Source organism: Microcebus murinus, chromosome X (genome assembly GCF_040939455.1).
Source record: "Microcebus murinus isolate Inina chromosome X, M.murinus_Inina_mat1.0, whole genome shotgun sequence".
Classification (NCBI taxonomy): Eukaryota; Metazoa; Chordata; class Mammalia; order Primates; family Cheirogaleidae; genus Microcebus; species Microcebus murinus.
Window position 1 is genome coordinate 84660530 of NC_134136.1, and position 144179 is coordinate 84804708.

Here is a 144179-nt window from a genome sequence, read left to right on the forward strand (position 1 = left end):
GGCACACTCTGCACTTCTGCTGGCCATGGGCTCAGCCTCATCTTCCTTTTCCTCTTTCCCTCCCAGTCATCATGACCACCATCACTTGCGATGTTCTAGGTGACAAGGAACAGTGCCACATGATGAAGACAGATCGTAGAACTATAGAGAGCGCTGTCGACAGCATGAGGGTAAACTGGTAAAAATGAGCACCATGAGGATGTTGACAAAGCTCATCTAAAAATGGGCTCTTGCCTTGGAAAAGTTGTCTTCGAATTTCCATAAAGGTATTGGGGGTGGACAGATAATGTTCTATGTTTTCATGAACGGTAATCATTTTTGAATGTCATCATTTTTCTCTCAAATATTTGTGGGGTGATTAATGTCCACATACAACCACATGTTGAGTCATAGAGCTTCCTGGGAGACTGACCATATCTGAAGAGGACAATCCGAGAAAGGGCAGTTGTTTTTCTTTAGGGTACTTTGAAATATTCCAAAGATAGGTGTCACCACTGATGTTACTTGTGGCTGGGGAAAGTGTCCATGCACCAAAGTGACTGAAACAACCCAATGGGGAATAACTGTCACTTACCTTGTTTATTGTGTCTTGTCACCAGGGAGCAGAGTCTATATTTCCCAAAGAATGAGCAGAGAGATGGGGCTTTCTGATGGGGCAATTCCTCATTCAACTAGGGATCTTGATGACTAGAGAAAGCAACGGGAAACTTGCCTTCAAATAAAATTTGTTAGGCATGAAGTGGTTGCTCACCACTAACATGGCACTAAAGTTCTAAACACTGGTATTCTCTAAAGTCAATGCCCCAATTTCCCTGATTGTAGTTACAGCTTTGAATTTATTCCTTTTTTTAATATGGTAAATTTTTGCTTACCCTGTAGAAGCAAACATAGCTATACCCTTATATGCAAAAATGTTCCCACCCTTCGGAGTACCATGCTAACATCTATGAAACTGTGATGCCACAGCTCAATTTCCGGTAATTTTGCTATTTGGTGGCATATGAAATACTTGTGCTTCTGACAACCAAGGGCATCTCAGTTTTGATGAAATATAGAAAAATCACACTTTGATCTCTTCCATAGAATAGAAGTATGGCAGGTAGAGTAATCCCAGCCTCCCACCAAAGATCACATGCTAACACCCAGAATCTGTGTCTATGTTACTTTACATGGAAAAATGGAACTCCGTCCATGTGATTAAGAATTTCACGAGTGGGATAATTAAAATGTGGTATATGCTCACAATGGAATATTACTCAATTCTAAGAAATGACAGTGAGCTAGCACCGTTTATGCTATCCTGGATTAAGCTTAAGCCCTTTATCCAAAGTGAGGCGACACAAGACATGGAAAATGGGCCCCACATCTACTCGCCATCAAATTGGTACTGACTGATTAAAACTATGATTCTCAAATGGTGGCAATGCTCACCAGGGATTGGGGGGGGGCCCAATCTTAGGGAGGTGGTGAGCATTTTGGAGGGGAAGGGCATAACTCTAACCCTTCTTAGGGACAGGCAAAGATATACAATGTAACCAACTGTCAAACAAACAAACAAAAAAGGAAAAAAACACTTTTCATCGGGTGGTGGGCAGGCGGGAGGCGGGAGGAGGGTGTGTACTTACATAATGGGTGCAGTGCGCACCACCGGGGGATTGGACACGCTTGAATCTCTGGCACATGGGGGGGAGGGAGGAGGGTAGGGGCAATATTTGTAACCCTAACAATATTTGTACCCCCAAAATATGATTAAATAAAAGGAAGAAAAACAAAAAGAATTCAAGATGGAGAGATTATCCTGGATTATTTATTAGGGCACAGTCTAATCATGTGATGCCTTAATATTGAGAACGTTTCCTGGCTGTGGTTGGGGGAGAGATATGACTACAGGAGAATGGGCAGACAGGTACAACATTAATGCCTTTGAAGACAGAGAAATGAGTCCACGAACCAAGGAATGCATGTGGGAGAAGCTGGGGACAGCAAGCTGGGGACAGCAAGGAAACAGACCGTCCCCTACAGCTTCCAGAAGGAATGTGGCCTTGCTGACACCTTGATCTTGGCTCAGGGATACCTGTGTTGGACTTCTGACATCCAGAACCGCAAGATTAAAAGTGTATGTTGTCTTTATGCCGATACGTATATGTTAATTAGTTATGGCAGTGATAGAATGCTAATAACAGTGGACATCTCATTCATTCATTCAGAAACCAGTTTTGAGTGTTGGATAAAAGAGACATGATACCTACTCATTTAATCATGTAGCATGGTAGTTGTTAAAATGAAAATGTGACAAAAATGCTGTGGTGTCCAGAGAATAGAGTACCCTTAATTTGGATAGTGGGAAAAGACTGGATAGAGGGAGGGGCTGCTTTTTTGTGGCATTGTTGGGAGGAGGAGGAAGGGAAGGAAGAGTCGAAGGAAGAGGAGGAAGAAAAAATTGAGTTGGTTGTTTTATTTTAGAGATAGGGTCTCGCTGTGTCACCTAGGCAGGAGTATAGTGGCAGGATCATAGCTCACCGTAACCTTGCATTTCTGGGCTTGAGCAGTCCTTCAGACTCAAGAGTAGCTGGGCCTACAGGCATTCACCACTGGCTAATTTTTTAATTTTTACAAACAGGGTCTCCGTATGTTGCCCAGGATGATCTCAAACTCCTGGCCTCAACTTATCCTCCCAACTCAGCTTCCCACAGTGCTGGGATTACAAGCATGAGCCACCTCGCCTGGCACTCAGTTAAAGAGGGAAGGGAGTCCCTAGTCCTCAGTGGAAGACAGTTCTGCAATGTGTTCCGTAGCCTTGCAGAGGCTCCTAGTGGGGTTGAGCCCCAGTGGCCCACAGCAGTTTCCTACTCACTAGCAAATAACACAACTCTTCCTGTCTCACCTCATTTCTTCATCGTGTTTCTCCTGACATCTCCTGAATGAACTATTTGCCCTCAAATCTTTATTTCAAGATATGCTTTGGTGAAAAACCCAAATAAAGCAATCATTATACATTTTTCTTTTCTTTTTTTTTTTTAATTCAGGATATTATAGGGGTATAAGCATTTTGGTTACATAAAATGTGTTTGCCTTGCTCAAGCCAGGGCTACAAGCACGTCGTTCCCCCATGCAGTGTGTCCGTTTCCATTAGCTGTGATTTACCCCCCACCTGACTGGCACCCAGTGAGTATTACTACCGTGTGAGCACATTAGTGTTGGTCAATTAGTATCAATCTGATGGCAAGTACGTGTGGTGCAAGTTTTTCCATCCTTATGAAACCTCACTTCGAAGGATGGGCTCAATCTCTAATCCATAGGGAATTAGCAAATAGCGTTAAAATTTAGTAGTAATAATGATATGGAATTACATGTGTTATTTAGATCTCCTGTCATGCCTCTGAAACCAGAGGAACTTATTTCTTTGTATCTTTTGGTACCTGTAACACTCCATCATACTGCTAAAATAATTTAAGAAAAATCTCAGGACTTAGCAAATAGTCCTATCTTAGACACTGATACGTCAAGATATTTGATGGTGAACTAATTTCACACCATTAAAAAATACAAACAATAAACAAAATAACTCTAGGTTGTGCACAGAAAGTGTATGCTAACAGATTGTGTTGTGCTGAGCTACTCTGCATGTTAACTAAACATGGAAACACATTTGTCACTAAAGGTAATTCAATCCACTCAGACATTCAAAGAGTAAAATATAAGGTAGGCCAAGCTATTTAAGGAAATATCAAACTAAATACCAAAACCTTATTGATTGGTTTAATGATCCAGAAACCTTAATTAAAGCATTACCCTTATAATCTATTTATTACAAATAGGAGAAACAATAGTTATATGTGCTTCTGAAATAATTTATCCACAATATTTATAGAATCCCAAAACTAAATTGGATACCTCTAAAAGTTATTGTCTATATTTCTACCCCGCAAGGCAAGTTTAACTTTTACAAGACAATTACATATCCCTTCAATTATTGAAGATTTATAGGCAAAGAGCTTTCAAGAGCAACATTTTAATTTTGCTTTTGAACTTCTCTGGAGAACAGATGCTCCAATTTTATGATAAATGCACATAAGTATACAAGGTAATTTTTATATCATCCTAGTTTTTTAGAGCACAGACAAAAATACTCTATTTTTTTTATTTTACCCATACTCTATTTTTTTAATTAATTTTATGACTGCTACACATTTTTCATGACCTCTTGACTAATTCATAGTACCTGGCATCCCATGGAGAGAAAAACCTTGAAAAGAACAGAAAAATGACTGATAGTAATTTTTTTCCGACAATTTTTTTTTAACTTTTGGAAAAATATTATTATTATCCCTATTTTAGGGGATATACAAAGTTATGTCAATCCTCCTGGTTTTTGGTGGAGTCTGGAATAAATAGTACATGGTTGTATTCCTTTTTGAATCTAGAATAGATTGATTATTTTTATGCTTCTTTCAATTCTATTAAAAATCACATAAAAATGTCAGAACATGGCATGGATTATCACTGATGAGATAAATACACGTATGATGCAGAACAATTATACTGCAGACATTTCCATAGATTTTAATGGTGAGGAAAATATTATTTTTCGTGTCATTTTTCTTAGTGCTGGTGGACACGACTTAGCAGTATTGGCGCAGCAAACCTTCCATGTGGTCTTTGCCCTCCCCAGGTTGAGAGAGGAATTGCTTCCTGTGCATGATCATTGTGAAGAAATGATCTTCAACATGCATGCTTCATGCCCAAACCATTATCAGCAGGAAAATCAAAACCCTTTCTGAAACCAAGAAAAGTGCATTCCCACATCCTCTGTGCCCGGCCTTTCCCTTGGGCATCCGTACAGCTGCTGGCCTTCCCTGGGGGCCCGGCTGCCGCCGTGTGAAGAGGTGCTTGCAAGTTTGATCCCCGACGGCGTCTCCCATCACGTGCACACTGCTCCTCTCTCACATTCTGTCCTGGACCTCGTGTCTGACCAGTGTCGGACTCAGGGGAGACCCCCGGTCATGCGTTGTAGTCCAGAAAGAAGCAAATTAACACTCCAGAGACAACTCCCAGTGCACAGGAGATGGGTACTGTTTAGATAAATACTTCCCTCTACAGGAAAATGCCAAAGTCTTTCTGTACACTCCTATGCAGATAGGGGAGCTATACTAATCAGAAAGCACATCTTTGGGACAAGTTGGGGTAAACAGGGTACTTTATACAATCCAGGTTTATTTGTATCTTTTGTTTAAAAGATAGGCATATATTATTATATTTATAATCCAATTTATATTTTAAAAAGGCTCTATCATTTACTTTCTATTTCTGATTTTACTCAAATTTTCCTATTATAACCACCATGTCATCTCTTCTCAAATACAGAGAAACTTGGTCTGTCATAACAATTAGTTCCAACTCTTCCATTCTTTACCCCTGATTGCTAAGTCACCAACCTAATAGACCACCTACACAGAGTTCCAGCGTGAGGCTTTGCTTTGGGGAGAAACCCACGTAAGATAACCCCCTTTTCTTCCTTCCTTCCTTCCTTCCTTCCTTCCTTCCTTCCTTCCTTCCTTCCTTCCTTCCTTCCTTCCTTCCTTCCTTCCTTCTTTCTTTCTTTCTTTCTTTCTTTCTTTCTTTCTTTCTTTCTTTCTTTCTTTCTTTCTTTCTCTTTCTTTCTCTCCTTCCTTCCTTTCCTCCTTTTTCCCCTCCCTCCTTCCTTCCTTCCTTTCCCCTTCTTTCCCTCCCTCCCTTCCTTCCTTCCTTCCTTCCTTCCTTCCTTCCTTCCTTCCTTCCTTCCTTCCTTCCTTCCTTCTTTCTTTCTTTCTTTCTTCTTTCTTTCTTTCTTCTTTCTTTCTTTCTTTCTTTCTTTCTTTCTTTCTTTCTTTCTTTCTTTCTTTCTCTCCTTCCTTCCTTCCTTTCCTCCTTTTTCCCCCTCCCTCCTTCCTTCCTTCCTTTCCCCCTTCTTTCCCTTCCTTCCTTCCTTCCTTCCTTCCTTCCTTCCTTCCTTCCTTCCTTCCTTCCTTCCTTCCTTTCTCCTTTCCTTCCTCCTTTCTTTCTCTCTCTTTCTCACTCTACCATCTCTCATTTATATTATCTATCATCTACATCAAACATGATCAAAATACAATGACTTGTAAGAGTCATTTTAAAGGAATGTTTGTGTACTAAGGGCAACTTCATCTAATTCAACAAAAGTAAATAATTTCTAATCAATAATTTTGCTTTTATTTATTAAACTAATTGTTATGACAGACCAAGTTTCTCTGTATTTGAGAAGAGATGACATGGTGGTTATAATAGGAAAATTTGAGTAAAATCAGAAATAGAAAGTAAATGATAGAGCCTTTTTAAAATATAAATTGGATTATAAATATAATAATATATGCCTATCTTTTAAACAAAAGATACAAATAAACCTGGATTGTATAAAGTACCCTGTTTACCCCAACTTGTCCCAAAGATGTGCTTTCTGATTAGTATAGTGAGCTATGTAAATACTTTTCTAGATTTCCTAGAAATATCATTAAGTGAAAAAACAGGAGTTTTTCACTCCTGATAAGGGAGTCTTATAGAACTCCCTTATTAAAGACACATCCTAGCCAGGTGTGGTGGCTCATGCCTGTAATCCTAGCACTCTGGGAGGCCGAGACGTGAGGATTGCTCAAGGTCAGGAGTTCCAAACCAGTCTGAGCAAGAGTGAGACCTGTCTCTACTAAAAATAGAAAGAAATTGGCTGAACAACTAAAAATATATAGAAAAAATTGGATGGGCATGGTGGCGCATGCCTGTAGTCCCAGCAATTCAGGAGGCTGAGGCAGGAGGATCTCTTGAGCCAGGAGTTTGAGGTTGCTGTGAGCTAGGCTGATGCCATGGCACTCTAGCCAGGGCAACAGAGTGAGACTCTGTCTCCAAAAAAAATAAATAAATAATAAAAGATACAGCCCTATATTATTTCCATGGTAATAATGCTATGACTTGCTGCTTGTTTTTTCACTTAATGATATACATGAGATATCTTTTTTATTTGATTTTTCTTCAAATAATGAGCTGCTTATTATATCTAGTATATACTTGGAACACCAGCCAAGTCCAACTCAAATTAGATCACCCTTGGCATTTTATTTATTTATTTATTTATTTGAAACAGAGTCTCACTTTGTTGCCCAGACTAGAGTGAGTGCCATGGTGTCAGCCTAGCTCACAGCAACCTCAATCTCCTGGGTTCAAACAATCCTACTGCCTCAGTCTCCCGAGTAGCTGGGACTACAGGCATGCAGCACCATGCCTGGCTAATTTTTTGTATATATATTTTTAGTTGGTCAATTAATTTTTTTCTATTTTTGGTAGAGCTGGGGTCTCGGCTCAGGCTGGTTTCGAACTCCTGACCTCGAGCAATCCCCCCGCCTCAGCCTCCCAGAGTGCTAGGATTACAGGCGTGAGCCACCGCGCCCGGCCTCTTCCTTGGCATTTTATTTCTCTATGCTAAATGTTATGTCTGTACATTCAGCAAAGAATCACACCCAGTTCAGTATGTCGAGCATTCATTCCTGGCTTCATCATCCACTAGACTTTGTCACTTCCACTTAGCAGTGATTGGCCGGGCAGCTCCAGTGCGTGAAATCATGTAGCATAAATCCGGGTCCAAACACTAGCCAGTCACCTCTCGGTAGGGTGTGGTGCGGAAAGGCCTTTCGATTTGGAACGCGTTCTGCTCGACAAGCTACTCCATCCAAACGTTGATGAAGCCTACACTGCGAGTCTTTGAAATGGATTCGTGAGTGGCCGTCAGAGGGTTGTGGCGGCTGTGGGCAGCACCGTGTGGTGCTCACTCTCAGTCAGTGTGCAGAGACTCACAGGGAGAAACGCTGGGGCTGTCAGAGCTCAAACACAAATGAGTTGGTGTGTTGAAGCTATTTACTTGATCCAGTGACGTGATGGCTGGAGCCCAAATCACGAGTTTTATCTCTTTCCGTATGCACGGGCAGTGGACACCCTCGGTGTTTCAACCAATCCAGCTGCGACTTTTCCCATAAAATACAAAGTCATTCTTTTAAGGAAGTCATCAGTCTGTCTGTATATAAACTTTGTTTTTATCCCTTGTATTTTACTTTCTCAAGGGAGAGCCACCCTCAAAAATTCATCTGATTTTAATAATCTCAAATCGTTTTGTTTCATGTTGGAAGAACTATAGCTTTCAGTTTGCTAGATATCTCGAAGAAATAAAAACCCTACTTCTGCAAAGAGAGCATAATTTCAAAGATGATTAAATCGATGGTATTTGTTAGTCCTCCCCACCCTTCCTTCCCAACCCCACCCTGCTGGCCCGGGTCATGCCTGAGATGAGATATTTTAATATGACGCTATTATGAAAATATAAAACAAATCTGTGGTTATGAGCAGTGGTCTCCCAAATGCTAAGAACTTTTCGACACAGAGTGCAATGCTCATGTTGGCGTTAGATTTACAAGAATGATGAGATACGTGTTGCGGAACAGTATATGTCACGGGCAGCATCTTCTGGTTCCTGAGGAGGGGGTGGCCGAGCTCATACACTGCACTTCATTTATTAAAATCAAATAAGGGAAGCTGGCGGGAGCTCTATCCAGAGCAAAACCTCGCTTTCTCCCTCTCTCACTCATCAAAACAGAATAAATTTACAGCTCGTTGGTTCATTGCATTCATGTGGATTCAATCTAGAACTTGACTCAACAGGGAATACGCTTGACAGCTGTCTGACCAGAGATGTGTAGCTTGCTTGGACTTTTAATTTTTTTTATTTCAATTCTAGCATTCTGTAATCTCTTTAGGATTGTTCCTGGGGCTATTCCTCTGTAGACATCATAATGCGATATTTTGCTGTTCTTGTTTGGGGTTAAAATGCTATTTAGGTTAATTCAGAGTTCAAAAATCTCTCACGCAAAGACATTTGTCAGTAAATAGAAATAGCCTAATGCCAGTTTCTTTCCAAACACAGGTAGAGATGTAGATCTCCTTCCCCCTTGCTCTCTCATCTACTTGTCCATCCCTACAGCTGTATGTATATACGTAAGCTCAAACAAATACTTAAAACCAAATGTTGGGTAGCTCGTACATGAACAATTTCAATGGCTGTGTTTTAAGGAGAATTTAATCGTATTATTTTCCTTGGAAATCTTGGCTAATGCAACTCAGGGCCACGAACTTCTGCATAATGTGGACCCCGGGCCATAAGAATATCCCAACCTAGCCGAAGTCCCATCCTATTGTGGACTTTTCTACTGTGGACATGCTCTAGGTTCTGTAGAGCTCTGGACTTGCCAAATGTAGTAAACAACAACATCTCTGGCCCCTGCTTCAAACTCTGAGGGACTTGCTGTCACGTGCTGCGCAGCTGTCAAACACGTCCTGGGCGCCGTGTGAGCAGGGGTGGAGGCGGGAGCCTGCAAGAGGTTCCCCACCTCCACCAGCCCCTCCACCCACCCGCTCTGCTTGTGTGCGCTGTACCGGCTTTGCCTGGAGAGTCCAAGCACTAAATGGAAATACCTCGCACTATGAGACTCCTGGGACATTTTAATCAAGTTATTTCCTGTATCTGGAATATTATTCTATCCCCTTCTTGCCAAGAATCTGCAAAACCCAGCTCAACAATTACCTGACCCTCTCATTGGAACCTCTAGGCTGTGTCACCCACTCCCTCACTTCCCTTAACATGTCACACGGTGACGAGGGCACAGGGGTCTCCCTGTGCAACTTGGATATACAATATACTACGTCTCTGTGTGTACAGTTCTACTGGTTTCACATCAAATAAACTCAATGGCATAACCTATCAGATCATGCTGCAAACTACACACACTCAAAGAGCAGTGAAAGTTAATCCAGTACTGACCTCTTGTATGAAATCTTCATCACTGTGAAAGGAGGCCCAGATATATCATAATCAGATCTTACAGAACTGTGGTATTTCCATTTCAATAACCCTTCTTTTATTGCATTGAATAAATTGTAATGAGATCCAGGGTATCTACAAACTATAGTAAAGGTTTAATTTTTTTTTCCTAAAAAATATAAAGCTACAGATGTGCATCACTGGTAGGACTATCCCATAGGTTAATGGAGTCTGTCTTATGGGCAAACTGTTAACAGGATTGATTTGAAGGGCACACGGCACAATCCCATAAAAAATACATTTTCCCTATCTGCTGGAATCCTGAAAATGCTTTAGGTCTACCGGAATACACAGTTGCCTTTCTGTTAAAATTCTCATATGCATTATGGCCTTATTAACCAAAAGTCAGAATGTAAAATATGGGGAGCATGCAGGGGCCTTGAGACAAAAATATTTCTCAGTTTTTTTCATCAAACTATTGTTATAAACTGTCACATTGCAGAGAACCCTCATACAGAGACGTACAAAAACAGAGCTGTTGCAGGTGCCTTGGCAGGGCTATTCCATGGCATCCGTGTAGGACGCATGCAGTGGGCGTGATGCTGCTTGTGGGAGGGGTAATGCAGCACCTGCCCTGGTCCCGCGCTCTCTTGCTCACCCTTTTTCCTCCGGACGTTCTTAGGGGCAACTCCACATAGACGGCCCCTCCACACACAATGGGGAAAACCCCTGACTCCTCCAGACTCACTTCTTTAGTTTACACCAAGGCAGATGGAGTAAGTGATTGTCAAAGGTGTGAATCCTTAAAAAAATGCTCTTGGTAGAGAGGGGGCAGGAAAAAACCTTACCCTGTTTCCATATAAAGTAAGGTATGGTGCAGTGCATAAACAGATAGAAGTATATCTGTGCTATTAAAATTTCATGGGGGCTTGATTAGAAAAAACAGTCTCAAAAGTCTCCTTGGAGGGTGATCACAAAAAGAAAAGAGGCTCTATCTTCCCCACCCTAGCGGATGGCGTAGGCTTGACTGCACAGAAGGGGACGTGAAATGAGAACCCCGGCTGCTTGGAAAGGTGGCCCAGTGGAAACACCATAGGGGAGAAGTGTGCCCCAGGGGCTGCAGGCATGAGAAGGGATCTGGTGAATGCACAGTTCTGATCTGAGCCACCGGCACAGAGCGGAGGCTTTGTCTCTCGTTAACATCGCCCTCAAACACGCTACATTTTAGGGAGCTGCTCCCAAGCCTTAAAGACATCTGGGGAATCATGTCCTGGAGCTTTCCAGACATTTCCCACTATGAGGAAAAGTCTCCTTTCTGTAATTAAGTCTCATATTCTGAGTTTAAATTTTGATTTCAAATTTGGACCCAACAGGCTTCTTCCCCAGCAGCCTGTGGCTCGGGGACCCTCGGACAGGAAGGGGACGTGGCTTCACTCTTCCCTCTACCTCCTTCTTTTCCCACTTTGCCTCTTCCAGATGTGAAGCAGGCAAAGGAAAGGCTATAAAAAGAAGGAGAAGCGGATTCGCTGAACTAGCCTTGCTATTTCAGGGTTCTCTTGGCCAGTGCTGGCTGCGGTCAGTGCTGACGCCGGGGCAGGTGTTTGAATGTGGAATGTGGGTCTGTCTGTCTGCGGGCTGCCAACGTGGAGCCTTGGGGCCATGCTCAGCGTTGCACAGCTGTCTGCTTCGGGAGAAGTGTCCTCTAGCTGGCCTCCCACCAGCCTCCCAAGCTCCTTCCCCAAGCGTCACAGCCATCTCCTAATGCCCGAGTTCTCGAAGGCTGCGCCACGTGAACGTACTAACCCTAAGACAGGCTGAAGCCTGGTGCCTTTTCTCATTGTTCGTGTAACTAAGGAAAAATATGTCCTCATCACATGAAGTAGAGGGATACTGGCAAACCCCTCTCCCTTTCCCCTGCCACGAACTCACTGCTTGGTTTTGAATATCCCAACCTTCTTTGGCCCTAGAATCCCAGTTCATCAGCAAATATCACTCACTGTGTTTGTGTAGACACACTTAAACTCTTAGACACATAAGCAAAGCCCCCAGGAACTTTCCCACACATATGGCCATGCTCGAATGGCAGGAGAATAAGTCAAGCTCTACAAGTCAGCAAGCGTTCAGCCAAAGAGTAAGACGCCTGCCTTTCATCCCTGCATCCCTGGCAATGGCTCTGGTTTGGAACCCGGTCACCTAGCACGAAATGCGGGAAACACTGGGCTTCACTCCCAATGCTACGGGACTTCCATTTGATGATAACCCATGACCAGCGCACATTTACCATTCCAATCAAATTTCCTTCAATTTCCAGTCTTCTTTACAAGCCTGTATTGGGTGGTTGGGAGGTTATCACAAAACAGGACATGGCAGCGTTATCGTAAGTAGTAAAAGGACGTGCTCAGAAATTCTTGCAAACGTGGGGATTCTTGGGAACTGCTGTCCTCAGCCCCCGTGCGACTTCCTGGGACAATAACAGACATGTTGCCAAGGACTGTTTTTTACTTCAAGGTTTGGAAAAAGGGATTTAATTCTGCGTTACATAAAATATTAGTTATGAGCAAAAAATACTTTGGTGTGTAAACTTTTTTATTTTCTTCCCTATAGTTATTGAGGCCAAATGACTTCACTATGAATTTTCAAATTCAGTTTTCAAACACCTTCATTATGCCACCTGGAAGCACTTAAGCCCATGGGGCCAATAAATTATAAATTAGTGTAATAAAATAGCTCAACTAAACCACAGCTAAGTAAACTTCTCTTTTAAATGGTTGAATCTAGGGATGGGTATATGCATACATAATGGGTGCTATGCGTGCCGTCTGGGGGAGGGACACGCTTGAAGCTCTGACTCAGGGGATGGGGGGAAGGGCAATATATGTAACCTTAACATTTGTACCCCCATAATATGCTGAAATTTAAAAAAAAGTAAAAAAAAAAAAACAGTTGAATCTAACGTTATTGGTGAGTCTTTTTGAGTGAAAATAAAAGTGTTCTGTTTATCACGCACAATAAGCTAGAGTTCCGACCTGAAGGAGCACTCCTGCCTCTCCAGGGCATAAATAAGGTCATGCATTTCGGTTCTGCTGATCTGAGAACTCTGGGTCCACACTGTTTTCCTCCTGGCTAGCAGCTCCTCAAGAGCCCAGCTCCTCGGCCGTGCGTGAGTCTACAACTGAGTCACCTCAATTGCGGCAGCACCCAGCCTTAACTCTCCCAATGCTTGGAACAAAACTTTCCTGAGTAGGACTCGAGCTCTCAGAACCACCGTTTACCTGTCATTTGCAAAACAACTTTAAAACTTCTGCTCAGAGGGTATTAGTGTGTACTGCGTCACTTCTTCCAGAAGGTACTATGTTCCGATGATGTTGGCAGACTGTTTCTGAGAGACTGCACTCCAGATGGAAGGACGCCCAAGCATGAAATGTCAGGCATCCCAGCAGGGAGGGCTTTCCTTAGGGATCCTCAGATTGCATCAAAGAATGGAGCTCTGGGTCTTTCTTTGTAGACATCTCTCCCCAGATGCCCCAATTCGGGGCCTTTTCCTTTCTCTGTATTCCTTAGGTGTTTTGCTGTGTTTAGTTTCTTGATCTGACTTTAATTATTGAGTTTATTGGTTATGCAGCAGGGTGCAATTTTCTTCTGTGCGTAGGATTACTTGTTTATTTTGAAATGAAGAAGCTTGTGTTTCTGGTAGCCTGAAAAACTCCAGAGAAAACAATGGGTTGAGTTGGGTTCACTGCTGATTTCTCAGCTGTAAAATAAAGCAGTGATGAGGTTAAGGATGTAGCTAAAAGAAAGACATCATAACTTTGGGCAGAGCTTTCATTGTAGCTCTGGTTCCCTACAATGAAACTGGTTCTCTTAGATATGAGTTCTTTTTGTCCTCTCTAAACGCAGCAGGTCATCAAGATCCAGGAAGCCAAACGTTCTTTTGCTTTGATTTATGATGTGGAGAATGAGCGTGTAGCTACTGCAGGGTCGTTAAACACTCTTCAAGTAGTTAACTGATTATCATGTGTCATGTAATTTATTCCACCAACAAGGTGGAGAAATCACTCCCTCTTATTTCTGTTTCTTGATCTCCTTGTTGCGACATGACATACACCATCTGATATGTTTCATGAGCCTATTCTACTTGTAATCTACTACAAAACTTTATTCTGGGGAATTCGCTTCCTAAATCAGCAGGGTGGTTTTTGGAATATAATAGAGTAGACCTGTCCTAATAGAGACTCAGATTCACAAAAGGAACCTAAGAGTCTTATTTGAGGAGTTCTGGTTGAATTCGATTAATCACAGGAAGAGGATTTGCATGTGTTTTTGCTTTTTTACAACTAGTTTTTTTTTTTATATTACACTCTCTGTGTTATTCTATTTTTGTAAGGGAAAAAAAGGCTATAAGGAAAGTCTGATTTTTAAGGAGCTATAAACTAATTGTTACAGATGGACCAAAAAGAAAACAGACATTTTCTTTAGAAGGAAAAGATCATTTACTTTCAAGTAAAAAGTGATTATTTTTTCTGATGAAAAAAAAAGAAAAGCAAGAAATGTGGACAGGAGAGCCAAGCTGCTGCCACCCACCTCCTCCTTGGAGGAAGCTTCCCAGGGCTGCGAGCGAGACGGCCACACACAGGAACAAGGTCTCCGTGATGCACAACAGAAGGAAGAACTTGGCGGACCCTGAATACGGTCTCTTCAGAGTTCTTGTAAATCAAACCAGATTTGTCTCAGATTGTGGCATGGGAGAGGCCAGGCTCAGACAGACCTAATTGCAAGTGTATTTTATAGGGTTGAATCACTGCAGCTTGAGCATATTCTTAAATTTAAAGTCAAACTAGACAGAAGCTGCCTTAAATTGTTCTAATTAGCAACCTGCCAAGGTTAATCATTGATAGGATAAATGGAGTATGTAAGTTTCATTGCAGTTTTTCTTTTTTTAATCAGTGGGGTGTGAGTGTGTGTGTGTGTATGTGTATTCTTATTGTGTTTTCCGTCTCTTAAATGTTTATGGCAAAGGGTTTTGCCTCCATCTTGCAAGTGGTTCCCATCAGCAGATTATCTGCCAATTTGAGAAGCCTTCTTCCAAGGAACTATACAAAGAGATAAATTTCCATTTGAGGGAAAAGGCTCTTCCACAAATCTTGGTCATCGATCTAAAAATAATAGATGTAAACTGCCACTAAGACTTTTTTGTGTTCCTATTATTTAGGTATTCCTGCATCAGTAAAATTCTTTTTTTTCCCCCTCCCTAACTTCAGAAAGTTAACATTCTGGGCACCCCCTCTCCTCACCCAACAATGATCTTTTGTGTCTTCATCTCAGTTGAAGAGCCTGGCACACAAACAGCCTCGCCTATTCATTCCTAGCACAATTTTACTTATGCAAGACTGAAGCCAAGATTCATGTCTTCCTCCAGACGTGCTCGCTCAAATACATTCTGGTTAAGTTCAAACACTGGGATTGTTAAGATGAGAACATGTTCCTGATCAATACATCTGCTCTGGCTCCCATAGCTACCCCTTTGTCGTAACTTAATCATCCAAATGGATTTTTAATAGAATGACATTTATTTGGCCCAACTAGTGGTCTTCCCGTGGGCCAGAGATGGCGTCACCTGTGCGGGTGGTCGTGCTGGCTCCCTACCGGGGCAGGGCTCCTGCCAAGCTTGAGAAAATCCCTCACGCGGCCTTCCAGACTGCCTAGCCAGCAGCTCAGGACTGGCGTCCCACTGGAAAGGAAACTCTAGAACTCGATGCCGTCACTGGCCAGATATTTACAATAAACTCTACGTCCTCGGCGCTCGCGGTTCTTCACAGCGTTCTTCATCTGAGATTTTGCATAGCGGTACTGTAGAAATGCCCCTTTCGTCGGCCACAGTGATGAAGGTTGCACAAGTGAGTATTACCAAAGGTGCACGGGTGGAACCAGAAACGTCAGCTGTGACCGATGAGGAGCGAAGGAGAGTGGGTTCGGAGTCCCTCCGTAGGGCTAGAGGTGACATTATGAAATGTGCTGGAGAAGTACCAAAGACAGGGTCATCTTCTGGATGTGGACGGGCAGACACAGGAGCCCGAGAGAAATCACAAAGGGCAAAGGTGGGTGGGAATAGCACATGCTTTGGGAAGACTTTATGCAAGACTGCTTTTAAAAGAACAGTGGCTCTTCCCGGTTTCTGTTGCCCAGAGTAGTGAAAAAAAATATAAGTGAAATCCAGCACCTGACACTATTTAGTGATTTGTTTTTTCCTTTCCAATTTATTTTCTGGTGATTTAGTCATGTTTACTTTGCAATTTTCCTTTGTTCCAAGAAACAATATCCCCATTGCTCGCATCACCGCCTAAACTCCGCCTCTGTCAGATCAGCGGCAGCATTAGGTTCTCAGAGGAGCACAAACCCTACTGTAAATTGCCGTGCGAGGGATCTAGGTTGTGCTCCTTATGGGAATCTAATGCCTGGTGATCTGAGGTGGAGCTGAGGCGGTGATGCCAGCACCAGGGAGCGGCGGCAAATACAGATTATCATTAGCAGACAGGTTCGACTGCACAATAAATGCAATGCGCTTGAATCATCCTGAAACCACCCCTACCCCAGTCTGTGGAAAAATTGTCTTCTATGAAACTGGTCCCTGATGCCAAAAAGGTTGGGGACCACTAACGTGTACCTCTCCTGATGGTTTAAAATATTAAACAAAATCCTAGCTGGGACATGTTCAGTTGAGCCTTTACTTAGTGAATATTATATAAAAAATTCTGGTTAAGCCATGTAGAAACACACTAATAACAGCTTTAGCTGCTTGCTTTTCTCTGAGACAACATGCATTATAAATGATAGATATAGAAACAAAGTATTTCACTTTTTCTGAATTATCTACATTAAAAGATAAGAAAATAATTGCCATTTTTTGCACACACTAGTGCTATGGGCTAGATCTCATTCTACCAATTTGAATCCAACCAGCAATACCAAAAATATAGGATGCAATTACTAGCTGGAATGTGGATCTTTCACTGGTTCCAAAATCAGTGTGCTCCACCTGCCAGGTAGGGATTAGTGTGTGTTTCTACTTTGAGAGTTGTAAGGTCTCAATTTCAACTACTCAACTTTGCTGTTGTAGGAAGAAAGCAGCCAGAGATATGCAATATCTAAACACCTAGGTGTGCCTGTGTTTCAATAAAACTTTATTTACAAAACTTGGTGGCCAACAGCCACAATTATCAGTCCCCTGACTTATACCATCATTTCTCTTTAAAACAATAAACTTCTCCCCTCTGATATATCCACATTTTTCATCTATGCCGTATTCCTTGCTATGGCTCTTCCCTTTCATGCTGTTCCTCATAAATGCTAAAATATAAAACCACCTTTATAAGTTTCTGCTGTCATCACACTTCATTGCAGGGTTAGTCTGGTTATGTCAGAAAGTTATAATCCTGTTCAAAATTGCCTATTAAACAGACTACATTGTGTGTTTATTTGGGGAAGGAGGCCTCCAGGCACGATTCCTGGAGAGATTAGAGAACCGGAGAACTCATGAAAACGTGTGTTTATTGCAAATACACGGTGAGATCATTGTACCCAAAAGTCAGAGCAATGAAAAGTGGCTACTATTTGAGCAAAGTTTCTGAAAGATAAAGATGAAAAAGGTTTCGTGACTCCAGGGATTTAGAAAGAGGAAAGATGGCCATTCTTTCCCCAGTTACTATAGTAAAATGTGTTACATATGTGGCTACTTTTTATTTGAATAAACACAATTTTGCACATTCACATAATTCAGGGAGGAATTCCAGTTGGCCATGTTCCAATGCTTACAAGTTTTGCATTGTGAAGCAGATTTAAGTTTTTGCAACATGATAAGCCTTCTCCACCAGAGTAACATGACGTGACTAAAAAGCTTGAACTTGAGAATGGCAATAGGTTCTGAGAAGTGCATTATTAGGTGATTTCATCTTTGTGCAAACATCACAGGTGTACTTATACAAACCCAGATGGTGCAGCCCACTACACACCTAGGCTATACGGTATAGCCTATTGCCCCTAGGCTACACACCATACAGCATGTTACTGAGCTGGATACTTTAGGCAATTGTAACACAATGGGAAGACTTTGTGTATCTAAACATATGCAAGCATAGAAAGAGCGTCATAAAAATGGTATAAAAGGCAACAAACAGTCTATCTGTATAGGGCACTTACCATGAATGGAGCTTGCAGAACTGGAAATTGCTCTGGGTGAATCCTTGGATGAATGTGAAGGCCGAGGACATTAGTATATACTTGTGTAGACTTTATAAACAGTGTGCACTTAGGTTACACTAAATGCATACAAAAATAAAGCAATTGTGCTACAATGTTATGATGACTACAATGAAATTTCTATATGATAGAAATTTCTCAGCCCCACTATAATCTTTTGAGATCATCCTTGTAGATGCAATCTGTTGTTGATCAAAACATTGTTATGCAGTTCATCAGTGTATATCACTGTTCCATTCTCCAGTGGTACATGAATATTCTGGTTGATGCCACAGGGATATGATATTAAACATGAGGAGATTTACTGTCCAAATAGATCTGAAATCAAGAAATCAGGAAGAAACCAAATACAATTATTCATTGTGTCCAAACATGAAATAGCTTGATAGGTTCATTTGGTTTCCTTCAATCCATCTCTTTTCATTGGTATCAAATACTGTCACGACATCTTTTAACTTATTCCTGATAGTTTTTGCATTCTTCTGCTAGGAACCTAGCAGATTTGTTTTCTGTAGAACACAAATTCCTTTTATAAAATGTAGGTAAGCAGCAATAATTCTAATAGTTAATATTCTATGACCACTTAAGTGCTGGGGGACGCTCTGAGTATGTGCATAAATTATCACACTCTTCTCTTTATGAATATGAGATGGGTAACATAACAGTCCTCATTGTACACAGAAAGAAGCAATGGCAGTGAGTTGGTCAAGGCCGCTGATTTGAATCCAGGATTTGAATCAAAACAGTTTGACTTCTTGTCCCCAGAGCTGTAAACTCGAGGGGATTCTGAGTCTACGTTACTGAAGTCAGGTATCAGAGAGCAGGTAAGGACAAGGGGAGCAAAGAGCTTCTTTGCTTCTCGTCCATCAGGTTGTCTTGGCAACAAAGGGTTAACTTTGTACAGTGGAGAAAGCCATTATTAGGGATGGTATTACTTATCTATTGCTGTGTAACAAATTAATACAAGTTAATCACCTTAAAATACATTTATTATCTCAACATTTTCATGGGTCAGGCGTCTGGGCACAGCTTGTCTGGATCCTCTGCCCAGGCTCACCTACCACACAGTCAGGACTGTGCTCTCATCTGGAGGCTCAACCAGGGAGGGATCCACTTCTAAGCTCCCTTGGGTTGTTAGCAGGATCCAGTTTCTTGTGGTTATCAACTGACTTTATGGCAGAATTTTAAAAAGCAAAACAAAAGCACTGAAGTACCATAAAGGTTGTAATTTCAGAAAGAAGCCACCCTCCCTTGGCTGGGCACATAAAGGGAGGAGGTGGGGATTACTGTTTTGAGCCACTAAATTTATGGTAATTTGTTACTCAGCAATAGATAATTAATATGCATGTGCTTTAGCCACATGGATAGGACTTAAAAGGCGCAGTTTGGGGTGAAAATATAAACACTTAATGGGATATATGTCAATATTATTTATGTAAACATGAAACACATAAAATGATACATAATTCATGAGGACAAATGAGCAAATACATTATAATTAGCATATTACACAGCTATCAGTGAGACAGGAAGGGGAGTTTGGAGAATAAGGATAAACGTGAACACGTGAAAATAAGAGAAGCTCTTTACAAGGACCAGTGGTGATGATGCACATAAACTAAGCAGTGTGGGGTGTAATTAACTCAGTGTTACCTACCAGAGATCAAAAAGGGGGGCAGGCTGCATTTTAAAGTATTAATTAATACATTTTCCCAGAAAGCTGATTAAAGTAAAAGTAAACAGACAAAAGATAATTCTCCCTTCCATTAGATTACTCTATTAGAAGAGAATTATTTTGGTGTGCAAAATCATTGTTATTTAAAATTTTGCAGATCCTAGAAATTTTCATTTAAAATTTACTAACTAGTTCACCTTGAATTTACTCTTCCACACAGACAGACAGCTCACCACTTCTCACAGCTGGACAATTAGTTTCTACATTATTAGCTATACTCTTTTTATTTTTCTGTGCTGCTGTGATCATGATTTTTCTGTGACTTGCCTGGACAAAAAGGGCAAAAAGAAGCAAATTTCCTTAAAAATTGAAAGTTAAGAAAAGTGAGTATGTGCTCAGCTAGTGATGAGAGGAACTTCTTATCAGAAATTCTAAACTTGGAAACTAAGTTCTTTATCTGGGCTTAGTTATCCTCATGTTATTAAAGTCAAGGCAACCAAATGTGTTTATGCATTTGTTACATTTACTGAGGACCTCTGCTCATTGCACTCTATTGGAGGAGACCAGAGGAAGCCCAAGGCAAGCTCTGTCAGCAATACCAATTTGGTAATAAATACATTGTCCAGGTAGACACCCAGGCTTTTCATCTTCTACTTTCAGTAAGTTCCTGGGCTCCACAACCCTTGGATCCCTCATGATAAGCAGAGTATCATCCTTCACCCATGACCTTGTGACAGGAAGATGTTTGAGAAAATGAATGAAATACACATGTTGGTATTTTCCTTTTCATACAGAAGCTCAGAAATAATAGATACATTTGAATCATTCTAAGCCTTTTTAATGTGTAACTCTCAGAAAATATTTGGGCCATTTCTCATCACTAATGATGTCTTGGAAACCCAGCTGTGTTTGAACTCCTGGGTGCCCAGGATTGGTGACTTTTTCACAGTGGATTCATTTACTAAGTTTAGATGCAATTTAAGCTGAGGCTGCCCTGTTTAATGTTTGGAAAGTGAGGACCTTCAGACCCTACATTAAGTCTTCCACCCAAGTACTAACCAGGCCAGATTCTACTTAGCTTCCAAGATCAGACAAGACTGGGCACATTCAGGGTGGTATAGCTATAGACAATCGTGTACACAGATGGAAGTAAAACTCAACAGGAATCGTGCAGGTGGGGGTGGGGATGGGAGAAATCATACCTCACGGATACATTTACACTATCTGGGTGATGGGCACACTTGTAACTTGGACTCAGGCAGTACAAAAGCAATCCATGTAACAAAAATATTTCCCCCCCCCCATAATATCCTGAAATTTTAAAAAGTCTTGAAATAAATGACTAAATAAATCTTCCTAACCAGTTGTTTATTTGGCTTAGTGTTTGGATCTGAAGTACAGGAGGAAGTGGGGCTAGAAAGCACTGGCTGTAATCAAAACAAACAATTATACTGATTGAGGAAACGTTCATTACCAGTGAGACAACTTTCCTGTTGGTTTTTTAGGTCTGCCTTTAGTTTAGGCTGAGAGGAAAGCCCTAGATGATGTGTCGACTCAACATCCCCCCTCTCCCCTGAGGAAATAGCATTGTGCTTGGCACACACAAAGCAAAAAAGCAACACGAAAAGCAAAAGGCCTTTCCTCAAATAATGTAGTCTTTCATGGGATGATACCTGTGAAAATAAAGTATAAAATGATAATTACTTAGTATGTTTCAGGTGAAAAGAAAAAATGTGGGGGCGCAGAGTGAGAGCGTGTCACATAAGTGGTGGCTTTTGAGCCAAGGCTTAAGTATCAAAAGTCAGCCTAGAGATAGGAACACAGACTTCTTGCCTGACCCTTTATCATCAATGACGTAGAGAACACAAAAGACTATTTTTTTTCCAACTATAATGTCCACTTCCACCGCCCCATTTTCTGTGACGACACATTGGCAGCATTTACTAGGATGGTTTCTAATTGTGACCTCAAATTGAATGCCAACAAGACTTCAAACTCACATATGCCCAACACCATTATCACGATAATCACCATCACCATAATAAAAATGATAAAATGGTATGAATATAAAATGGCTTTTTATACTTTAGATTGCGTGCGAAACAGTATCTCATTCCACTTGCTGCTATTGCCTGCTGCCCCAAGAGACCATGAAAGAGATGCTACAGTGGGGTCTACCTGCACCATGTCTGATGGTCAGGGAAAAATCATTGGTCTTCTGTTGTGTGGACTAAAATAAAATCTTAAGTTCCCCCCACCAGCTGACTGAATGGATATTGTCTTGGCCAAGACCACAGAAATACCTTAAAGCTAAGTTGTTGGCCATGAGAAGGGAGGTTAGATCTGCCTCTTCATGCCCCCTCCCTTCTTGGAGACATCCTTTGTAACTCATTAGCAGCCTAACTCTCATTAGTAGGCCTAAGGCTGTGCGAGGCAAGGCTTAAATTACACCTGCAAGTCCTCAGTTTACTTAACAGATCTCTTGAGTCTATATCCAGTGACTTGTCTCTGATTAACAGACTTCCTTATCTTATTAATAAAACATCCCAAGCCTTTAGACAAAGCTTCATTTCTTTAACCAATCACAAATCAAAGAATCTTTAAACCCACCTGTAACCTGTGATTGCCCCTACTTTGAGATGTCCCACCTTTTCAGGGAAAACCAATGTACACATACCATGTATCAGCTTATGACTTTACGTGTAATCCTTGTCTCCCTGAAATGTATAAAATCAAACTGTAACCCAACCATGGGAGACCACTTGCTCAAGGCTTCTTGGGCATGTCTCTCTGGGTCATGGTCACATGTATTTGGCTCAGAATAAACCTCTTTAAATTATTTTACAAAGTTTGGGTCCTTTTCCATTGATAGTTGATTGTGCACCACCAGCGGCTTATATCAATGCTCCTGTAGACAGTGAACCTCCTAAGGACCAAACAAGGCTGAGATTGGAGGCTCACAAAACCCCCACAAATGCATGTTATCAATCTGTTCCTTGCACTCCATGCTGGGTTGGGAAGAGGGGCTCTCATCAGTTGTTATTGATGACTCCATGCATGCTGGCATCTGAAATATGGTTCAGTGTGAGTTAGCATGTTAAGGTCTAGACAGTTGTCTCCATTTGGAGCTACTTATTTTTCTTCTTCACATATGAATGATGCTTCTTATTTGGAATTATGAGTAAATTTAAACAGGATCCATGGAGTCTCAAGGGAAAAACTCTTCTATCCCTCACTTATTTTTCTACCTATGATAGAGTATAATTACTAAAACAACATAAAATAAATACTGAAACAATCCCATATACTAATTCTAATCCATTTCATAATGTGTTACAAAAGTCAAAGCAAAATGAAATAATTGGGGTAGACTCTACCCCAACCTGAGCCAATCTGACCCGTTTAAATGTAAAGTGCTGAAGTTTTACAAAAGCCCTTTATTTAATTATAACACATCCACTAACCCCCATGGGGTGGAAAGGCAAATTGTCTGCATCTTGCAGACTTCCTGGCACCAGCGTGACATCTCCAGGGGCTGCCTTCACTCACTGTCTTCCAATCCTGAGTGTCTCTCCCCACTGTTGACAATAAAGGCTGGAGCCACCACCACCATTCCACAGAGCACGGCCATCCCCTGTGCCCTTGGACATTTTCCTGCTGAATCTACCCCAAACGTGAGAGCTCTGCAGATGCCCGTAGATCTTACCTAAACTTCCTCCAAGCACAGCCCCAACATCTGAACTCACTCTTACTTTAACCATAATTCACAGTGACTTACATTTTATAACCAATGGAGAGATGCTGGTGTTTTTCAGACATGGAGCTCATTTAACATTTACAACTTAGACCCCATCAGAGACTTCAGAAATCGTTGCTTGAAACTCCTACTTGTAAGTAAAGATGATGCTGGAGAGATCAAGTAGCATGCCCTTGCTATGCCATTAATGATTATCATTAGTAGGGCTGGACACTTCATGCATTGCTGTTTTCGTAACACACGCTACCTCTCTTGTAGTAGACATTTTCAAATACATATTCAACATCAAAGATCATATTAAATATTTTAAGCAATAAATCATTAAGAGATTCTGAAATAATGTTCCTTTAATTATTTAGATGAAATACATGGAAAGTTTTCCATAAGAATGTAAGACACCTTTTAAAAATATGAGAGCATTTAAGTTTGATTCTCTACAAAAAGTAGGATCATTAAAGCTCATTTCTTCTCTAGTTTTCTTTTACCTGGCTCAGAAAAATAAAATACAGTGGGTTCAACAAAGCATAGTGTTATGCTAAATGAATTTTATGTTTAGGGAATTTTAGGCTAAAAGAGGAATTTAAGCAGAACAATTTGATGGTAAAACATTTCAACTCTAATAAAGCAAAAGCAGTTGATGAGCCAGCGTGATAGAAGAAACGGTTTGAAGTTCTGTCAAAGACAATGAAGTTTCACACTGAATTTCTGACTTAGCACATTTCAAATTGTCTCGGGATAGAAAGTCAGAATCTTCCCTTGGAAAATCAATTATGTTCATCTTGGCATAGTGATAAACAATTTACAAAAAATCTTAAAAAAAAAAACAAAGCCCACCAACCACCCACCAGTCATGAAGTTGATCCTTATGAACTTGGAAATATTTCCTAGAAATGATTTCTTCCTGCAATCTCTGTGGATTATTACCAACGGCACAAGCTCATGTGGCTGCCTTTCTCTTCTTTGGATAAGAGATTCACCATCATAGAAGTCTGCGTTTTAAAAAAATCAAGAACAAAAGAGAGATATAAATGATCCCTCCTTTCAAATAGTTCATAAAGTTTTCTTAAAATTCCTTTTTTAGCCTTATTTTGCTTTTAATTGGTAAATAATTGTATGTACTTATGGTACGGAATGATATTTCAATACACATGTACATTTGGGAATGATCAAATCAGAGTAATTAGCATACCTACCACCTTAAATATCTATTTTTTTTGTGGTAAGAACATTTAAAATCCTCTCTTTTATCTATTTTGAAATATATATTATGAATAGCTATAGACAACTCGCTGTGCAATAGAACACCAGAACTTCTACTATCTGACACCATGTCATCCAGCAATCCCAGTACACCCAAAGGAAATGAAATCTGCATGCCAAAGGGATATTTGTGCTCCCTTGTTCATTGTAGTGCTATTCACAATAACCAAGACACGGAAACAACTTAAGTGTCCATCGATGGATGAATGGATTTTAAAAATGCGGTATATGTACACAATGGAATACTTTTTGGCTTAAAAAAAAATCATAACTTTTGCCTCCTGAAAAACTTAACTAGTAGCCCGCTGTTGACAAGAAGCCCTGCTGATAACATAAACAGCAGATTAACACCTATTTTTTATGTTATATGTATTATATACTGTATTCTCAAAGTGAACTAAGGAAAAGAAATTGTTATTTAAAAATCATAAGGAAGAGAAAATATATTTACTACTTATTCAGTAGAAGTGGATCATCATAAAGGTCTTCATCCTCTTCGTCTTCACGTTGAGGAGGTGGAGGAAGCGGAGGGGTTGGTCTTACTGTCTCAGGGGTGGCAGAGGAGGAAGAGAGTCCACCTGTAAGTGGACCTGTGCAGTTCAAACCCATGTTGTTCAAGGGTCAACTGTGTTACATAGCCTCGAGTGGGTGTTTGCCTCCTGTTAAAGATGAAGGTCATCGAGACCCTGACTGGTAGTATCCCAACATTTCCTATCATCATTGTAGAGGGAGTTGAAATGAATACAGAAATACCATAGTCAAAAATGCATATGTTAATTCTATAGTCAAGTCCGTCTGGAGAACGTTTTATTGTTTACATTCACTTAATTCACCTATTTCTTTTCCTCATAAAATCTTGCATTAAAGAACTCACAAGATACTGTTAGGGGAAAAAAGTAGCAAAATTCCCAAATTGATTATTACAGTCAAGGTTCTGCTGCATTTATTCCTGATCATGCAGAAGTTGAATGGAAATTAATCCTAATTTCATTGTACTTATTACATGCATGGCAGCCTGTTCGACATGTGCTCCATTATATAATTCCCCCAATAAACTCATTAGTTAGATGTGCTTATTCTTATTTTACAAATAATAAGGAAAAGATACACTAGGCAGTTAAGTAAAATACCTATAAAACAATAATTTTACTTGCTTAGCAGTCATCTCAAACAATTATGCAAAAGTAAAGTTTGGGATACAAGTATGTCACAAAGCACTGGCCATTTGTCCATAAGTCTGTGGCACTTTCAAAGCCTAGCTTAGGTCAGATTTCCCAGGAGGAGAGCCTAAGATGGGGTGACTGATGGTGAGGGGCCAGGGAAGCAGCCTGGGACAAGGATGTAGTTTCAACTGGAGTAAAGCTCAACCCGATTCAATGGGGTGCCTCAGAGCACCAATTTGGACCCTGTTTGAAGGTGACTGGCAATTTAACAGAGAGGGGTGCCATTAGGAGCCATTAGCCCACATTATAGCGGCTGAGGAATGAGCCATCGAAGTGGCTCACAGTGGGCATCCATAGTTTACCCTGCAAATAACTGCTATGCCATGGCCCACTGCCATGGCCAGCGCTGTTTAGACATTCAGCATCACCATGGGTTCCAATGAATTCATGGTACAAAGTAAATTTTGATCACTCTGACATTTCTACCAATTTAACCTACAAGTTCGTCTCAAGTAATGACTAAAACTGTCTGGGATGTGTTAATTATATTGATTGAAATCTTTCTACAATGTATATATAGATCAAAACATCACAGGGTAGTCCATAAATAGACACAATTATTGTCAATTAAAAACTAATGAATTTTTTCAAAGTTAAAAACAAAATTAAATTTTAAAAACTGTAAACCTGGTGACAAATTGAATGGAATGTTTATAGTAGTTCCTAGGTATTTTATTTTCTTTGTTGCTATTGTCAAGGGTATTGATCTTTGATTTGGTTCTCAGTTTGACTGTTGTCAGTGTATAGAAATGCTACTGATTTCTGTACATTGATTGTGTAACCTGAGACTTTGTTGAATTTGTTTATCAATTCCAGTAGTCTCATGGCAGAAGCTTTGGGCTTTTCTAGATGTAAGATCATATCATCAGCAAAGAGAGAATTTTAGTGCTTGTAGAATTGCATACATAGAAAATGGGTACATCTCTCATGTCTCTGCTGTGCTTCCTAAATGCAAAGTACATATGCAAAAGCATTTTTGCAGATTGATTATATGAAAGGACAATGATAATATCTGTTCTTGAAAAGTTTCTCCTATGTGTCTCAGTGCAGCCCATATTGCCCATATAAAGTGGACTAAAAGAGCAAATACAGGCAGTAAATGACAGTGTGTTTCTATTAGCCAGTGATGTGCATAGGCCGTCATCCACTCCATCAGGCCGTGGGCATTGGGAGCCCTTCTGAGTCAAGCACTGTCAGTACTAGAGATTCGGTAGCCAACTAGCAGAAACCAAAACCCCATGCCCCAGGGACTCCCAGCCTAGTGTGTGGGGAGAGATAGTAAATAAATAAACACACACACACACTTGCAATAAAGATAACTGCAAGGAAGAAAAATACAGGGCTCCAAGAACATTTTATAACATTACTTTTAATTGGGAAATTATATCTAGCCAAACATTGAGGGAGCTTTGCCTGAGAGGGCCATGAGACCCCCGAAGCAGTATCTGGGCGTAAGAGACATTACTGCGAAGCCCTGACAGGAAGGAAAACAAATTCATTTAAAATAAACAAGGTTTATGGAAGACCAGCTCCCACCCTCTGCTCTCTTCTGCATTCAGCCCAATCCTGCCCATTACCTGCCCACGTTTAATAGTTTCTGTATGCAAATATAAACAATTAAACACTACTCTCTCTATCTATGTATAAAGATTTAGCACATTTTTGTGGGGTATACATGTGTAGTGTTTTATTGTGTAGCTTACCATTGTTTATTTAGCAATCCCTGCGAAGGGATAAATTGTTTCCAATTATTTACACATTTAAAAAATTACACCTATCTAGCCATACTATAGACTATGATGAATCAAACATTGATGATAGCTGGTAAGAAAAGTGATGCCATCTCTTTTCCTGTGTCTCCAGTTAAGTATGAAATCCTTTTTCTCTACCTATGAATGAATTTGTGTTACATTTATTCAGTTCATGAGTCTCATTGCTGAACCCACTACAGTTTTTCAATATTCGTCAGTTCTCCCCTGACTGCAGAAATGGTCACAAAACGAAAACACAAAGCTATGCCCATCCCTCAAGTTGGATGCTGCGTTTGTTATTAATAAATGCCTTTGATGATTTTTAAATCCCTGCCAGCTGTTGAGAAATAATTGAAGATGTGAAGCATCTGCTGCTTCGGTTCCCAGGCAGACCGAATTTGTTGACGGTATGTGCATTTCTCTCACTGTTATTTTTAGAGATGAATCTACTGAAGCCAATTAGCACATGTAAATCCATCTTAGTCCAATTTGGAAACAGGAAGCATCTATATTCTTCACTTTCTATTGAAGTCATGGTTTACTAACTCGAAGTGCTCTGCCTCTGTGGATTTTGTGACATCTGGGATGGGATGAAGAAGCCCTAGGTCTGTTGAATCCCAGGAGTCAGGTGTGCTTGTTGTTGTCCCCGTGGGTGTCATTCTGAGCTAGGCAGTTTGATTCTCATCACTGCGTGCCCTTGCACTACTGGATATTGTGATTCCACAGTATTTGAAGGTAGCCCTGCCTATGAGGACGCATTTCTGTCTATTAACTAAACCTTCCGAATTAAGCCAGGTGTGCCTTCTGAGTCAGAGTAAATAAAGGTTTGGCATAAAAAGTACTTGAGACTAAAAAGTCTTGGAACCGGCTAATTCCTCTCAGAGGCCAACTGTTTACATCGTGATGTCCATTTTAACCACATCGAGAAAGTTTATCTTATGACAAGTTTGACTTGGTGGCTGCCATAACATTGATTGATGAGATTAAAATCTATTCATATCCACGGTGGAGTGCAGGCTGTGGCATAATCAGATTTAAGAACCCTTGGTTTTGAGAAAGAAGGCCATCCAGCATGAGTTTGTCTGAATCAAATGGCTCAGGTTGGTGGGAACCAGTGGCTTCTTAGGGATTACTTCTCCCTGTGCCACCCTGTGGAAGAGCCAGGTTTCCCAAAGCACATGCATACTGCAGTTGAAATTTACATTCACTCTGCTGTCATTAATTTGCTTTTCAAAATAAATAATGTCAGATTGAAATGATTTATATTCAAATTCTTTTGTGATTCCTTGTAATTGTTTGCATTGGGTAGTGTGCTACCTTAAAATTGCGAATGAGCTCTAGAAACATGTCAAGAGCAGATGAAATGCTGACCCTAGGCTTAGTCTTTCATTCTCTCCATCATCACTATGATTTTAGGAAAGGGTTCAATGTTAAAGGAAAGCAAAAATAACAGTATATAATGTGTTATTACATATACATATTGCATCACTCCTTTGTTAGGCATAATCTAACACTGGTCACTATGCTCTCAGTGTTCAAAGGTCATAGCTTGGGGAACGCGTGGATGGAGCCAGGCAGACCAGCCTGCAGGTCTGGCTCCCACATCCACCAGATGACTGACTTGACCTCCTGCAGGTTCTTTGGTTCCTTTGAGCCTTGGGTTCCCCATCTGCATGATGAAGATAATTGGGGTTTAATATAATATCTCACACCTTGAAAAAGTATAGACTCAATGCAAGTGTTTCCTCCTTTGACTCAATTTCCTTGGCTACTATAAAATATCATGGTGAATTATTCCTTTTCCTAGATTGGCCTTTTATTTATGATTTCTAATACAAATCTTTTTTCCCCTAAAATGTATTTGAGGCAATATCTAAGACACATGCAGGGATACAAAAAGTAAAAAATTTAGGAGAAAATCTCTATGTAGAGTATGGATCTGAGCAGTAATTAACAAAATAAATGCAAAGGAGAGGAAAGTTATTGAAGGGCAGCTAAGGACTTAACTTTGAGTTGCGAGGAGCCCTGGCAAGGACAGAAACACAATGAGTTGCAGGTCTTTGCTCTCTAATGAGATGATGACAACTATATCATCACAGGAGACTAATGTTTTCCTGAGTGTCTGGTATTTATGGCACATGCTTTTATATTAAACTATGCAAAGACAATATTGTAATGATGGTTTTTCAAAACAAAAAGGACAGTGTTGACTTCCAGTCTCTTATAACAGATCTCTTGATGCCGCATGAATTCAAATATACAGCTCAGCTTCTGGAATGTCTGTGTGTGGTTTGCCCAGGATTGGGTCACTCTTCTATTCTGCAGAAGCTACCTTCATTGGGGCTTGTCCAGTCTTCGTGATCTTGCCAGGAAATACAGAGGAATTAACTCCTTTGGGGTAACCCTCAGGGGTAAACAACCCTCCATGGATAAATGCCTCAGCCCCCTCATTCTTTGGTGGAACCATTCTGAAGTTTCTCAGAGAGTCTTTAGTGAGACAAAGCTCTATATACCATAGACAGAATCTGTTCTCAGTTTTCCCTGTTCTTTTTTCAGCCTTCTTATTTCCTCAGTGCTGCCTCCTTGGGTTCCTTTCCAAGTTAAACTCTCAAGTTTTCCTTTGGGGAAACCCAACTAAGATAGATCTCAATAAATGTCAAGGCGTACTAATAAATTATAGCTTTGCAGAAACATCTCTGTGGAGGAAAAGATGTGCCCAATGTAGTATGATCCACAGTATCTCGGCAGTGACCCACGCTACTGCAGGAATAAGTCAAGGAATGGCTAGGTAGCATGCACTGTGTCCTGGTGTAACCTACTTAAATCAACAAGGCTCATGTCCAGTGTTCTACAGGAATGAGTGAAAGAAACATGCATAGGATCCCATAGAGCTCTATCTCAAGTTGTCCATGATATAACTGAGACTTTACTTAATCCACATATAATTTTGAAACATAATCTGAGCTGAAAAACACTGATTTTAATATTTGAATTTTCAAGAGTGCAGTCAAAAATCATGTCTTTTAATTATACGTATACACACATAATAGCATATATAATATAATAATGCATGTATTATATATATATACATATATGTGTATGTATATATAATATATATTGTTCTGTGAACATTTTCCTCCAAAGAACAACAGAACACTTGAATAAATTGGCCTGATAACTAGATTGAGAAGGCAGACCTTTCTTTAATGTTCTCTAACTTTCTTCCAGATCACATCATGCCCAATGAACGAGAAATTTAGCCAAATGACAGCAAAGGGAAATACCTGACTGTGCACTGCATGTACTTGGTGCATTCTACCACACAAGATTTTTCGTGAACATGTTCTGTACATACCTCCACAATGCATTTAGGTTCTTGCAGAGGTACAAAAAGATACGGCACAGAGAGGGAGGCCGAGTGTACGTGCACATTGCAAATGGAGGGTCTGTGTTTATAACAACAGCCCACCTGATCAAGTGCCAGTGGGGTGGTAGAAATAAACCCTACTGAAGTCAGAAAGAATGCTGTGGGCTCGGGTTGAGAAGGCTCTGCCAAGGCAAAGCTGCTCTTCAAAGGGAGGTTATGTTTGAATTTGGACAAGTGGTCAAACATTGGGGGAATTCTTTAAAAAGGAGAAACACAGCTTGAGTAAAAATATGGAGCAGGTGAAAGAGGGCATTGTGAGGGCTTGTGGGAGGACTTGGAGATGGGGAGCAGAAGCTGGTTTGCTTGACTAGAAATTCTTAGCTCGATAGAAAAGCATGAGGATTTAAGGAGCTCAAGGGCTGTGTATTCCAGTTCGAGAGAAGCTGACAGTAATGAGGGTCCTGACAGCAGGGATCCTCATTCACTGACTGCAAATCCTCGGCTCCTAGACCTCAGCCTGTGGAAAAGGAGGCCTTCAACGTGAGTTGTTTGACCAAATGCACAGAGTCTAATTTAATGATTCATAGTATACCACTGCACTTAGATAGTAACAAGAAAAGATGCAAAGTAACAGCAACAACAGCAACAATTAAACTAACCATTTAAAGCCCATCAATAAAACAGACTGAAAGCAGACACGCTGTTAAGATATAAGGGCAAAAGATAAGGAAAAAATTGCTGGATGATAGATAAAGACTGGGCATTGGATAAGGAATACAAAGCAAATATGACAGAGAGAGAAAAAGACAGAGAGGCAGACAGAGAGAAGGAAGCAAGCAGTAGCTGTCTACAAATCACAGCAGTGTCTCTAAGAGATAAATTTTTCAGTTATTTTGAGTGATGCTTTTTCCCATGATTAGACTTTCTGGAAAAAATTAAGGGAAATGTTAGTGCCAGGGGACATGTTAGAGGCATCATGCTTGCTCTGTATTTTTCCCAATGAGGTATATGGTAGTACAGATGTGCCCCATTTATGTTGGTGTTTCCTGAATATCATAAATCAACTTAGGGAGAGAATGGGGTGGGAGCCTTGGTATCCCAGATTTGCCACTGGAGAAATTTTATTTCCTCCAATGCACGTGACTTAAACCTCTCCCCAAAGATCAGGAAAATTATTATATTATTTTATGATGAGGGAATGTTTGGGGAAATATATAAGCACATTTATTCTGAAGACTTTGTATTTGATAGTATCATTTATATAACAAAAATATGATATGAATATATAGAAATCTGTTTCATTTTTAAATTAAAGCAAAGCTTACAAATGAGCATTTTGGAAAGATTCTTAACATCCAGTATTCATTAAGCATTTATTATATACCAGACAAGTTGGTTTGCATGGGTGATTTTTTTTAATCCTATCAACACTATCAGGGAAATACCAAGTTGTATCTCCCCAACTTTACAGATAAGGAAACTGAGGCTTCCATGAGTTAACTCATGTATTCCAGAACACCCAGCCAAAAGTTGAAGTTTGGAATCAGGGACTTTCTCTAATACCCAAGCTCTTAACTATATACTATTTATAAATGCTAACGGGCCCTCCAGGATTCAGTCAGTGGGCTAAAAATGGCAGCATTTGCATGACAGTGCATAATTAATCATTGCTCTCTTGGGGTGTAATCTTTGCTGACCATGCATCTGTTTCTGCTTACAGGGCTTGGGGACTTTCCATTTAAAATGACAGGAAAACATTTTATTTGTGTACAGCCCAGCTACAATATTTTGTTATATTATCTCTCATACTATTTTCACTGCAAATCAAACAGAGACTGTTTATAGAGATGGTCTAATTCTCCTGACCCATAACACGGATGACCATTAAAAAGTTGGTGTTTAGTCCTCTTTTTCATTGGGGTCTGGTTCATTTATTTTTCCTATATCAACTTTTGATGAAAGTGAGATCTGGGTGAACCTTAGCTTGTTTTTCTGCCTCATTATTCTTTTTGGTCATTCGACAGGACAAACAAACTCTTCTCTTTTTTGGGAAACGTCTCTCTTTCCTGACTGTCCCTCAGATCCCCTCTTGCCACTTCCTTGCCAGTCTGGGTAGCCAGGGGTGTGTTTGGCTTGAGTCATCTTAGGAAGAAAGCTTTGGCCTTGGAGACGGCACAATTTTCTGTTTTCCTGAGAATAGGAGTGAGGACACAGATCCCTTGTCCTGAATCGCTATAATGTGGAGGCATCATTTCACAAAGGATAGTGTTTTTCAGTGCTTTTAGTTTTGTTTCTTTCTTTGTGTTTGTGTTTGCTTATCCTCTTGTGTTAACTGCTTGCTTTTTAAAACACACAAAAAATTAGTTGTCCAAATTTTGCTTTAAGCATTTAACCATTCACAGGACTCTCCTAGGTCATTCCGAAGATGGCATTTAAAATGTAGGAGAATATATAGGAGAAATGTAGGAGAATATATAGGTGAAATATAGGAGAATATATAGGTGAAATATAGGAGAATATATAGGAAAATGTAAGAGAAATATATATATATATATTTTTTCTTTTCTTTTCTTTCTTTTTTTTTTTTTTTTGAGACAGACTCTCACTCTGTTGCCCGGGCTAGAGTGCCGTGGTGTCAGCCTAGCTCACAGCAACCTCAGACTCCTGGGCTCAAGCGATCCTCCTGCCTCAGCCTCCTGAGTAGCTGGGACTACAGGCATGTGCCACTATGCCCGGCTAATTTTTTCTACATATTTTTAGTTGGACAATTAATTTCTTTCTATTTTTAGTAGAGACAGGGTCTCACTCTTGCTCAGGCTGGTCTCGAACTCCTGAGCTCAAAGGATCCACCTGCCTCACCCTCCCAGATGGCTAGGATTACAGGCATGAGCCCAGGAGTTTGAGTGAGCCACCATGCCCGGCCTTAGTACTAAGATTGTGGTCTGGTTCATCTTCAATCAAATCCAGGCGTTGTCATGTCAGAGCTGCGTGACTTTGGGCAAATTAATTGAGTGCTCTATGCCTAAGATTCTCCATCTGCAAAGGGAAACAATATTCATACTTGCCTCATAGTGTAATAATGATATAGGAGTTAAGTGCCTAGTAAGTACTCAATAAATACTAGCTGCTTCTATTATAATTCAGGAGACAATTCTTGAGAGAATTTCGGGTATTAAAGTAATGATATGGCTTCTTTCTATAGCATATACAAACTGCAGAATGTGTAGATTAGTTATAGCCTGCACATGCCAAACTCATAGAAAAGCTAACTCTGTTTAGGAGGAGTGTACTGAGAGGAAACGGTTCATTATGAAGGAAAAATTCAAGAGAATAGTCATGTACAGAGAGTGCAGGGAAAATCAGACAACCGGCTCTTTTCTGGATGGCCCAGAAAGTCTTCAGGGTGGAAATGAGTGAAAACCTGCTCTTACTGACAGCAGACAGGAAATGGGAAGGGCTGGCTGGGTGAAGTGATGTAACACATTCTGATATTTTTACTACCCTTAAAAACTGAAAAATCAACAGGAGAGTCAACAGGAGTAGCCAACCTCCTGCTAGAGACGCTGCTCAAAGCTGGCATCTTTGAGGGCCCTAAGTCAATGGAGGAGACTACAACAATCCCTGATTGCAAAGTCCAAAGAGACCTACAAGGTAATGAGCTTACTTTACGATGGCGCAGCATTCCCTCTCCTGTGATGTGGCTGTTCCAGCCCGCACTAGTCCATGGGGTCCTCCAAGAAATCTAACAAGAAGGCAGCCCCCTGCGTCCACATGTGCTTTATCAGAGCATCTGAAGTATCGGCCACATCCTGCCTTTCAGGCCCCATCCGAGTGATGTCAAAAACTGGGGCAGGCAGGGAGCAAAGAACCAAGGTCTCTATGGGCCAAAGAGTGGCCTGAAGACATAAATGGAGAAAATGGATTGCTGTGATAACCAAAGAGAAGGTTGAACCAGGTGATGCTGCACATCTCTTAGAATATGCCAGAGATGCAGTAGATGGTTTGCATTCACCATTTTGATAATGAGAGAGATTACCAGGGGATCGTTGGACTTTAGACATTAGGAAGCCCATGTGGGGATTGCACCCAAAGGTTAAAATATCTATGCCATGGCACCATATGCTCCTGTAGGCTCCTTTCTCTTGGTTGTCCCCAGAAAGCAGGAGATAAGCCACTCCATAAAGAGAGGGGCATCTTTGTATCATGTGCCCCTTATTCAAAGTCCCGAGAAGATATATTTGATGGGGGGGGGAGAGGGAGGGAGGAGAGAAGACAGATGAGAGAAGGAGAAGGAAAAAAGGTGGGAAATGAGGGAATAACCTCATGGAAAGAAATCTTGTGTGTGTTTCTCTGCTCCCTGCAAGAGCAGATTCTGTCTTTGCAAAGAGAATACCTGCTAGTTGTGGGCTAGGTTAGTGTAGGGAGGCTGGAATGAAGAAGCCTAGTTAATAGCACATCTGCACTCTGTTATCAGGTTTATTAGTAGTAGGAGCGATACTGTGTCATTTGTCTGATTCCTGTTCTTATTTCCCCCCTTACATCTGAAGTTGGGAAAGGGAAGCAGAGCTGCTCTGTGGCATCCTGTCTCTTATCAAGATAGATAAACTATCTTGCATTTTCCACGGCTCTGTAGTGGGATTGCAGGTTATACCAACCAATGTGATTCCCAAGGTGAAGAATATCTCTTACAGAGGAAAGAATATGCTCACAGTGAACAACAACACAAATGGGGACTTTAGAAAATGTGTTGGAGGCAAGTAAGAGGGAGGACTGGGTAAAGAGAGAAAGAGATGAGGAAGTGAAATCAGCTAAGACATAAGGGGTTCCCCGGGAAGTCATAACTTCACCTCGCACCGCCTGTCAGCACTCAGCACAGGTCAGTAGATGGTTTGTGATGTCTTCCTTTTCACAATCTTACCGGGAAGGCTCTTTATCTCATAACAATGGCATCACTGACCTTTCCGTGGCCATTATTTGAGTCTTCAAGAAAAATCTAAAAAGCAACTCTCTATATATGTTAGAAGCCAGAGAAGTGGGTAGAGTACTTGACAAGAGTCGTTTTACTGAGAATATGTCTCTAATATTTTGATTAAGGGTCATGAATGTGTTTGATTTGTGGTTTGTTTCCAACAGATAAATTGTGAGTCATCCTAGCAATTAGTCAGATGAATGCACGTGAAAATACACAAGTCAAACAAAATAAAAATAAGTGACTCATTTTCCTCTTTTGATTGGTCTAAAAACCTTTTTCTTTTTTTCACAGCATTTTGTTATTTTTAAAAAAGTGTTCCCTCCCAGAAGGTAACAGAGTACATTTATTCTCATCAAATGTATGTCACCCTTGACATATAAGATTGTCTTTCCCACAGCAGACATCAGACTGAACAGGGAAAAGTTGAAAGCTTTTCCTCTAAAATCTGGAACGAGACAAGGATGGAGATGAAAGATCTCTACAATGGAAACTATAAAACATTAATGAAAGAAATTGAAAAAGACACAAATAAAGGGAAAAAATTCCCATGTTCATACATTGGAAGATTTAATATTGCTAAAATAACCATACTATATAAAGCAATCTACAGATTCAATGTAATCTCTTTCAAAATACCAATGAAATGCTTCACAGAAATAGAAAAAGCAATCCTAAAATTTGTATGGAACCACAAAAGACCTTAAATAGTAAAAACAATCCTGAGCAAAAAGAACAAAGCTGAAGGCATCACACTACTTGACATGAAAATATACTACAAAGCCATAGTGATCAAAACAGCATGAAACTGGCATAAAAATAGACAGGTAAGATCAATGGAACAGAATAGAAAGCTCAGAAATAATTTATAGCCAACTGATTTTCTACAAAGGTGTCAAGAACACACAAGGGTGAGAGAACAGTTTCTTCAATAAATGGTACTGGGAAAACTAGATATTCACATATAGAAGACTGAAATTAGACCTCCCTATTTCTCAGCATATACAAAAATAAACTCAACATTGATTAATGAAATCAGTATTTTGAAGAGATATCTGCAACTCCCATGTTTATTACAGTATTATTCTCAATAGTGAAGATAGGAAATTAACCTAAGTGTCCATCAATGAATGAATGAATAAAGAAAATGTGGTGTATATACACAATGAAATACTATTCAGCCGTAAAAAGGAATTAAATCCTGCCATTTGCAACAACTTGGATGAAACTTGAGGACATTATGTTAAGTGAAATAAACCAGTCATGGAAGGACAAATACTCCATGATCTCACTCCATGTTCGATCTTAAAAAAGCTGATATCATAGAAAGAAGAATGGTGGTCTTCACAGGGCTGGGGTGATCAGTGGGGAAAGGAAAATGGGGACATCTTGGTCAGAGGATACATAATTACAGTTAGATAAGTGGACTAAATTTCGAGATCTGTTGTACAGCAAGGTGACTATAGTTACAGTTAACGGCAACATATTGTATTCTTGACAAATGCAAAGAGAGTGGATATAATGTTCTGTTACCACAAAAATGATAACTGTGGGAGTTAATGCATTTGTTAATGAGCCAGAATTAACCATTCCACAATATCATACATGACAAAAGCATACAGTGGTATCTGTCAATCAAAAAAAGAGTTACTTGTTGAGCACAGTGGGGTGGATGCACCTCTGGTCCCAGATACTCAGGAGTCTGAGGCAGGAGTATAGCCTGAGCCTGGGAGTTCAAGGCTGCAGTGCACGAAGACCAAGCCTGTGAAGAGCCACTGCACTCTAGCCTGAACAACACAGCAAGACTCCATCTCTAAAATAAAAATCATTTAAAAAAATATTCTCTTTGATGATGACAAAATCTCCAACCCAAGTTGCTTACTCAGATTGGCTCCTTAAAGCTTTCTAAATTCCCAATTTATGTTACTTTCACTATCCTTAGCTTCAGTCCAATTCCAAAGGAAAAAAGTGCAGAATAAAGAGCAGAAGCCACTTCTTTTCTCTGAAGCTCAGGACCCCTGGGTCCGAGCCTTTGCCCGTAGCATGTGTGCTTGCCCCTTAGAGTGGCATCTGGGTGTCCCTCCCCTTAACAGGCTCTCTGTAGTTTGTGTCTCCGCTTCTTTGATCTCTCAGTTCAGTTTTCCATTTTCCTATAAGTTATTCATTTGGGTCGTGTAGACAACATTAGCCTTATTGTTGGGACTGACGAAATGGGGAATTCATGGCGGGGGTTAGTCTCTCTATTCCATCAGTAATTTTTTTCTTGGTCCCACGAACTATATCCTCTTAGCATCACTGTACAGGAGAGCTGAAGTTTTAGCTTATGACTATTGTGATACAGTAAGAAATAAATATTTGGTCTTTATCCTCATTTTATGGCACACAGCTTCAAAAGCCCTTATAATTCCTCACTCAAGAGGAGTTCTAGGTGCATCTTTTGTTTGGACATTTGGTCTTTGACCCTGGTTTTTGACACAGATCTCCCATCCCTTGGAATCTCCTGGGGGTAGGAGCACCGTTTGTCTAATGAGGTGACTCTTGGTGGGTTCCTGAGGTGGGGCTGGTCACCAGGAAGACCAAGCCATGTGACTGGAGGCTTAGAACTTTCAGCCCCAACACCCCCCATCCTCAGGTAAAGGAACAGGCTGGAGATTGAGTTAATAATTGATTATGCCTACGTGAAATCTCCATAAAATTGCAAAAATTGTCGGGTTCAAGTTCGTTCAGGTTGATGAACACATCTATGTTCTGGGAGGGTGGCCCACCCTATCTCCACAGGGACAGAAGCTGGGAACCCTTCCAGACCTTACCCTTTGTACCTCTTCATCCACCTGTTTATCTGTACCCTTTATCAGATACTTTATTAACATAATGAGCTAGTAAACACAAGTAAGTGCCCCCTGAGTTCTGTGAGCCACTCTAGCAAATTTATTGAACCAGAATGGGGGATCGTGGGAGCCCCAGTTTATAACTGCTCAGTCAGAAGCACAGATGAGCCACCTGGGGCTGTGACTGGTACCGAAAGCGGAGAGCAGCCTTACCCTGTGGGGTCTGACACCATCTCCAAGTAGATAGTCCCAGAATTTACTTAAATTGTAGGACACCTAGCTGGTGTTGCGGAATTGCTTTACATTTTGGTAACCAGAAATGTGTTGTGTTGATAGTATAGTAAGAGAAAACAATTGTTTCATTGTTTCCTACCTTATAGCTATACATATAATAAAAATTATTAATACAGATATTTCCCTTTGCTCTAATGACTGCCATCCCCATGGCAAAAAAAAAGCCTTCTCCATTAGGAGAACATTTATTAAACTGATAAAATGTTCCGTCCTTCCTTGTAGTTGAGAGTACTGAAGAGATTACTTCACCACATGGGGCTTTTAATGAGAATGCTTTGCTTTATGTTAAGCACATCAAAAAATACTTCTGAAGCATTTATGGATTTGCTGAAATCTGATTATTTCAAAACATCAGATGAACATGAACCTTGTTCTCATTTTCCCACTCATAAGTTCACAGCTGATGCACCTGACAAAGGCAGAGATCAGCAGAGCAATTCACAGACAGAAGGAAGGAAGCACTTTGACCTTCTGTTTAAAAGGGAAAAAAAACCCTCCCATATATAGTAAGAAACCCCATTCATGCCCTCCACCTATCAGTGGTGGCCGTTGTGTTTGTTTGGTTGGTTGGAGAGAGTTTCAAATCTCACTGCTGTGCCAGCTACATCATTTAATGGTCAGACCATTAACCTTTTTTCCTCACAGGGGTACATCACTTTAAGAAGAGTTGCTACCCTGGAAATGCCACCATCAAGAAAATTTCTTACTTCAAACAATCACCTCTCTAGATAGAAGAAGAATAAACAAGGAGGAATGAAATTTCAAAAAGAAAAATAATTTTAGTGTAAATTCTCTAGTCTTATTTTATATAAATTTATAATTCATAACTGTACAATAGATACAGACATGTAATATAGAATCTCAAAGACAATGGAAAACCAGGTGAACAGGTGTAGCTTCCAAGAAAGTGGTCCAAACTCCAAACAGACTGGCCAGCTTGCAGAGGATAACTATAATGTGCTTGTCATGCTCTAGCAAAACAAACTATGGAGGGAAGAGGAGGACACTGGGCCAGGCCACCACCAGTTCATGCTTCTCTCCTCCATAGGAAGGACAGCAGGGGAAACAAAGTCAGAGGGCCCTGGGAAAAGCTCTATTTCTAACTACCCCCTGGAAGGTATTTCACGGTGCCCAAATCGTGAACACTTCTCGTCTGTGTTGTCAGGGTTCCAGAGAAACAGAAGCAAGCAGATATGTGGCTACAGATCTGTTAGAGGAGCTGCACTGTAAGAATTGGTCTCACAATTATTATGGAGACCAAGACATGCCATGATCTTCCCTCAGCAAGCTGGAGAACCGGAAGAGCAGGTGGCGTTTTGCAGTGCAAGGCTGAAGGCTGAGAACTCGGGTGGGGAGTGTTGGTATAAATCTCAGAGTCCAAAGGCCCAAGAACCCAGAGCTTTGATGTCTGAGGGCAGAAGAAGATAGATGTCCCAGCTCAAAGGGAGAGAAAGAGCAGAGAATGATTCAACCTTCCTCTGCCTTTTGGTTCTGTTCAAGCCCTCAGTAGACTGGAAGACGTCCATCCTCATGGGTGAGATCAGATTTCTTTACCCCACTGCACTGATTCAAATGCTCGTCTCCTCCAGAAATATGCTAACAGATACACAGAAATAATCTTTCACCAGCTATCTGGGCATCCCTCAGCCCAAGCTGACACATGAAATTAACCATCACACCATATTTAATGGTCGTATGCTGCAAGAATCATTGTGTAGATGGAGTCTACACATACGAAGTGATACTGCTCAAATGTTCCTTCTCTAACGCTGGCAGAGATTGCATTGTGAAGAATTGATGTCCATGTGAAAAATGACCAAAAGGCCACTCTTCAGCTCCATACCCTCCCTGTTGGCAAGACGGGCCTTGCTGTTTGGCATCAAAGACGTCGTCCTTGTCACGCCTCTGCCATGGGTGTGTTGAGGGCAGGATCTCGCTCTGTCCCTTAGGTCCCCAGTTCCTCCTTCACTGACTGGTCCATGCATGGATGGACAAGTATCACATCCTTCGAGAGACCATAGAGTTTCGACCACTGAGACATTAGCTGCTTGATGCTCTTCTCAAAGCGCATGTGAGAAGGTTTCAGCACAGCCAGAACCAGGACAGGCATCCAGCCATGCATGAGCTTATCTAATGGAGATCCAGAAAGTGGTGGCCCAGCCTTCAAGAATGTTTGCTTTTGACCTTGAAGAATGTCAAAGTTCCCACAAAGGAGATCTTTGAGTATTAGCTGTTTGTTGGGGGATCCATTTTCAAAGCTCAATAATGCTGCGTCTTCTTGTGTAATGGAAGTCTTAGCAACCCAAGCGTGCCCAGTGGCGGGGTTCAGATCTTTCTCTAGGGAGCTCTCACCACTGGCAGCCCATGATGACAGGATTCACTCCCACAGAGGGAAGAAGAAAACTCCTTCGGTGTATCAAACTCATGGTCCAAACTCATCCTGTGTGTCGCTGTCCCCAGTCTGAGTCTGTGATCACCAGATCACTTTATTTTCCATCTTGCTGCCAGATGTCCTCCGAATCCCAAGCTTGGTCAAAAGTATTCACCAGGACGTGCATGTATGATGGTGGTGGTTGAGACAGGCAGAAAATCATGACCCAAACCCAGGGTTTTTCAAAAGAAAGGGCAGAATTAGAGGCTGTGTTTGATCTAGCATGCTTTATCCCCTCTTGGTCGTATTTCAGTTGAGTACCAACATGCACATCAAAGAATACGAAACATCATGAAATACGTTTCCAAAATATCAGAAAGCCAAAAATCACAGCAGCAAAGCACAACTATGTTCAGAAAATAAAAGAGCTGTTCTTAACTTGTGTTGGCTGGCATGCAAGAAGACATCAGTAGGGGAAAATGATGGACTAAAGTTAGCTATGAAGCCAGAATTGTACAATCACGATGCTCTATCTGCACTGCTTTAGCATCTCCCTCTAAAACACGCATGAATCCATCCACATCTCTTCGTCTGCTTCTGTCCCAAGTGAAGTCAGCATCCTCAGTTGGATTGCCTATTCCAGTAGCTTCCTCAAAGGTGACTCTTCACTGCCCCTTTCTGTGCTGCAGATCATCCTCCACACACCTTCCGGCATGCTCTTTAATGTGGATACAACCTTCCATGCTCAGATCCCTTTATTGGCCTCCACTGTGTGCAGAATAAAGCCAACACCTCTCCCCACAGCCACCCTGGCCTCTGGCCTCATTGTGCACCACACTGTCCTTTGCCCGCCGACCACCGGCCACACAGCCTTCTCTCTGGTCCTCCAGCATGACTTGCCAGAACTCTCTCGTGCCGCAGGGCCTCTGCATCTGCTGATCTTTCTCCAAGGAAGCTCTTCCTCCAGACCTTCCTAGACCTGGCTTCTTTATCAGTAAGTTTCAACTCCCATGTCATCTCCTCAGAGAGGGCTTCCCTGAGCATCCAATCTAAAGAGCTTCACACCCACTTCTGTAGGATCCTGCCCTGTTTTCTCCACGGCGTGAGTCCCACTCTGAAGTCCTGGCGTTTCTTTATTGACACGCGTGGTGCGTCTGCCCCCTGCAGTGCAGCGTTGGTGAAAGGTTAGGAGTTGGCTCGCTGTGCACATCACCAGCACCTAGAATACTGTCCGGTACCTATTAAGTCTCAAACAAGTATGTGTTGGATTGAATTTCTCTGGGGCGACTTAATAGAGCCGTGCACTCTTGGAAATGCTGTGAGGTAGTTACCCTGTAGGGTGACTGTGAGGTGTAAACGTGCGATGTTTTGATGGCACTCGGTAGTGTCTGGCACACGGTAGCTCTGCAGTGAGTCACAAGTGTGCAAATAAATTGATGAGGATTTTAAGGCCACTCTGTGACCTCTCTGCCCCAGCATTTCCCCTGGGACAGCGATGACGTACGTCTTTCAGGCCAGCTCCAGTCTTCACTGGTTTGCATGGCTGATGAGACCTTCCCAGCTCCTGACCAAACAGAGAACTGGGTTTGAGCAGGAAAGTGAGTAGACGTGGAGCGTGCAGTCCCACCTAGGGCTGGAGAGAGCTTAGTGTCTGCTGAACGACCAGCCCAGCCTGCCCGGGACCGAGGGCATCCTGAAACCCCAGACGTCTGCTGCTGACACAGGGAGCAAAGCGAATTGAGCTGGTGCCCCTTGACAGAACCTAAGCAAGACTTTTGAAGGGAAGTGGGGGAATTTTCTTGTAATGCTGGCAGAACGTAGGAACCTAGCTAGAAGCCTAATATAATGCAGGTAAACCCGTATTTAGCATTTAAATTTTTAAAAAACCACACCCACACTGTACCATACTGGGTTGAATAATGTCACCCAAAATTCATGTCTACACACAAGCTGTGGATAGGACGTTATTTGGAAATAGGGTCTTTACTGATAGAATCAAGTTAAATTGAGGTCATGCTGGATTAGGGTGGGCCCTAAATCCAATGACAGGTGTCCTTGTAAGAAGAGAACAATGTCCTGCTGAGATACAGCACACAGAGGAAAATGTCACGTGACAACAGACACAGAGACAAACCTGATGCAGCTGGAAGCTACAGTGTCAAGGCTGACCGACGGCAGCCACAAGAATTTAGCAGAAGCGAGGGGAGGTCCTCCCCGAGAGCCTTTGCAGAGAGCATGGCCCATGACACCTCGGTTTTGGGCTTCTCGCCTCCAGGATAGTGAGAGAATAAATGTGTGTTGTGTTGCTTTATGCCACGCAGATGGTGGTATTAATAATTGATAGTAACCGCAGCCACAGGAAACTGATACAAATACGAAACAAGTTTCCGTTCTCGTGTCTGTAACAGAGACACTTAAATGTTAGAAGCAGGGGACTGGACTCTTCTGTCATCCTTCAGGGTTCCTTGTCTTCCTGGCGTAAATGGAACGTTATGTGCTGTTCCTTAATTAAATGCCATATCCAGGCTTTGTCAAGATGATGAGTGACTCCCATTAGAAGTCTTTGTTAACTTGATTCCATTCGATTAGCTGTGCTAGGGAGCCCGTAGCCTTCTAAAGCTAATGAGATAACATAGTAAACAAGGACTAATTCGAGTTGATGCTATATTCCTGAACAATGCCTATTTAAAAAATATATATATGACCTTAATCAAATACGGAACATTTAAGGCAATACACAGTATCCAACAACTGGGATACATTTTGGGGGTGAGAAGTATACACAGTTTGAAGTTTTGGAAAACTGGGTGTAGAACCGGTAACTGGGAAAGCATGTTAGCATTGGCTCTCTCATCTCACAATGGGGATAAAATGTATCTGTCCCTTCTGGCGTGACCTTTAGGAATTACTGGGGTTGACACATGTTGATCCCAGTAATTTGGGAATAAGACACACTTAAGTCATGTTCGTTTTCTTGTGCCAGCTGCTCCTCACTGCTTGTGTGAAAATATTTAAGGTAAATCTGCTTAAAGAATGCTTCAGTGTTAACAATCACCTGCCGACGGGTGTGAACGAGTGTGTGCCTGTCTCCTAGGGCTGCCATCATGAATCCCCACTAACTGGTGGATTGAAACAATGTGTTTCCAAATAAGGTCACATTCTGGGGCTGCAGGTGGCCCTGAACGTTTGGGGTACGCTGTTCAACCCAGGGCAATACACAAAGCCCTGGTAGAATCGGACAAGTGTAGATTTGGGAAATGCACACATCATCTGGCAGATCTCTGTGTCTTTTGTCAGAGATAGTACTGTTTCAGTTTGTCTGTAAAACCAAACCACCTGCCACAGAGGGCACCCACGCCTGCACAGGGACCCTGCCCACCACCTGGAGCCCCTTCTCTCGCTTCTCTGCCTGGCTCTTCCTTGTTTCAAAACTCACTGTGAGGGGGACCTCCGTCAGGAGCTTCCTGACAGCCCACACAAGTTCTCGTGTCTGTAACTTTCTCCCTATACCTAAAGCACGTCATGGTACTGTTCTGGGCCTGGGTCTCTGGAGGCTTCAGGAGGATAGGAATTATGTCTTGTTTTTCTTCCTTTTAGTTTTCTTTTAACTTCAAGTGCCTAATGGTATCAAGAATATAGAATGTAATATACATACCTATATATATATATTAATATATTTGTTGAGTAAATTGATTAATAAATGAATAAATGAACGCCACAATTTCCTGCATTACCCCTACAAGCCAAGGTTAGGAGAGCAGAGAACAGTTGCCCAGCCTTGCTTGTTCTTTCCGGATTTCCAAATTGGGCAAGGGTACGGGAAGCTCCACATGCAAATGTCGAAGCTAGAAATGTTGCTAATGACAGAGCGTGCCGAATCCATGTAGGCATGGGACTTCTCACCTTCATTTCAGGAAACCACCACACAGAATCCCCGGAGAAACGGTGTTGCTGTGTGTGTGCCAGACTTTAGCAGCTGCTTGCAAACAGACTGCTTGGAACCATTGCCTGCCCTCCTCCTCCTCTTCCTCATTTAATTTCTTGGGTTTCTTGCCACCAGCACTACCTCCACCCACCTGCTTTCTTCCATTCCCACAGTTCCTGGTTTTTCCCGTCGACTTTAGGGCTTCTAGTTAAGGTCCTGAGATGGCTTCTTTGCCACCCGGGCAGTCTGGGTTCCCCGTGTGCTTTCAGCAGTCTGTGCCAGGTCATTCTGACTCACTGGGCTTCCCTCATCCACCTACTTATATCTGTCGCCAGTACACCTTCCCTAAGGGGCAGATTATCCTGTATTTAGCTAATCCTCCCGCCCTCTCCAGAGCTTTCCCCGGGGCTGCACCCACCCAGGGCTGGATGGAATAGGCTGCCCTGAGTCACGAGAGCAGCTGTGGAGGGAGCTCTGTGACGCCCTCCCGGGCTTGCTGGTGGGAAGGCCAGTGTCCATCGTTGCTGGGCAGACATCACCAGCGCGCAGAGCACACACGGCCCGCGGACTTGGATTTTGTTACTTAGTAACCTGAGTTGTGTTGGTTCCAAGGCAGCTCTGGTGCTGCTGCAGCAAGAGTCTGGTGCGTGCCGTGGTGTGGCCGGGCTGTCCCCTAGCACTGGGGACCACACCCTAACCAGGGAACAAGATTTCTGAGACTATCTTAACACAAGCCCTGCCCTGAATGAACAGGATGATTCTATTCGATAGAACATACCAAGGCAAATAAAGGTCGGAAGCAATTCATTGCATTGATAGAGCTAATGCGTAGCGAGTGTCTACCGTCCGGGGGGCAGCAGGCTGTGCGCTGGATGTACCTGGTGACCCAGAGATCCAGTGCCTCTGCTTTCCTTCTGTCTATAGCTCTCTGGGAGTAAAAATGTCATTATTTAAACAAATGCATAAGTGCAAAGTGGGATTAAGCCAAAAGTTGAAGGATAAGAAAGGGAGCCACGCTAAGATAGAGAGGGAGAGCATTCCACGTAGGGGTTAACAGCAGATGCCTGGGCACATGCACAGGCCCTACGGCAAGAGAATCACTTTGTAGATTTTATTTCAAGTGAAGAAAAATTATTTGGTAGTAGGCTTGAGGGAGTGTGGGCTGAGGAAGGGAGATCAGCTTGAATTCCATCAAATATTTATTTGTTTAGATGCATTCAAATTTTAATTTTGCTTTATCTTTGATAACATACCCTTAAAGTATTTGATCACAGCAAACATGTCTGTTCAAAAGAGTTTTCTTGTGTGTGTCTCACTGTGTTTTTATTTTACTTTTTTAGTGAGAGAGTTGAATCACTAATTTTCAATTTTCTTTCCGTCCATCATATTGTGTAACACAAAGACTCCTGTCTCAATAGAGTCCAGGAAAAGGGAAGAGAACTAATACTTTTGCAAACCTTCTGTATGTCAGGGATAGAAATCAGTGGTTTATCAAACTAGCCACAGAAATTGTTCATTCAAAGTCAGAACAATCTCCCACATCCTTGTTTATCACAGACCTAATTTGCCTGGAGATAGATAGATAAATAGAGATAGAGAAATTTTTGTATATTTATATCTGAAATCTATGCATACAAAATTCTTGCAACGGCAGAAAGTTCATTCTTATCTCTTTTATTTCCCTATACATGAATAAGTCTACTTGATTTGGCATGCTCTGGGTTGCAGAAATAGTAAAATTGTATAATGTGTAAATTCACCATAAATTAAGGTCCCCAGGAAGTTAGAATATGTCACCCGTGGGATGAGATTTTGTTCCAATTTCTCCAAGCTATCCAGTTCATCCTCCAAGAAAGTGGAGGCTTAGCCATATCGTCAAATTGGGTATTATGCTCTTCTCTATGTGTGAGATTACATTCAGGAATTTAAAAGCTGTTTTAAAAAAAATCTTTGGCCTTCAAGCAAGTAAGAATCTTAAAAGCGATAATTCTCTACCCCTCCTCCTATAATCTGCCTGTCTGCCAAGTGCTTTAGACGAACTTGGTGATGTGCGGCGAGTAATACTGATTTTGTGTTGGTTGAATTATTCACGCATCCTGGCGATGCATTTCATTCCTCAGACTGGATCCGCGAAAGGGAAACTCCCAGCCTTCTGAAGGGAGCACTCGGGCCGCACAGACTCAGCACAAAGTATGTGGGTCTCTCATCCATAATTCATAATTCGTCACACGGCAGCCTCCTGCCTGGGCATGTTCGAGCGCTGCGGCTCGCTCGCACAAGATCAGACAAGGTTGTTAAATCACGGGCTTTATTTTTCTGTGAACGGAGATCATCCCTCGGGCTCCCCCGGCTGCAGTGTGTTTATTTGTCCCTTCCGCATCTAAGCCTCCAACCCTGAGGTCATATGAGAGTTGCCGGCGGACCCCGAGGTATGACGTCGCTTCAGTTTAGCAGAGAAGAGGAGCGTTGGAAACGCAGGAGCCTTTCATCGTAGGAGGTGTTTCTGTGATTGATACTGCGCAATGGGAATGCAGACCCCACGGTGAAGCTGAACTAGATGCTGAGGACTGGTGTGAAAAAACCCGCTGGGAAAGTTTAAATTCGGGGCCGGACTCCAGCGGGAGGCTCTGGGTGGTGCTTTCTATCCTTTCTCGCCTCCTAGAGCAGAGGAAAGGCGCACTGGCTTCTCCATCAGGGAACTGGGGCTCAGGTCCTGGCCTGCCCCCCACTGTGTGGCCCTACAGAGGTCACGTGACTTACGTGGAGCTCAGGTGCACCCTCAGTGAAGTGGCTCATCTGCTGCGACCCTTTCGTCTCCTCTGCACGACTTGGTATCTAGCTTGTCCAGGCCGGCTGAGCCATGCTCGTCACCCAAGCCCGGCACCCAAAGGCACAGGAAAGGTTCTGAATAAATGAATTCTACCCAAAGGTAGGCTCGCCTGTCTGTACGATGACGACTCGAGTCCTGACGCAGGACTGAGGGCGTCCCCCGCACCCCTCACGGCCTCTGCCCTGTGGGAACTGAGGGAGAGGTCTGAACCCCAGCGCCTGACAACTCGGGGAGCCACCTCTACGCCAGACCCGACCTTCCAGCATCTTAACTATGCATTTCTCTCGACAAAGGTTTAGCTTCTTCCCACGAGAATCCACCTTCCCACTCCCCACCTGTATCTACAGATCTTTCCTGGTGCAGAAGGACAGCATAGAAACATCTGGGCAGAATCCCCAGGTCAGGGCCTTGCCGCTGGAAGTGTGGGCCCCAGAGCACCCCAAAAGCTCCTTAGGAGCCCAGCCCCTCTGGTTTCACCCAGACCTGCGGGAGCCGCATTTACACTCTAATAACGCCATCCCCAGATGTGACCACGAATGTCATGAGTCAGCTTGACTTGGCCACCAGTCAAGCTGGGTATGTGGTTTAAGCATTATTTCTGGGTGTGTTTATGAAGGTGATTCCAGAGGAAATTAGCACTGGAATCAGTCGACTGAGTAAAGAAGATCCTCCCTCCTTAGTGTGGGCAAACACCACCCAGCCCACCCAGGGCCTGAGCAGGACCAAAAGGCAGAGGACAGTTGGCGTCTCCCTCCCTCCACCTGACTGCTGAGTGGAACACAGACCCTCTTCTGCCCTCGAGGCTGCTGCTGCTCAGGCCTTCACACCCAAACTGGAATCTACACCTTTGCTGTCCAGCTCTCGGGCCTGAGAACTGCACCACCAGCTTTCCTGGGCCTCCAGGATGCAGGAGGTGGATCTTGGGACTTCTCAGCCTGTCATCGCACCAGCCACCGTCTTACAAGAAATCTCGGTGTGTGCGACAGGTATCTAACACACATAGATACAGATATGTAGATGCTACTCGTTCTGTTTCCCTGAAAACCCCTGACGGATACACCAGGTGGTTTGTGTTTGCAAAGCATGGCTTTGGATTACCGGGGTGGCTCAGTAGAGGAGGGTCATTGTGTAGCTTCCCACCATTTTTGTGATTGTAACAATTTGTTGTTACAATCATTGTTGTTACATTGTGTAGCATTATTGTTACATTGTGTAGCTTCCCACCAATTTTGTGATTGTAACAATTTGTTGCAACCAATGTCTGTGATCACAATTACTTGGAGATCAATTTCCATGAACTTGTCAGTCCGGCACCCGGGTCTGTTTAGCTTGGGTGAGAGGAACTGCCTGGGGGAGGGAGTGGGTTTGTAAGTGTGTGTGTGTGTCTGTGTGCGAACGTGCTGGAGGAGGGGAGGCTGGGAATGGGCACTGTCTTCTGACAAGTAGCCCACCATAGTTCTTATTATTTGCAAAGGCACCATACATACGGCCCCCGACAGCAGACACCCCTGAAAGGTGGCAAGTTCTGCTGACCGTTACTACCTGTGCTTCTGTGACAAAGAACCTCTGCCACTGTTCATTGCTTTTTTGTAATTTTTTATTCTACTTGCCTACTCACTCTCTCTGCACAGTCCTCTGTGAACTGGTAGGTTTCCCAGGACTTTCGCCAGCGCACGTTTGCTGCCCTTGGGAGACAGGAAAGAACAACGTCGGGTGCCTTTTGACACTTCGGCTCCCTAGAAGCGTTTTCCTCTTTCCTTTATTGCCACTTCTCACCGCACCTTTAACCTAAATAATGCATGATTAAAATGACAAATGTTCCTTATTTTATTAATAACAAAATAAATAGTCTAATAAATAACATACAAAAGGCCATGCAGGGTCCAATAATGATAGTTCCTTTGGAACAAAGTGTATAATGATTCTGCCACATACTCCTAAGATCCAACAATACTTGAATTCTACTATAGTATACTGCTAACAAAATACTATGTCAAAGGTATATTCACATAATGCCTGGCTGGCCCGTCTCTCAAGTTTGATATAATTATCTGTCTTTCACTTTGATTGCAGTTGGAGTATACAAGATTCACACAAAACTGACATAAAATCAAAAGGAAGTCCTGTTTCATCAGAGACATGATTAGACATATGATAAGCACGTGCATTGTGACAATAGAGTATTATAATAACTAGCACACACACTTCCCGGGGTGCAGAGACTGCATTCTGAACTAGCATAGAGACCACTTAGCACTGCAATTTCTTCTACAGCCTACTTTGTTCTCTCTGAATTTTTCACTGGTCTTGAGGAAAATGACAAAAAACAATCAATCAAATTATTAAAATAATGATGTCATGCTTAACCAGAGGGAATTGTTTCTTAAACAGCTTTTAAATTCTTCTTGGTCTACCTTATGGTGCCAACAAAAAAGCACACACCTTCTGGTTGATTAAGATCCGGCTTCATAAGCCACCTACACCCCTCTCTAACTTGCTTAACTTTGGGGAAATTATTTGACATCTCTTAAATTCAGAGTCATCACCCGTAAACTGGTCATGGAATTAGCTGCACCAGCGGGGCTGTACCTTAAGCATTCCCCGGGCCCCATGCTCAGAGTGTCTGAGCTGTGGGCCCGGCTGGGCTCAGGGCTTGCGTGTCTATCGAGTGCCCAGGCAGCACTGCAGCCGCCAGTCCAGGGACCACACTTCCAATCCACGGCTGCACTGCAGGGTGGTTGGAAAATGAGAAGACACGTAAACTTTTAGTCATTGTTCTGAAGCCTGGATGAGGAGCTTTAAACTCTACCCTTACCCACGAGACTCTGCTTGAACTGCCTTGGAGTGAGAGGTGAGTTAATGTGGTAGAGGCAGGGAAACCATGAGTTTTGTGAAGCTGGTAGCTCAGTGTGTGGTAATCTGGGTGGCTCCGTGCATACTAGTTCTATTTCTCTGTACATGCATTTGTTTTTGTTCTATTTTGATAGCTGACTATTCTGCGTCCCTGAATGACCCAAATTGGTCAACGAGTGTTTGCTTGTTTGTTTAATGACTACATACATTTGAGCTGTGACTAACTGAATTTAAATTTAGGTCCCATCTCCCTGCAGAGCTCAGTCTAATTGTCTAAGTCAGTGGACTGTCTGGTTTTCTCCCCACACCTGTTGTCTCTGTGGGATCACCATTATCTGTCATTATAGTGCTACAGTTGGCTAAGGGCACTCTTTAGACAAAATTCACTTTGAAAAAGCCTTTTATTGTGATTTTGGTTGGGATTTTAGGATAATCACTTTCTACTTAACGTTTGTCTTTATAAATGTCCCACATTTATAATAAATCCAAGATTTGTGGGTTTGATAATCACTTGCGTAGGTATTAAAATGTACTCAAATGCTTACGCAAATAGACTACCAGAGGGCCTTTGAAAGGGGGAAAAAACAAACACAAAAGCTTACTGAGTCATTATTCACTTTTGAAATTGCAAACAATTCTCCTAGGTCTAACCCAGTCCTATTTTCTTAAAACATAAAAAATCTCCAGGTAAATGACCCATTAGGGAATAAAGAAAAACTTTATACATCTTTTAGCATTAAAAAAATAAGATGAATCCATTTCTTGTAATTAATAATTATGGGGGATGAATTCAAAATAGAAGAGTATAAAATTATTTTCAAAGATGCTCGTAATGACTCTTGAATATTAATTCAGCATATTTTTACCCAATAAACATTTAGTAGGCTGGACATGGTGGCTCACGCCTGTAATCCTAGCATTCTGGGAGGCCAAGGTTAGTGGATCCTTTGAGCTCAGGAGTTTGAGACCAGCCTGAGCAAGAGTGAGACCCTGTCTCTACTAAAAATAGAAAGAAAATAGCTGGACAACTAAGAATACATAGAAAAAATTAGCTGGGCATGGTGGCATCTGTCTGTAGCCCCAGCTACTCAGGAGACTGAGGCAGGAGGATTGCCTGAGCCCAGAAGTTTGAGGTTGCTGTGAGCTAGGCTGACGCCATGGCACTCACTCTAGCCTGGGCAGCAGAGTGAAACTATGTCTCAAAAAAAAAAAAAAAAAGAAAAGAAAAGAAAAACTAAACATTTAATAGATGCTGACACGTCCTAGGCACAGTGTTAGATGTGGGTTACAAAGATCAATAAAACACTGACTGTGGACTCAAAAATGTGAAAAATTTGCACTGAGCAAATTGATCAGCCATATTAAGCAGACTGTGGTGTCAGGTGGCTGTCAGAGCCAATGCACACCTTGATGGATACCTCAGAGCATTGACCTGGGGCTCCTTAAATCCCTCGGTCTGCTGTCCACATTAGTGCTAGCTGCCAGGACAGCTGGACCTGCTAGTCGATGTCAAGATTTCCAGTCGGAGTACAGAAGTAGAATATGTGAACCAGGCTGAACCACATGGATTTTTCTTGTTGTAAGAAATAAGAAAAGTCTCTGTAAAGACCGAAGTCTCTGTAAAGACCTCTGTAAAGAACTAGCACAGTCACTTTTGACAGCATTTAAGAGGTGATGATGCTTCCTCCTCTTGTAAATGAAATTAAGACTTAGCTGTAGAAGTGACAGACATCCATTGTGACTCAATATTAGCAGTCACTTTCTTATATATTGGTTCTTAAAATACCTAATAACCCCCATTGAGTATAAAAGCCATAATAATTTCCCATGTAAAAAAAAATCACAGGGGCACAAGCTCACAGCCTGAATATACCATCTCAGGAGCTCAGGGACACCTGTAATCCATCTGTGTATTTCAACAATGCAATGGTATCCAAGGACCCCAGGATAAGAAACTCTGAGCGAAAGTTTAGAGCAGTCCACAAATGCACAGAGCTACCGTAAGAGGTGGGTGTCCTCTAGCCCCACAGTGGCGCAGAGGCTGAGTGCCCCCTGGAGGAATGATGGAGAGAATGTCCAAGCATCTGGAGGGAGCACTGCGCTCTCTGACCTCCAAAAGACCTTTAACCCTGAAAGTATTAGTCTACGGTTCAAGCAATATGAAGCATTACAAAGAAGTATCTGGCTCTTCAGAACTAGCACAGTCACTTTCGACAGCCCAAACTCCTCTTGAGTTTGAAGAGACTAAAGGACGGCATCTCTCAAACACCGTAAATGGAACCGCTAAACAGGAGATCACAGATTATTTCAGTGGAGAAGCCAGCAGGAGGAAGGAAGAATGTGACTTCGCAGAGAGAAATGTGTTTGAGGGTAGTTTATCTTGGAAAATAAAAAGTAATTTGTAGAATGGTTCTTATTACATAAAATGTGACGGTAATAGTTATCTGTTAATATGTAACAAATGATTCTAACACTTGGCAGTTTAAAGCAATGAACATGTATTGTCTCATGGTTTTCGTGATTCTGGGAGTTGGGAGTGGCTTAGTTGGGTGGTTCAGGCTCAAGGTGCCCCATGAGACTGAAGTGAAGTTGCCTGTGAAGGCTTTAGTCTCTGCGGGCTCTATGGGGCTGCAAGATCACCTGGCCAGGTGGCTCACTCACACGGCTGCTGGCCTGAGGTCTCAGTGCCTCATCTCATGGGCTCTCCACAGGGCTGCTTGAGTACCCTCCCAACATGGCAGTCAGCTTTCCTGCAAGAAAACACAAGAGGGAAACTCAAGTGTTTCTTATGAACTAGGTTTGAAAGCCACATGTCACCACTGCCTCAGTGTCCTATTGCTTCTACAAGCCAGCCCTCCTCATGATGGGAGGGGCTCTACATGCACACAAACACCAAGAAGTTGGATTGTTAGGGGTCACCTTGGAGGCTGGCTACCATACTGGTCTTACAACCAGAGGAGAAAGCTTTTTCATTATCGCAGCAACTTTGAGAATAAGAAGTACATAAAGAGGTTATATACTTCTGAGAGACAATGAAGCCTCTGTCATGTTGGAGGCCTCACAAGTAAAGCATGTAGGCCAAAGAACTGTGAAGGATGTCACCAATAAACACATACGGCATTAACTTGACCTTGGACTTTGTTAGCTAGGACACTTACGTGCACATCACCTCTACCGTAGAAGTGACTTCAAAGTATGAATGTCAAACTTAGTGTTATCTAATTCAGGTGTGTTATAGTGTAAGTTTTAAAAATGTTCATGTTACATATCATAAAGAAAATTCAAAATGGGTTAAACCAGTGCTTTCTAATAGAAATATACTGAGAGCTGCAAATGCAAGCCACTTGTGTAATTTCACATTTTCTTAGAGAAATGGGTGAAACTAATTTTAATAGCACATCTTATTGTCCCAGTGCTATGGTTTGAATGTGTCCCTTTTAAAATGCAGGTGTTGAAACTTAATTGCCAATGTGATGGTATTGAAAAGTGGGGCCTTTAAGAGGTGATTAGGTCATGATGGCTCCTCCTCGTATAAATGAGATTAAGGTCCTTATGAAAAAGCATCACCCGACATTCAGCTAACTTGGTCTTCTACCTTTTTGCAATGTGTGGATACAGTGTCCTTCCTGGGGTTGCAGCTACAAGGCGTCATCTTGGAGCAGAGAGTAGCCTTCACCAAACCAGAGAACGTGCCCATACCTGGATCAGGGACTTCCCAGCCTCCAGAACTGCGAGACAATATATTTCTGTTCTTTATAAATTACTCAGTCTCAAGTATTTTGCTATAAGAACATAAATGGACTAAGATGCCCACGGTATCTAAAATATCATAATTTCAACAAGGAGTCAATATAAAAACGCTTATTGTACTAAGTCTGAAATCCAGTGTGCATTTTACACTCAAAGCACATCTCTCAATTGGACAATCCAGTTTTAGGAGTTCAACAGGCACAGGGCATTAGGGGCTACTGTACTGGATAATAAAGATGATTTACTAGATGAATGGAAAACAACATCCATCCATCCAAACCTGATCAAGAAGCTTGCTCAAACCAAGTCACCAAGGACACCCTGCGGTCTCACTCCGTGCCTTCTCCAGCGCCGCTCACACCACAGCTCTGACTGGAGGCTCCTCAGCAGACCAGGCTCTGAACTGAGAGGGCTGAGTAGTTCCATGCTGGGTACCAGCTTGGTGTCCTTGTACCAGCCACAGGAGGGATGGGCATCTCTGACAGCTCATGTGGCAGATGCATCCTGGTGTTCATATTCTCCCAGCACCCCGGATTCGGTAACCTGGCCATTCCAGGACGGGTTAGTGATTAGTATCACAGGATCTATTGATTACATAAGGCAATTAAAACCTCCTAGAATTCAGAAGTGGGCTCCAGACTCCCAAACCACATTGTTAAGCTCAAGGAAGTAATGAGATGCCCAAAGGAAATGCAGAGTACTGTTAGCAAGACGTGAGGTAGGTAGCAGATGGAAACAGAGGGAAAACCAAACATCGGCCCACAACCCACTGTATACAATAAGGTATATAGGCAGATGTCCTGAATTCCATCTTTTGTTTCCTAACCATGAAAGGAGAGGCAAACTGAAGGCCACCACAAGCTGTGCATCTGCAGCTAGGACCACCTACCTAACTCGTGGCTGGGGCTGATCCAATTATTCGTGGCTTAAATGATCCGCGACCCACCTGTACCTCACTAGTGCTGTGCCCAAGGCCAATTTCAATTCCTACAGACAGCGGTAGCATCCTGAATTAACAGAATGGTAGACAATTTACTTGAAAATGTACACGCTACTTTGTGACAAGAAAATAATTTTAAATGGAGTGAGTGATGTATGTTCACTTCTAAAATGCTCACTATAACCTTAAACTTGTTTCTGTTTTTAAGAGGCGGAATACAAAATTATATTCTTCCCTGCTGTTTGAGTTAAATAATCTTGCTAAGGAGTATTAATGGAGATTGTTGGAGTTGGTAGATCTAACAAAATTATTTGAATAAAATCTTCAGTTCTGAAAGAGGCCAAATCAAGTAAAACAATGCCTTACTGGATCTACATGTTATACTACAATTGAACCATTTTTTTAAAATTATGCACCCATGAGGGCAAGGATAAGATGGGGAAATTTTGAAAAATTACAGGAGGGATATGCTAAGGTTGAAAGATTTAGAGTAATACTTTTCTCTTCAGGAGGTTTATGTTGATGTTATAACAGAATTTGTGCAAGTTTTCAAAGAAAATGTGTTTCCAAAATGCATGACTTGCAACATATTTTAGCAGCTTCCACAGAGCGTGTGAGACTGACGAGGAAGGTGGTTACGCAGAAGTGGAAAGATTGTTTTCCTCCACTCTGTTACCATACAGCGTCTCGAGAACTTTCTCGGGAGACAGAGTGAACTTGTCCAAGGCTTATCTGCCATAAGGAATAGCACAGAAACATCAACAGGATGGGAAAATTGAGTTTCTTCTCATCTGAAGGAACTAGGAGCTCTTTCATATATAAATGGTTGTTGTTTGAGCTCCAAATTGATAGCTGGAATGTTCTTCATCCCTTAAATACATACTAAGTTCCCAACTTCCTCTTCTGAAAGCAACTTTTCTCTAAAAATGATCAAAAAAGAAAAATCATCCTTCTCTTTCAGCAACAGGACTCGATTCTCATCCTGCTTGTAACATAACCGGAACTTTCCCAAGCGAAACCAAAGCAGCTCCCATGGTATTTCCAAGGACAGGAATCAGGCCCAGATGGTCCAGACCAGAATGTTAAATAGGATACTCTTACTATGGCCAAGTAAGATGACGTGTTTGCATTTTTCTGATTCTATTTAAAATAAGAGGCCCATCTGCTTCAAAATATCTTTTCCACTGCCATGCTGGTACATGAAGTTTTCACCCAGAGTCATGCAACTGGCTGAAGAAATTGAATTTTTAGAAGGCCCTTATTAAAAAGATAAGTATATCTGTGGAGACATCACAATCACCTCAAAGGACTCAGCACCATGTCCACAGAAGGGTTTAAGGGATGGCCAACAGGCACTGAGATGAGGGTGTTTAATTCTGCTTGGATATGTCTGGGGGAAAAAAGCCTTTTCTGCTTTTCATGGGTACTGATTTTCTGCTGGTAAAATAACAGCTAAATTACATGCCTTCTTCCTTCTCAGTTTGCTCTTATGTATTTCCTTAATCTCTAAGGACCAGTCCTCTGTTCCTCTAAAGCCTACCAAGGTCAACGGGATCTTTGTCTCCTACTTGAGTCTTAAGCGATGCACCAGCATTGATGAGTTTCCAGGTATCCTCTCATGTCATCTTCTTTGCTGGCCTTGTGATAAATCTTTCTCAAGTCTCAGTTTTTCTTATTCTGCACGTAAATGTTGGATCTCTGCACAGGGATTCCATGTCTACATTCCAATGCTACTAATATGATTGCTTAGGATGTGGAGAAGACCCTTCCTTTCTTCCTCAAATGGGAAATGAATGAATGGATATGAATCCAAGTTTCTTCATTTTTTGTCTCCTGGTGGATTTCAATAAATAAGGATTTTTGTTGGCTTCAGATTCTTAACAGGCGAATGGAGTTCTGACTCATTGGGGTCTCAGCCCCTTTCATATGCCACTCTTTATTTACAAAATCAGCAGCCCAAGTTTCTGCATTGATTAAAAGACCAAAGATAATTACTTCCTATTGTTATAGGCAACGTGGCTAACCCTAATAACTTACTCCTGCAAAATGGAAATGAAGAAATGCATTATGGGAATTAATAACAGATCACAATCAATTCTGGGTGGCAGGAGAGAGGTTTGGTATTGATAAATCTAATAATGCAATAATATACAGCAGGTGTGATGAAAGACGACATCTTTCCCTGGGTATCAGGCCACACTGGTGCAGAATTTGGGCCCCACACACCAGGACATGTGCATGTGATTGGCTTTGGATGTGTTGCATATAGTATGGCGTCGGACTGAACAGTCACTTCTGTGGGTCAGTTTTTATCAGTTACAGCCAGCCACCCTTCTCCCAGCCTGACGTGGCCCTTTCTAGTGGTCAGTAAATGAAAAGCTTTGCTTCTGTCTGTTAAACAAATACGATGTTAAACAAATACTAACGTCACCCGTAACTGTTAGAGGCAAGAGATTGTCCCCATCTCTGCGGTTGCTCCATTTGCCAAGCCCTTTCACTTGATGAACACTCTCAAATCAAGTGAGAGATTTAGAACTCTCCTACTTTCATTCACTATGTAGTATTAAGAGCCAGAGGAAAAAATTCAGAAGAATGAAGATGACTTAATGGAAATTAATATGTTGAGTCCCAAGAGTTATACAATACAAATATCAACCCAATAAGAGGTAACCGCCAAAAAAATTGAAAAGAAGTAAAAATTGCAATTTAGTTACATGGAAAGCATATAAATAAATGTAGAGTCATCGAGATTTTTAAAACCATTCTAATTATCCAAGACTAGCTCTCATGACATTCCAAACACTAATTTAATAATTTTTCCTTGTTGCTATCAACCCCTCCCTTCTTTGGGTTAATAGCAAGTCAAGATGGTAAACTCAAACAAAGCTAGGTCTTATCAAAGATTTTTTCAATTATATAGTAGAATTTGCCTAACAGCCTTATCAAGATGTAATTTACATACCATAAAACTCACCCTTTTAAAGTGCATTTCAACATTTTTTAGTATATTTACATAGTTGTGCAAGCTTCACCACAATCTAATTTTAGAGTGTTTTCATCACCCCAGAAAGAAACCCTGGGCCCTGTAGCACTCACGCCCCATCCTCCCTCCCGCCCACCCCTGGAAAACACTCCTCTACTCTCTGACTCTATGTATTTACCTATGCCAGACATTTTATATGAATGGGATCATAGGATATGTGGTTGTATTTGACTGGCTTCTTTCACTCAGCCGGTTTCATCCATGCTGCAGAAAGTGCACTTCTTATCTTCTTTGTTGCTGGGTAGGATTTTTGTCAGTTATCAATCCCTCAGCTCCCAGTGCATCCTCAGTATATTCTCAGTGATAAACAAGGGAATCCCATAAAGCACTGCTCCTTGAACATGGGCACTGGGTCACGGTTCCTCAGGAGAGGATGCTGGACACACATTGCAAGAGGCAGAAGATCCTGCAACTTCCGGTGCAGGTGCGGGCAGACTGGAAGTGCAGACAGAAGGACTTGCAGTGGCTCCCGCTCCAGCTGTGGGCTCAGGTTGCAGCCCTGACATCTCAGCCTGGCCATAATCTTTCCTGGGCCCTGTCAGCTTGGAAAGCAGAGTCCCCATGGAGTCTTTTGCACTAAGCTGTTCTCCTTCTGCAAGCTCCCTGCACGGCCACTCCCTTTGAACACCTACTCCTAGCTGCAGTGCATAGACTTCTTTGCATGCTGGTTGCTCCTCCCTGCACTCAAGAATGTGGCCCACAATTTCCCCAGCAACTCCACACCGACTCTGGCCGGGCCAAACCTCCAGACATCTCCAGTCTCAGATGGCTGTGCCACACCTTTTCCAGTCGAGTCTGAACTCTTCCGCAGTTGGTCCTTCTGTGGACACTGCCTGAGCCCCAGGAAACCATATAGAGTTTACATATACCTTATAGTTACGCTTTCATCAGTGTTCATAATTCATTACACTAAACTTCCCCTGTTTAACCTACTCGAAGCTGTCTATCTCTTGGCTGGACCCAGACTTCTATAGTCTTTCATTGTACAGGTGTGTGGCATAGTGTTTATCCATTCATCAATTCATGGGCAATCGGGTTGTTTCCACTTGTTTGGCTGTTAGAAATAAGGCTGCTGTGAATGTTCTGTGCAAGTCTTTGTGTGGACACATTTTATTTCTCTAGGATAGCTCCTTAGGGGTTGAATTGCTGGGTCACATGGTACATTTATACCTAACTTTTTAAGAAACTGTCAAACTATTGCTCAAAGTAGCTGTACCATTTGTCCTCAGCAATGTACGAGGCTTCCAATTTGTCTACATCCATTTCAACATTTGTTATGGTCTATCTTTTTTGATTATAACCCTTCTAGTATATTTTATACTGGAAATTCAATGTATTGATGCCAAAACTGAAGGTTGAGTAAAAGGAAAGTCAGAATTGTGTCCTGTCCAGTATTCAAGAAGAAATAGGAAAGCTATGTCTATTATTTTGTTCTTGTCCTCATCAAAAGTTAAGGAAGTAGTTCCTTCTGGGCTGCAATCATGGTAAGATGCCCTTTCTTGGGTTCTGGTGACAGGAGCGTAAACGAAAGCAAAGTCACATTTGGGGGGAACAAAAGCAGTAGAAAATTTCATTTCAAGAAAACCTTAATAGAAACTTCAATAAAAATAATGTGAAGAAAATTTTGAGCCAGAAGAACAATTTGATTTTGTGTCTTTTTATGTGAAAGTAATTTTTCCTTTCCTTCTTTCTTTTTTTTTATGAAGGAACTTTAAAGCTAACTCAACAGTTGGTCCAAAAACAACATTTAACTATTATTTTCTAGGCTACACATTTGGACCTAGTACAAATCCAAGAAATGGAGAAGTACACTGTCTCCATTTGGAATTCAGAGAATCTCTCTCTCTCTCTCTCTCTCTCTCTCTCTCTCTGGCTGTGGTACAGATTTCCTGCTTTTGCTCCAGGATGGTTGAAATTTGGGCAGCTCAGACGAGTTTGAATTATGTTAGGAATAGCATTTGCATTCTAGTTACAAAGCAAGGCTTTGAATTCCCACCTACACTTTCTTGGCTTGAGACATCATCCTCACCAGTCTAAAGAAATTTAGATCTTTTCAATGAGACAGGATGAAAGAAAAGTTGGGCTGAAAGAGTAAAACTTGAAAACTTTCCTGATTAAGTTAGCTCTTCCTAACATGTTAGATCACAAGCCACCTCCTAAGCCCTGCTCTTTGAGATTCCACTGAGTAACGTACCTGCCTACACGGTGATCTTGATAGACTAGTCAATAACGTAAGTTAAAAGAAAAACACATTGGAAGCTGTTATTTTCAATCTTGCAGAATTTCTGGGTGGTTTAAATATCAGACACCAAATCCGGATATATAAAAACATATGAGGTTTTGTGGTGGTGGAAACTACTTCATGCACTAATATTTCCTGTTCCACAAAGAGCCGTGTTGCTCTGTGACTCTGAAATATCATGTCCGTTCATGGAGCTCTTTGGGTTTCGGTAGGTACCTATGCCAATAATATTTAAAATCTTTTACAATATTATAATTCTTAGCAATTTCTATATATGTAGTAAGTTACCATAACTCTACACTTAGTGGTAGAATGATCAGATATTTTATAAAGGGGGCTTTATACTTACCTATTTTATGCACATCCCAAAACAAAACATATCACAGGAATATGATCCTTTTATATATACTGTTTATTGGATATATTCATTAGAGCCTAAAAAATGTTAAATATAAAATGTAGATTTTAGTGGAAATACTGAGTCAAAGTACAAATTTGAAAATAGTACTCTTATTTGGAATAATTGCAAACATTTACATGATTTATTTAAAAAACTCATTGGTAGGCATATCCAATGTTTTTCAATGAAAACATTATCTGGAGTGTTTTGTGATCACATTTAACATTAAACAATACACGGGTTTGAGCGCAGGGCACACTACTTTGTGAATGTGTAGGACTTTGATTTTATGACACATTAAAAAAAAGACAATATATATATTTGGTTAGTCCAATATGTTTACATTTTAAATAATTACTAATCAAACAAGATGGCCTCATATGTTTGAATATATTGTTTAAGCAGAAATAGCCCTTGAAAAGGTGGCAGGTGAAAGAGGAAAGAAGACAGGGACCATATTTCAGAGTCAAATTCCACTCAGGAAAGAGTATCTGAAATCATCAGCCTTGCAACTGTTTCTCTGCTTTTTCTCAGACCTCTGTTGCTAAATGTGGTCATCAGCCAGACTTTATGATAACAGAAAACGAAAGAGACCTATATTTTCTATGTTTTGTCCTTTGATGGCCAACAGTTACCCATCTCTCCTACCATCTTTTATTCTCTACCAAAATTCTCAGTTCCCTTGCACAATTTCTTAGAAGACCCAAGGTTGGTCCTGCAGCTCCACTATTTCCCATGATCAGGCCCGGAGAAGAGGCTGTTCTCATGCCCAAGGTCAGAGCACAAGAGGAGGGTATGGCCTGGTGTGAGGGCAAGACACAGAAGGCAGGGTCTCAGCAGGAGAGCACAGCTACCATGTTTCCCCAAAAATAAGACAGGGTCTTATATTGATTTTTCCTCAAGAAGACACCCTAGGGCTTATTTTCAGGGGATGTGTTATTTTTTTTAAGTACGGTACAACAATCTACATTGATTCAAATAGAGTGAAGTCGTGTTCTTCTGGAACATCATCATCACTCTCCAAACCCCGAATGCCATGCTGAATGTCTTTCGACTCTATTTCCTTTAGAACCATTGGCCCCAATCTCTCATGTGGAGCACTAGAGCTCTCACGGGGCAGATGAGAAGGGCTGCTCGTCTTCTTTCCTTCTCAGGGACGACATGCACGGGTTGTGCAGATGCGCTGCGTAGCCACGCCCGTCACCAGGTCTTATTTTCGGGGTAGGGCTTCTATTGTGCAAATGCTTAGAAATCCTGCTAGGGCTTATTTTATGGGTAGGTCTTGTTTTCGGGGAAACACAGTAGCTCTGCACAGAGGTATGAGAGAGGCCAAGGAGGAAAGCAGGGTCCAAGTGGGGGAGCATGGCCCAGAGGCATGGTGTGTGGTCAGGTGGAAGGTGCGTGGTGGGAGGGTTCATGGTTTTAATGGACTACAGGTGTTGTGAGGGTTGGCCACAGAGGAGCACAAAGACCAGTTCCTTGTCTTTCTCACAATTCCACAGTTTTTTGGTCGTCCTCTCTCCTTGACTGTGTATTTAGTTATTCCTTCTGTTTTATGGCTGAAAATCATAGCATTTTGTGAATACATCTTAATGTATTTAACCATGGCATTTATGTTATTTTCAATGTTCCACTCTTACAACCAGCAGTGGAAATATCAGTGTGCTCAGATGGGATGTTCTGGGAAATAAACTTAAAGAAGTGAAAGAGTGTGTTCCAAATATTTAACACATTCAATTTCTGGTTGCTAAGTCTTTAATCCCCCATTGTAGAAATAGAGCATGCCCTCTAGAATACACAGTAAGTTCTAGATCTACTCACACAGGTGATCTTAGGACTGTGTATATATTATGGAAACTGGAAATCTTATTGTCTGTGGTTTTCTGCTAAAAAATTAAAAAGAAAAGGTGTATGCACAGGCTGTCTGCACCTGTCTGTGCAAGTCAATACCACTCTACACCTCAGGGGTGGTTAATTAGCATCTGATGGATTTTTTACCAGGAATTCCTGATTCAGGAGTGATTTGCAATAGAAATCCCCAATCAGGAATCCATAGCCCACACATGGTTACTTAGCACTTTCAATATTGTTATTTAAAATGATGTCAGTTAATTGGTTAAATGACATTGATGATATTAGGGAAAAAAGATTATGCAATGAATGGTGTTGGCTTATAAAACCGGTGTAGGTCCAACTGACCCCAAATGCATGGGTGGCTGCCAGGGCCAGGGTGTGTGGGGACTCAGGGGTGAGAGCCAGTGCTTTAAGCCAGTAGATTAATTGAATTCTTGATGCCCAGTTACGTCCAAAGGCCTCGCAGTGTGTGGGGTCATCTGAGCTAATAAAGACGAAGATCTTCAGTGTGTTGCTGAGATTCCAGAAGCCAAGAGTCTCTAACATTCCTCACAATGCCTTTCAGATGGTTTACGTAACGTTGAAGAAATGGAGGCAGAAAATAAACGTGCTGGTTACGGCTGCATCACCCGCCTTCTTAATGTGCTCAGGTTTTAAAGGAGCAAGTCATTTGTGGATTATGGAGGGAAGAACTGTCGTTGAGAATGGGCAGATTAGTCAAAACTTGGTACATTTCTCTGGAACATCCTTTAGGGGAATTCTTTTTTATTTCTGGCACAGACGAACTAATCTAATCTTTAAAGAATAGTGTACTGTATTCTTTGTAAAGAGGATTATTCCTTTGAACCGTATAATCAGCTACTAACTTGGCAGCTTGAGTTCAGATTTCTCTGTACTCTGTTTCCATAAGAAGCCGGCAATGTGATAAAGAAGGGATTGTTAGACGATTAGTCTTGGTCCTTGGAACACCAGGATTTTATTTTATTGCTTTCAGTGTCTATATAATCACACAAATCTTTACATTTCCTTTGCTTGTTTGAGGAATGTTGCTCATAATTTTTTATGTATTCCTGTGAACATCTTTTTATCTTATTTTAGAAAAAATATGAGGATATGAGGTAGTTTGGTTTATCTTGAGTTAATATTCAAAATTTTTCAAAGCAGGAAACAAAAGCAACACTGAAATGAGTTTGGTTTTTTTCCCCCCGTTGGAATGACTTGTTTTAGGTAAAATTGCCAGTATTTCCAATTTGCCTTTTTTTAGGGGAAGGGAACAAGTTTTTCACTGCTTGATGTGCATATTCATAAAATGATTACAACAATTCTGGGACAGTTTTATTCCCCACATCAGTAAATAGAAATCCCATGTCTGTTAAGGTGTCTTAAATATTTCATTGTGTTTTTATAATCTTTAAAATGAGGAGAATCTGAATACTAGAGATATGGTTTTTATTTTAATAGAAATTAGCATTAACTGCATAGTAAATTAATGTAATATCTGAATTGATTAAAACTACAATAAAGGGAGAGGTGGATGATTAGTGTTTCCTTTTGTTTAGGAATTATATCTGATTAGTTTTTCTCTCCCTGTGCCCACCAGCGGACGGTTGGAAATGCATGGGGATGTTTTTTGGTTGCGGATGGCGGTTCCACTGGCACCAGGCGGGTGGAGGCCAGGAGAGCTGCTCCACTCCCCGCAGTGCAGGGGGATCACAGAACCCACGATGTCAGTAGCACACAGGCTGTGAAAGGCGGACTAGAGGTGGGCTGGGCTGTGGCCTCGTGAAGCTGGGAATTTTTGTTGGCAAGCCCCTGGGCCAGCTGGGACTCGGTGCTTCAGTCTTCCAGGAAAGAGACTCGCGTGAGCCCGGCCCCACCTGTTTTTCAGCTTACCCACAGGGAGAAATGCCCCACCAGCGTGCTTCACCATCACTTGTGTCTGATGTCACGCCAACCCAGCCCCATAAATCTGCGCCCGGAAGCCCACCTGAGCGGAGCCAGTTTCTGCTCAGGAACGCCTGAGCAGACGCCGTGCCGTGCAGATGTGTTTTCACTCAGTTCTTCTGTTTTCAAGAGTCGGCCGTTTGTGAAGTCGTTCCAAAAGATGGGAAACTACTTAGGTGCATAGGAATGCAAGAGGATCTAGTATTACTGTGTAAGTTTTATGCACAGAGGCACTGGGGCTGGCAAAATGAGCTTTCCCCGGTAGACCAGACCTGAGGATTTTTTTTTTTAATGGGCGTGATTAACAGCCCCTTCCAATGGGTCATGGATGTTGTAATTCCAGGGCAAAAAAAAAAAAAAAAAAAGGAATTTCTTTCTGGCTTCTGCAGACACTACTCTATGGTGTTTTTGTACAAGCTCACAGAGCAAATTACCACAACATTCTACAAATGACGGAGACTTGCTCATGATTAAATAACTCACCTATGGATCTGGGATTCCAACCTAGCTCCTTTGGCAGGAAATCCCATCCCACGCCTTTCCGGATTACTGTTGTGGTGCTCAGAGTTCCTACTGCTGTGGCTCGTGCCCTGTAAGACTGTCTCCTCCATGTGGGCCAGGACCTGAGAATAGGACAGAAGGAAAATGCCTCCATTAGGCACCCTTACGGGACAAAGGTAATGGGATGGGGTGTCCACCCCACGGTTCCATTACATTCCACAAGCCTCTTTTGCAGTGGACTGAAGAGAGGTTCTCCCACAGGCTTTGAATAACTAAGTCACCACAGTGGGAGCCGACCCTGGGGCTGGAACAGACTGCAGGGTTGCCCTGGCTGCATCTGGACTAATGAATTTCGAGAGCAAATGTCTGCAAACAAAGAGATGTGCTAGGAAGTTTTTGTTGCACTCATCAGAGGAGACAGAGGATGGGGGAGAGAAGGCAGAGGCGGTGCAGAGAGAGAAGAGGCTGTGCGCTAAGGAAGGGGCATCTCGAGGACCAGGTGCGGGGTCAGACTGGGGTGAGGGAGGCACCAGGTCCTGGTCTGAGAAGTTGCAAAGATGGTGGTGCCATTGGCTGTGGTCAGGAGTCTCAGAGGAGACAGACAGATGAGTTAGGAGTAGAAGACAAGTGTCAGTGTGGGGAGTGGTGAAATTATATGTTCCCGTGCTTTGAGGATGGTCACATGGAATTATCAAATAGGGTCAAAGGATCTGGTACTCAGGAGAGAGGCCCAGGTTGAGGATATGAATGTGAAAGTGTTTAGTTATGGATTATAATACAGATACTAACCATAGGGATGGAGAGTGTATGAACAGTGGCATTCCCGGGGGGATTTCACTCCCCGGGGACACGTGGCAATGTCGGAGACCTTGTAGCCTCACATTCAGAGGTGGGGAGGCTGCCGGCAGGTAGTGGCTTGAGGCCGGGGTGCTGCTAAGCATCCTCTAGTGCAAGGAAAGGCCCCGCCACAGGGAGGTACCCGGCCCCAAAGGCCAACAGTGTGAGGATGAGGAGCCCCAGTGCAGAGCACCCGGAGGACCGGAGTGAGGTTGGGGTCAGCATCTTGGGACCCTCCCACTGGAAACGAAAAATGTTAGAAAAGGATCCCATGAATGTCACTGTAGAGAACCAGCCAGAGACACAGAAAATCAGGACACCGTGGTGTCACAGAGGCTAAGGGAAGGGGCAAACGGGAAATCAAGTGCATGAAACCATACAAGCACCCACAGGGCTGCACGGCGGGGAGTCAGGTAGGAGCAGGGATTGATGGAGTGACGATCTCACCACTGCAGTGGGGTTGGTACCGAGCAGGACGTGAGGAAGGGGAGACGGAGAATGGAGAAAGTTTTTGAGAAGTGTCGCCCTGAACAGGAAGAGAGACATTGGTTGGTTGATTTAAGAAAAGACGGGTTGAAGGGAGACTTTGCTTACGGGAAGTACCTCCCATGTAGATAGATATTTATGGAAGCGTCCGCAGAAGGGGGTGCTGAAGATACAGGGAAAGCAGTGTGGTCCCCAGGGGGCGTTACATCGGTTAGGATCACGAGCCCTGGTGGGAGAGTTAGGCTTCCATAGTGGTGGGGCGTCTGTTTAAATTACAGACATTTGGTACTAGGGCGAGAGGGAGGTCACACAGAGGTGAAGTACAGCATTAATTACTCAGAGTAGAAGGAGTAGAGAAACACCAACATTTCAAGTTCTGTCTCCAACATTCCCATCCTGAGATGTCTAGCCCCAAGCAGGCGACTTACCCTCTCTCTGCCTCCCTTGCTTTATCCATGAAATGGAGTGGTAAGAATAACAGACTCCTCCTCCTACAGGTACTGTGATGATCAAATATGGACATATGTGAAAAGCGTTTAGAATGACTCTTGGCAGCTAGTAAAAACCCAATAAACATTTGCTAATTCTCATTATCAGCTCAGACTGAGAAAGGTTAAACATGGTGATAGAAAGTTTAAGGAGAGTAGAAGTTTCAAATTAGCCTTGGGGGAGAACAGAGGCAATAAGTAAGCAGGGAAAGCAAATAATAGGGTGACTGTGGGTGGGGTGATGGCTGTGCCCAGCCAAGAACCAGCAGACAAACGCTCAACCCTTAGTACCACTGCCATTGGTTTGGGCGCTTGCTCTTGTTCCCTCTCTTAAATTCCTCCCAGCATTTCTGTTCATCTTCTTCCGGTTCTAAGGTCCAGCAGATGATCCTAGGTTCTAATCATTCACTTCTAAGAGAAAGATATGGCTGAAGTTGGAGGCTTAGGTTATGTAGACGGTCTACAGTCTGGGCCCGTTCCTCTTTCAACAAATGGGTTTGCAGTACTGATGACATGCCAGGCAGAAGGGAGCAGGGCAGTGATCAATGAGGACAACTTTCCTGATTCCAGGCATTTTGCCCTCCAGTGGCCATAGGAGAGGAGTGGACAGTGGACAGTAGACAGTCCTCAGGAGGAAAGAAGTGGTGAGGATGGGTGATCTGTAGCTCGTCTCAGGGAAGTGCTTTCTGCTCTACTGACGTTGAAGGGCTTTGAAGAGAATCCGGTCAGATGAAGTTTGCATGAGAGCAAAGCTGAAGCATAGAGGAAGGCTCGGGTTCAAGATTCCTCTTGCCAGGGACCACGCTCAGACTCCCTTTGGATGAAGTCCCTTTGGTGGTCACCCGAGGACATCCCAGGCATCATTGTCTGCAGGGCACATTCTGACCACCCTCAGTCCTCCAACCCTCTACACGCTTTCGACTTGGCCACCCTGAAGTACCCGACCTGCCACCTCCTAACCTCTAAGACTTGGGCAATCCCATTCATACCCACCCGACTCCAGACGTGCTTGGGTCTAAGTGGAACCTGACTGTGGAGGGTCTGGATTTAGGATTTAGGCTCTATCTGGAGGACCAGTGGCACAACATGTAAATTCATAGGGGCATTTAAGAAACAGGGCAACACCTTGGTTCAGGGAATCTGGTTGTTGGTCTCTGATTTTCTGCTACTTGAACAGATGAGGTCATTTATATTTATTACTTGCTGATAGGTTTAAATTACAGACATTTGGTACCCCATGGAAAGAAAAAATCCTCGTGATACGATGTCACGTTCAAAAAGAAAGAAAGGAAGGTCACAAAATTGACTATTGTTTTGTCTTCAACATAAGCAGATAGATAACTATTGAATTTTTGTATCCAGAGAGCTGACGGACAGTCAATAACTACTGTTTTCCTGACAGCTTACATATTTCTTACGATTGTAGTAACAATTTCAAATCTGCACCATGAACTCTACTTTCACCAGGAACGTATTTTCTCTTTTTGCAACACATGACGGTATTTTGTTGGCAAATTAGGATGATATATTGGCTCTGATGTCATGGTCTGGAAGTTGAATCCAGACTCAATATATAAAGTAACAGTATATACTCATGGGCAAAGGGAGAGCATTTTTAAAAATTATTTATTATTATTATGTTTATGGCCGTTATAATGATCCAAGTCTACAGATTTTGCTGGCAATAATCACACAAAAAAAATCAGGCTTCATACTGAGATGATCCTGGCTGTTTATTTAGTTTCCATATTAGCTCACAATTATATTCAAGGCCTTTTCCCTTCGCTGGTCGATCTCAACAGATGTTGGGCTCCGTGCGCCACAGAAAGCATTCTTTCAGCTTTCAGGGCTTTCTGTGGGAGGGGACAATTAAGTCGCCCCAGGGTCCGATTTAATAAAAGCTCATTCATAACAATTCGTCAGAGGTGGAATACACACACACAGAGCTCCCTTTACACAGGATGTGTCGAGCTGCAGCATTGCCATCATGTCATGTCCTGCAGACCTGACTCAGGAGCCCACGCCCGGTGTCCCCATTCCTTCAGGACAGGCAACACGTTCAGCTCAACGTGGCCGTTTGTCATTGCTGCTGGTTTCAACACACGTTAATGCTTTTCCTTTTTTTTTTTTTTTTAATATCCTTTTACCTCAACCATTGTTTATTTTTTTGGACTGAGGCTGAACTCTAGACATCGAGAAACACGATTAAGAATTTAACTGGGACCCCAAGAGTTAATCTCTTTGTTTATTCCTAAAATAGAGCTGTGCCCCAGAGTAGTCACATTCAATAAAATGTCATTTGTGTTATTCCTGCTGCAGTGAGGATTAAGGGCCACCGGGAGAACTTCACAGAAAGGGCCGTAATGGCCCTTCATTTTGTCAGAGCAGATAGCAATCATCAAGGGAAAAAAATAATAAAACTATCATAAAGTTATGAAAAATACAAGGAAAAAAATTAAAGAAGCTTCAAGACATAGAATACTATTTCTTGTAAAATATATTTCATGGTATTATTTCCTGGAATCCTCGGGAAAAAAATTTAACCATCTAATGGCTAAAGCACAAACATACAGATAATATAAGGTGGAGAGAAGGTATGTTGTTGGGCTTTTTTAAAAACTTAATTAGGTTTACTTTCAGCCTCTGGCAATATTAGTGTAAAGTGTAACATCAGAATAATTAGTTCTCCTATAAAAATGTCATTTCAAACTTATAAAATACCATATAGTCTCCACAGTGCAATTCTGCCCCACCCAAACTCTGTGACGTGGGTCCCACATCACCACTAGAAATCCAAGGAAAGCGTGCACATCCAACAGAGGGATTCGCTATGAGAATTAGACATGGACTTTTAAGTGTCATCTTCCCATTAATTTCTCTCCTCAAAGATGCTCTTTCGAAACCAGAAATCCCCTGGGAACCTGATGCCGCTGATGGATACGGAAGGAACCATTCTGGTCACTAAGTGGTCATCGACCTTCTAGGGACACAGGGTCATCACGTCCGTGTCCAGACCCTCCTGCTGACTGTCACTACTGTGGACTGCGAACTTGGCCTCTGGTCTTCACCAAATGACGGAAAGGCAAACTGTTCAGTTGTGTGGCAGGCCCTGCATCTCAGTGTGCAGTGGTGGCTCTCTTGTGGCAGGCTTTGCAACATCTCTCAGCATCTCCTCAGCTGGGAGTCTGCACTGCCTCAAGTGGCAGCGACACTCTAAGTTCAAGTGTGAGCCAAAGCAAGCAGGGTATGAGCTGCGCAGAGCTGACGCCTTCCTCTTAATGGAAAATGGCAGGATGAGCCACAAGATTCTGACTCCAGGGAAACACCTTTTCCTGAAGGGGATATGAAGTCTTCAAGATACGGTGCGAGGCCTTGGCTGGTTGGTCCCAAAATAACAGGGGAAATGTTCTTTTGTTTTAAATTTGGCTTAGGAAGTTGGAAATGAGTCCTTCTATTTCATGAGATGCAAAACAATTATTAATTAGAAATTGCAATGTATGCAGCACTGAGTCTCTATTTGCTGTGGCAGAGAAGGTGCAAGTGCATGCTGGGAAGGGAACTGGAGTTTGGGTACCTTCCCGATTAATGTTTGCAGGGCAAAAGGCAAAGTGTGTTCTCATTTGCACTGTTTGAATTGCATTGGCCTGCCTAGCCTTTGACCTCCTTTCATTGAAATGGCTTGTTTGTTTATTTTAGAAGTTTGACCCCTTTGTTAGGAAAAGGCAACTTTCACAGATTCAGTTTTATAAACTGAATTTATGTAATCAAAAGTAATAGGATATTACACTCTCTTTTACATTTATATGGAATCCTGATATGTGTCATGCCATTTAACTGAAAGAAGAGATGGAGGTACAGGTATAGGTGCAGGTCTTAGGTCTAGGTATACAGCTAGTCACATAGACGAAACGTAGACATTGATATAGACATACTTATATAAAAGCATTCACATTTGATTGTTTAGTATTTAAGGGGAAAAGTCGCTATAATTTACCTTATTTAATTCTCAAAATTCCCCACCTATTTTAGCCCGCATTCACCTCTATCCTGGATTTAAAGGAGAGGAAATAGGCCATCAGCCAGGAGTACACAATATGAGACCAGACTGTATTCACTTCTTACTTGCTGTGTAACCTCAGGCAAGTTTCTTAAACTCTCTGGGCATCAGTGTTCTCATTTGCAAAATGGGAGTGACATCAGTGCCCCTGAACACAAGCCTGATGTGAGAACATTAACTTTTCATTTCATTACACACAGGAAATGAAAAGTTAATGGAACCGTTCATGAGGCAGTAAAAGCTATAGAACTGTTAGCCATTATTCTCACCATAGATGTAGAAAATAATATTCTAAGATTTTAATTAGTATTACTGAGGCTACAACAACAGGTCTGTGGTTTAAATGCAGGTCTCTCCCACTAAGGACAGGTTTGCTGAGGGGAGGTGAGTCTGATGCCCTGGGTTCTTTCCCCACCTTCCCGGAGCTCCAACTCCACGAACGAGGACATGTCCCCTTCAGGTCTCTGCTTTCTTATTTGCAGACTCTGACGATAGGGACCCCTTCTCAATAGAATTCCTCAGACGTAGGGTAAGAATCAGATAGTTCAAAGCAGGTAAGACTTATGGAGAACTGAAAAGAGTTCATCGGTACTACGATTTCCCATTTTTAGTAAAAATTCCTCGTTCTATATATGTAAATATGTAATGGAAACATTGCCTAACATTGAGGTCCCTAAGAGAAGGAAATCAGACATCCATAGATCTAAAAGATCTTCATTTACTTTTTATTCCTTATACTTTATTTTATAGGCATTTATGTTTCTTGATTGATTGGGGTATTTTTTTAATTCTTCATCTTGCTTGTGTGTGTTTTGGTTTTTTTTTCACTTATAGCTAATGAACAGACATCTAGATACCTATTAAGGGTCTTAAAAAGAAGCAGAATTGGTAAGAAATAATTCTGTGCCATTGTATTGGACAACATTGTATTGTCCAAGCAGGTAGAAAATATAAACCAAAACTCAATCTCGGGGCTGATAACTTGATACACTCCTGGCAAACGTGACTTCCCGTCCCTGAGAAATAAGATGGGAACAACTTTTGGACACCAAGTAGCTTATAAAGGAAACTATTTGATGAGTTGAGTTAAGGAATGAACAATGGCCATATGATTTAAATTTCCTGAACATTCTCTAGAGTTTAAAGTAAAAGGAATTTTGACTTTGGCGCAATACACCTCCAAGTTGGCTGAACCAAACATATTTCAAAGATAATTTGAACTCTCCGCTGAGTCTAAAACATGTGGTTCTTTTCCACAGGCTTTAAAACTGTGCCTTGTTATATCCAAAAATTTTTATGACTTTATGTTAGAAGAGAAAATGAAAATCTGGACACACATAAGAACAAATGAGAGGTGTTACGTGTAAATTATCTAGAAAATATATTTATAAACAGTGGCAGCTGTCTACACAATATCCCTGGAGAAGCCTCCCTCCTGTGTCCACGCTGTTGTGAAGTCTCCTCTCTCAGTGCACCGTGGTTTGGTAAAAACAGTGACACTATGTCTCTTTTTTCATGTTTCTGTGTTAGAAAGGGGCTCTTTTCCAGACAATGTGAGCAAATGTTTCCAGATCAGCAAAGTGTCAGTACCCTCCTTTATATTTTAAAAATCGGTGACTACATGTAGACAAAGCAATGCAAGGAAATACCAGCCTTTTTGGACAAATTATGCATTAGTTTGGCAATCTTACCTGTGTATAGACTCAGCATGTGAAGGTTCACTATTTTAAAAGTTCAACCCACCTGCATCTTTTGCTTCTGCTTTGCAAATATTGGAGAATACTGTCTCTCAACATGGATATTCCTTTTGTATCCTTTATGTTTATGAAACTGGGGAAGATGCAAAAGATAAACATGTAGCAAAACAAATTTTCACTAGGAGAAACAATAAAGAAAAAAAGTCCTGGACTGCTGCCTATAAATATTCCCTGAATATCTCACAATTCTCTGGTCTGAAACAACCTCCCAAGGAAATATTTCATTTGCCAGAAATTGCATAACCATGTCCTCCAAGTCCTAATCCATACCTAATAATCGGGATCATAGTTGTGCTCAGCAGTTGAACATTATGAAATTACTGGGTGGCAGGAAGAAGAAAAAGTAACAATTTTACTTAAATGACTACTTTGTAGACATGAATATATTCATTGTCTTCTAGACTTCAAACACATGGCATAGCCCTTCGGCACCTTTGAAACCAGACTGATCTCTGGCACCATTTACAATGGAGCCACTGGGAAAGTTTATGTGGTCATGTAGACACCGCTAACATTGGAGATCGTGGTTTTTGCCAGATGTAGTTTCCTTGGAAATATACGTGCGCCTACCACTTCAAGGAGGAATTGGGAATACCTGCACCTTTTTCATTTCACATCCAAAGTTCTCTCCGTTTGCCTGAGTTTCCGTTAGCTCTTTGGCAAGCGTGTGCTGGTTTTTTTGTCTCCTCATTTAGTAGGGCATTTTGTTGATGCTACTCATTAATGAAACCTGTGTTTTTCACTTGTACTTCGAAAAATTACATTCACCCGACTTGCTCAGCATGGAACTTACATTAAAGAAAATCTCATTTAAGGTAGTAAAAGATTATATACATCTTAGGAGAATTAAACACAGAACTAAGGTTCAGTATTACAAAGATACCAAACTTGAAGAGGCTGCTTTATTTGTTTATTAGGTGAATGATTGAAACCCTCTCCTACTCAGTTTTATTATGCTTTAGGCTAGGAGAAGACTTTCAGACTCTGCATGATTCCAAATTTTCAACACTGAGAATGTCCTTCCCAGCAGGTGGAAGCTACTCAGCTTTACATATTTTTATCATCCAACAAATAGCTTATAGCCCATCAGTATAAAATATGCACACGAGGTAATTTAACTAATATGTATTGGCATCATTTTTACATAAAGGTCCCATTGCAGATTTTAATACCTACCCTGCTGAAAATGATTCCCACCAACCAAATAATATGGAAATAAATTATGGTGCTCTTTAGACAACATCATCCTAAATTGCCAATTTGAAGCCATCAAATCAAACTTTATAATGTCACTGTTCTTAACATCTGTTGCGTGCCAGGCAGCGCAGTTACTCCTGTAAACACAGAAGAGGTCCGGCCAGGTGGATATCCAAAGCCCTGTCAATGCTTATTTCTCATCTGGCATGTGGAAGAAATATTTTTAATGTTTAGGGTTTTTTTTTTCACTTTGGGTCATGCAAATGTACATTTTAAATATATATCTACTCTCATAAATCAGTCTTTTAAAAAAATCATTGGAAATACTTTTCTTCTGCCTCCTTGATGTGTGGCTTATTCACAAATGCACGGAAGGGTCAGTGTGTTTGTTTCTTGGCGACAGGCAGCTTCTTTAGAAGAGAGCAATGAAGTATCATCGTATGTGTGTCAGCCAAGCAAATTGGACACGTCTGGGTGAGGGTGTTTTGATGCTTTGGGTTTCGGGGTATCGCTGCAGCTGTAAGGACAACTTCGATTTGTTTATGTCATTTTAATCAGAGCTATGCTAATATTTATGCCTTTTCATCAAGAAAGCATTTTGCAGAACAATCACACTACATTTGTTAGACTGCTTCCTGATACAGCCAACATGCAACGTGATTCCTCCATCGATTTTCTATACAATATGGTTAAACTGGTTACACTTTGTCCATTTCCATGTTTACTTCAAGGGAAATTGAAGTTTCTTTCTTTTTAGACATATCTTTTTGGACATATCAAATTCTAAGAATTGTTATTTTTGTTTTATTTTTTATTTTATCATTATTATTGTTTTTGAGACAGAGTCTCACTCTGTTGCCTAGGCTAGAGTGCCGTGGTGTCAGCCTAGCTCACAGCAACCTCAACCTCCTGGGCTCAAGGGATCCTCCTGCCTCAGCCTGCCAAGTAACTGGGACTACAGGCATGTGCCACCATGCCTGGCTAATTTTTTTTTCTAGATATATTAGTTGGTCAATTAATTTCTTTCTATTTTATAGTAGAGATGGGGTCTTGCTCTTGCTCAGGCTGGTTTCGAACTCCTGACCTCGAGCAATCCTCCCGCCTCAGCCTCCCAGATGTTATTTTTATTTTTAAACAAATTTCATTGTGCGTATCTAAGGTACGCAGCATGATGTCAGGGTACATATGGATGGTAAAAAGGTTACTATGGTGAAGCAAATTAACACATCTATCATCTCACAGCTACCCATTCTTTTTTTGTTTTTGTGGCAACAGCAGCTAAAATCTACTTATTTAGGAGGAATCCCAAATACAGTATAATTGTATTACTTCTAGTTATAGAATCTAATGTTGAACATTAAATTCTAGACTTATCCATCTCACATTTTTGGTATTTTATATCCTCTGACCAATTATTAATTCTAATTTATTTTTGGGGGGGGTTCATCTGTGTCAATTATTTCTACCAGGTTCAGTTTCCTTTGTCAATGTTTTTCAGATCTAAATTTTGTCAAGAAGACTAGATTTTTCAATTTAGCTAAATGCAGGCACCTTCAACTTCACGTGCTCATGAATCGTTTGTCTTTCTTCCCTAAACACGCTTTTTCTCCTTGACTATTTGATTCATTGAGCACAACTCCACTGATTAATGGCCCAGTGAAGTGGACTGAATCACTCAGGAAACCCAGGCTGCTGTCTTGATTCTTCTTGCTACTTCATATCCTGCGTCCCTTTGATTTTGCATTGATGGATATTTCTCATCGATGCTTAGCAAGACTGCCAACCCTCTCCTCGCTCGGGGAGCGTGAGCTCTCTGCCCTCTGGCGCACTGGAGTCTCTCAGCTTAGTTTTCCTTCTTTTGAAATTAGTGGCCAAACATTGCCCATATTTTTTTTGTCCCGGGCTCTCACTTTCCTGGATGCTTTAACGTTATTTTATTTACATACTTTTTTCTTTTGAAACAATATTAGACTTGTGAGAAGTTGCCAAAATGGTGCTACCCTCCCTCCACTCTCGTGTTACCTGATCACCGTTCATTGAGTGCATTGTCAAAACCAGGAAATTGACTCTAGCGCTGTGACCAGGCTAACGACCTTATTCGGGTTTCCCCAGCGTTCCCATGCACTCATTTCTGTGTGTCTGTGTGTGGATGCCCCAGGGAACCCCAGCACGTACCTACATGTGTGTAGCCACAAGTAGGCTTGAGATGCAGGACAGCAACACACAGAAACTCCGTCATTTATAGGTGCAACCCCTCCTTTCCTAATGCATGATATTGTTCTGTATGCAAAAATTCTGCTTTATGTAATAGCAATGTAAATACCGTGGGTTATGTTATATTTTGCAATGACATCTTGCTTATATTCACAAGCTCTGCCCTTTGCTGTGACTGGGCAAGTGTCCTGCCCACAAAGAAATATTCTATTGAATTATCTTCTCCACCATTCTTGTTGGTTTCCTGAGTTTATCCCTGAGTGATTCCTTGCAGCTCCAAGTTCATGGACGTGTGCGGCTATGACCCCCTGTGTGCCAACTACACACAATAATGGGGGCAAGAAGATTCTGTAGCAAATATTTATACCTTTGCTTATAAGGCTGTGTGATGTTTAAGCACACAGGAGCCATCTTTCCTATCATTTTGAGTAATAAATCCTGAGCCAAGTTCTTGACTGATCATGGTTTGTATATTCTTCCTCCTGGGTGCTGCCTACCTGTGCCCAACAGAGGAAGCCTGACCCTGCCTCAAGCCAAGAGGAACCCGGTTTAATCCTCACTGGCTGGTGAGATGAGGATACAGCCTGCTGGAACTGGGGGAATTTTACTGGCCAGTTTTCTATGTGCAAACTGAAATCTTGTCTCCTGTATGGACCCCGTCATTTGCAACATGTGTTCCTTTTATATTTGCATGACACTTATGATTTTTGCCTTTTAAAAAAACCCTGTTCTTTAACAGGAATCCATGAGAGTAGAATTGCAGGTCTCTTGAGTGCTTGCTAAAAGTGTTTCTCAGGGTTCTGCTAACCGACTATGGTGTCAGCCTGAATAGAAGCCACCTGACCCCACAATGAACCAGTGTGAACAAGGGCTGGGGTGCAAACAATGAACTCAAATCTCTTGATTCCGTCTATATTACTGGTGCTGTCAAACCACAAAAAGACAAGGTTGAATCTTACATGCCCATGGCTCAGTGAAGTAGCCAACCTTTTAAGGATGCATTCAGCATTATTCCAGACATACAGCATTCTAGAAACGTAAAATGTCAGCGCTTGCCAGGGGCTGAGGTCAGTGGTGGGGGAAAGGGATTATTCGAAGCACAGGGACTTCTCAGTGAGGAGAAACTGTTCTTCCTGGTACTGTGATGGTGATACATGACATCATGCCTTTGACAAAGCCCGTGGCACTTTACGGCACAGAGTGAACCTTAATGTATGCGATATTTTTAAAAATCGCATAAGGCATTGGAGGATTCAGGATGGAATGCAGATGATGACAACACAATCTGACTGAATTACAAATATGTGAAGCAAACTCGCTGAAGGGGATGAGTGGCAAAGGGCTCACTTATGGAACTTTGGAAATGATGAAGACTGCAAGACCAAAGACGAGAAAACTGCACGCGAGCACTATGCACTAGTTGATAAAGCTGTATCTCATGGGCGTAGGGATGAAGAATTAAGAGACCACTGTGTGTGTATACTGGAATTGAACAAATAAGTAAACAAACTGGGAATGGTAGGAGCCAGGCTTTTCATTCTGAGGGTGAAAAATTACAGAAAATTAAGGGGTGATAGTGGATTACAGTTGGGGACATCAGTGCACACTCATCAATGGTTTAATATAGACACAGATGTTTACACACAGAAATATTTCTAGATGTCTGGCTATACATGAATTCGTATACTTTTCAAATGTTTATTTGAAATTTAAAATCTGTCTAAATTTATCTGAGGTCGTCATTGAAGGCAGAATAGGGGTTCTCTCCGGTGGGTTAAGAGTCCAAGAGAAACAAGAGAACTCTGTGAGGGGAGAAAATGTTCCGGGTCATAACCTAGGTGTTGTTTGCACACGTGTTTATGGAGGTGAAGGTCATAGAACTTTATATTTGCAATCTGTGCAGTTTACTACAAGTAAAACTATCCCTCAAACTAAAACATATTGAATAAACCATTTCAGATTGTAAGAAGTGCTTGATTTCATGGAGTTTGGGACTCCCTGCTATGAGCAGAAGTCACTGGGAGAAAAGACAGGATTCTTAGCAGAGACTGAAGGTCAGGCTGGTGGCATTCTTGATATTTGATGTGAGGCGAGGATTGAGCCTAGTAACCTCTCCCACTCCCTCCCGAGACTTACTAAGATTATTTGTAATTTTGAGAAATGTTTTTCTTTATGGTTGCACTTTTTTAGTTAGCCATCAACATGTCACTGGCAAACACCAACGCAGGAAATTGTACTTTGACAGTTCCCTGGTGGACGTTGGGAATTGGTTGTCTTCTTATGACACAGCCGGGGTGGATGGAGCATTGCTTGCCACAGTTCCGTTCAGCACTAGCAGTTGGTGGAGAGGAAATCCAAGCGGAATCCTGCACTTCTGTTGTTCTCGCAAAACCACAGCCAGTGAAACTTCATCCCTATTCATTTAGATAGGTTTAGTATCGAATTGGCTGCGCACAGATTCCCAATGAACTTTATAACTCGTGACTATAGCTGTAGAGGCACGAACTTAGGAGGACAAGAAGGGGGATTTATTTCACATGGCTCAAAGCCTTCTCTTCGCTCCAAGCGTTCGCGTCCTGGGCCATAGCTTCAGCCTCAGCTTATGCACGGACTTTTGTGCTCCCTGAGTTTTCACTCCCTTGGCTCAATGCCTTCGTTTAAGAAATGAAAGAGCCCTGTAGGAAGAAAAAAAAAATAGTAAGACCTTCATCTACAAAATAAAAAGTGCTAACTTCCTAACAAAATTTCCAGATTTCATCCAAAAATTCCTCAGACGTACGCCACTATACCAAGGCCAGAGAGAAAGGGCTTACTATTAGGGAATTGAATGTTCGAGTTTGAAAGACTCGCTTGAACATCTGGAAGAGATGACTGAGTAGCACACCTCCATAAATGCTAACCTCAAAAAGACCGAGACGTGCAAGCTCCTGAAATCCATGGGTGGAAACTCCTGGCGGTGTGATTGACTTTGGAAGGAGAAATGAAAATGTTATGGCAGGGTGTGGACTTTGAGAAGCTTTTTTCTTTTCTTGTAATAATTTGGCCCTTAATTTAAAACCACTTTGCTAACCAAAGAAAGTTTTTTTTTTAAGTTCATTTTTGTAATATCTAGATAGAATTCTACAATATGCAAAGTTCAGATTTTAGTATTATTCTCCTCCTATAGAGCCAAGCACTCTGGTCTCTGTAGACAAGGTGGTGAATTAATTATTTTTAGCTGATAGAAGTCTCTTATCACTCACATTCCTTCAGGGAAGAATGCAAACGGCAGCCCCAAATGAGTGGGTTTTCCAAAAGGCCATACATTGCCTGCCTCTGTTCTAGGACAAATATAAAATTAATGTCCAAAAGAAAATATTAACTGGCGCCTGGTTATTATTTCTGCCTTTTAACTGTCAAATCTGTACCCTAAATCTCACATCGATGTAAGACAAAAATGACTGTTATAAATTTATAGAACGACCTAGGAGGCTAGCCAGTAGGTTTTGTAAAAAGTCAAGCCTTTTGTAAAATTTGGTAGGGAAAAACAAAATATATTGTACGAGAGGTATTTTAAAATTGTATCATAGCACCAGCAAATCCCATTGGCTTTAATTCTAGAATATCTTTCAAATCTGTCTCTTTCTACCCCACTTCCTCTCTACCATCCATCCCAAGAGCACACTAGAGTAGCTCCCTAAAAGTTCTCCTGATTCTGCTCAATTCAACCTCTGTTCAGCAGCTCCAGTGATCTTTTAAAAATGTGAATCAGGCCTTTATTAACAAGTCCCAAAACAATAAATGTTGGAGTGGATGTAGAGAGAGAGGAACACTCCTACACTGCTGGTGGGACTGCAAACTAGTTCAACCTCTGTGGAAAGCAATATGGAGATACCTTAAAGCGATACAAGTGGATCTACCATTTGATCCAGCAATCCCATTGCTGGGCATCTACCCAAAAGAACAAAAGTCACTTTATGCAAAAGACACCTGCACTCAAGTGTTTATAGCAGCACAATTCACAATTGCAAAGGTGTGGAAACAACCCAAGTGCCCATCAATACACGAGTGGATTAATAAAATGTGGTATATGTATACCACAGAGTACTATTAAGCTATAAGAAACAACGGTGATATAGCACCTCTTGTATTTTTCCTGGAGAGAGCTGGAACTCATTCTACTAAGTGAAGTATCCCAAGAATGGAAAAATAAGCACCACATGTACTCACCAGCAAATTGGTATTAACAGATCAACACCTAAGTGGACATATAGGAATAACAGTTATCGGGTGTCAGGCAGGTGGGGGGAGAGGATGGATATATACAAACACAATGAGTGTGATGCACGTCAACTGGGAGATGGACACACTTGAAGTTCTGACTGCAAGGGCAATATATGTAACCTTAACATTTGTACCCCCATAATATGCTGAAAAAAATAAATTAATTAAAAAGCAAAATGTGCATCAGATTACATCATTACCACCTCCCATTTTAAATAAATTATTGAATTCCATCGAAAACTTTTTAGTATGTCCTCAAAATCTTGTAACTTTTTCTCTGGACAATCTTGTCCTGTCAGACCAGACCCTAAGATTGCAAGCCAGCACAGCGTATCCCCAATTGCAAAGATGTGGGACTAAAAAAAGTTACTTGGAACTCAACCATTTTTGAGATTGTAACCCAAACACTAATGGCGTGTTTCTGTAAGAATGATGTATTATGTAGTGTTTTATGGATTCGAACCACTTGTGTCATATATGCATAAATTGTGAAACATAAGAATAAAATTAGCCCGTATGGATCCTCCAAGCATCTATGAAGCTAGACTTATCTCTGTGTTCTTGCTAATGGGGTTCGAGGCTTGCTACCCCAAAATGTGGCACTTTGGCCATTTGAGGAAACAGAGGAAGCAGGAAAGCCCCTTTCCTCTCTGCCTTCTCCTCCAAAGCTGACCACAACAGAAGCCTCTGACCTTCCTCTGAACGGGGCTGTAAGACCCCCGTTCGAGAGGTGTTCTCCCTGTACCTGGAAGAAAGGAACACCCTCATCCTTGAAGACACAGAGAGGCCAAGAAGAATCTAAACACACAGGACTTGCTAAGTTCCCCCAGCTTATTCCATTAGATCTTTCCCTTTTCCTCTCTGATCATACTTCTGTACAACTGCTTAAGAACATACAGAGGTTTCCCTGTTTCTTTGGGTCTTTATTTCTGAAGGCTCCTACGTCACATAAAACTTATGTTAAACAAATCAGTGTGCTTTTCTCTTCTTAATCTGTCTTTTATTGCAGGTGTCCTTGTCATGAACCCTTGTCATGTGATGGGTGAGAAATCTCTTCTCTCCTACACTCTTTTTGTCTTATCACTGTTTCTCTTCCTAGCAACAACCAGTCTTCTGAATTTTGTGCTTTTCAATCTCTTGTGTTTTTTAAAACTATATATATATAATTTTATTACATGTATATTTGTCCCTAAATGTGTTTTGTGAAGTTTTCAAATCAATTTGACATATATTTTTTTTCGTTGAGGTTATCTTATGTGCAGGTGATGGCATGTTTCTTTAGTGCTGATATACTCAGGCAGCAACCACCGTCATGAGATAGAGAATATTTCCATTGCCCTAAAATGTTATTTCATCCCCCTCTGGACTGAATCACTGACATTCCTCCACACACCCAGGCAACTGTTAACAGATCATGTCACTAATCATCGGGAAAATGCAAGTAAAAACCACAGTGAGATATCAATACTCACTGATCCAATGACTACATTTAAAGAGACCAGCCATACTGAGTGTTGGTGAAGAGATGGGGCAAGTGGCATGCTCACATGCCTGGTGTGGATGAAAATGGCACAACCACTTTGCAAAACAATTAGGCATGTTCTTAAAAATATTAAATCTACTACCTACTGCTTCTCAGCCTTTTGGCTAAGATCAAGTGTAAAAATACTACCTAGCATACAACCCAGCAAATCTGCTTCTAGGATTTACCCCCAAGGAAATGATTACCTCTGTCCACACAAGGAGACATGTGCACAAAAGTTCATAGCAGCTTTATTCATGATAGTCTCAAACTGTTAGCAACAACAAGGTCCATGAACAGCAGAATAAATGAATCATAAAGCATTGATAGACTAATACTCAACAATCAAAATGAAGAAACTATTGTTATATGCAACACTATGGATACACACTATGGATAAATCTCAAAATTATTGTATTGAGGAAAAGAAACCAGATGAAAAAAGAGTACATAGTACATGATTTCATTTATATTAAATTACAACAAGCAAGACTAAAAAAAATAGTAACACCAAAACAGATCAGTTTTATCCACTTCTGTACTTTATAAAAAATGATATTCAATATGCAGTGTTTAGTGGCTTGATTTCTTTCATTTAGTATCAAGTTCCTAAGACATTGTTACATGTTGATATAGCTCACTGTGGTTCATTTATTCTGCTTGTTGCATAACATTTCATTGAATAAACTGCTAAGACTTTGGCAGCAGGACAGATTTGGCCCACTGTCTAGTGTGCCAACCCCTGCATTGAGCTTTTACTACAATGCTAGTGACCTCAGGTTCTACCCACCTGGCCACATCAGCTTCTAGGGGGATCAGCAAACCACCTGTTTTTATAAATAAAGTTTTATTGGAACACAACCATATTCATTTGTCTATGTATTATCTGTGGCTGTTTCCACACTACAAAGGCAGAGTTGAGCAGTCGCAGCAGAGATCCTGTGGCCTACAACGCCTAAAGTATTCACTATCTAACACTTTATTAAAAAAAAAAAAAATCAAGCCCTTGACCAGGGTATGAATACAGCTCTTAACCAAAAAGTCTGAGCTGAATAAATACATGCAAAGCCACCCTTCAGGACATGAGCTGGGAAAAACAAACTTACAACTTCCCAGACTGAGGCTACTCTGACCACACTGAGAAAACATTCCATTGCGTTCAAAATAGTTCGATCCTTTTAGCCCCCACAGCCCAGGTGTCCAGGGCTGTGTGACAGTCACACCTTGCACTGCCCACACGGCCTTCTTGGCATCAGCCGAAGCTGGAATTGGTTTTGCCGGTCAGCTCAGGATTGTCCCAGGCTTGGATGAAATCGTAAGACCCCAAATAGACCCTCCTCAGTCCTCAGATGGGCGTCCGAGGGGACATTGTGTCCCAGAGCAAAGGAAGTAAGATGTGCCCCCTATTTGTGAATCGTGGTCTGTTCTTCCTCTAGACAGTAGATTTACTTGCAGAAAATTCACCTTTCCAGGACTTTTTCTTTTCCTACTTTTTTTCCGCTTAACTTTAATTTTACACAGACAAACTTTTATTTGCACCAGTGAGTGTTTCCACTTTCTGGGGTCATCTTCCTGGATAGGAAACTATTAACGTTTGTGAAGGTGTAAGAGGGATTGACTTTCAGCTCTGCAAACAGACTTCTTTTCTTTCCTGGAGCCTTTGGAAGAAGCTATTAGCTGAAGTTATCCTTAAAACACCCCCTTTTTTCTCCTTGCTTAATTGCAAAAACCACCTTCTACCCACTCTCTTTCTATGGCCCCAAAAAGAGGAATTCTTTAACAAAGTAGGCGGCTGGCATTTTGCCAGAAAAGCCCCAGGATGAGTGGAAACACACCCCCAAGGCATTCTTCTCAAGACCACAAACCCATGGTCCAGTCTCTCCCAGGAAATATTTAAGAGGAGCATTTTTTTTTTCTATTCAGAAATCCTTTCCTTAAATGTGACCTAAAGAGGTAGCCTCTGAAACACATACTATTCTGCAAAGAACAGACAAGACCCAAGCTCTTGCTGTGAAACTCTCCATTCCCACTCTGCCAGCCAAGAGTGAGCAAAACTGTGTATCTCGATCTAACTCCGTTTCCACCTAGCGATCCGTGTCAGCCCGGCGTGATCGGCAGAGTCTTCGCAGGAGGCAAAGTGTCTGTCCATTGAAGCAGCCGGCTGTGTTTGCTGAACTGAAAGGGAACCCAGATTAAGAGGTGAAACTATTCCAGGTCCTGTGCCAAGAAGACACCCAGGAATGTGTCCAAGTCTCCGAGTCTCCTGATAACAGGAGCCAGAGCCGGCAGCGCCCGCCACGCCCGTAAACGGAGAATGTGAGCGCCGGCACAGAAGGAAGCCCGTTGTCCCTGGCTGCCACTTGGAACACAGCGACAAAAATGCTGGCGCTTGTTGACGTTCTCAACTTACAGGCCCCAGCTCTACGCGTTTCTATTAATCACCTTCTACAAGTTCCAAGGGTGACGCCTAAAAAAAATTACAAATCAGTCTTTTCCTGCGCGTGGAGCTTTGGTCGTTGGCATGTGGGCCCCTATTATCTGACTCCAAACTCACAATTCCCCCGTGGGGTAGGTAGGAAACGTATCCCTGCCTCCAGAGGGGGAAGCCAGGCGCCGAGAAAGGGGAGCGCTGCCTGGTGCCAGGAGCTTCAGAATGGAGACCTTCCACCGCCCAGCTCCCAGTGACGGGCCGAGCAGAGCCTGCCCTTCCTCGGCAGGAAGCTGCCTGCTGCCTGTTGTGCTGGGACAAGGCTGGGAAACACTGGTTTGGCTGCTGAAATAGAGATCCAGAAAGTTCTTCCTCCTTGCTTCATCTGAGGCACAGGATATCCGAACTGCTACTTCTCTGCAGAGCTTTGGGGAGGTGGGAGGCTGCCATCCCGATCCAACAAGGACGAGCTACTCACGTGGTGGCTTGGAGATCCCAGGGGCATTACTGTTAGAAGACAATGGAAACGAGTCCAATGTGTATTATGTCGCAGCCCGAAGGCTATTATCGATGCTGTTCTGTCAATGTTTTGTTTTTTCTCTACTGGAGGAATTTTTCTTAGAAATTTGGATTACTCCATTAGCACAGCTCCATTGAAATCATTAAAGCATAACCCTGGCTTGTGTAGTTTCTGCTCTTGCTTTAAGAATTATTTTATGACTGTGGGAAATTTTCTATAAATGAGGTATTTGCTCTTACTTTTTCCCATTTACTGAGGAGCAAGTCAACCTCACCTCTCCCCCTTTCTAATCTCTACCCATCCACCGCACACACACACACACACACACACAGGGGGACACAGGTTTCCCTGTACCTTACTTAGTACCCCACGCTGATATTGGAGCGTAGGGAGGGACAGGAAGTGACAGACTGCTAAAATCTTTTGGCCCAACCCTTGTCTCCCCCAGAATGTAATTCGCACCATTTCACGCCACTGAGGAAGTGCTCCACACGACTTGTCTTGTGCTCGGAGCCATCAGAGAGCTGTTGCTAATGCTGAGCATTGTGGACCGCTCCTCTGGGCACCGCACGCCAGGCCGGACGTGGTTCTGTTCCCAGGCTCCGGAGTGTGCGGTCGGGATTTTACCTCTCACCTCTCCTAAGGAAAGAAAACCACTACACAGTCGCTCCCCGTGTGTAGGAGAGCATTGCTCTCTCAGCTGCAGAGGAAGCCCTCGCCTACAAATGTCTCTCTACAAATGTCTCACCCTACAAATGTCTCTCTGCCTTTCACCTGCAATTTATGACTACTTAAGACCGGCTTACCACGGGAGCTGCTTCTTATGTAATTCCTTTATCCCTCTGTCATTCTCAGGAAATTTCCTGCTAAAGAGGCAAATAAAACCCTATGTGTGTATTATTTGTGGTTAGTAGAATTTACCGCACACTCTGGATATAATCTGATAGTGTCTCTTTTAAAATTTTTTTATCAGATCGATTGTTCCCATTATAATTTTAAGCTTTAAAATGAAATCACATAGTGAGGAATCTCCTCCACCACCTTCTAAATAACATTTGTTCCCAGTTAATGAATATATTTACTTTTTATGTTTTTGTTATTTTAAAGTCCAAAATTGGACCATGGCACAATTTTAAAATAGGAAAGTGTGGATCACAATGATACTTGAGATTTTTAGATGTGAAGAGTCACCGCTGAGTTTTAGAACTTCCAATTCCAACAGCTCTGTGCACTCGGAGAGTCTTTCTCAACAAAGTACTGGCTGCTGGTTAATTGAAAAGAACTTCAGAATCTAAAAATACTCACACGTACCCATCCTAAAAAGGTTACGACTTCAGTGCCAACAGGAATGAGTCTACCAAAGAGTCTGGGGAAATTTTGACACATTGGTTTTTTAGAGATTTTTAGAGGGGTGAGTTTTAGAAACTCAACTTGAATTCAAAGTGGTGAATTTTTAGAGACATGGCAACGTAAACTTGAGTCAAAATGTTCTGGAGGAAGGATTATACCTGTGATAACATTGCATTGAACGGTACACAAACGTGTACACTAGCACACTAGTGAGGGCGTGTCACACTGGGGAAATGCAAGGCTGGCGGATGTCAGCTTCCTGGCGGTGGCATTGTCCTGTGCTTCCTCTTCCGAGAGGTTACTCTTGTAGGAAACGAAGTGAAGGATACTTGGAATCTCTCTTCATTACTTCTTACACTTGCACGTGAAACTACAATCATCTCAAACAAAAAGTACTTGAGGGAACTGTATAGAGGAAGACAGAAAGATAGCAGGAAGACACACAGGTCGGGAAGCATTTGTAATCTTCCATGAAGGGTAGGCAGGCAGAGACAGCAGGTGTAATTCTTCAGGGTGCAGGGAATAAGTCACAGAAGGCTAAAGGAAGGTTGAAAAGTCTATGCATTACTGCAGACCGAGATCAAATAACAAGCTCGTGATCGTGACAGGGAGAAGTGATGTCTGCGGAGTGTTCCTCCCTTGGTGCAAACACATGGACACACAGTACTGGTGTCTGGCTTGAACAGAAGCCACCAGAATTTTTCCTGGGTACTACAGAAACCGCTAAAATGGATTCATAAGTCTCCCATGTTGCTTTCTTTCACAGCTGTAAAATCTTCTGGCTTCTGAACTTATCAAAACTAAATTTAAAGATTGTGGTTTGCCGCTTCTTTGGAAAAAATCAACCCTTGGGTCGAAATGCTAATCAGGCTTTATTTTAAATCTTGATGAAAAGGGAAAAAAAAGAGACAGTCACTGCAGACAAGCCAACTAATTTATGCTCAATCATATTTCCCAGCTTGGTGTCATTGTTTTGCCCTTCCTTGGGGAATCTGACACCTTTGATCTCCTTTTCCTAAAGATCTTTCTTCTGCAGGCAGCGCTGTAGTGTTGGGGGGCTTCACTCTGCCCTCTACACTGACTCCCTACCCAGGGCTCTTCCCCTCATGGGCTGCAACAACTCTCTCTTCCTCAATATGACGTTTTAGAGAGTCAGTCGTATTGCTACTTGCATCCTTACTGGGAACAACGTGCATACCCTCCGTTCTCTGAGCCTGCCATAATTCCATTTGTCCATTTTCCTTTGCATGCATATTTACATTGCAGTTCAGCTCCTAGGTGTATGCGTGCATGCGTACACAAAAGACTTGTACGAATATGCCCACGGCCTCTTTATTCACCTATACGTCATGCTTTACATAGCAACATCTCTTCCTGCGGTCACTTTATGAACATTCATGGCTTTGATATTACTCAGCTCTCATACACAAAATCGTATCTATTTAAAACAGGATTCCAGCAGAGAAGCAGAACCCCATAGATAGATATAGATGTGGATATAGATAAACACATGTACATCCTCTTTATATATATGATAGATATAAACATATCAAATCTATTTTTTATGGAGAGAGAGGGAGACAGTGGTGGATCTATCATTTCTGTCTCTAAAAGGGAGAAAGAGAGAGGCAAGTCCAAGTCGAGTGGGGCCAACCACCAGGAGGGGCTGGAATTCACCACCCAGGCTGGGGCTGTTCTCCGGAAGCACAATTCCTCCTTCTCTGCCTGTTTTTTAGCACCAGCCTTGCTTTTAAAGCCTTTCAGCTGCATGTCAGGCCCACCGGGTTACCTGGGATAATCTCCCTTGCTTAAAACCGACTGATCATGGACTTGACCTGCACATCTTCACGGCAGCACCTCGGTTAGTGTTGGAGGACCGGACACGGCTGCCTCGCCAAGCTGGCGCAGCAGAAAGACTGTCACGGAGTCAGAACGCGGCGGGAAAGCTGGAACCGCCACCCAGGAGCGAGCACCGCGTGCGCGGAGAGTGGTGCCGGGCGCTGCTGGACGAGCTGTTCTCCCCACGCCCGTGCGCTCATCTGCGTGCGAGAAGCAGACGCATGCTGCCCTCGGAGTGCAGTGTCGGCTTGCCGGATGGGCTGATGAGCATAAAGCACCTGACACCCCTGCAGATCAACTGCTCCTTAATGAAATAGTTCCTGCCCTTCCTTCTAAAGCTTTGTTCAGAAGATAACTGTTTCGTGTGCAAATTCGGGGGTCTTGTCTTTATTAGGTATGTGTTAGGAGGGGGGAAACATTTGCACCCTTAACCAGAATTTGCATCATATGAGACTTATGGAAATAGACCACAGCCTGTGAAGTGGGGCCACAGAGAGAGCCGGAAGAAATTAAGCGCTGATTATATTTGGCAGGGGCTTCCTACTGTTTTTACCTATCTATACTGTTTTTACCTATCTCGCCAATAGTTCAGAGAAGGACAGTAGTCAACGCACTGAAAAACTATAATTAATGAAAGAAGATTTTCTACCTATTGAAAATACTTATTTATAAATACGTATAATAATTATAAGTGAATACAGTAAATGTCTTGGATTGCAATAAAAATATCCATTCTAAAGATAATGGCTTACTTCTATTAATTTTTACAAGGCTTGATAAGATACACTTTCAAGTTAGTCATTTTTTAAATATTTTAAAATGCATTTATAAAGTTCCATAAGTGACACATTGATTTGCAAAGCCCTAAAATGCATGGGATTAAATAGTCAACTGATAAGCCTCACGCTTTCTGAAGATAAGACTGTTCTAGATAAGTGAAATGTAGACTAAATATTAGGAATGATCTCTTCTCTCAAAAGTTTAGCATGGAAACATCGATTTGCTCACTGATGGTGTGAAGTGACTGTCGATCCCCGGGCGTGTGCAGGTGCCAACGTGGAAAATCGCAGAGGCGCTGTGGGCACCAACAGTAAGAACCAATCTGAAGAATGTCTGTTGCTCAAGAAATAAAGGATTTTGTACAGGTGGTGGCTTCTCTCTCAACACCTGGAAAGGCCCAGCCAGGAATCACAAGAGGGCCCTTCTAAGTGGAGCACCTCTTTGAAAAGCTTGCTTTTAAATTCCTGAATTTGAACTCATAAAATCCCTGGCATATTTCTTCTCAGCCTTGGGCGCTCATGCCAGGCAAAATGAAGTGCACCAGCCACGCCCGTTCCACGTGAGCCACGCGCCCCGCTTACCCTCGGCTGACTCCGGGCATGCCGTAGCCTCTCTGTCTAGGACCAGACCCGACCCACAAGCGCCGCCTGCTCAGGCTGTGAGGAACCCTGAGACATGCTGCATGACCCCGTCCTGTCTCCCAAAACCCTTCTGAAGACTCTCCCATAGACTGAAATCCACAATCCATTTGTTCTTTACGACTATGCAAGTTTGAGAAGGGAAAGACACGTCTTGCTTCTTCAGTCTTCTCTGAACGTGTGAATAGTGTATTACCTACACATCACTTTCTTTTTTCTGTTGTGTTTTGGTTTGTCTTATTTTTAGGTTTAATGAAATGACTTCACTGGAAGGCACAAGAGTGAGAATTATTATTTCAAGCAACCGCAGGGAGGTAGATATCATTGAGTTGTTCTGAGAGAGAGCCGCAGGGCCAGGACAGGATCCCCTCTAAGGAGCCTGGGTCTTGGTGCAGAAGGCGGCCAGGGTGTGAGGCGTGTTGGAGGGGACAGGCCCCCAGAGGAGGATCCTGGAGCGATGAACGGTGGCAGGGGCCCGCACAGGCCTGCCGGGAGCAGGCACAAGGAGACGTTGGCCAACGCCACTGAATGCCTGTTGTATACCAAACACTCTACCTGCGCCTGCAGTAGAGGAAGCTGGACCCTGTTCCTTAGTTTGACAGATCAACAGGGGGAACAGGCCCAGAGCATAACACACAGTGCAATGAAACGTGCTCAGTGGCGCAAATGAAATACTTGCAAAGCGCTGGGTGGCCGTGGAGAAGGTAGGGATGTGGGGAACTGTGCTCAGGTGCAGCAGGGAGCCAGGAGCGATGCAGACGAGGACAGTTTAGGATTGAAACTCTCTGACCCGGTGCTGCTTCTGAGCTCCAAGGCTCTGATGCAATTAGAGACCTTTGTACTCCAATGACTGTTTTTCTTTCATAGCATAAAAAAAAAAAGCATAACTAGCTTTCTATTATTTTTCAAAAGGCATTTATTTTGCCAGTGTGAACCTCCCAAGCTTGGAAACATTACCTGACATGTTAAAAATACTGCCTTTCCTTTCAAATACCTTCCTGTTGATGCTAAAATACCCACAAAGGAAAAGGCTGGTGTTAATGATGAGGTCTCAATGTGAGGAATCTCCAAGATCAACACCAAGGTGCATCTCTCTTCCTTTAATTGCTGAAGCAGCAACACAGAGCCCTTTGTGTGGAGATTGCAGAGGCAGAAACTAGATATTTGGGTGGTGCTGGTGAGTTCCGCGGCTCCTGACTCTTCTCCAGCCGCTGGGCTTTTTGCTTCAAAACACGCAAATGCACATGGCAGTATTTCCTTCCGCTCGCTGCATTGAACAACGGCCATTAAAGGTCTTTAAAGTTTTACTTCTAAATAGACATGTGAACATGCATTCCGCAGGGTTTTTAAAATTCTTTTTTTTTTTTCATATAATAATTGAAAACTTTCAGATGCCTGATTCTTTGTGATTGGGGCTTTACACCAACTGGTCCCAAAACCTTAAAAGTTGGTTGTGAACTCAGTTTCATATTTCATATTTTGCTTTAATGATTTTAGTCCTAGAATTTTCTTATAAAATAATGAATTAGTTTCCTACTGTTGCTTTGCAGTTTACCACAAATTTAGTTGCTTAAAAAACAATGCAAACTTATCATTTTATATTTCTGTATGTAAGAAGTCCAAAATCAGTCTCGATTAGCTAAATAGATATCTTGGCTTGGTTGTGTTCCCACTGCAGGCCTTGGGGGAGAATTCATTTTCCTACCTTTTCCAGGGTCTGGAGGCTGCCTGCAGCCCCTGGCTGGGGGCCCCTTCCCCCGTCCCCCATCCTCTGCTTCCATTGTCACATCTCCTTCTCTGATTGTGGCTCTCCTGCCTCCCTCTTAAAGGACCTTTGTGATGACATTGAACTCACCCCTATAACCCAGGATCATCCACCCATCTCAAGATCCTGAACTAAATCACACCTGCAGAGTCCCTTTGCCATAAAAGGTGACACGTGCCCAGGCTCTGGTGACTGGGACGTGGATGTGCTGGGGAGGCTGTTATTGACCCACCACCGGCAATGACAACACGTATGCCTGTGGACGCCTGAACGTGGTTTTCACTCACGAGAAAGCAAATGGTTACAATTTTTTTAATTGTACTGTTGTGTTTGTAGGAGTCTGTTTGGGCTGCCATATCACAATACCACAAATTGCATGGTTTAAACAACAGAAATTCCCTTTCTCACAGTTCTGGAGGCTAGAAAACCCAAGATCAAGATGAGGGCTCCTGTTCTGACCTGCAGGCAGATGCCTGCTGTGGCTGCCATGGTGAAGAGAGAGCTCTGGTGCCCCTCCTCTTCTTCTACAGGCACCAGCTCTATGGGATGTTTATTGTTTATACCTGCTTAGGTGGTTGGGTGAGGAGTAACTTAACCAAAGCTTTGAAAAGAGTATATTTGAAAACTGCAGAGCTTAGTAAATAAATGAATCCAAGATCTGAATATATTGTTTTAGAAAAGTCTTCAAACTAGAAGTCCAAAGACCAAACCACCCCACCTGTGGCTATATCAACTTTGCCTAACTATACTACCTATCTGATTATAATTTGCCCTCAAAGATGGAGATGATAACGCCTATTATTCCCTTTAAAGCATTGTTTCAAGGATAAAGTACTACAGTCATTGTAAAGGCACTTCAAGAACTTTAAAGCACTTTATGAGGGCCAGTTGTTTTTCCAAATGAGTTGAGTGTGTAATAAACAGAGTGAATGCAGCAAAATGCTTGTCCACTTTGGAAAGAAACTACTGAGGGCAGCATGTTACAGGTTTGCAAAGGTGTCATTGGTTTTCTTGCTCTAGGATTCTTCAAAGGAAAGACAAAGGAAAAAGAAGAAAAAAAATTTCTACTTCATAAAAAAAATTGCTCTGTCTTATAGAGGAAGCCCTAGAAAACTTTAGGCAGCTACCGACTATGATATAAGTTAATGGTTAACCAGAAGAAGAAAAGAAACATAGACTAACATTAAGAAATGTCCCACAAAAATTTGCTGGGCTATTCACCCTGTACTTAGGTGCATAATTTGTTTCTCACTTTGCTTATATCCAGCAAATATAGTGTTTAGGCAAATGTTATCCTGTCACCTTAATAAAAATAATAAGCACATGATTAGCTTAACCCAGTGCTAAATATCCAGGAACAACATGAAGAGCTCAAACAACCTGACGGCCACATCCTGCTGCCCAGACAATGGTAGCTACTGAAATTTTAAAAGATGAGTTCTAGAGAAATAACCAGTCCCTTAAAGGATGACCTTTAATATCCTAAACATATGAAATGTGAGTTAATGTCACAGCCCATATTTTATGAAAACTTGGAAGTGTGCACTGGACCGTTGTCTCAAAGATTTCACCATGAGGGATGTTTTTGAAATGTGTCTGTACGTTCTTACAAAATCCAGATTTCAATGAAAAAGAATTCTTAAGATGTCACTGTAATCTTATGAGGGCAATCACGGTATTGTGTGGCGTGGAAAAAGTTTGAATTCTGTTTCATTACTGTCAACAATTCCAACAGCTTAGCCTTGTCTAATGTGTGAGTCAAAATATACAGCTTTTAATCAGCTTAATCAGGGGAACATTATACAAGTTCAGCAGCCTGCCATGTCTGCAGGCAGTTTGCACTACGAGAAACATTTTGCAAACACAATAAAATCCAGAATTTCCATAAATCTCTAAAACATAATCAGGGTTGCTAATAGGCTATGTCAGCAAGAGCAGAACAAATCTTGGAACTGTAAGAAAATGCTGATATTTTTCTTCCCTAAAAAAGTCTTCTGTAAAAAATTCATACGAGAGAATTGGGTTACACTGCACATTTTTTGTGGTGGCGATGTTGAACCTTGATTTATTGTCTCTTCTCTAAGATCTCACTTATTCCTGTTGCCTGAAACAATTTAGCCTAATCCCCACTACGCTGAGGCGTGTGCTCCAAGCAAGCCTTCCTAATTTTAGTGATGTGTGAATGAATTGGCTACCACAGCAACATAAGAAAAAGGAAATGATGAGCCTCAACAGCTAAACTCTCCAGTAAGCTTTGTGGAATACACTATTTATTTGAGTGAAATAGAGCCCTCTATAAAGAATCTGGGATGGTGTCAGTCTGTCCTGTGTTTTGGTAGGAAAACACTTAAATTGACATTTATCAGGTTTCCAATAATGCAATCCTGCCGTCCAAATCGCTTCTAGACAGCACAGAGCAGTAACAATTTATGGCTGGTAATTTCGGTGTTGTCTTGCAAATTGTGGGTAAATTTTACCCTTGGGCTGTGAGAATGCCAGGCTTTCCACATTTCCCAAACATGATGTAGTGATTAGCTGTGGAACCCAGAATACATATTGGAAAATAGAGTGATGGGGAAGTTATTGGAAGATCCAGTAGTAACTTGTCTGGTGAAAACAAGGAAGTGCAGAGGTGACAGAAAGAAAACATGAAGGTGGCCTCAAGTAGAAGGTTGGTTTCCTGTACATGTTCTTGAATATGAGACAGATCATGCAACCCTTCTCCTCCTGATACTTTCAAAAGCAAGGAGCACTGTTAGTTTGGTGTCTCCACCATGGTCTGAAGCCACGTGGGGGCCATGACCATCTGCTGCACTGAGAACAGATGGTGGTTCCATCCTGTGGTCTGAAGTAGGTTTTCTCTCAAGTCCTGGGAGGCTCAGCCCTGCTTTGGAAACACATCCTCTGTCTGACCCCGGCCACCACCCCTGTCCTTCACATCTGCCCTCACTGGGTGACTGAAGTGACTTCCTGGCGGGTCCCTGACTCTGTCGCCCACCTGTTCGTTCTTCATGAAGTGTCTTAGTCCATTTGTGCTGCTAATACTTTAGACTGAGTAATTTATAAACAACAGAAATTTGTCACTCATGGTTCTGGAGGCCTGGGAATAGATCATCAAGGCACCGGCAGACCCGGTGGCTGCAGAGATCTAGGTCTCTGCTTCAAAGACGGCAAGACAGTGCCTCCTTGCTGCATCCTCTCGTGCTGCAAGGGGGAAACACACTCCCGCCAATCTCTTTTACAAAGGCACTAATCTGCGTCCAAGAGGCCCTAACTTCTAAGGTTATCACATCGAGGATTAGGTTTCAACATATGAATTTTGGGAAAACACCAATGTGGAAATCACAGCACACAGCATTCAGCAAGACTGATTTAAAATGGAAGTCAGAACACGTCCCTCTTCTATGCCCGTGGGTTTAGTCTTTCTTGGAGAAAAAGTCAAAAGTCAAGTTTTTGCAATGACAGGCTAGACCCCAGCTTGTTGGTCCATGTCCACAGCCACCAGCTCTGACCTTGGCTCCTAAGACATGCATCCTTGACCTCTCAGCCCCAATTGCACTCTCTCCCTCACCATTTCTTAAAGGTTCCAAGCTCACTCCCACCTCTAGACTGTCTTTTCACATCCCTCTGCCTAGAACACTCTCTTTCCACTTCTCTCAGCTCTAGGTTCAATGTCATTTGCTCAGAAAGGGCTTCCCTGGCTGTGCCCTGTGAGACTGCCCCCTCCCTATGAAAATTGCTGTCCCCATACATTTTGCAATTTTTCTCCTTGATCCTCTTTGTGTGTTTTTCTCTTTCTTCCCTATTTTATCTTTCTTTGTGATACTTTTGGAAGATACTTGAACTACCGTCTCTGAGTGTTAGACTTTGTAATTGCAATAAAGTACAAGTCAAATCTCTTCAAAACAGCACAGCACGGACTCATTTCATTTATTAGTAACATGAAGACACTTTATTTACCTCCCAGAATTGTCTTACCAATTTAGAGAGATCCTATCTGCAAAGTGCTCAGGAAGTATTTTCCATGAAACTGGTGGTTAAAATTTTATTATTTGGCATTAGCAAAGGCATTCATCTACTGTCCTTGACATCTAAAATAAACTGTTAAGACCATCTACAGGCAAAGAAGGAGGCAACTTAAGTCTCCCATGTTCTGCCAGGTAATATGGTATAGGCACATCAATTTGTAATAATCCGATTCAAGGGTGGGCCCGAGTTTAGAGGAAAATGGAGTCATCATGAGAGTAAAACCTGGCCCCCAAACCCCAGTGCAAACATGGCTGGGTAATAAATATAGCCGGCTTTCGTGGTGTTTGTGTCCCTCCAAAATTCTCATGAAAATTAATTTCCCATGCAATAGTTTAGGGAGGTGTGGACTTTCAGAGTTGATACGGCCATGAGAGTTCTGCCCTCATGAATGGGATTGGGCCCTTGTGAAAGTGCTCAAAGGGATCTGTGTGGTCCTTTTGCTCTTTCACCCTTCTGCCATGTGAGGGCACAGTGAGAGTCATCATCTGTGAAGCAGAAAATAGCCCTCCCAGACACCAAATCTACCAGTGCCTTGATCTTGGACTTCCCAGCCTCCAGAACTGTGACACAAATTTCTATTACCTATCAATTACCCAGTCTAAGGCATTTTGTTACAGCAGCAGGAAGGGATGGAGACTCATGCCGCCTGGTTCTCGTGATGATCCTATGAGGTGAGGTTGGAATTGCCATTGGTCCTTTCTCTCTGAGGAACTGGGTTCAGGTCTTTACAAGGTCCCAAGGTCATGAGGTTAGAACTGGGGAGGAAGCCCATTTTACTTGAATTCCACAACCTGTGATCTAGATGTTATTTGGGTCAGGGAGGTTGGAAGCCTCATGCTTGGGATCCAGGAAGACAAGGCTTTGCTTCTAATGCCAGTTCTGACTCAGACCCATCCATCTGAAGTGCCTGCACACAGGAAGTGCTCCATTTCCATGTGTGTTTTCTAATATTAATTGACATTTGTTTGGACATTGTGAGGTGGTGTTTATGCAACATCTTTGTGGAGTATACTTACTCAAAATCATTTTCTATCAAAAACTACTGGCCAATGGAAATTCCCCAGTGATGCAATCGCATTTCACATCATGATTTATGTGCTTTAAGTTAGCTAAACTGGAATCACTTTAGAATAGGAACATTTAGATGAGCCAGTGAAGCTTTCTATAAATGTCATTAGATGTCACAGTGGAGAGAAGGTGTAGACACTAATGTGAGTATCAGCCAATCTACTTGAAATGTATTACTGTTATTATGAATTTATTCCCATCAAAATTACACATCTTTGCGAATTTAGTATGCAATCTCACGTATAGTCTCAAAGGACTACTTTCTCTCCAGAGATAACTATAAGATATATTACAAATAAGATAAGAGCTGTGAATGGGCAGGTAAAATACAATTCCCATAGGTAGTATTTCTTTTGAAATATCAGAAAATAATATGATCAGCACAATCATTTTTATAAATGAAGATAGTTTCTTTTTTATGTTTCCAATCATTGCTATGCTTCTTAGTAGCCTTGGAGTTTCTTTTTTTCTTACTAAAGTAAAAAAAAAATGTATTTTTTCTACATTGTTTTGCTGAAATGCATAATGTGTGAAAATGTATATATAAATGAGACTCTAGAAAAAAATGAACCAGAAATTGATTTTTGTTCCTTTCTTAAAAATGCCTTTACAATTGTTCTATTGTTGTTAAAATGGAACATTTTAAAACATTCCTATGTGAGAGGTTAAATCAGAGTTTTCAAAATTATCATCATGTTTTAGGCATAGTGTACATAAATAATACAAATCTTCAAGTGAGAAGTTCACTGAAACTTTACATATTAATATATCTATGTTGTCATCCCTTCACTCAAAATATAAACTACATACAGGACCCAGAAGGCTTGTTTATAATATTAATATGTTCCTTCTCAATGTGTATCATCACCTTACCTAGAAGTTGGCATCATTCTGACATCTATTATTGTAGATTAGTTTAGCTTTTCCTAAACTGTAGATAAATGAAGTCATACTTGTCTCTGACATTTTTTTCTCATCATTTTGTCCGTGAGATTCATTCATGTTGTTGACTGCAGCAAGAGTTCATCTTATTTTACTATTACTTTATTTTTTTTGTAAAATAGACAAATTTTTTTATCCATTGTACTTTTTATGGATATGTGGATTGTTCTGGTTTTTGGCTATTTCGAATAAAACCACAATGAGCACTTTTGTACCTTTGTTGGACGTAGGTATCCAGCTGTCTTGGGTACACGCCTAGGAATGAAATTGTTATTTGTGGGGTGTGCACGTGTGTGGCTTTAGCTGATACTGCCTAGACGTGCTCCACAGGTTGCTCCACAGACACGAGAATACTTGGAATTGTCAATCGTTTTACAATCTCATCCATTTTAGTAGCTGGGCAGTGGTATGTCATCTGGCTCTAATTTATATTTTCCTGATGAGTAATGGTGTTGAGTAACTTTTCATGAGCTTATTGGCCACTTAGAAATCCTTTTTGGAAACTGCCCATTTAAGTCTTCTGAAAATGTTTGAGTTGTCTTTTATATATTGATTTGTAGGATTTTATATTGATTTGTAGGATTGATTTATAGGATTTCCTTCTATACTATGGGTATTAGTCTTTCTGAGACTGTCTTGCCTCATTATCTATTATATTCTTTAACTATTTTAGTGGTGTCTGCTGATAAACAAAATTTCTAAATTTTAATAAAAACCAATTTATCTTTTTTTTTAAATACCTAGTGATTTTTGTGTCCTGTTTAAAAATTGTTTTACAGCCCAAGTTCATAAGCATATTCTTCTGGTTTTAGTCTTCAACTTTTACTAATTACTTCTCATAGGTGATCTGTGATCTATTTCATATGAATTTACTCGAGGGAGAGGCAAAGTTTCATTTTTTTTAAATATTGATATCCAGTTGAACCAACATCACTTACTGAATGGAGCATTTTTATCCCAGTGAATTCCTGTGGCCCCATTTCATAAATAAGCTGGCTGCACGGATAGGACATTCTCCAGATGTTAGACTCTGTTTTCCACTGTCTGTTCTCGTGCTACTGTCGTGATTCCTACAGCTTCATTATAAGTCTTGACGTCTGGTAAATGAAGTCTTCCTCAAGACTACCTTAGCTAATCTAGGCCCTGCGGCTTTCCATATAAATTTTACAGGTCAGCGTCTTAATTTCCACAAGATCCTTGTGAAATATTGATAGCGATGGCATCGAACCTATAAATCAAGCGGGGGAGAATGGGTATCTTAAAAATATTGAGTCCTCTCAACTATAAACATGATCTATTTCCCTACTTAGGTCCTTTATTTCTCTCCACATTTCTTTGTTGTTTCCCCACGCAGAAGCATTCACATAATTAATTAGATTGATTTGTGTGCACGTGTGTGTGTTCATTTTTTTTTTGTTCCCTTACATTTAAATTTCTAATTCATTGCCCCTTGTATCTTGCCAGATTTTACTACATTATGAAAGAACTATTTGACCTTAACCTTTGGTCAAGCCAGTGATGATTGAAGTCATTTTTAAACTCTTTCCTCGCTGCACAAACATATTTATCAAGGGACAGAGACGACATGCAACATCCATCTTCCTTTCCGTTCTCGCTGGCTTTCCCATGCCCTTACAGATACAACCAAGTCTTAGCAAATTTTTACCACAGTCTGCTAACGGATCATCAGTCACGTTCCACACCCGTCCTAGCACACGACATTTCAAGATTAGTCATTATTAAACATCACTCTCATCATAGCATTTTCTTATCACATCTCCATCACTTCCGCATTTTTTTTAATTAAGTGTCAACGCTGCCCTTTTTTCAGCCGTGTCCCTTCCACTTCCTCCAGGCACACTCCTGACATCGAATGGAGCCAGCCGCCTTGCACGCTGGTGACCCTACACCCACACCAGCCCCTCTTGAGCCCTCGTGTCTGTCTCTTCTGGTCTCCAGACTTCAAGAAACTCGTATATCAGAGTTGCGTTTCTAAATAAGACATTTTATAAGCCCTCAACCAAATGCAGTCAAGTGCTTCTTTGAAATTCTGTAGTTCTTTTGGCCACATTTTCCAGCGTGCCCTGTAAACTACTAACGTGAGGAGTTGTTCCCTCCCAAGCTTCCTCTGGCACTGCTTTGTCCATCTTTATATCCCTGACAGCACATTTGGCATAGTCTTTGGTTCATGGCTGATACTTGAAAAATACACATCAACTGAAATCTAGTTTTAATAGATGCAAGAAGAAAACTGTGACGCACCGCGCTATCTGCTCTGTTTGACTTACGTCGGCCGTGGGATCCTGAGAAGACCTTTTGAAGTGCTGAAATGAAAAATAGGCAAAGCTTCATTCTGCTCTGGCTAGAGCATCATTAAAAAAAAAAATTCTGAACCTTCATTTTTAAAGTACATAATTTATGTGCATTATAAAACAACCCTTTGTTTTCACAAGTCAACATTCTTTATGTAATCTGTCAAAGTGCATTCTCAGTAAATTGCTTTGATGAACATGCCAGCTCAGTCAGTTTCTTTTAAGGCGGGGAGAAGAGAGAAAGAAAGAAAAAAAAAAATCTTTTTTTTTTTTTTTTGCAGCAGTAAAAAAGAAAGTAAATAGAACAGGTCTAGACTTTGCTGCATATTTTTACATCCAAGCTCGCAAATAATTGCGCTTAACACTCTCCTGAGCCAGAATTCTGCCTCGAAATTTGCAATTCATAAGCCCTGTTTTTGCTTTAGAAGAGACACAGAGTGCCAACATCGGCTCCTGCCCCACAGTCCCCCGAGAACAGGCCCTGAGCACGCACAGACTTGACAAGGTCTCACAAGCACCGCAGGAAAGCCGGCCTCAGCACCGCACACCTGAGCTCCGGCACTGCCGGGTCCAGGCAAGCCTCTGACTCCTGGAGACCCTACCTGCCAGGTGGCACCTGGAGGACTTCGTTGGACTGGGTTTCGGTTAGTTTTGAAATGAATTTTCTCCATGTAGCAGCTGGTATAGCTAACGGAACATAACAAAACTTCCTGCATGTGTTTTCTTTGAGTATTTAAAATAGATTTCTTAGTTTTCCTCCCCAGCAGGGAGTGGGGTGGAGTGGTGTTTTCTGTAAAAATGTTAGAAAACAGAGTAGCAGAGAAATGCACTTTTTGCATTGTCATTTTTTTCTTTTTAGAGACAAGGCCTCACTCTGTCACCCAGGCTGGAGTACAGTGGCACAGTCATAGCTCACTGCAGCCTTGGACTCCTGGGCTCAAGTGATCCTCCCACCTCAGCCCCCCACGTAGCTGGGACTTCAGGCATGCGCCATCACACCTGACTAATGTATCTGTTTTTTGTAGAGATGGGGTCTTGCTATGTTGCCCAGGCCAGTCTCAAACTCCTGAACTCAAGCAGTCCTCCTGCCTCAGCCTCACAAAGTGCTGGGATTATAGCCATGAGCCACAGGGCCTGGCTTTGTTTTAATTGGGGCTTTTGACAAATGGAGACTTAGCCTACAACATGTTGATTCCGAAACAAAATATCCACGTTTTTCATTATATATCTTCATGATAGGTGTGGATGTGCAAATATCGACTTTTACACACATATACTCATTTAGAGAAAATAACTTGCACCTGACTGTCGTACTTAGCCAAACATAGGAGGGCTGCCACCTGCTCCGTTAACTCCAGTCCCTCCACAAAATTGGATCTAGTCAAGAGGGAGATCCTCTCTCTTGCATTTCTCCATACTGCCATTGCGTCACAACTGTTGATTCCTTGGCAGAAAGATGCAAGTACTGCTAAAGAAAGCTACAAGGTTCTTCTACAGCATGGTGTCACATAAACAATGAAGGGAATTCATCTGTGAACATTTTATTAATATGTGTTGTTGTGTGCACACACTTTGTCACTGTGATTGGTTTCCTACTTTATCACTGATACCAATGCCATGCAGATGTGCCCATTTTATTCCCCAGGCATCGTCAGGGTAAAATGGGCTGTTTGAGGGTCAGCTGTATTCCTTTTGTTTTCTGTTTACATTTTGTAGTTTGCTTGTGATGGGTCCCTTATTCAAGGAAATGAAGAAAATGTGACTCTGCATCTGTATTAATTTTCACAAACAATATCTCAGCACATGCATGCACGGCTCCCTGGGATTAATTTCTGAAGACAGACTCGAGCAGAGTTTCAATTAGACGTGGCCTCCCATCTTCACAGTTATGCGACATCTCGATTCTAGGTGAATGTGTACTGTTATCTGGCACTGTGTCCAGTACCCAAACAGAGCTTTGCCGTAATTCCTTTCCCAAGACGCTGAGGAAAGCTACCATGGTGTGGGTCTAGTGGGTGAAGGCACGCAGGAGCCACCCCAAGTTCCAGACACCTGGGACAGGAACGGGCAGCCTCTACATCTTATTTGACATCGCAGCCAAGTGGGGCTAATATTTGTCTTCCTTGAGTCTTGCTCTCCTGCGTGCTTCACATATACACAGGTAATTAGTGTTTGCGGCATGCTTTGCGTGCCTGAGATTCCTGTGCAGACCAGAAGTGTGGCAAAGAACAGTTTGTATGCGGTGGGGCTTAGGGGCTTGTAAATGGTGCGGCCCATGAACTCTTCAGAGACAGCTCATAACAGCACCCAGCTAAGGTGATTTGAAAGCTTTCGCATGTGTCCTCTACAGCCTTTTGCTGGGGCATTAAGTATTGAGACATAAATTCAAGGAGTCTCCTGTCCTTAAAATTAAAGAGATTGAATGAGATTACCTTTAATATTTCTCCGAGTTTATGGATTCATCATGCATTTGTAAGCAGTAAAAAAAAAAAAAAAATCCTAAATGTGATCTGCTTTGGAATATAAAATATTCATTCTTATCAGATAATACAACTCACCTTCTAAATCCCTGGTTTCAGGAAATAAGCTGAAATTTTCTCCTTTCACAGAATATTTTTAAACTACGTATGACCTTGGCCAATCCAAAATGGCCAAAGATGTACTATTTTAACTTTTCCATATGAAAATATTGTTTTCCCAGGCATTTAGATATATGCAGTAGCATAACATAAGTCCATGCAGGTTCACAAACATTATCTTATCTTGGATTTTTGCCACTTCACAAGATGACTCACGTAAGGTTAACTACGGGCTTAGGTAAATATTCTTATTAAACAGAATATATTACTGTGTAGGTTTGTATTGAGTGCTGGAAATCTTTTTAGTTATGAACAGAACAAACACTAAACACTTATATACCTACACCATGAAAAAAAAAATTGTCTCCTAGACTCTGGCAAGTAAATTGCTAGGAAGTTTCACAGCATTCCAGGGGACTGTCGACACTGTGATTTCATCTGAATGGGGTTTTGCTTGTTTTTCCAAAATATTACAATCAAGAGCCAGGTAAAAAAGAAAGAGAATTTGAAAAGTGTTTACATTTCTTGCAGGAATAGCATTGGATATCAAAAGATAGGTAGGTAGCTATTTCTTGCAGGAATAGCATTGGATATCAAAAGATAGGTAGATAGATAGGGAGATAGATAGATAGATAGATAGATTAATTATATTTCTGGTGACCAGCAAAAACATACAAAAGAAAAGACCAATGCTTATTAAAAGTCAACTACTTTTTCATCTTCCACACCTTACTGAAAAATAAGGAAGAATGTTAGTTCCTAACATCAGAACACCTGTGAAGTTCAACTTTTTTGTAATTCCGGATTCCTTACTACAGGATAAACTTTAAAAATTTAGGACACATCTCTTGCATTGACTACAATGACAAAAAATTTTTATAGTGGTTACTTTAGCTTGCCATATCCTATCACTTCTGATGTGAATGAACATGGAATAAAAAAATAAGAAATATAGAGAATAAGTAAGAAGGATTAATAGAAAGTCAGTTCTTGAGGTTGTAAAACAAGGCCAGGACTTTATATTAAGCTAGAGCAAGATGCTTGCTAATAGAAATAGTTAAAATTTGACCATAATATGAATATTTTTTAAACCCAATAAAAGCCTCAAAGACTTGACTCTATTCTCTGTTGTTACAAAGGCCGAAATGTCCATTCAGAACTGATTATTCCAGCTCTTTTGAAGATCAGGGATAGATTCCCATTTGACATTTTGCATTATTGTTCAGGAAGGTAGTTGTAAAGAGTTGGTTCATAATTTGTTTTGTGTTTTATTTTTTATCATAACCACATCTTGAAATTTCAGAATGCTGCCAGTGGGGGGGGGGAAATAACTCTTTTAGATAAAATAAAGTCTGACTAATGATCAAGCTAGAGATAATCTTTTACCAATGTTTTCATTTTGTCCCTTAACCCCATCATTTTCCATATTTTAGGACAATTTTCATCGAGTACATTACATCTGCCCAAATGATGTGTGTGGGGGCTCCTTGGAATGTTAGAAACACATTTTATATGATGCTTTAAGGAACAAGTTTCCAAAGGTTATCACATGATCATTCCGGCCGGTGTAGACATGCGCAGCATGGACAGCACAGAGAGTCAGTGTAAAAACAAGTGTTGTTGAATGGGAAAGGGAAACAGGGTGAGGCGTGTTATTCATCCAACCAGGCACCATCCTCCACGAATGCTTCAGAGCCAGGACAAAAGCAACTGGTGGGAGACAAAAGAGACTCACCCCTCTCTTTTTGGCATTCAAATTATAAATGACACAATGGCAAGATGTTCCTAAAAAGAGAACATACGAAAGTACACAACTTAAGAAAATAAACATTAAAGTTTATTATTTGCTCCTTGGAACAGCAGATATACATAGGTAGCCATACAGAATGGGTTAAAAAAAAAAAAAGATATGGCTGATTGTCTAAACATTGATTATTTCCTCCACATAAAAAAGGGATGTCTGTCGTAAACAGCGAGTATTCATTGATTGGCTTATTCATTTTACGATGAAGATTTGTTACTCCCACAAGCCAAGGACTGAGTGAAGCATAGGGAGTGAGCAAAATAGCGTGAGCAAAACACTGTGAGCAAAACAAAAACCAAAGCAGATTCACATTTCCTGCCTCACGGAAGGTGTAGTCTCTCGGCCAAGGTAAATGGTAAGCAAATGACTCAAAATATAAATGTGAATTATCTGTTATCCAATATGAAGGCGTAACTCATGGGATGGAGACCTTCCCAAGTCTCCATCAGTCAATCGTGTTCTGCAGGCGTAGCATTTGAATGGAGATCTCAAAGTAAGCGAAGGGTTCTGTGTCCAGACAAAGTCGTCTCTGTTAATTCCTGAACCACAAAGCTCCCAGGTGGCTGAGCCACGTGACGTCAGCCTCAAGACTAAGACTCCAATCTTCCAGCGCCAAGTCCCGCTAACTTCCTTCCCATCACATCACATTTTCTCTTCCAGTCTACTTAATTTAAGAAAAAAAATCAAAAATGTTTATTAAATTGCAGCTTCTTTGATTGAAGGCTTGGGGATTTCTATTTGGTTTTGTTCTGTGTGGTTTCAATTTATGTAAGTATGTTTATCACTTGATGGAAGTAAATTATTCTTGAATCAGTCAATTAACCAAATTCTTTAAATATCTTTCTGCATCATTTTGTATTACTTAAATCTATCTTGTTAAAATAGCAAAGGAAAACTTGTACCATCTAGGAAAAATCACAGGCCAGAAAGAATTTGACATCTGGAAACACATTTTAGAATGCCTAAATATGTGTGATAGCTATTTTTCCCCCTGACAAGAACAAAGACAGATTTACCTAGAGATTTATTAGCACAACATATTTTTGTGGCAAAATTAACATGAATCTAATTTTTGAGATGTACAAAACAACGAAAGACACAAATAAAATCTTCCTAGTTAACCTATCATTCACAAGATAAAGCATTTTTTTAAATAGTATACAACACTAAAGACTTAGGCATTTCTTTAAATATTAGATGACTTAGGTTTCTTCAATTAAAAGATGTATTGGTCTACTTTAAAAATGAAAATAAATTTGAATTGTAAAAGTTGAAATTCTTATAAACATAGTTTATAATTATGCTTTTGATCCTTGTAGTCATATAAATGTTAAGGTTAGCTGGATTTGAAAAGTACCAAAAAATGTATTTGTCATTTCTCATATACTTTCCAGCCACAATGAATTGTTTAAGACCAGAGAGTAAATAAAGAGTAAGGAAAGTCCTATGTTTCCTGTTTCTGGAATGACATTTTTAGTGTACATAATGATTTTCTTGCTGTCCTAGAATTTTCCTGCAAGCTATTGCTAAAATAATCATTCATACAGAATGGGCAAAACCAGATAGGGAAACTTCTCATCAGTATTTACTCTGACCAAAACTGTATTTTTGTCCAAATGTACTAAAATGATTCCAAAGATTTAATAGTCTTAGGTTACTGTGTGAGTATTAGGATACTGCTACACCAAACAATGTTTATTTTGAGTCCTAGAGGAACTATCTACAACACTCTTCCAGAAAGCTAGTATATGAAAATTAACAAATCCAACGTATCACATAGTAATAACAGCAAGACTCTGTGTAGTGGTTTACAGTGTAAAGACAAATGAAAAACAATGAAAGACACAAAATCTTCCTAGTTAATCTATCATTCACAAGATAGAGCATTTTTAAAAAATAGTATACAACACTAAAGACTTAGGCATTTATTTAAATATTAGATGACTTAGGTTTCTTCAATTAAAAGATGTATTAAAAAATGTATTGAAAATATACATTTACCACATCTTATGTTATTCCTCATCACAACCCTGGGAGCAAGCAATGGTGGACGGTGGAATAGTTGGACAACATTTCAGAGATGAATGACTTGTTCTAAGATACAAGCAAGAGGGTATCAAGACAAAACAAGAACAGAGATCTCCTAACTCTAAACTCCATACATCCAGCTCTTTTGTGCTGTATTTATTTCTACGTTCTACTGCAATGCTGGTTAACCCTCAGGCACTAACTAAGTACCAGGCTGGATCTACCTCCAACCACATTCTCAGAGTTGAAGTGATCAGGACATTGCCAGGCTAGTGTATAGATGGAGAACGTGTAGGTACCTCTATAATCTTCAAATCACCAACCAAGGTCACAAATATGTCTGAATAGGGTTCCTATTGATTCCAGAGGACTGCCCCACTATTGTCAAAAGGTGATGCGTTATACGTACGGGATAAATTCATATAGAAGCTACTTAGATGCCGTGGGGCTAAAACTCTAAAAGTTACGTTCATTCTGGGCAAAGCTCACTGCAGATAATTAGTTGTCTTCAATCTGATACAAACTAATTAACCCCACTGTTGATACAGGCAACATCACCGGAGAAACACAGACATTTCTACTTGAAAGATGGTCCAACGTTAATGAGTCTTTAGGCAACTCTCTACGTGGAAATATGATCTCTCCGAAATATATGCTCACCCAGAGAGTGGAAGCCAAAGAGAAGCTGACCGCTTTAGGTGACGTTGCAATCACGTCTGCAGGTAATAGAAATGCAAGGCAGGAAACAAGCTCTGGACACTTATGGTAAATGGCAGAACCCTGAAATTTACACACAGCGCTTCCCTGTGTGGTTATAGGAGGTGATGGATGAAAGAATCCAGTGATCATCTCTCTCTGGGTCACCCTGTGTATGTCAGCATTTCTCCCCCAGGGTTGGGTTTGTGAAAGGCAAAATGTGTTCCCAGGCAGTGTCTGGGTTCTACGGATCTAGGGGTACGCTTTCTCCCACGGCCCTTACTTACAGGCAAAGGAAAGCCAAGCCGGCAGACATATGGAACCTCTTGGCCACATCACCCCAATCCTCTGCCAGGGCCAGGCGCCGAGTATGTTGAAAACTTCATGTAGTTGGTGTTGACACAGATTAAGGTCTAATTTTGCTTCATTTTACATTATCAAATCTCAAGCATGTAAGCACAGACCTCCTATAACTGCATACAGGGGTGAGTTATGAGACAAAAATGTGTTGAAAGCTCTCCAAAAGACCTCCTACATTGATAATTACGTTAGTGGCAGAGTTTGGTGTGGGTCTCTTTAAATCATGCATCTTAGCTGATCATGGGGGCTCATTCCTCCCTAACAAGGCTCCGCATACAGCAGAGATTAATGACTTCCAGGAGGCTATTTTACCAAATGATTCCCGATGGGAAAAAGGGGATTTGAAACACCGACTGGACAATTTACAGTTTGCAGTGAAATAGTCATTTCGATACCAGCTGTTACGTATTAGGCATGTGCACACTGCAAACAGCTCAGGAAAGTGGCAGGTAACTAGGAATTGCATAGGGTGTTTTCTGGGAGAGGTAACATCACTGGCTTTCACTGTACGAGCACCTAGGGGATGGGACAGATTGGATAAGGGGAAAACACACTGAACTAGGACCCTAGGATCTGAAATTCGCCATTTCTAGAGGCTTGGTACTTGCTTGTGATACGATCTCATGAAATTCACTTACCTACTCAAAAGATAAAAGATGAAAGAAGGACACAGATCAACAAAGAAAACCCACTGTTGCCAATTTATTTATTTGGGTTTATATTTTTGGGTTCCAGGTGTTTTTTTTTTTAAAGAACTCTATAATTTAAAAACTTTAAAAATATTTTAGTCTAGGGCCGGGCGCGGTGGCTCATGCCTGTACTCCTAGCACTCTAGGAGGCCTAGGCGGGTGGATTGCTTGAGGTCAGGAGTTTGAAACCAGCCTGAGCAAGAGCGAGACTCCATCTCTACTATAAATAGGAAGAAATTAATTGGCCAACTAATATATATAGAAAAAATTATCTGGGCATGGTGGCGCTTGCCTGTAGTCCCAGCTACTCAGGAGGCTGAGGCAGGAGGATTGCTTGAGCCCAGGAGTTTGAGGTTGCTGTGAGCCAGGCTGACGCCACGGCACTCACTCTAGCCTGGGCAACAAAGTGAGACTCTGTCTCAAAAATAAAATAAAATAAAAAAATAAAAAATAATAATTTAGTCTATCAATTACCCCGTGTTAAGCGTGATGCTGTTTCCATAGGAACAAGGTTGGGAAATGCTTTTGCCCTACACTCAGGAAGCCCACAGGCTATTGTAGAAGACACACAGAGTCCAGCCCCATCATTTATAGACTCCGTACGTGCAAATGTGCCTCCTCGCTGCACTTTGTTATCTCGTACTTTCCCACTCCTCCACAGACATGGAGTGGTGAATATGTCCAGTGGACCGACACCCACGTTGTTTGCATTTTTGCGTTTTTCTTGGTGATTTTGGTGTTTCAAATCATGAACCTGAGAATTGTGTTGAATCACCGTCTGATGTTGCCAAGCACAAAAAGGCTGCAGTGTGTTCTGCAGAGAAAATAGGTGTGTTCGATTGGCTTTAGTTCAGGCATGAGCCATGAACTGTTGGCCGTGCATTCAACACAAATGAATCAACACTATATACGAAATAAGGTGTCTTTAAACAGAAACACCCAAAGCAAGGTCATGTATTGGCCGGTTGATGAAAATGTGGTGACTAGAGGTTCATAGGCACCTGCCCTGTATTTACCCTGAGGGTGATGAAGCTCAGTAATTCAGTGCTCACGATGACTTTATAGAACATAACCGCCAAAGATAATGAAAATCTATGTGCATGCGTGTGCGCATGTGTGTGCGTGTGTGTGTGTGTGTGTGTGTGTGTGTGTGTGTGTGTGTTATGCTGCAGGAAGTATGCACAGTGTCACAGGAGCACATAGCACAGCCACACTGGAAAAGGGGGCCTGGGTGTGACTGTAGTGCATGGCCATGAGAACACAGCAGTAGAAGATCATCTGTTCCCCTTGCTGACCGTCGTCTGCCTCTAGTTCCATCCTCTCCTTCCTGAGCAGTCGCACAACCAGTAACCACTGCCTCCTTAGTTTCAGTCCACTGACAGCCGAACAGCGAACAGAAGTTTAAAAGACCTCTCTTGTATATACGCTGATGTCACACATCCTACATGGACATAGCCTTGTTTTGGAGAAAACCTTTAAAATTCCACTTCTGAGAGATCTTTTTTTTTTTTGAGACAGAGTCTCACTTTGTTGCCCAGGCTAGAGTGAGTGCCGTGGCGTCAGCCTAGCTCACAGCAACCTCAAACTCCTGGGCTCAAGCAATCCTACTGCCTCAGCCTCCCGAGTAGCTGGGACTACAGGCATGCGCCACCATGCCCGGCTAATTTTTTCTATATATATTAGTTGGCCAATTAATTTCTTCCTATTTATAGTAGAGAAGGGGTCTCACTCATGCTCAGGCTGGTTTTGAACTCCTGACTTTGAGCAATCCACCCGCCTAGGCCTCCCAGAGTGCTAAGATTACAGGCGTGAGCCACCGTGCCCGGCCCTGAGAGATCTTTTTAAGTGCCACATCTGCCAAAAATTAGATTAGTATCATTTCTTAAATATTAAGGCAAGGAGATACAAAATATCAGCTAATAGACACTCATTTCCCTGCCTCCAAAGTTCCTTCTATATAATGGATTACCTGGCCAAGAGCTGGAAAGACCTTTTTGACATGTTAGTTGAAGGAGGATGCAGGGATACACAGGCATCACACAGAGGGTGTTCAGGCAGTGAAACTACGCTGTGTGGTGCTGTAATGGTGGACACATGCCAGTATGCACTTGTCCAATATAGGCAGAATGAACCAGTGCAGGGATGAAACCAGCTGTCGCTTCAAGAGCACATCATGACAGTGTTGCACCGTAGCAATCTGAGGATGCATCCATGGTAACATTAGCAAACATTGATGAGCGTCAAAACAATACAGCAAAGCAATTAGATTCTCCTGCTACTGTACAAAAGCAGACATTTGGAAAAGTTACCATTCACTTTAACAAAGTTCCTTAGTAAAATCAGAAGAGTTTACTACTTTTACTACATTCTTCATCTGAAAGGTGGCACAAGACAAATCTCATCCTCACACTAAGCCGTGAGGCAATAGAAATATTTTTAAACACAATCAAAATAAATAGAAATGTTCTGCTATCATCAAAATATTTCAACAGTCTCATGATAGTTCTAGTCACTAAAAAACATTATAGAACAGTTTGAAAAGTATTGGAGTTCATTAGAGAAAATACAAGAATTCAGAAATAGACCTCTGTAAAAAAGTTTCTATATCCAGATGACACTCAGAAAATACTACATCAGAAAAAAGCTGCATTTGTGGTAGCAAACAGCATAATTAGATTTCCCAGAGTAACTGTAGCAAGTGCTACTAATACAAACTGTGTAGGAAACCAAAAGACTCCAGAAGCATAAAGTGTCACTAAGTGAGATGAGGCAATATTGTGGACATGTGGGTACTGCCTAAATTCATTTGCAACAATTCAAAGCAACCCCAGCCAAATTCCCTTAGCTGACTTTTAAAATTCATCTGGAGTGAAACAATAGCCAGAAAAATGAAAATGACAACAGGAGAAATTAAGGGCTAGAGCACTGTCGTGAAAGGCAGAATAGATAGAATCTGGAATAGACGGAGGACTTAAAGCCAGGACACAGCACCAGACAGATGGGTGCAGTGGCTGGGAGAGCCAGCTCACCAACCCAGCCACAGAAAGGCAAGTCATTCAATGAAAACTGGATTCCTACCTCACACCACACAACCACCTGCATTCCAGATAGGTTAAAAATGTGTATATAGTAAACAAAGCTGTAACACTATGAAAAAAAAATGAGTGACTTTTTTAATACTCTTCTGTGGTGGAAGGTATTTTTAGGTATGACAATATGAAATGAAAGTGCAAAGGAAAATCTTGGCATTTCACTCATTTCTGTATGAAAAAATGCAGCATATACAGGTTAAAATGAGGCTGTTATCTGGAATAGATGGTCATACTGTGTCAAGAAGCGAGAAGTTAATGTGTTTCCTTAGCCCCAAAATGCTCTTTACAATTAACAAAACAATAGTGGGTAAAGGCATAAACAGGCTATTTCCAGAAGATGGAAAAATAATCAATAAACACAAAAATGTTTCAACCTCACTACTATTAATAGTTCCTATACACACACACACACACACACACACACACACACACGCACACACACAAAATACTGTGAGGTTTTTGTTATTGTCCTACTATTTTGACATACAGTTGACAAACTGGAAATTCACATATCTTAAAGGGGCTAAATGGAAACTTACATTCAACCTTAGTGGTATTATAAATTTATACAAATTTTCCCAATATACATATTCACTCTATAATTCAACTTTGAAGGGTATATATGTTTTGCAAATGGGTTTTTCAAATGAGCTCATGTATGGAAATATTGCACAATTGCACAAAAATGTGCCTATCAAGAAAATATGAGTGGATATAAATGTACAGGTACACCAACCAGGTGTTTATTTTCACATAGCAAAAAATGAAAACAGAAGAGTTCATCAATAGAAAATGATTAAATAACTTACCTTACTTTCAGCCAGTGGAACAGCACCCTGCACTTTGAAGTATTGTTGTGGAGATGAAAAACATGTGGAAAGATGATCATAATATATCGTTGGATGACTGTATGATGAGAGCCATTGTTTGCAGATCTAGATCTCCAATCCGTCCTGTGGGCCTGGGAGGAAGAACTATGAGGAGTGGTTGTTTAGCTTAGAATTTTAAAAACTTATCTTTATACACTAATCTATTACTTTGAAAAAAGATAAGCAACGTGCACAGTTCAAAGTAACAATAGCAAAAAAAAATATGTCTAATCTAGAGCTATGATTTGGGAGGCAAGATGTGTCTGAGCAAAATGGACAACTAATACTGGGAATATTTCGAGTTCAAATTGCAAGCATTTGACACGAGTTCTGCAGTTCAAACAGGAGATCCTCCTCCACAGAGGCAGGATCACGCTCAATGTGCCGGCCCTTCCAGCTGTGTCTCTCCAGATGTGCTCAGAGGAGAGCGCTTGCGTGGCTGGGAATACGATATTCAGTGCTCCCTTCTGGGCCAGAACTCCTCCCCTGTTCAAATCAAGAGAGTGTGTGATTCACACCCGCTAAGGCTCAATTAATATCTTACGGGATAAGGAGATCGACCTCTTATCTTCTGAATAAATGCTGTTTTATGTTGATGATCTTGCCATGAAAACATAATTGCATTGTCCGAGGAAAGTCTTTAAGAATTGTCACAATTTTTCCATCATGTTGAAAGCCAAGACCTCACATCTGACTTGAAGGCTGGCCGTGGGTTGGCCGGAGAGTGAATCGGGTTTGCCTTTGCAGGTTGACTCCGTGAAAGCTGCCGACCGACCGACCAACCAACCGGGGAGAAAGGCAGCCCGTCTCTCCAAAAGCCGGGGTTGGAGGGCCGAAGCCAGGTGAGTGAGTGTGCCTTTCGTCAGGCGTGTGCGTTTTCTCAGTGCTGGTTGCTCGGTTTTTCCTGGACTCCCATGAAATTTCTTTATACCATTAAATTCCATTTGTGTGCGTGGGAGCTAGGTTGACAGGGTTCGCACTCCTCGCAACCAAAGGAATTCTCACGGATTATTTTCACGCGTTCTCAGCAAGGCAGAAGTATCCCATTCCAGGACGGTTGGATGATGGACCTCAGTGAGTGAATTAGACAAAACTCAAACCATTCACTGGGCCCTGGGTCTTTTTATTATATGCTAAGTATCCCGGGCACTGTGAAAACAAAGAATCGCAAGCAACTAGCAAGGGTACGTTGGGCGATGATGGATGCATGGCAGGCTAAGGATGTGGGTTTTTTGCTTGTAGCTGAACAACACATTTAATCCTGTTTGTGGTTTTTAATAGTTGAGAATATGTTTCAAGGAATGACTGATTCCACCCAAAAGTGTTTATTCAGGGAAAATTCTGCAATACATTCAAACCTAGCCAACTGATTAAAAGTCAACCCCTATAACTCCAGGCTGCCTTGTTTTGTGATTTTCTGCACGGTGGTGTATGGCAAAGCGTGCGGTGACTACAAGGCATTTAATCACCAAATTGTTTTTGGAGTTTTCTGTTGTACAGTTAACAGAAACTGGAAAAATGGAAAACCTTTCTGGTTTGTTTTTTGGGGGGGTTGTTTTGGTTTGGTTTTTTTCCTTTTTAGCTCAACTAAATTTGAAACAATGAGATGAGGCGCTGAAACTCTGTTGGCTGCTTTTGTAAGCGTCTAACTTCTGGGGATGGCTAGATGCCTCCACGCTGCATTGAAACAGATGTCTGGGACTATGAACCGGACATTATGCAGGGAACGTGAAAGGTAAGGTTACAAGTAGTGACTTCTACAATCACAGCAAAAATATACTTTTCATATTCCACAAAAATGCTACTTACAAATTGGTTTCCAATGGCAGGTAAACTAAGGGAGGGTCCACATAAATGACAGATGACATGAAAACATTTTGGGGCATAAAAATCATGTCCTCTTGGTAGATATTAGAGGATGACAGCAAGTCAGGTGTTTTAGCTGTCATGCAAGTTGAAGAGGTATTAAAGCATTTTGCAAACTAAGTTCTGAAAGGTTAGGTATGACTAAGGAAGCCTACATTTAAAGTATTAATGTCATTACTTACCTATTTTTAGCCAGTTTTATTTTTAAAATCTTATGCTCGATTACACCTACTTTTCATCATACCACCAGTATTCTGTTTGCCCATCACCAAAACAGTGTGCATTGTACCTATTAGGTGTGAATTTACCCACCCCCTCCTCTCCCCTCCCACCTCCTTGGTTTCTGTTCAGTTTTACTCACTATTACATTAGAACTAATTGATCAACACCCATGTGTGCATATCTTTGTAAAAGCATAATTTGTAAACTTCCCAAATAACAAGTGGTATAGCCTCAGTTAAATAAAATCATATATCTATAAAGAAGTGTCAAGAAGTACTGCCGTGAAGAAGGGGCTATACCTCTAGTACTTTAGAAAGTTGTTCATTATACACTACTAAATGAAAAAAGTAAGTAGTACACAAAGTGTGTATACTTCATGCAGTTACATAGATTTTGACATGTGTGTCTAAATGCACCACAAATATTGTGTATGAGGCCATACACATTGGTTATCATCGGAAGAGTAGAGGAATGGGAAAAGAGGGGTAGAAGAGCTATTATTCCTTTGTTCTCTATAATTCTTATCATTGAACTTGTAGATGAATAAAAACATAAGTAATTGTTGTTTTCAATATTTTACAGAGAACACAAAATTGAACAAACCTTTTATTTGACTCTTGGGCTCTCCTCTCATCTGCGAAAACATGATAAACATGGCCCAACATCACTACAGTGTTATCGGGAAAATTAGGCGACATAATTGAGCAATGGTTTTGTAAATTCTGAGATGTAAAACAAATGCTACTCTACATGATTTTAAGTACTGATTCTCGCTACTGTCCCCTATGGTGATTCAGATAAGCTTCAAAAGCAATTAATTACTTACAAATTGGCATTATTGCCTCTCAAAATATTTTGAAGAACCATTTCAGGGCCACAGTTTTGAAGACCAGAACCCAAGCACTCAGGAATGCGGGTGTTTATCTTAGCACAGGGCTGACTGCCCGTCCAACAAGCATCAGTCAACAGTGAAATAGTGTTTTCCTAGTGTCCTTCCCCTTCCGTTGCCATAGTAAAGAGCACCACGGCACGATCCCCATCTGTGGTCTCACTACTTGGTTTCAAGCAGTCCTCCTCTGTCGGATATTACTCATGCAGACGGATTATAATGTGAGACTCTCTTACCCATGAGTAGCACACAACCCGACAACCACAATTCTATTACCAAAACCAAAGGGAGCAATTCTCAAATGTTGCCTGCTTTCACTCCGGTCCACAAACTAGACCCCTTTGCAAATTTATATGATTGATCGATCCGCTGGGTGAAATGAACTAACTCCACCTGGCTTACGGGTGGTTTAAAGTAACTTGCCAAAACCGTGTCCGCTTACGTTATTTTTAACTGCATCTTCTGGGTGGCTTTTGTGTTTTCATGCTGGCTTATTAAGCAGAATTCATATTCATGTCTCCTTTTAAAAGTAACTGATAAGAATAAATGTAGTACAGAGCTAAAGTTTGGCTCAGTGCTTGGGTCTACATTAGCTTGTATTATGCATGAGCTTGGGAGCAGACTTGAGAACAAACTTTTAGCCTGGATAAAAATGTAAATGTTGGAAAGACAGACATGGTTTGGTAACAGCTGCTTTTAAATAAAATAAATTTATTATCCCCTATGAGTCCATATTTACTAATTGTATTGCTTTGTATTTGTTCTGTACTTATTACAAGCTATAAATCTGTTTATCATTTGATGTTATCATACCCATGTCAAACACTTTAACAATTGCATAATATACTATCTTATTTTTTTACTTACATATGTTTCAGTTGCTGGTCATTTTTCTATTTGGGGTTAACATTTCCTAATTTGACTAAGACTTTGACAAATATATTGTGAATATTTGTCGATATTAATTAAAATTTGATATTTTGATAGCTTTTTATTTTTAATATTCTTAGGATAAATTTCCAGATGTGAAGTTGCCAAATAAAGAGCATATGCATATTTGGGGTAATTGATACGGATTGCCAAAAAGCTTACCAAACTGCAATTTATAACTCATCTACTGCACACACTCTAACAAACAGTAGGTAATCTTACTTCTTAAATGTTTCACCAATTAACAAATTCAAAGCCTTGAATTTTTTTAACAATGTATGTTTCTTTTGATTGTGAGATTAAATACTTTCCCATACATTTTTTAACCATAACAACTTCTTACTTTGTGTGACAGATTTATTTTAATAAATAGTCCAAGTTGTTTTCTTCTTCATTGTCTCTTTGAAGATAAACTTAATATATTTGCTACTCTATGCTGGACATTTTGCTAAATACTGTTGCTTAACAATAAGAAACTGTATCACAACCAGACATTACCATGTTATTATACTCCAATGTAATAAATGCCAAGCTAATAAAACATAAAGCAGAATACATTTTATATATAAGAAAATAACAATTAACTGGACTTGGGCAGTGGATGGTGGAGGGTTTAAGTTAGGCAATTATTTTAATGATGTTCTGATGACCCAAAATGTCTTTCGAATCTTGTCTTGGAATATTCTTTAAGAATTAAGATACTTTTTTTCTATAAACATTTAAAAAATAAATCTTACAAAGATGGGTTTGCAATTCTGAAAATTGCCGTAAGTTCTCTGGAGACCCTTCCTTTAGGGGAAAAGGGTGAGAAATGTCACCCCACGTTCCTAAGTTTTCAATATCAAGAAATAGGGCCGTGTTTACATGTCATCATGAGTAAGCATTGGTTGTAAAATCTTGGATGCACATCAGTCATTTGAATTCACAGCTACTGAGTATTAGGAGGTCACCTAGGATCACAGAATCCTTGAAACTTACAATTGAAAAGAATCATAAAAACCACCTATGGCTTCAGTTACTCACTTTACATGAGGAAACGGTAGCCCAAGCAGGTGAAATGCCTTTACAGAAGCCTAAACGATTCGGTCACAGTCTGCAGTGGAACTGACCTCTCCAGTCTCTCCATTCGGTCTTTCGTGGAAACACGGAGAAAGTGGGTAATTTGCTGTCAATATACTCTATGTGGATAAACAGCCAACGGGAAATCATAGTGAAGAAACAAATACGGACAGTAACGAACTAAAACTCAGAAACACCGTAACAGTGAACTCTGAGGGATGTATATTTTATGTGTCTTTGAGTGTCAAGTCCCGGGCAAAGTGCCCAGATCATGGAAAGGCCTCCAAACTGTTGTTGAAAAACTGCTTCAAAGTTTCGCACGTGGTTCATAAACCACTGGGATGAGTTGTATCATAGTAGAAACTGGGCTCGGTGGATACCAGAATATTGGGCAGTATAGGATGAAATATACAAATACAGCTAGAGTATTTGAAATGCCAGGACTGATTTTAAATCCCAGCAAAGTCCTGCATATCAACATGAACTGCGCCGTAAAAACCACTTCTGTACGGCGTCATGTAACTTCCAATTAGGAAAATCGCCTTTGACCAAATAAATGAAGAGAGAAATTTCTGGATTCATAGGCAGACCTGAAACATTTGGAATGCTTTTGGTACATGTCATATGCATTATATTAGGTATAGCTCCCGCTCGAATTTGAACATCTTTGTTCTCATAGAATGTCATGGTCAAAGGCACAGGATGTCCCTGAAGTATGTGGCTAGCGTTGGTCCCAGTGGCAGGTTTGCTGCAATCAACTGATTGCTTTGTGCGTGTCTGATGCATCCCAGATCTCCTCGGGGTTCCTGCACAGTTCACTTTAAGAAACTAGAGTGCTTGGCTTTCTGTTCCTGGCAACAGCTTTCATGTGTTTTCCGTAAGGGAAACCAGATGCAGGTGCAGTTGTCTTTTGCAGCCCATAAATTTCATAAAGAACACACACATTTTTTTTTCTCTTCCCCATGAAGGGCTGCTGAGGTTTGCCAGGCATTTGAGACCTTGGTGCTGAAGCATAACCTCTGACCCCTGCACAACCCACAGCAAGATGACCCAGGCCCACCGCCCCGAACAGTGCACCTGTTTAAACCATCTGCAGAGCCCCAGTTGAATACATTTTTCTTGCACTTCATTCATATTAACAGAGATCACATAGCTGAAGATGAATTCTGCCATGAAGTCATCTATGGAAATGCTGTTGGGTCCACACAGTCTTATCGATGCAGATGGTGCTCACGATCATCTCCATGTGGAAATGCTTTAGAAATCCATTGGTTAGCTCATTTCAGAAATGACAGAACCTCAGCATCTGATCAGATAAATGATCTGTCTCTTCTAAGGTCACTGAAATACTGGCAGGCACAACTGGAACCAGAGTGTCCTCTTTCGCCCCCGAGGTCCTTGTAAAACCTATTTAGAACATGCAGGCCTGATTGCCACTCAATGCAGCTTTTGCCTATTAAATATGCTCATTCGGAGAAGGACCGATTAGCTATTGCTTAAGGAGATACACAATTTGTTTTAAGCATCTTTACAACACCAAAAAAAAGAAAATCAGACTTACAGTTGAAAACACTATGATAATGGTAATGGTGTACCATTGTGTAACTATTGTTATGACATAAACCAACCTCCCTCATCATTCATTCATAAAGTCATATCCTTAAAGTCTTTTCTGGACAAATTCATTCATTCACTCATCCATCCTTACCTAGTGTGCACCTAGCAAACTATAGGATATCTTCTATCCACAAGCAACTAAAAATATAAGCTGCAATTCAAGTTCTCACACAAGCAGTGGTCACATTTGTCTTTCCATCAAAGAGAACCTCATCTCTACTTGCAGCCGTCTCCTGTCTCCTCATGTTTGAGGAAACTGTACCAATTTGCATGCGGCAAGCCACGTATGCATCCTCAAGCCGGTTTGTTTTCTCCTTTGGGGGGGGAAGGAAGTGCATGAGTTTCGTTAAAAATATTAATAATCAGTTACTTTTCTCTTTATTGGATATTACTTTTATGACTGCACTTTCTGTATGAGTTTTACATGCTATACATGCAAAACTCCTAAATTATGTCTTGTCGTGCTTTATAAATTAAGCAGTATATTACATGGTTTACTGTCTGTGTTAGTACTTACCTCTACATAATAAGAAATGAAAATGGCTGTGCACCCATCAACATGAACACCTTTGTGGGAGTCAACCAAAAATATATATTTAATCTTTCTTCAAGGGACAGATCATTTAATCTCATTTATTAACTGATTGTATGCATTTTTATTCTCTCTCTCCCTCAAAGTTAGCTTCTAAAATACCAGGACATGGCCTGAAAGACAGCACTCATGAAATGGAGATACTGTTATTCAATATCTGACTGGACTTCAGCGATATAATTTGTCTCAGATGATGCAGGCGTAGGCCTTGGGTTTGACTCTGAACTTGTTAATTTGATATTGATTTCTAAAGTGCAGGAGGCCCATCTCCTGCTACAGTTTTGAAGATAATGATATCAGCACTCATGGATTATTTATTGATAAGGCAGGCCACTTCAGGGGATTTCCGACCCAGGTCACACCAGCCAGCTGAGGTCGGGAGGGCAGTACGGCCAAGCCCTCTTTTAATTAACCTGAAATCATTGGAACATCACTTCTGGTTTTCAGTAATTACTGTCTTCCTAAATTGATTCATGGGCTCTGCTACTTCTTGAAGGTTCAACACAATCGTGTCATTGCTGTTTCTCAAATGTATTTCAAAATGCAAATTTCCTAGTTTAAAATTAAATGTCATTCTTTTCAGACCTGCAGGTTTACATACATGTGTACCCACATACACACACAAATTAATGATAAGTCTAGAAAGTATAATGAAAACTAGTTGATGAGAATAAAGCCCTATAAATATAGCACCACAATGCATATTGTTAAAGATGGCTAAAAAAAAGACAATTTAAGTGGAGATAGCTTATAAGCCAACAGAGCTATGCAAATGTGAGTTATTAGAATAGAGGCCTGATTTTTTTCAAGGGATAGATTTTGAGATCTTTGCAAATTTCCAAATTACTGGGAATCACCAGAATGTATACAATAACCCATAAAAACAGTAAAAAGTGGTCATCGGTATCTTTTTCGGTATCTAGACGGCAAAGATACAGTACAATAAGGATGCTCCGTGAGAAAGACAGTCTTTACAATGACCAGTAGAGAACAACAACAACAAATATTCTCACCATGAAGCTGAGGGATGCATTTCTGCAGATCAGACTTGCCCAGACTTTGAATGATGCCTCAGAAAAATTCGTACTCATCTCTGGCTGTGGAGTTTCAAGGCATTTATGAATAGTCCAAGAGGAGGACTGGAGTCTGGCTGGATGTGCCATGAGCCCCTGTGTTGTTTGTGCAGTCACGATGGGAGCTGAGCCCCCTACACACAGCATGGGTCCAATTTCCCACCCCCTTCCTGGGTCCAATACAAGAATTGTAAATTTGAAGAATTACTAAGGAGTGGGATTTATGGACACAGCAAGTCTTAGGGAATTAAAATAACGCGTCTCCCGGTTTTGAACAAGTCTCTATTTCTGGTCTCCCAATACGGGAGAGAGAAAGCATGAACACAAAGTATTCCATTTGAAAAATGTTAAATATTTTGCCACCGATCTATTTTCCTTTGATGTGGCAGAGAAATGCTGCTATTAAAAAATTCCAAGAGCATGTCAAATATGGGAAAATCAACTGGTTGATGTCTTAACGTCCCTGGTAGCTTTAAAAATCATTTGATTTTGACATGGATAATGAAAATGTTCCATCATTTGTCAAATAGATACATGTTACGGAGCTTAAGTGTATTGTTGGAAAGCAGGTAATAGTGTAATAACCACTATTATGCAAACTCTTAATAAATGTGTTTGTCTGCCTCAATTCTTTACTAGAGTTATGCAAGGCACATATCCTAAAGTGGGGAAAAATGTTTTTTGAACCCTGAAGGAAATGAGTACTCATTTCCTGATGGATTTTGTTTACATGTATATTTCAAATATTAGATTCTACTCAATTTAAATATGGAACATTATTTATAAGATCATTTGTCAGTGGTTTAGAAATTTTGCAGGCTTAGTAATATAGTTAAATTAACAAACTATGTAATATCTCTGAAATGAATCCATTTCTGAAAATTCAGTACTTGGTTTTGATCACTTAAGTTACCGAAAATATATTTTTTTGTGAATGTAAATTTTAAGTACACAATAAATTACTGCTCTCTGATTCCTATCAGGTTCTATACATATGTATGTATATATATATATATATATATATATATATATATATAGTATTTTTGTTATCTTTTTTATGTAAGGTGCAATGCATCAAGTGCAAGTATTTTTGCTATCTTTACATCATGTTTTGGTTCTATTGTATTTTGTACATTATAATTAAATATTAACATTTGAAATACACAGAAATTAACTGTTTTTGAATAGGCTAAGTTACACCTTATCCCGGATGATTTGCAAGGCTAAAATCTCTTTTTGCTAAAACTTTCATTTTAAGGACGAAAACAACTGTGGTATAGTTAGGATTTTTAAAAATTAACTGAATACTTGTCTCAATTCTCCAGATTATCGTTCATAGACAACAGAACGTGAAAAAAACCCCAAATGTTAACATTGAAAATCAGAGCCCTCTGCCCTAAGATGTCTCTTGCTGACGGAAGCCTTTTGACAAGGCATCCAACAAGGGCCACTGCATTGGCTCAGCTCAGAACCAAAACACAATTAAAAGGCGGGATGTGTTCATCAGACAGGAAGTTGTGTCACAGCTCCTGAGGTTGGACATCATTGTATCTTCTCCGTGACAGAATTCTTCTTTCAAAGCAGAGAAATGTGAATGGATTTCAGACATAAATTTAACTGCTTTCTTACTTTAGACACATCTGTATTATGTCAATATAACACATGTGTCTATCTTATTTTAGACATGGCAGAATGACACATATGAATGGGGAATATATAGCAGATGAAGCCAGGAAAAGCACTGGGGAAAAAAATGGAAGAGTCCCTCAAAACAGATCTAGCATGTGTAACCCTCTAAATAATGAAACCACTAATCACACGGATGATCATGTGTAGAACAAACGTCCAGTTGACTTCTGCTTCCAGAGAGCCCAATATCTAGTGCAGGCGTGGAGAAAACAGACTTTGAAAATGCTCAAAATGCTGTGAGTATATTTTCTCTGTTTGATGATGACAAACAGAATTGGAAACGTTTCTGGTAATTTTAGCAATGAATGGAGCTCTTGGTGGAGAGGCACCAATGGGATGACTGGAGGAGGGCAGGTCACAGGAGGCAGGTTTCTATTAATCCTTGCTATTGCCCTTGGAAAGTCCCAAGACAGCAGGAGGCACTAATGGAGCTGTGGGATACCCCTGGGAATGCAAAGATCATGGAGAAATTGGTCAATCCATCTGCAAATTCAGATTTAGGATTAAGACTGTATCATGTATTTATTTGAGAAAAGTTGTGTTTTTTGTAGCCAGGATAACAGGTCTTAGGAGAAGAAATCTTTTATATTAAGGACTCTGTGTGGGTTTGACTTTGAAAAAGTAGCTTACTCTACTTAGGCCACTGTGTGTGTTTTCCAGGTCTCCGGGCCTAAAAGCAGAGCAGCTGCTGATGTTTCTATTATATATGATAATTCAAGACTAGCACCTCGTGCTGATGCGAGCCATGTGGACACATGTGGCCCTAAGACCTCACAGCATATACTGACATAGAGTCACCTCCTGTCGAGATCATTCACATGCCATTTATAGGTGACAAGCAGAAACACTCACCATACAGATGAGCAGTGCTACATAGCAGTGGAAATCAAAGCAGTTGCAGTCAAAGGGAACACAAAAACGGATTTCTATAAGTTTTCAATGGAAAAAGAGATTGATTCCCAACTGGAATAGTGAGGGAAGACTTTCTGGAAGATTCCAGGCTGTGCCTGGCTCTGCAGGATGTGTTTCTGACTTCCTGCCAGGCTGCCTCCTGTGTCTGCTACATCCCATGGGTATATGTGAACTGCTCTTCACTCTTCCCCTAATACAGGCGTTCATTTTCCTGGAATGAATTTTTCAAAAAGGAGCACGTACCTATAGACCGTGCATCTGCCAGGTTTCAAACCCCTGCTGCATTTGAGAACCCTCACTTGCCGGCTGCCAGGTTTTCGACCAGAAGTATTTCAACATTGTCTTAATTAAGCCCACATTAGTCTTGCTTTGGTGCAAGGAATATGATATTCTGAGTGAGGATAAAACATAAGCTGTCGATGAATGGCTCATTCATTCCCTTAGCAAGTATCGGGTGCGTCTGACGCAGTTCTGGAAGTGACAGAACAAGTCCAACAAGCAGTCCAGAGGCAGGCAAGGAGTGAGCACAGTAACACGAAACCCTTATGTAAAATGCAAGGAAAAATAAAAAAGCATTAGTGATGTGGAGATGTGGTCTGAGATGGAGGAAAGCAAACATCCTTAAGATATTCTGGGCACAGGTATAATTTAGCTTCTGGGTGTTTGATAAAGAATAAGAGAATTCTATCAAAGGAGAAATCAAAGACTGCCCCAGGACAAAGTAACTCTGGAGCCCTTCTGGTGGAATTTGAATTGGGAAAAGAATAAATGCGCCCTGAGCGGAATAAAAAACAAGAATTGGAAGCATTTCAACGTTGCTAAGAGAGTACACCTCAAATGTTCTTACCACAAAAAATTATAAGTATTGGAAGTGATGGGCATGTGAATTAGCTCCATTTAATTATTCCACATTGCATTCATAAATCATAATGTCACCTGGTACCTTATAAATATATGCAACTGTAATTGTTAACTTACAATTAAAAATTTAAAAAAAGAATTGGAAGCAAACTTGCATAAATATAAGGAATATCTTCCCTCTCTCGTCTTTGAGTGAGGGCTAGACTTAATGGCTAGTTCCAAAAAATCGCATAGGGTAAGGAGAAATGGGTGACTTCAGAGTGGAAAGGCTGGCGTATGAACCTCAGCCAGTGACTTCACGTTGCCACATGCACCTCTAACTCGATGTCACCAATAGGACAACTTATCCTGTGGTACCCTTCTCCTCAGAGTCCAATCTCTCAGTCACCCCAGTCTAATCGTGAGACAGACATCGGGTCAATCCAAATTAAGGGCAATTCTACAAAACCCCTGACCAGGGCTCCCCAGATCTGTCAGGGTCAGCAAAAACAATGACAGTCTGGGAAATGTTCACAATTTGGTCTAAGCCAAGGAGACATGACTAAATGCAATGACGTATATGGGATTTGAATCCTGGGAGAGAAAATGGACACTGATGGGAACACTAGTAAAACCCCAATAAAATCTTAATCTTAATTTAGTTAATAGTAAGGTACCAACCTTGATTTGTTAGTTGTGACGAACGCATCATGGTGATAAAACACTTTGGCACAGCGGTAGCTGAGTGAGTGGTGTGGTGACTATCTTTGCAACTTTTTTGTGAACCTAAAATTGTTCAAAATAAAAGGATTTTTTTTAACTGGAGGGAACAGTTGTGGGGGAGGGGAGGGGGGATGAATAATGACAGGTGGAAGCCAGGGCGCTCAGTGGTTGCTGCAGGATCTACCCCTGAGGATGGGCGGGTCAAGAATGGGAGTGTAGTGAGCAGGTTGGTGAACCTCGGGCTAATGTCACGAACGAGAAACATGGTGCCCAAAGCTGAAGTGGCAAGAAACAAGTAAGCACGGACAGAGCTTTGGAGAATGAGCTGGTAAACGTCGTGTTGGGGCATGGATGACTCCTGACTCCGCAGGAATGGCTGAGGGCTGCGTCAGAGATGAGTGAAGGTTTGAGCCCGGCCGCCCAGGGTAACTGCGGTGTCCTTTACAGAGATGAAGTCGTGCCCAGCAAAATTGGGGCAGGGGGAGGAAGAATCCAGTCTGGGATGTATTGACTTAGAGGAAGGACAGGATATCCATGCACAGGTAGATCTAATGACTTGATGAGTAATTTTAAAGGCGTGTCTGATGCGATGAAGCGACACAATGTAACACACGGAAAATGTGTGGAGAGATACAAGTTGCAACTCTCAGCTGCAGTCAGAAGGAACCGGTTGGGCTAGAGTAAGAAGGTGAAGCGTAGTTGGGAAGAAAGCGCTGAGGACAATCTCAGGCAGGCACTGGAGCAGGTGGGAAAGGAATCTCGGGACTCTGTGGAGTCACAACCTGCAGTAACAGCAGGAGGAGGTTTCTCAGCCTCCCCTCTGTGCACATTTGGTGCCGGGTGACCCTCTGAGCCGGGCTGGCTGTCCTGTGCACTGCAGATGCTTAGCAGCCTGGGCCTCTGCCCACTGGATGCCAGGACGAGCCCCTCCCCCAGTTGTGACAACCCGAAATATCTCCAAGCATTGCCGAGTGTGCCCTTGGGGCTGCAGTCAGCCGGACTGAGAACCGCTGGTGATGGGGACTTGGTTACACGGCAGCTTGTGAGGGACAGAAGAGTAGAGCGGACAAAGGGAGAGGAGGAAGAGGGAAGGAGAGGGTTACATCTATTTCTGCTGCGTAAAAATCTCCAATCCAGCCACCAGCAAGAACACACTAAAAACACCGCCTCATGATGTCCGCGGGATGAATTCTGTAGACAGGAAATCTGCGCATTGTGTGTGTCCTTTCAACGAAGCTAAAGTTTCACGAGGACTAATTCCCTCTCTGGGTGGAAAGAATGATTCTATTTTTGCAGGCCCGAGTCCCAGGCTGAGCTGCCGCCTCCCGGGCCACCCACAGAGCCACGAATGCCCAGGAAAATTTATTCTTCGTGCGCATGGGGTGGCACTGTTTGCAGGAGGTCCAGCTGCTTGTAGCAGATGTTAGAGACACGTGATCACAGCGGCAGCCCACAGAGCAAGACAGCACTGTCCGGGGTATCAGCTGCCCACCTGCTTGCTTGTTTGTTTGCTTGTTTGCCTAATAGCTCAGTTTTTACAAGTTCCTTCTCTGCTGTGACATCTTCTTGGACGTGTACGACATCTCAGGGTCCAGAGGTAGCCCAGGAATGCTACATGGGATGACCTGAACAAAGACATTCTACAAAACAGGTAGCTGTTTACGGAAGCTTCGCTGACTCTTTCCGAACAGGACGCTCACCATCAGCAAATCCTTGCTTCGAGCCTCCTAAAGCAGCACCCCGCGCGGGCACCCCAGGCCTGGTGCGAGGAGAAGAGCCTTCGCCTCTCCCGCATCCTGCCCGCACCCCAGAAGGCCGGCGTGATGCCCACAAAGGCAACAGCCAAACACAGAAGCATTCTGCTAAATCGCGGGCAGACGCCTCAAAACTGCCAAAATCGTGAAAACGAGGAAAGACAAATTAACCGCCACACCTGCTAGGAGGCCAGTGAGACCGGATGACATGATCCCAACGTGGGATCCGGAATGGAATCTGGGAGGAGAGAGAAGGCCTTAGTGGAAACACTGAGAGAATTCCAATAAAATGTGGAGTTTAGTTCATGGTAATGCACCCATGTTAGTTTCTTCGTTCTGACAAGTGTACCATGGCTACGTAAGACGTTCAGGTTAGGAGAATATGGATGAGGGGCCTGTGAGGTCTCTCTCTGTACTATCTTTCCAAGTTTTCTCTGCTTCTAAAATTATTTAAAAATAAAAAGTGTATGCAAAGGAAACATAATCCCTCGAAGAGATTGGAAATGTAAAAAATGTAAATGCAAAAGGTATTAACTTGGAAAGTGTTCAATATCCGGTCCTGACTCTTGCTCGAAAATTTGAAGCAAGTCCAAGAAGATTTCATCCTTGCTGGAGACCTTATGAAGAGCAGTCAGAAGTGAAGAAGGACAATGTCCACCAGGTGACCGGCTGTGCAGATGTAATGGCATTCTCTCTACAGCGATTGTATGTGAGACCTAGTTGCTGCTGTGGGTGACATTAAGTCACTTGTGCAATATCACACAGCTGTGTTTAATAGACCTGAGTTCAATTTCCTCTCCACCCAGGTGAAAATCCTGTCATTTCCACTCATGGCACCCTCCCCAGCCCATGCAGGTTTGGTGCAAAAATGCAGGACACAGGAGAGGAAATGGAGTTTGAGTAGGACCGAGAAAACTTCCAGCAAGTTTCCAAGTTAGGAGTAGCAAGGCAGAGCGGAAGGAACAGCTGGGGCTAGTGGAGAAGCAGGAACTGTGAAGCAAAGGAGCATCTGAGAGAGTCGAAACGCAGGGACTGGGGCGGACAGGCGTGAGCTGGAGAGAGACAGGCTGTGTGCACGCGTGGCTCGACACATGCAAGCCCTGCAAATGTGAGAAATTAGCCGCTCTGACTTCACATTCCTCACATGCGAAAAAGGGCTAAAGATGCTTATTTCATACCATGTGGGGGACAAATAAAATAATCTATGCAAATCTGGCCGCCCCATGGCTGGCACGTAGCACGCATTTAAATGTAAGCTTCTTTCCCTTTCGTGGAATGTTTGCACCCCTGAATAATCTTCTGCTGCAATAGCAATGTGCACAGAAAGCACGTGATCTGCAGGCTGCTATCCACCCCCAACCCCTCACACTGCACAAGGAAACTGGTGGTGAGTCACATCTGGGGCGATGCATTTCAACTCTTACTCACGGATGTCATCGCTGTCGGGTGCAACTCCAGGGGGGCGCAGAGGGCGCAGCTATGTGCCCATGGGACCTGGTGTCAGCTGTAAGCCTAACAGGATGTTCCAGTCTACCATGACTGCTCCTCTTCAGTTTTGGAAAGTCGCAACCATTTTAAATACCTTTTCGGTGCCAGAACTCTCTCTCCACCGCCCTACATTTCTCAGTTATGATGTAAGAAGGAGTCTGACAGCTACGGAGTGACATTTCCAAAGGAGAAAAGAAAACAAGGCGAGGTTTTTATAAATTATTCAAATAGTGCGTTAAGTTCAAGGGGGGAAAGAAGTTCCATTATATGGCGGAGACGGATGCTTTCTAAATCCATCGGTTACGTTGATCTGCTCTGGGAGAGCTTTCCGGGGAAGTACCCAAAGACCACGGCCGTTAAATCTCCTAAAAGGCATTCTCAGTTCACAGTTCATCATGCTTGGGTGTGCGGGTCTAGGAGCAATGGCAAATCAACCACATTCCAAGTCTGAGCTGAAGGGTTCTGTTTTTGCAGTGAAATCAGATCCTGTTGTATGCATTTTCCTCCAAAGATGAGTTAACCATATTGAAAACACAGTGTAGTTAAAATGTGTGTGTGTGTGTGTGTGTGTGTGAATGTGTGTGTGTGTGTGTGTGTCCTTCTTGGTTTCCGTGAGCTTATTGCATGAATATAAAATAAGAAAAGTTGGAAAGAAAGGAAAATAGAAGGAAGCACAAAATTATGTGCTTGAGCTACAGCCATGCTAATAGATGAGGGTATAATTTGTTAATTTTAAGAGCAGGGTAGATTTCATTGCAGGCATATACTATAATATATTTATGCATTCTCCTATTGATAATAGAAAGAAAGGAAAATAGAAGGAAGGAAAATAGAAGGAAGTATAGTCTAACAGTGTCTTAGACTATACTAAGAAGTATAGTCAGTATATACTAGGATGCCTGGAGAAAGAAGAAAATTGTTTTTAAAATAATATTAATATAAGGGTTTTAGTGTCAGACCTCAGTTTGTATCTTAGTTTCAGCACTTTCTTGTTGGTTAGATTTCTTTTAGTTGTTTATTATAAATGCTTCCCAATTATAAGATATTTGTGAAACATGTAGAAAAGTATAGAGCATGTGGCAATGAACAGTTCTGCCCCTAGCACTTGGTTTACTGTCTTGCCCAGTGCTTTAGAAAGGTTTTTAAAAATCACAGACAAAAGCATTGCCCATAAATATGGTTCCCTGTCCTCATGTCATCCTTTCCCTCCCAGACGTAACTACTAACCGTACGTGGTTTTTATCATCCCCACGTGAACGTTTGCACTTTTATTAAACATACACATCTGTAAACAATATATAGCATGCGCAATATCCTTAAGTTATGTAGATGGTATCCTGTTGTCTATATTCTTTTGATTTCCTTCTTTTTCTGCACAAAATTATGTGCTTTAGCTACAGCCATGCTAATAGATGAGGATATAATTTGTTAACTTAAAGAGCAGGGTAGATTTCATTGCAGGCATATACTATAATATATTTATGCATTCTCCTATTGATAAACATCTATGAAGGTCCAATTTTTTTTTGCTGTTTTACACCAGGGTGTAATTTTGTTTGCACAATGCGTGGGGCTCAAATTTGGAGATTCTGGATTGTAACCTGGGTGCAGAGACTGTCAGAAATTCTGCAGAAGAATTTAATGGACAGCCAGGGTTCCTGTCTCAGACTTCACCTACATCAGCTTAATCAGATTTAGAGAGTGCTAGCCAGGTATTGCTTTTTTTTAAAAGAACACCTGAGGAGATTCTAATGGGTGCCTGGGATTGAGATAAGCCCTTCCTCTGGAAAAACTCTTGCATTTGATACACAAGCAACAATGCACGTAAATGTGTATTATCCCACATTCTAGAGCAGTAAATCTGATGTGCGGCCAGAGAAGCTTCTGCTCTAGAATAGCAGTAGGACAGTGGAGCTTACAGCTGGTCCAGATGGTAGAGATATGTGTGTCTTCAACTTTGCCCTGTATTGCTAACTGCCCACCAAAGGAATTATATCTATTATGTATCATCCCATCGACACATAGTACTTCACTCTCTGAGAATGGAAGCGCACTCCTTTGTGATATTTTGTAATTCCTTGACTCTTAGTGAGGCCAAGCTCTTTTCTGATCATCGTCCGTTTGAATTTTGTCTTCAATAATTTTATTCCATATAATTTGCCCATTTCTAAATGTCATGAGGATTTTTTAAATTACTGGCTTGTTGGAGATATGTATAAATACATATATATAGAGATCTATTTACATAGATCTATATATAAATATATAGATATAGATCTATATATATAGATACATATATATACATGCACACATAGATATATATATATATATATATATTATATCCAGAAGCCATCCATGTCAGTAAGTTGAAATTGCATATGTGATCTTCTCCTCTGTGTCAAGATTATTGTCTCATTTATGATGTCTTTCATTGTGCAAAATAAAAGGAAATAGTGTCAAATTTTCAATGTTTCTATGAGGCTTTTTAAAGAAGATATTTACATGGTATTACAGTTTGGAGAATCTGTCAAATGCATACACCTGTGCCACTCGCACTTTTATCAGAACACAGAACATTTCATCACCTCACCAAGTTCCCTGTGCACCTGCCCAGTCGGTTTCTGTTCACCCCTGTCCCCGGGGTAAAGCACTGATATCAACTCTTTCACCATAGATTAGTTTTGACTGCTCTTGAATATCAAGGAAACCTAATCTTCCAGTCTGTTCTCTTTTGTGTTGGCTACTTTCACTCAAGCACGGTCTTCTTGAAACTCATCAACGCTACAGTGTGTATCAGTAGTTCATTCCTCCCTATCCCTGAGGAGCAGTTATTGCATAAATACACCATTAGTTTATCACCCTCCTGTGGACGGACGTTAGGTTTCTTCCAGTGTTTGGCTATTATGAATACGACTTATAAGAAAAAGTCTGTGTAGACATATATTTTCATTTCTATCAAGTTAATACAATACTTAGAAACCGAACTGCTGGATCATAGTATATGTTTAATTTATAAGGAACTACCACAATGCTTTGCAAAATATGGACCCCATGCATGTCACATACGGACAAGGTGTGAATGTTCTAGATGTTCTACAGCCTTGCCAACATGTGATCATCTCAGTCAGTCGCTTTCATTTTCACCATTGTAATGAGTGTTAAGTGACCTTTCTCCGAGATTTAAATTTGCACTTCTTTAATGACGCTAAGTACTTTCTCTTGGCCGTTATGATATGTTTTTCTGCAAAGCCCTTGTTTCTTTCTTCTTAAGGTATGGAAACAGGGTCAAAGTATACTCAAAAATACCAGTTCATCTGCAGTGTGGTTGAACCGGTGAAGAGAAACCAGTCAAATCTTCCTGGGGTTTGTTTCTCTTTGTCGTCTCCTGCTTTTGCTAAATTACCATCATGCTTCTTGACACAGCGCCACTGCATTGTCCTGGCCCCACGTGTATGCTTTTGCAACACTACCGTGTTTCCCGGAAAATAAGGCCTACCTATAAAATAAGCCCTAGCAGGATTTCTAAGCATTTGTGCAATACAAGCCCTATCCCAAAAATAAGCCCTAGTGACGGGCGTGGCTATGCAGCGTATTTGCACAGCCTGTGCATTTCGTCTCGGAGCGGGAAGGAAGACGAGCAGCCCTTCTCATCTGCCCCATCATGACAGCTACTATCCCAGAGGTGACCGGAAAGGTGCGGGCAGCCCCACCAACAAGGCCAGCACCCCCTGTCAGGTCCTGGCCATCCTGCGCGTGCTGCAAGCTGAGGCTTTGAGGGGAAAATAAAGCATCCCCTGCAAATAAGCTCTAGGGTGTCTTCTTGAGGAAAAATAAATATAAGACCCTGTCTTATTTTCCAGGAAACACAGTAGGTGTTTGCTGACTCAAGGGCTCAGCTGAAAACCTTGAACTATTTGGGCGGGGGGAGGGGGCATGTTTTCTTTTCAACTCTGATGCCATGATTAACATCAAGTGCTGTAGCAGGACACGGGACAAGATTGACACAATATTCTGGCTGCTGTAAATGCAGACCAGGACACTGTCTTATCCATGGGGAGCAATTTATGTGTTGTCATGGAGAACATGATGCTTGGGACAGAAAGAGGGGAGACAAGGGTATGGGGTCGTTGTCATGCTACAAACCCACAACGAGTAACAGAATGTGGTGAGGTTGTCAAATTGGCACTAATGGATCAACACTTATGTGCACATCTGCAAGTAACATTCATCCCGTGTCGGGCAGGTGGCGGGGAGGAGGGGATGGGAATATTCACACGTAATGGGTGCCGTGCACACCCTCTGGGGGATGGGCACACGTGTAACTCTCACTCAGGTGGGGCAAAGGCAATGTATGTAACCTCAACGTTTGTACACTTGTAATATTCTGAAATAAAAGCAATGATATTAGAATAAAAAATAAAAATAAAAACAGCATTAAAAAAAGAGTGCCAAACCATGCTCATTAGTGGGAGAAGGAGTTGTGTGTCTGGCCACAGCTGAACCTCTAGCAGCGTCCTCCATTTGGTAAATGGAAAAAAAAATAACTTTCTGTGTCCACCGACAATTCTGATTCCTTTTCCTGCCTCGAGGAAATCTCTCTTATTCCAATTATCCATTTAGAGCCACCTAAAAGAGCAAAGGTGTGGGAAGAAAATCTATAACCTGCGCTTCTCTGAGTCTCTGAAGACCTTTAGAGTAATTACAGATGAGACCAAAGACAGCCCGCGAAAGAAGGGCTTGAACCACAGAATAGGAAAAACCCGACAAACCTCAAGTCCCTTTTCAACATAAAACCATTGTTCTGCCTTCACAGGAAATGATCAGAAAATAGCAGTGTTCTCTGTGTTTGCGTGCAGTCTGATCTCCCGCGGTAACCAGTGGGAAACAACTAAACCGGGGAGCAAATCTGAGGCGACGTCCCAGGATAGTGTAAATGGATCAGAAGAGAGTCTGGTTTCTTCTGCTGTGAGCCTTGAATCCTTTCCCTTATTTTCCCCCCCTTCTCTTTTTCCTTTCCCCGTGTTTTCGCTAACTTGCCCTCTTCTGACCCGGCAATGTTCACAAAAACAGCTCCCCAAAGGACTCTTCTGACAGTTGCCAGAATAGGATCCCACCGAGGATCTCAGTTAAGGGGCGTGAAAAACAGGAACAATCACAGTCATCGCAGCGGCAGGGCTTGTGGCAGTCGAAGAAGAAAGCTGCTGCCCAGCCAGACCAGGAGCACAGGGACGGCTCTCTTCTCCTGGCTCCACCTGACTACACCTGGTGTGGCTTGGGGAGGTGACTTATCTGCAGGGCCACCTCATGCGTCTCAGCTATATGAAGCCTCTCACCTGGCATCAATTTGACCATTTTTTTTTTGTCTTGATCCTTGTCACCATTGCCCTGACCAGCACTCTAACAAAAACGGCTTAATAGCAAATGGGCTAAGAAAAGGAAGGTAAGTGCGTGCCCTCGCCTCTCAGACTGTCCTCACTGAGGTCCCCACCTGCCACCTCCCCTGCAGCAACTCTACCCAACTTGCAGACTTCATCCCCACAGCATGAAATGGCCACTGCTTCTCTGAATTCATTTTTAATTTTTAATGCTATCTTACTGCTGGTGCTACACTCTGCCTCCTGATATGATCACATAGACATATGGATTTTTACCCTTTTTGGTAAATGATAGGCTATGTAAGGATGGGGACCGTGTCTTGCGTCTTAACATCTATGTCTTTTGCAGGGTAGGTGTCTATGAACTATTTTTTATTGCTGAAATTTACAATTAGCAATGAACGATTTCTTTGTGAAGATTTCCTCACTTACTAAAATATTTCGTTTTATGTCTATATTTATTTGAAATCCATTGGGAAAATGAGGCAAGACCTATGACATTACAATGCAAATGTGAAAATGAATGAAGGAATAAGGAAAAGGGACCTTTTTAAAAAAAATCTGCTATTAAAGTAGTAAAGTCGTTCAAATATGTTGATCCACTCCAAGCGGATCACCTCCCCTCCTTTGAAATATGTTCTGGGAGTGCCTGTCTGTACACCCTTCCACACATTTCCACATTTATTTTCTGCCTCTCCTCACTTTTCTACTGAATCTCACCATCGCAAGTCCACCTCTTAACTGTAGACACATTTCCTTCAAGAAAATTTTTGGACTCACACTCTGAGCATAGAGATCTCATTATTTTGTCTTTTGAATTGGAGTGGACAAAATAGCAAATGAAGCTTATATAAATCCCTAGATGGTTACTGCACTTTTCATGCATAATAATTAGTAATTTGTATGTCTTCCACTAGTTTGTCTTTAAATTAATTCACGGCAGGGAGTGTGCCTTCTCTTTCCTTAGAATTCCCATCTCAGCAGGCACGGAGATTTGGACACAGTTTAGAAACAATATTTCACTGTTGACTTTTGATTCATTAACTATGTCTTGGGATAATTTAGTTCCAGAGGGATATCCCTTCCAAAACTTTTATTAAAATATTCTGAACATTAATGTTGCAGACTGAACACCTAAAGTAACAGAAGATCCATTCTCTGTGCTCCTAAATACTAAATCATTGGCTCACGTCAGCTAAAAGTCCTCAGAGGTTCCACAGAGATTATTGGGGTCCTGGTGGTTTTCTGCAATTCTCTTGTTTGTTTCCAACATTTAACCCCTCAGTCTGGCATTCTTTTCGGCCCTTTGCCTGCCACACCACTTAAGCTGAAGGTCCAAGAGTTTCCAGCGCACGCGTTGGCACTGGTGTTGATGGCGTTAGTTCTGAACCAAGCCCTGGTCAGGGGCATGGCACCCCTGGATTCCCTTGGAGAGGTACCACAACCAGTCACTAGGGAAGCCAGCAGCATCCACGTCATTGGTGGTTGCCATGGACTTATGCAAATCAAGACCCACCCCTCAAGCTGAGGGTGATGTTGTAATGGACAGGGTGAGGACTCAGAGTGTATTTGGGGAAACGGGGGGAAGTAAACGTGATGCCGAGCACAACTATGCAGTTACTTAAGGCATAATCCATAATGCTAAATGTGGCATTTCTAAGAAGTGGGTCAGCAAACTTAACTCTTCAAAGACATCATTATGTATTTCTAATCTCCATGGAAATCTTAGGGATTTTTTGCTAGTTTGTCTGGGTTGGGCTTCTTATTATGGTCTGTTGGTCAGGATTTGCCACCTAATTAGGAACATTTTTATAAAGTTTTGTTCCCAGGATTATGGTGGCCAAGGGGTCCCATGACCCTGTATGTGCAAGCTGGAGAACTAGGAAACCTGGTGGTGTGATTCTGTGTGAGTCCGAAAGCCTGAGAACCAGGAGCTCTCATGTCCAAGGGCAGGAGAAGACGGGTGTCCCTGCTTGAGACGTGAGAGGGAATCCACCTTCCCTCAGCTGCTCTCTGTGCTGTCTGGGCCCGAGACAGACTGGCTGCAGCCTGCTCACGTTGATTATGAAGTAACGACAAGGTCCTACGAAAAGAGAAGACGGCGAGCTTGAACAATGCCCATTACTACTTAAAATACCATTTATAATGTCTAATTGCCCAGAAATATGTCACTCCGAATACAGAACAGAACACAGTGTGTTCCAATTGACTTTCCAATGAACTCGAAGAGCAGGTCAGAAGGAAACTGCTGGTTTGCAATTAGTTGTCAATGACCCGGGTTTCAGCCTGTAACTGTCACCAACCTCTCTGCCAGTATCTACCACGGGCATTAGAATTCTGAGATACTGCAATGCCTGTTATCCTCTATAACTAAATTCAACAGACCACGCCTTAAAGTAATAAAAATGAAAGCAAAGCCTCCCCAGCTGAGTTTACCTGGAAAACATCTTTTTTAAACACCTTCCATGAAGTGACCTATTACTTATTACCGTGTTTCTCCGAAAACAAGACCTACCCATAAAATAAGCCCTAGCAGGATTTCTAAGCATTTTCGCAATAGAAGCCCCACCCCCAAAATAAGCCCTAGTGACGGGCGTGGCTACGCAGCGCGTCTGCACAACCCGTGCATGTCGTCGCGAAGTGGTAAAGAAGCAGCCCTTCTCATCTGCCCCAGGAGAGCTCTATGGCTCGACATAAGAGATCGGGACCAATGGTTCTGAAGGAAATAGAGTCAGAGTCGCAAGAAATTCAGGATGGAATTCCGGGTTTGGAGAGTTAGGATGATGTTCCAGAAGAACACGACTTCACTCTATTTGAATCAATGTAGATGGTTGTACCGTACTTAAACATATAACACATCCCCTGAAAATAAGTCCTAGGGTGTCTTCTTGAGGAAAAATAAATATAAGACTCTCTTATTTTCGGGGAAACACCGTACAGGACATTACTGAAAATATCACAAAGACACAAAAGCACAGTTTGCCGCAAACGTCCATAATTAATTTACTAATTGATCAGCCCCCACATGCCAGGCGATGGGCAGTGCTTTGGACAAATGAAGATTAGGAAGGCCAGTCCCCTGTGTGGTCTGGTGAGGAAACGGGACGCACACACGCAGTAATGCCAGCACAGGTGACCGCTGACGTGTTCCTTCAGCATCTAGCAGACGATGTATGACGACCATCATCACCCGCATGTACATCAGGTTGGCGGTAACAGAATAAGTGGTTCTCATTTGTTAGAAGTCATTTGTATCTGGGATGCTGGAATCACTTATTTGCAAACCATTTTAATCATCCTAAACTGAAAGCTGAGCCTGTGGCTTTTGAGGATGGTACCTCGGTAGTGTCTAGGCTTGGTGACAAAGGGATGCGGAGAACACCTAAATATGTAAAAACGCGACACAACAGAAAAGAGCAGAGATACTTTATCCTCAGAACAATGGCTTTCATTGTACCCGTTTCTGAAAGCACTGTCACAATTTCCAGCAAAAAAAAAAAATATATATATATATCTGTGGCATGTAAATTTCACTTTTATGCGATAGTCACACAACTCTTTATGAAATTTTATTCACTTATTTCTCTATATCTGCAATTGTTATCTATGCAACTGTATGCTGTTATATAAGTTATCTATTCATGATAAATTACATGAAAACAAACTTAATTAAAAGGCACTATTCAAAACTATTTCCCCTGCCCTGTGTAAGGCAGATGCTAGAATTTTGGCGTGGAAATTGGTCTAGGCCACCAGCACCCCTCAGACTTGCAGGTGTCCTTGAGCACCTGGGATCCTGTTCAAATGCAGGTGCTGGGGCTGCAGGGCTGGGCGGGGCCTGAGACTCTGCGTTTCTCAGGGGGCCACAGTCACGGCCGGTGACTCAGACCGCTGCGTGTGGCCCACTGTGTTTAGACCGTCACCGCGGTTGGCCCCGATCACGTACCTAGAAGAGTCAGTTACAGGGACCCCCCACCCCCTCCACGTGGATGCCGTCACTGCCCTGCCATCCACAGAGTTAAAGCGGCCTTCAGCCCAAGTCCCCTTCCCTCACGCAAGTCTGTCTTAAAGAGGTTCCCTAATTTGAAAAATGTCAGGCAACTTGGAGCGGCTTACCGCGCATTGCTGTGGTCTCCTCCACTGGCTGTTAGGAAACGTCTGTCTGTAGTTCATGCTGTTCCTGGGGGTGAACTGGAAGCTTTTGCTGTGAGTTTTGTTTGATTTTAGTGTAAGAACGGCTGGAGGCCGATCAGGAGAGATGATGGGCATGGATTACCCTCGTCTCATGTCATTAAACTGTGATGTTTAGTGACCAAAGTGAATGACCTGCATTGCAGTCTTATTTGTCCCGACAGTCATAATTTCGGCGACGACGTTATCTACGACTTGCCGAACGCTTGCTGGGCGCTGTGTGCGCTGCAATTGCATCCAGCGCTCCCAACAGCCTTAAAAGACAGGCATTATTTCTTCCCTGTTTTGCTGCGTGGAAACTAACTGCTGAGAGGTTAATGCGGTTTTTCTTTATACCCCTTATAAGTAATATGCAGGTGAAAGGTAGTTCCTGCCGGAATCGTCTCTGGCGGGAGCTGAGCTCTCAGTGGCGGTGGCCTCGCCTTCTGCCGGCGGAAGGGAAACCAGCGCTCTCACTTCCCGGAGGTCGGTAGGCCTCCGGGCTTATCTTCTGTCTTCCCTGTTCCTTTGTCTTGGGTAGGTCTAGATTTTCATGAGGTTTCCCACTTGTTCGTTCCAGCTGAATTGTGAGGGCCACTTTGGGCCCCAAAGCCCAGGGCTGAGATCCTCCAAAAGCTCCCCGTGCTTCTCGGCGGCCTCCAGAAGATGGGGACGGTGTCTCTGCCTCTCTTTCCCTGCCATTTTACTCTTCCCTGGCCATTTCGTGCCCACCTGTGTATCTTTCTGGAGGAACAGACTGCCCATTGTGAAAGCTTCAGGTGAGACAAGGGTGCCCAAGTGGCGTCTCGGGGTTCCACCTGCTTCCTGAGAAAGGGCACGCTGCCACGCCCCGCCGGCATCCTGGGTGGCGCAGGGACAGCCCTTCCCCCCTGCTGGAACTCTCATCTCCTTTTGCTTGGGGAGGTCTTCAGCTCATTGTGCATTTCTCTCGGTTGAGGGTTAAAGACGTAACCTTAATGTTTTGAGTTCTCCAAGCTTTGCCTCTTCATATTTAAATGCCAAATTTGGAATAAAAACATAACTTTCTCAAGCACCCATTTCTTGCAAGGAAAGCTTTGCTTTGAAGACCAATATTTCTGCTATGAGCTGAAAGAAAGCTGTTTTGCTGCTCAAAGCCACGAATTTGACTCTGATCTTGTAGTCCTGTCTCGCTCATCCTTTACTGGGGCAGTAATCTTCAGCCCAAAGGCTGATCTTAATGATGTTCATGAAATAAAGAAGAAACAAATGCACCAGATATTATTTCAAGAAGTGATACAATAGCGCACATTCATGGGGTTAGAAATAAGACCATTCCAAAAGCAATTAAGCAACTGACACTTGTAGCTTTAGAGGCTGAATCAGGAATTCAACCTTATTGGAGAAATTGTTTTTGTTTTCCATAGCTTTACATGAAGTCAAAAAGAGAGGGGATTTGAGGCAAAATGTCACCAAAGTTTGTAGAAGTCATGAATGAGACTATTGAAAGTCTTTGGAAGTATTGATATGATAAATCAAAATATGTTTTCTGTTTGTTTTGTTTTTGTTTCCCATTCTCTTTGATTAAGAAGAGCTTCCTATCTGTAGATATAACCTCCCAAGTCTGGAATGAATATTTTTTTTTCTTGCCATTTTGAATTACTGCTTAAGGAAAATTTCCATTTTTCAAAACGAAAGCATCTTCTAGATGTTCCTATAATTCCAAGCCAAGTAAACTGATATAAATTTATATTAATAGGGTAAACATTGACAACTATCATGTATTATTTTCACAAGAGCAAATGGTCTGGTTTGTTGTTTTTTTTTATCGAAGTTATGAGTGATTAAAGACAGCGATATTTTGCTAAAATGGAAAGGTAAGTCACATGCATGCTTGGATTCACGATGAAGTGCTTGCAGAATGTTTAACAGGGAGCCGGAGGGGCTGGGGCAGGACTGTCGTGCTGAGTTGCCGTGGCAGGAAAACGGTGTCGTGTGACTCACACTGCTCCCACAACCCCTTTGTGAGCTGCCACATCTGGACGTCTGATGGAGCCAGCAGGCCAGAAGAACACTGGCCTCTCGTGAAATCTTCACACAGGCATTTTTAACATGCTCAAGATTTATGGCTCATGAATCCAAAGACAGGAATACAAATCTTATGACTCCAGTTACTGCTGTAAGACAATACCGAGTAATCCATCTCAGCGGTATAGGCAGGCCCCAAAGGGTGCAGGGTCTTGCATTTTAAAGCGCTCACCCTTGCATTTGGGGCAACATGGAAAATAACTTAGTGATCTCCGTTCCCTGCTGTCTCCTAGGGGTGTCTCCAACAAATGCACACAAGGAAAAGGGACAACACATAAAACTCGCGGGCTTAGGAATACAATATCTCCACTTGGAATTTTTAAATTCGGTCCTTTCTACGTCAGGAAATTTACAATTGTCATCTAGTGGAGCCCACTGTAGGTGCTATGCAATGATGTATGTCTCTTCCTGGCTTATTAGCTTAAGAATAAAACATTCTCAACTCCTCTATTTTACCAAAACATACACCATTACATGACAACTTAAATCTGCAATGCTCCATTCCTCTATCTTCATATTGCTCATATTTCAGGTGGAAAAAATGATTTAGAAACAGGCAAGACGCAAATAACATCATGGATAGTATCTGCAGTTTTCAATGAACATCATACAAAATAGGCTAATGGTGTCAGAATTGATCTTATGGGGAATTTAAAGTGTTAAATCAAGATCAAGTGAGAATTTATCATCTACGTTAAAGGTACTTCTTATGTTCATTTTAAATGGCTTAGATTTTAAGGATAGTGAATTTAGAGAGTAGAAAGCATGAATGAGGTAAGGCCTTCATGGGCAATTAAGGTTCACAGCTAAAAAAAAAATTATTCCATGATGTGTTGCTTTTGCAAGTTAGCCCTAGTTCACAGAAAGGAGCAGAAGTTGAGGGCAGATCTAGAAGCAGACGCCAGGAGCAGAGCTGCCTTGTCTTGAAGCTGGTTTGTATTGCGCGCTTTCTGTGGGCAGCAGTCAGGCACGAGCAACTCATGGAGCAGGGGACAGTGGTGATTAGCGTCCCAGTGGAGCAGCCATTTGTGTCATCTCACTGAGCAGCACATGCTTTCGTGCATGACGTGTGTTCGTTTTCTAGGAGAGAGGTTTTAGTTCTAACTTGATAGCCTTTGGTTGGATGCAAGAGACCAGCAGGAACTGGCCAGTTGCAGGAAGCGCCATCTCCTCTGCCTTAGCTCCCCAACGGAGATGCCAGAGCACACGAAGCAGTTACCCCCCAACCCCACCCCCCAGCCGTGCCTGGAGGCAGCTATGATGCCAGAGCTGCCACCAAGCAGAGCTCTCCCACCATGCTCTTTCCATCTTGAACAGGCTCCGTAATATTAGGATTTCGAAAGCTGAGGAAGAGTACGGCCATGATGCTTTAGTTTGAATCCTCTTGGCTCAAGGCTTCCTGCTCATTCCCCATCTAAGTCCGGGGGTGCGTGACTCGGGTTAGTGTAGACATGATCCATGCTTCTTTCTAGGACGGAAGGAGAAGAAATCATTTGAGACTGAGTTGCAGGTATTATGCTCATTGACCGCTAATGCTGCAGATATTATACTCATTGACTGCTAATTTTCATACCTACCCTTTTCATTGAGTAGATAAAACTACCTATAATGATCTGAAAACCCATGTGAAAACACAAGTAAGAAACTCAATGGCCGTGTCTAGGATTCAAAGCTATCTTCTGCCTCTTAGCCATCTCATGGCCTCTGTGGTTTCCCCCCAGGCAAGGGGATAAAAGGGTGCATTTTTTTCCATACAAAGATTATCGGCACTAAGGATTTCTGGCCTAAATTCCTCATAACCTCAGTTGTTCCAATATTATTTCTGAAATAATCAATAATGACATTGAACTCAACGAATAACTCAAACAACTCATACATACAATTAAACTTGGATTCTGTTACTGGAAGCCAAGACTGAACTATTTTTTTCATATTTCATGTATTTGATAATGCTACTTCTGTGAACGTTTGATGAAAAATTTGGAGTAACCACAGAAGGAAGCCGGCACCACATTATATTACAGTTCACCATATATAAATAAGCACATTGTAAAATGTGTATGATCGGAGTTTGAATCGAGAAAAGCATGATGGTTTCCAGCTTTTACATGTTGGCATTGGCCTTTGCAGAAATTTAGCAATTGCTGTCGAGAAGTTCAGGCACCCTAGACATTATGCAGGCACTGACAGTATAATCCCAAACAGCTTAAGAAATCTAAATATTATTGGGCATGGTTCTGGTTAAAGTATGTTTCCTTGCACATCATGCTACAAGGTACGTTACATTCTCGTTGAATGTTTACCATAAGTTACTGTCCCTCTTTTCTGCTTTCCCAGAACCTGAGTTTTGTGTATCAGATAGCCTAGCAGGACAGCACAAATCTATCAGAAAGTGAGCTATACTGCCAAAGTCAATTCAGCACACAGAAAATATCTCAGTGCATCAAACTAGATTGGGCGTCTAGTTGGAATTATCACCAAAATAGTGTTTGGAAAAATGAAGACTTTTTGACTCCATTCTTCCTTCTACATTTCTTAGCTGGTTATCAGTGAGAAAGGGCTTTCAGTTCTTTTTTATTGTTTTATTCACCACCAGTATGGATTCATGCACAGCACAAATGCATTTTTTGGAAGTTAACCCTTTCAGAATGGCACTTGTTTGGGGGAATATTTGACATGTTCCCGGCATTTCATAAGCACTTTGTGACATAACATTACCAGAGGGGCTTAAATATCAAAATGAAGATTAAAATAAATCCAGAATGACTATACCTATCTCTTATTTTATTAAGAGAATGCATTGACATATATAATGACGAATACTTGTATGTCTCACGGACGCTGCTAGTTGAGGCATCCAAAATCAATGCAGATAACTTCATAGAGTGCGTTGAGTCTAAGGCTATTTTCGTTTTTGCCCAACGAGCTTTAAGCAGGACAGTGTCCACAGTCTTCTGTGAATGTAGAAATCATGTCTGCAAATGAAACTCAGCAGTTATGCTGTGCTAAAACATTTCAATTTAGTAATACACAATGTAGTATAGATGGTGACAAAATCATTATTTTCATGAAAAGCCAATAGTTTTAGTGTCATAATCTTGCCCCTGGATGTTAATCTGGTGACCATCTCATTCACTGATACCAAATTCTTTCTGAACATTGATGACTTGGCCCTTTTTTAATACTTCCAGTGGTTGACAGGACCTATTACACTTCAAGAGCACTTATTCCACTCGTTGTCATATCCTGTTTATTATGAGCTAGGATCCTTCCCGATATTCCCTGCCTTGTTCTTTGATTTCAACAGCTGTAGCAAACAGTGAATCTACTGCTTCTTCCATCCCCCACCCCTTTAGATATCTGAAGATCGCTCTCATGCTCCGTCGGATCTTGTCAGTCTTCGCTAGATATTATCCATTTTCAATTCTGTTTTCAAAGGCGGTTTTAGTAATGATTTTCTCTCTTCTGGACACTGTTGAGTTTGGGTCACAAAAGGTACCAGTGCTGCTTAATTAGTAGAGCCATCTGGACTATGATGATTGAGAAAAAAATAAGAGGTCAGGTTCACAATCTTTGAGGAAGAGTACAGCCACTGATGGCTGCTGTCTGTCGGGACATGGCAGGACAGTGTGATGTTTACTTGTCATCCGAGTCCTGAATGAAGACAATAGCTTGGACATAACAGTTAGATGTAGTCTGACCAAGATAGCACATGCAAGACTTCCTATATGAAATGAAATTATTCCTCTAGTATGCCAATCTCTAAAATCATTTAGAATTTACCACCTGTGAGCTTAGGACAAATTTGTAGTCAACTAAAATGTCACAATTTTTGTTTCTCCTGTAACATGCTTTTGGGATCATGGTTTGTTATATCATTTTACTATGGCTAGAAGGCTTGGAAAGTCTCTTGATTGGACAAATTGAGAAAAAAACATAATGAGGTGATGCTAAATAAATAAATGTCACTTTGCCATTTAGCTTTAGCAAAATTATCATGCAGAATTGAAGAATGGGTGAGAACTTACTTCACTTTTGTTCATATGAAAATTATTTTGCATATTTCCAAACATAAGAAAGTCAAGGTTTTCAAGGGAAGAGCTGTATTTACTTGTTTAATCTTCACTTATGCTTATCTACCTAAAAACATGAAATAATTACACTACACTAACATTTTCTCACAAAGTTTTGCTATTCTAAAGTATATTTGTATTTATTTTTTATTCACAATGTGCTTCCCATCCTATATTGTGAATAAAGACAATTTTTAGGAAGGAAATAGTAGACCATAAGACTATAAATAACCTAATAGAAAAGATCTTTCAAGGCCTTTCTCCCCCTCCTAGGGACAGGGTCTCTGTCTGTCACCCAGGCTAGATAGAGTACAATGGCATCATCACAGGTCACTGCCCCAGCCTTTT